The following is a 144,179-nucleotide window of genomic DNA, read 5'->3' as shown; positions in this document are numbered from 1 at the left end:
CGGTAAGCCAATGAGCAGAGGTTTTAGTGCTGAGATCAGCACTATCATGTAAATGAGCACTGAGAATGAATTTTGCATGCTACCTAGACAGTTTGACCATGGCGTAGCTAAATAGCCCGTTTTCGGGCCATATCCAATTTCTAGGCCAATGTTTTTTTAATCAAGAATGCCATTTTTCAACATTTTGAATCTATCTTAGGTTTTCATTCAATTTTAATGTTTTGCTATGAAGTAGAAGAACTGTTACAGGAAACTCGGGAGCCTCGGACTAATACCCCGGTTGTGAGAAATATTAACAGCTGTTATATTTACTGGTGTTATGTTTACAACTGGTTAGTTGTGGAATGTTTTGCATAATCACAAGCCTGATTTCTAAGATGGCAAAATATGTGCGATAAAGGTGCTATATAAATGCAAGTAGTTGTTGTTGTAGTGTGGATATAATTAGTTATGAGATATGTATAACTATTTTAACTGGGATTAAATACTGGTGAAGCCATATCTTATTATACTATATAAAACCTAATGTGCTCTCTCTGTAGAGCAGCAGGAAGGATTGCTGGATTATTGAGCCAGTCATTGCTATGCTTCTAAACTGGCAGTTTTGAAATAAGGTCACCTTATTTTTAAGGCAGCTTGGAGCAGTTTCTTTTCTAACAGATGCAAGTTAGAACCAAGAGTCCAGAACTAGGGGGCATAGTCTCAGGATGAGGGGTCGGCCATTTAAGACCGAGATGAGGAGGAATTTCTTCACTCAGAGGGTTGTGAATCTTTGGAATTCTCTACCCCAAAGGGCTGTGGATGCTGAGTCGTTGAGTATATTCAAGACAGAAATCGATAGCTTTTTGAATATTAAGGGAATCAAGGGATATGGGGATCGGGCGGGAAAGTGGAGCTGAAGTCGAAGATCAGCCCTGATCTTATTGAATGGCGGAGCAGGCTCGAAGGGCGTATGGCCTTCTCCTGCTCCTAATTCTTATTCTTATTCTTAAAACTACGAGTTTGTGCTAATAGCATGGAGGGTCACTTCCCTGGTCTAGGGGTTTCGATTGATTAAGTGCCTCCGCTGCTGCCTCGAACTGAGCTCAAGGGACACTGCCTGTCCATCCTATTATGGGCGGATCTAAGGGGGACAAGGGTGGAAAAACGGATGTGAAGCCACTGACTGCAACGTCCAGGATTTTTGGTGTAAGTGACGGCAGGCAAATATGGGTGGGTAGAGTGATAAGACCTGATAATGATGGGAAAACATCATAATTCCTGGAATTACAGTCAGAGCAACATTGGATGCAAGGCGTGCCAGTATGTTACAATTTTTGGGCGTGCCATCGATTTCAGTGTGATTGATTGCACTCCTGCAGCCCCAGAATTTTAAAACTAAAGATAAAGTTGCCTGTCCCTTTTCCGCTGCTGCAGCAGGTGCTGGTGGCCTGAAGCAACGATTTTCCACCTCACCCCTAAGGCAGGCTCCACAGCACAGGCCGGATTCCTGCCTAGAACCACTACCATTATTCAAGTGAGGCAGACCCCTGGAGAATTTGCCAGAGCCAACCCGTGGCAAAATAGGCTGGCGTAAAGCCCTCCTCACCACAGCCATGGGGAGATTCTGCCAAAGCGGAAAGTCCTGCCACAGATAACTAAGTGTAGACCAGAGATCAAACCTGTTACCTTCTAGCCTGGTATGGTTCAGCACCACAGTGGTCAGTGCGCTTAGATGATAAGGGCCTAAAAATTCGGTTGCTTTGCGCCTCCTAGGTCTCTAACGGGGTGCAAAACAACTAGCGCCTGGGCGCGGCGTCGCCAATGCCTCCCGTGAAATTCAGCGGGAGGTTAGCGGCGGCGGTAACCAACAGCGCCTCATGGTGCTGCGCCTCCGGCGATGATGTAATTGCCATGCGCAGCACTGTGCTTGCGCCCTGGCCACGATCTTCGGTAGTGCCCCGACTTACCGGCGGACGCTATGCCCGACGGGGTCAGGGGGGCCTACCTGCGGCCGGGGCGGCGCAAACTAAAGGGGAGGTGCCGGGCGGCCACCTCTGCCATCCCCGGCCTCCTCTGCAGCCTGCGGGGTGCTGGCTGCGCTCTTTTGCCGGCACTCCAATCCCTGGTGGCCCAGCTGGGCTCCGGGTCGTGCTGCGCTAGGCCCCTCTCCTTTAATAAGGGGAAGAAGGCCTGCAGTACTGCGGCGCAATGTACCGCAGAGCGTGGCGCTGCGGCATGTAGCGCCGCGACATTCACTCGCAGGGCCCCAAGAGGGAGGTGGGGCACTTCCAGTAGTGCCCTGCCTCCCTCTTGGGGCACTACCGGTGAATTTCGGCCGTGGGGGCGCTACATTTTTTGGGGTGCTTAAAGTAGCGTCCCGGTGAAGTTAGCGCCCCAATTTTTCCCTCAAGGTTCCTATCAACTTACATAATTGGGCACTTGAACCAGATAACCACACCATGGCATCTTTAGGAAATAAGTGAGATAATGGTTTCGATCTTGATCATGGCGTTGAAGCTTGAAATGGTCCTTGTTACCATTTCCTAAACCATCTTCCATGCATCACTGCCTTTTGAAGGTACTCAATACTGAACCATTCAGAAGGTGCAAGTTGAATCCCAATCTTGATTGCCATTTGAACTTTGCTGCCCTGTGTCGATGCGTTTTGATGCTTCTCTGCTGGTCTTTTGGTAGAGATGAGAAAAGAGAGATTAGGAACGGCCTATTTTATGGTCGACTATTTTATGATCTCCTAATCTAAGGAAGATACAGTGGAAGTGTAAAGGCAGCATGAGGCTAAAATCAATATAAAATAAAACATAGTTTACCGTCATCTCGGGTGACTTCTGATTGGAAATATGACATCTATTCAGATTTTGTAATACTTTTAAAGTATGTAAAACATCAAGGCAAATACTTTCAAAATCATTAGATCTGGTACATTTTATTAGAAGGAATACTGGATCTCGAGGAAACGAGATTTCATCTGCTGGATGGTTTTAATACAGTTAATTTGCTTCGAACAGCCTGAGGATAGCTCCAGTTGTTGAAATGCAACATTTGTTTATGCATAATCATATTTCTTAAAATAAACCTCCTAGAGAAACAGATGCTTGTCAGAAAACTGACAGAAATATATGAAACGTTGTGTATAGGATGGTGTTCATCAGTAAAATGTCATTGCTGAGGAAGGTCAGAGTCAACCACTATCATGCAGAATGCCTTCTGTCAACCCAAAGGCAGCTGACTGACAACCTATTCGAAGGAGCAGAACAACTGGCTAATAACAGTCCTGCATTGCATAACTAAACATGCCTAAATAGTGAAGTGCACTCTCCATTAAATTGTGCACCTCAGACATCTGGATTAGCAAAACATGTGAGCACATCATACATCGTATCTGTTAAGACTCGAATGTGATATAATTGCTATAACTTAGCTCTACCTGTAATTACAGTCAGTGACTGTAAACTGATACAGTAATGTAGGTTCGGTACACACTGCGGTCTGTGGTCTGCTGCAACTGTACATTATTATTAAAAACAATAGAAAAGGCCTCCTGTTGAAGGCAATGTTTATTTATCTTTGTCCATTAGTGACTGTACAGATGATGCATCTTCCTCTAGCCATGAGGGAGAATGTTCACATTTTGGGCTTCCCTATAGTCATAATCGACCTTGGTCTATGATCTTTCATGGGAGACATGATTTAAGCAGAATGGAGAGGAAAACATTCACATTTGATCACTTGAGCTTGTACATCTTACTCTGTGCACTGCTCCATCAAGTGGCCTGACTCAGGTTTAGGACTGGAACCTTTGATTTTATGCATCAAAAGTAAGTGCTTTACAGATTGTATGTAGATAGCATTTCTGATGTATTGTAAGATGCGGAAATGATAGAGCATGTTATATCACTGTAAACTCATTGTTAATCACCTTATTAAGTGTTATAATTTTGTAGTTTTAGCCCTTTGCACCTTTCAGAATGTTCTACTGTGTAATATCTGCAGCAGTGGGTTTTAATTCATTTGATTTCCTTCTTTAAAGATCTCAAAGAGGGAAGAATTCCGAAGGACAAATGCTTTGTGGCAGCTTCCAGTAAATTCACGTTGATGTGGAGGACTCAGCGTTTTGCCACATATTGAGTGAGTGCTAGCCCTTGCTGTGCAAGAAGTTAAGGGGGTTGACGATAGGAGCCCTTCTGCATACACTAGGCGAAAATTCTTAGGGGGAAAATTCGGTTGGTTAGCGCCTCCCGTTAGCGCATCCGCTAACGACTTACCGCCCGAGCGGGGCGATTTTAGCGCCGCCCGCAAAATTTACTCTGCCGCTTTGCGGTGGTGCTAAACACTACTGCCACAATCTCCTGCACCCAGAGATCGTGACGTCATTGAAGCACGCGACGCCCCGGTAGCACCTGTGGAAATTGACATTATACTTAGCATGCTGGGTAGAATAAAATGGCCAAGTAAAAATAAGCTATCAAGGGGTTAAAAGAACAAACTTGCTTAGGTTGTAGTTAAAGCATAGAAGCAAATGTGTCACAATGTGTCTAGGACCAAGAGACCTTTCAAAATACCCACCCACATTGATGATGTGATAACAGCTGTATTGACTCACTAGCACAAGGGAGGCATAAGGCTATAGAATAGATAAACTATTAATGATTGTCGCTAGACAAAGAAGCAAAACTATTGAGTAAGCTGATCATTTTGGTAACAAGATTCAGACATGAGTAAGCTGATCATTTTGGTAACAAGATTCAGACAGAACCTCCTGACAAGATATATGATTAACTAACCTTGTCTGGAGATATTTCTGTCCTGCTGACCTTTTGATTATCCTTGTGCAAACTCTTACTCTGTGCAAACTGATACAATACCATTACACGTGATATATGGAACACTTGCTTGTTTGAGTGTATAAATATGCTGCATTCGCTGATGTTCTTTGGAGTTGTTGGCCTAGCCTTTGTCCAGGCAGCTCTCCCCTTGTGTAAGTAAAAATAAACTAACAATCTGATGGTACTGCTTGTGTTTTAGAGTCTTACTCGGAGTCGAGATTTCGACAGTAAAACTTGGAGGTCCCACCGAGATCGCTTACTACCTACCGGTGAGTAAACGGACAAGAACACGATGACTCTCTAAGAACGGACCCTAACTGGCCAGTTATCAGTGGCGCTTAGTCACCAAAGGGGTTCCTCCTTGGACAGTACAGTCGTGTAGTCTATTTGTCTCGGCAGGAGTACTGCGATCTGTTAAGACTCATTTCAGGGTTGAGTTGAAATTTTTGTTATCACTTCCTCTTTCAGCTTGACAGTAAAAGGAGGCAGATTTCGAAAACCTGAAACCTGAAAACAGGCCGGGCAGATTGTTGAAAGGAAGGTAAGAAGAGACGTCTGTAGAGGTCTCTGTTTCTTGAAGGAAAGAAATGATTACCCTTGAAAGAAAGGGAGAGATATCCTTGAAATAGAGGAAAAGTAAAAAGGGACGCTCGTCCTTGAAAGATAGGACTTATCCTTGAAAGACAGGATTTTAAAGTAATAAGTTTTACTGTTAAGGACTCAGTCTGTAGGGGCATAAATATGCTGCATTCGCTGATGTTCTTTGGAGTTGTTGGCCTAGCCTTTGTCCAGGCAGCTCTCCCCTTGTGCAAGTAAAACTGAGAGGACAACGCAAACTGAGAATTGACTATTTGTTTAGTTAGAGTATAAGAATTATGATCTGTATACCCCTCTGGGTTTTTGCAATTTTTGTCATCTCTGTAATATTTTTTAGCTTTGTATTATTGTGCTACTATTGTCTGTGAGCTCTTGGAAAGACATAACAGGGGGTTCAACAGGGGAAGTTGTGTCTTAGGAACACTTAAATTGGTAGAGAGTAAAAAGTGATCAGGGGATCGTCAATCCGTTTTCAGCAGTATATCCCACACACCCAGACTGAGCCCAAATTAAGAGCCCAATTGGGTCAAGTGACGGCCAGGTGAAGTGGGCATAGAGAACTCGGTTGGAACGGAGGGATTGTGATACCAATTACTTGTGATAACCTCAACCAATAAAAATGGGAGCCAGAGCAAGTAAAATACCAGAAAAAGGCACACCTGCCTGTTACATGCTCCAGAATTGTGGTCAGACATCAATAGATGACTTACCCAAATGGGTAAAATGGACCAAAAAGGGGAAAAGGCCATTCCCACTGGATGGTACATTTAATCTAGACCGAATAACGTGTCTTGAGGGGTGTCTCTTAGAAAGGGACCCAGGGAGAAGTGGTAGAAAGAAAGTCAAAACTGGCAATTACAACAAAATGGGGGACAAGGTAATGAATTTACCCAGGGAAACGGTTCTACCCAAGTGCAGGCTCACACCCGCCCTCAAGCTAACTTTTTCAGTCCACAATCCATGGGGAGCACAAAATGCTACCCAGAATCAAAGTGGACAAAGTTTAAATTTACCCTATTCAACATGACGCCTGGGACCTGACCCGCAGATTGCCCAAAAGCAATTACCCCTAGTACGATTGCCTGCAGTTTCAACCAATATGACAGAAGAGCCCACCTTAATAATAAATATGGAGGGAAAAGAAATTCCTTTTCTGGTAGATACGGGAGCCACCAATTCAGTGTTGACAAAACAATATGCAGAAGGAATTCCATGTACAGCCAGTAGTGCCAGTTGCGTAGGATTGTCAGGAGTTACTCAGACCATGACTTGGTCAGAACCCCTCAATGTGCAAGTAGATAATTACAGGAATCAACATACCTTTTTACTGTCTCAAGAAGTACCAGTGAATTTATTAGGAAGAGACTTATTATGCAAAATGAAGGCAACGATTGTTTGCTCTGAAAAAGGACTTGAAGTCCATGTTCCCGTAGACAGATGTGGTATGTACCCACTACAGATCAAATTGTCCCTGGTCCTATACGCATGGCAGATTTGTGAAGATGGTCTTAGCAAAACATTGTCAACTATTATAGGCTCCCTCCAATTTGTCTTTAGATCGGTGTCCGAATACCAGAAAGAATTGCATTTGGGCCATTGGCATACAGAGCTCCACTGCACAGCCTTTTATGATGAGACAGGAATGGACAAATACCACAAAAGATATTATAAGCCCGTTCCGCCACACAGATATTTGCTGAAAATTCAGAAAATTTTAATTGGTCCCGAAGGCATAGCCGCCGCTGTTCTTTTACCCATGGAAGCATGGGACCTGTTTGAAGAAAAAGACAGTAAACCACATTGCACCCTAGCGGTGGCACAAGGACATGCACCAAGGGACTTGGGACCAATGGTTAAAAGAATGGGAGGACTAGGAATAGAAAAAGAGTGGCAAGTACCTCAGGGTACCTTGGTCCAGTATGAAGAAAAGCAGGGATATGGGTGGAGTTGCAGACAAGCCTGCTGTTCGAAGGCAAATTTGAGGCAAGGGGGTTGGACATCCATAACTTCCCGCTCCTACCAGAAGTAGAGAAACTTCTGAGTCAAATCCCCAAGCAAGTATGGTCTAGCCACCCCAATGAGGTCGGAAAGATGTTAACTGCACAACCCTACAAGGTTACCCTCAATCCTGCAGTCCCACTCCCAAGAAAGGCACGTTATCCTCTCTCCCAAGCAGCAGAATAAGGCATTGAACCAGTAATCAAGTCCTTACTTGACCAGGGCATTATAATACCAACAGGAAGTCCCTGCAACATCCCTATCCTCCCGGTCCAGAAAGCCAATAGTGATAAATGGCGGCTTGTACAGGACCTTCGAGCAGTGAATGAGTCCGTTTCAGCGACCCATCGCCTATTTCAGTACCCAATTGGACCCAGTAGCCAGAGGTCTGCCGGGATGCCTGCCCGCACTCGCCGCCGCTTACTATGCTGTACAACAAGCACAAACTGTGACTCTAAATCATCATACAGTACTACATGTCCCACACTCTGTCGAGGTGCTGTTAACCAAATGCGCCACTCAGCACCTAACATCAGCACGTACCATTAGGTACGAGGTAGAATTACTGTCCAATTCAAACTTGACCATAAAGCGATGCGCAACCCTAAATCCAGCTACGCTTCTCCCGACCATTAAGGATGGCACACCCCACTGCTGTGAGACGGTAACCCAGCTGGTCACCAAACCCCGAGTGGACTTAAGTGAAACACAGCTAGAAAATCCAGATTTAATATATTTCGTCGACGGCTCAGCCCTCCGAGATGACAAAGGTACTTCCCGCACTGGCTACGCCATCACGACGGACAATTCAACTGTAGAGGCGATGTCGTTACCAAACTCCTTTTCAGCACAACAAGCAGAACTATTCGTGCTCACAAGAGCATGTATCTTGTGTTTTGATTTCTTTTTGGGTTCAATAAAGACTCATTTCTGAAAGAGAATGTTGTTTAATCTAAAGTCTTGTTCAAGACTTTCTACAGCTTTTTACAGAACACACTATGCTGTGATGCATCTAGAAAGAAACTGAAAGTAAAACTCCTCTGGACTGCTTGTCTCTCACATGACCTCTGCTGGTCAGGCACAAGTAATCAAAAACACAGACAAATATGCTGTAAGGCATAAGTAATCAAACACAGACAAATATCATCACTATTTGCTGATATCATTGCATCTCCCTTTCTTAAAACAAAAGTATTTTACTTTTAACTAACAACATTTAATGAACTTACATTATCATTATCATGATCAAGGTTTTTTACCCTTGCTTTGTGTGTTCACATGAAATATGTCAATACACTAGAACTTGAAGAAAGAATAAGATAACATTACTTCCTTCTTTAACAATAGTCCTTAAATTTGCTCAATGAGTCTCTCAGGAGGCTTCACGTGTCTTGAGGATTTTCTAATTGATTGTCCTTGAATCTGAGTTGTTGCCTCAGATGATTGGTTCTCAGCTGTGTGATCAGGTTGTTCACCAGTATCAGTCTCTTGACCTGCTGTGGCTGGTCCCATGAGAAGATCTCGACGATTTCTTCTCAGAACAGCACCCTCATCTGTCTGAATGGTGTATGATCTTGGTTGAACTTCACTCAGGACAGTTCCCTTCTGAGTCCATGTGTTTGTTTTGTCTTTCAACCTTACTTGGTCACCAGTGTGGAGTTCAGGTAGGTTTTGTGTTCCTCTGTCATAGTAGTACTTTTGCTTTTCTTTCTGTTGTTCTTTGAACTTCCTCACTTTCTCCCCCTCTTTTGTTTTCAGGAGGTTCTCCGGGATGGGTAGGTTTGACCTTAGCCGACGTCCCATCAGGAGTTGGGCTGGTGACATACCACACTCGAGCGGCGTTGTGCGGTATACAAGCATGCTTTGGTAGAAATCAGTTCCACTGTCTTTTGCCTTGTACATCAGTCTTTTCACTGTCTGGACCGATTTTTCCACTAGTCCATTGGACTGTGGATAGTGAGGACTTGACGTTGTGTGGACAAAGTCCCACTCTTTGGCAAAGTGTCGGAAATTTGCATTGTTAAACTGGGGTCCGTTGTCTGTGAAGACCTCGCTTGCCACGCCATGTCTGGAGAATATGGCTTTCATACTTCTTATCACAGCTTCTGCAGTGGTGGTGTACAGTCTACAAACCTCTGGATACAGGGAGTAATAGCCTGTGACGACAAGATAGTCCTTCCCTTGACATACGAATAGGTCAGCGCCTACCTTCTGGTAAGGTCTGTCTGGTGCTGGGTGTGGCTTTAGTGGTTCTACCGGATTGCTTGCTCGATATTTCAGGCATATTGTGCAGTTTGACACCTCATTTGTCACATCTTGGTTGATTCGTGGCCAGTACATCACCTCTCGTGCTCTTTTCTTACACTTTTCGATTCCCAGATGTCCTCCATGGATCTTTTTTAGCATCTCTCTTCTCAGACTCTTTGGGATAACTATTTTACATCCTTTGTAGATGATGTCTTCGACCACTGATAGTTCCGCCCTGCAGTTCCAGTACTCTGCTATATCAGGTGAGCAGTCTTGCTTCATGTTGGGCCATCCATCCAAGATGCTTTTTCTCAGTCGTCTCATTGTTTCATCTTTGTTTGTCTCAGTCTTTATGAGCTCCATTTTTGCATCTGCTATGGGCAGTGCACTTGTGATCATGTCCACGTAGGCGTTCACTTTTTCATCCATTGTGGTGTTTGCGGGCTCACTTGGGTCAACAGCTCTGGACAACGTGTCTGCTGTATACATCAGCTTACCCGGTGTGTACGCAACATTCAGTGTATAGCGTTGCAGCCTGATCATCATTCTTTGTATTCTAAGCGGACAGCTATTCAGTGGCTTTTGGAACAATGCAATCAAGGGCTTATGGTCAGTCTCTACACTGATTGCTTGTCCTGCCACAAACTGGTGAAATCTTTCACAGGCGTATGTGATGCTGAGCAGCTCCTTTTCTATTTGAGCATATCGCGTCTCCGCGTCTGTCATTGAGCGCGATGCATATGCAATAGGTTGCCAGTAGTCATATTGTTGCAGAAGAACGGCACCGAGCCCACTCTGTGATGCATCTGATGATATCTTGATGGGTCTCGCTGGGTCATAAAACCTCAGAACTGGTTCCTCTGTGAGCAGTTTCTTTAGATCGCTCCATGACTTCTCATGCTCATGATTCCATTCCCATTCTATGTTCTTTTCAGTTAGTCTTCTCAGTGGCGCTATTTTTTCTGAGAGGTTGGATATGAATTTACCCATGTAGTTGATCATTCCATTAAACCTCTGCATGTCCTTTTTGCATTGTGGCCTTGGCATATTCTCAATGGTGGACACCTTTCTGGGATCTGGTCTGATGCCCTCACTGCTAAGGATATCTCCCACGAATGTCAGTTCTGCCACCCCGAGCTGGCATTTCTCTCTATTCAGCTTCAGGTTTGTTTTCCTTGTTGCTTCCAGCACTTTTTTCAGTCTCTCGTCATGCTCAGTTCTCGTGGTTCCCCATACTATGATGTCATCCATTGATGTATCAACTCCCTCCAGGTGCTCATAGATCATATGGATAGTCTTGTGATACACTTCAGGAGCTGAGGCAATGCCAAATGGTAACCTTAGGAATCTGTATCTGCCAAATGGAGTGTTGAACGTGCACAGTCTTGAACTTGCTTCGTCCAGCTTCATCTGCCAAAATCCGGAGGATGCATCTAACTTGCTGAAATATTTTGCATTTGCAAACTGTGCCATGATTTCCTCACATGTAGGAAGCTTGAAGTGCTCTCTCTTTATTGCTCTGTTTAGATCTCTTGGATCCAGGCAAATTCTGAGCTTTCCATTCTTTTTGTCCACTACGACGAGGGAACTCACCCACTCAGTTGGCTCATCTATCTTCTGAATCATGTTCAGGCTTTCCATCCTGTCCAACTCTGCCTTCAGTTGCTTTTGAAGAGCAAACGGAACTTTTCTGCATGGATGTATGACCATACATCTTTTATCTACTCTGATCGTGTGTTCTCCTGGAATGCAGCCTAGACCCTTAAATAGGTCTTTGTACTCTTTCATGAGTTCATCATAGGCTGTCTCTCCTTCGCTTTCCACAATGAGGACTCTCTTTACCAGGTTCAGTCTCTCACAGGCTTTTAACCCTAGTATGGCTTGCACATCCTTTGGCACCACGATTAATGCTAATGTGTGCTCTCTGTCCTTGTGTGTTACTTTGACAATGCATTTTCCTTTCACTGGTATATCAGTACCTGAGTATCCGGTCACTTTCACTTGTATTCTATGTAACTTTGGTCTGGGTCTAATTCTCTTAAAATCGGTCTCTGATATCACATTAACTTGTGCTCCAGTATCCAATTTAAATGGAATGTGTATGTCATTCACTTTTAGTGTCAACATCCAGTCTCTTCTTTTTTGTTTTCAGACACAACATCTACATTGAATTCCTGTATCTTGCTTTCATCTACTGTATGGACCTTGCTTTGTTGCGCTTGGTTCTTACAGCAACGGGCATAATGGTTGTTTTTGTTGCATCTATTGCATGTTTTACCATATGCTGGACACTTTCTTGGTGGATGCTGTGTACCGCATCGACTACATGGCTTCCGATTGTCTCTTTCATTTTCGTTTGCTGGCCACGTCTCTTTTTTCATATTGGCGCTCTCTTTGTTAAACGGTTTGTATCCGTTCTTTCTCACTGCATCCACGTTGCAGCTACTGTCACTGAACAGCTCCTTTGCCTGCAACTTCACAGTCTCTGTAGCCCTACACAATGCTATGGCTTTTCCCAGGTCTAGATCTTGCTCTCTTAGCAGCCTTTCCCTTAGACCATTATCTGGAATACCACACACCAGTCTGTCTTTTATCAGCGAGTCTGTGAGTCCCCCAAATTCACACGATTTGCTCCGGTTTCTCAGTTCAGTCACATACTGATCAATAGTCTCGCCGATTTTCTGTACACATGTGAAAAATTTGTGCCTCTCAAAGGTCACGTTGCGTTTAGGTATGCAGTAGGCCTCAAACTGTTGCATTATTTTATCTAGCTTCATTTTGTCTCCATCAACAGCAAATATGAAATTATTATATACCTCCAGCACTGCATCACCCACGACATGTAAGAACACGGACGATTTTTGTTTATCACTTTTCTCGTCAGCTCCGATTGCCGCTAAATACAACTCTAAATGTTGTTTGAACCTTCTCCAATTTTCAGCCACATTACCTGTCAATTGAAGCGTCGCCGGTGGGAGTAAACCTTCCATTTTTTCACTTCGTTAGCTATTCTCTAATGGTAAGCAACGATGTTCTCTTCTGGCTTGCTAATATGTGGAGAGCTGATTTTGCTTACTTGCCACAACTGCTTTCACTGTCCCATCAAGTTGCTAACTTCAGATATTTTCTCTTTCAGCCACTTCTGACATCATGTTTTGATTTCTTTTTGGGTTCAATAAACTCATTTCTGAAAGAGAATGTTGTTTAATCTAAAGTCTTGTTCAAGACTTTCCACAGCTTTTTACAGAACACACTATGCTGTGATGCATCTAGAAAGAAACTGAAAGTAAAACTCCTCTGGACTGCTTGTCTCTCACATGACCTCTGCTGGTCAGGCACAAGTAATCAAAAACACAGACAAATATGCTGTAAGACATAAGTAATCAAACACAGACAAATATCATCACTATTTGCTGATATCATTACATCTTGGCCACAGACAAAACTGTTAATATTTATACAGATTCAAGGTATGCCTTTGGAGTTGCCCATGATTATGGACAGATCTGGAAATTTAGGGGTTACTTGACCTCTGCAGGCTCAACGATCAAGAATGCAGAACAAGTTGACAATCTTTTACGTGCTGTCCAGTGTCCACGTAAAATTGCTATTATTAAATGTCAAGCACACACAGGCAATCAGGACCAAATTGCATTGGGCAATGACAGGGCTGACAGGGCTGCAAAAGGTGCTGCTTTGTCAGATACAGGTTCTCAGGTGTCAGCCTATGTTCTTAAAAACACAAAACCCATTGATTTGCCGCCCACATTGGATGATGTATTGGCCTTTCAGTCACAGGCCAGTACTGAGGAGGTGTTAGCCTGGGCACAAGATCAATGTGATAAAACACCTGAGGGAGTGTGGGTTCACCATGACGGCCGCGTGGTGGCACCCAGGTCTTTGCTCCCATGGATTGCTCGCTGTGTTCATACTTTCACACATGCGGGCAAAGGGGGGATGGCAGACTATATCGCACAGACATGGTACGCACCGGGTATTTCGGCAATTGCAAAACAAATTAGTGAAAAGTGTACTACCTGTCAGACGATGAATCCGGGAAAAACGGAGAAAGTACAGTCTGCCTCCCACCCAAATCCAACAGGACCTTTTGTGAATTTGCAAATGGATTTTATTGAATTACCCGCATGTATGGGTTTTAAGTATATATTGGTTATTATAGATGTGTTTTCTAAATGGGTTGAAGCTTTTCCATGTAAAAAGAATGACGCTGTTACTGTCGCTAAACATTTGTTAAAGGAAATTGTACCACGATTTGGTATACCTGTACAACTCTCAAGTGACTATGGGTCACATTTTACTGGGACAATTATGCGAGAGATGTGTAAGGCTTCGCAAATCAATCAGCATTTTCACTGCAGCTATCATCCACAGTCAGCTGGGCTGGTGGAGCGATATAATGGAATGTTGAAAAATAAGTTAGCTAAGCTATGTGATGAGACTGGACTCAAATGGGTCGAACTGTTACCCCTAGCATTGATGGTAATGCGATCAGCAACAAATAGAACAACAGGATTATCACCACATGAAATCATCATGGGACGTCCCCAACGATTGCCTTTTTCCACACCGTTTACTGCTAAACAAATGGACATTCACAAAATGGAAGAAAATATGCTAAACTATTGCATTGCTCTAACAAAATGTATTTCTAGTTTCCATTCGCAGGTAAAAGAAGCCCAAGTTGTCCCTGCCAAAGGAAGATGCCATAGCTTGGAGCCCGGCGAGTTCATCTACGTAAAGGTGTTCAAGAGAAAGAGTAACCTTCACCCAAGATTTGAGGGTCCGTTCCAGATCCTGTTAACCACCAACACTGCTGTAAAGGTGAAAGAGAGACCAACATGGATCCACGCCTCGCACTGCAAAAGAGCCCCAGAACCCGAGGAAGAGGAATCGCCAACCCCATCAGTAAATGGAAATGGACATTAGGACTATGTTTCCTTGTGACACTTATAATACCTGTAATGCCCGAATTGCATGTAAACACCTTTTTGTATATGTCTTACACTTATGCTAGAGGAGCTAATGCCTCCAGTTGTTGGGTATGCACACAGGTGCCCATCCATACAAAGGGAGGAATTCCATTAAGACCTATCCCCTTTAATTCCAATGAAATGGCATAATGGCTGTTTCAACAAAATGGGACTAAGAATGGAATAAGGGATAGACAAGATACTAGCGGAGGAACTTATAAGGTTCAGATGGGTGGATTGGCTGAGAAATATAAAATTGAAACTAGATGTAGCCTTACATGCCTTTCAGAAAAGGCAGAAGCCATGGAGTTAGAAAGGCTCCAAAAAATCCAGATCTGATTAGATTATTGTCCTAGTTAGGACAAAAGGGGGGAATGTGGAAATTGACATTATACTTAGCATGCTGGGTAGAATAAAATGGCCAAGTAAAAATAAGCTATCAAGGGGTTAAAAGAACAAACTTGCTTAGGTTGTAGTTAAAGCATAGAAGCAAATGTGTCACAACGTGTCTAGGACCAAGAGACCTTTCAAAATACCCACCCACATTGATGATGTGATAACAGCTGTATTGACTCACTAGCACAAGGGAGGCATAAGGCTATAGAATAGATAAACTATTAATGATTGTCGCTAGACAAAGAAGCAAAACTATTGAGTAAGCTGATCATTTTGGTAACAAGATTCAGACATGAGTAAGCTGATCATTTTGGTAACAAGATTCAGACAGAACCTCCTGACAAGATATATGATTAACTAACCTTGTCTGGAGATATTTCTGTCCTGCTGACCTTTTGATTATCCTTGTGCAAACTCTTACTCTGTGCAAACTGATACAATACCATTACACTTGATATATGGAACGCTTGCTTGTTTGAGTGTATAAATATGCTGCATTCACTGATGTTTGGTGGAGATGTTGGCCTAGCCTTTGTCCAGGCAGCTCTCCCCTTGTGCAAGTAAAAATAAACTAACAATCTGACGGTACTGCTTGTGTTTTAGAGTCTTACTCGGAGTCGAGATTTCGACACACCCCGGGCCGGAAATTAATTCTCACCCCCTGCCTTAGTGCCTGCCGCTAGGAAGAACAGGTAGAGAGGGACGTTTTGCATTTGGCTGGGAGCTGGGGGAGCGCTATTTAAAGACGTGCGCTTCCTGCTTTTTCCTGTCAGTAAAATATTCTGCATACGCAGGTTGAGAGAGGGAGAGAGGCGTCTGGAGACATTTAACGCTGTCCTACAAGGAGTTTTGGTCCTCACCAACATTTTCAGGTTCCCATTTCTGTCAGTTTTACCACTACCATATTTAGAAGATTAAATGGGGACTGTACTAACTCGGGGCATTGTCCTCCAGCTTCACCTTTGGAGGCTGCAGAGGCGCAGAGAGAGAGAGTGGCAAACGGGGCCAGAGGGAGGAGGGCCAACAGCCTCTGCACAGGAGACCTTACCCTCCCAGGGTAATCCGGGAGCAATTCTCATATGTTCATTTGTCTGAGGAGCAGTGTTTTAGAAGGCTCCGCTTCAGCAAGGAGGTAGTCACAGAGCTCTGCCACCTCCTGTAACCAAAGCTCCAGCCTCAGCTCAGGACCAGGGCATCTCTGTCAATGGCAGTGAAGGTCACAGTGGCTCTCAATTTCTACACCAGCGGCTCCTTCCAGGATTCAACTGGGGATATTGCTAATATCTCCCAGTTCGCCGTCCATTGTTGCATCCGGGAGGTCACAAATGCTCTATACCAAAGGAGAAGGGAGTACATCACTTTCCCCATGACCCGAGACAAACAGCGTGAACGCGCATGTGGCTTCGCTAGGATAGCGGGCTTCCCCATGGTTCAGGGTGCCATTCACTGCACACATGTGGCATTGCGGGTACCTCATCAAAATGCAGAGGTTTTCCGCAAATGCTTCCACTCTCTGAACGTGCAGTTGATGTGTGACCACAGACAGCGCATCCTCGCCGTCAATGCCCGCTATCCTGGCAGCAGCCATGATGCTTTCATCCTGTGCCAGACTGGTGTCCCAGACCTGTTCCAACCACCGCATCACCCTCATGGCTGGCTCCTCGGGGACAAGGGTTATCCACTCTGCACCTGGCTGATGACAGCGCTCCATAACCCCAACACTCCTGCTGAGCTCGCATACAATGAGAGCCATAGCGCCACTAGGAACCTCACTGTGCAGATGATCGATGTCTTGAAGCAATGGTTCCGGTGTCTTGACCACGCTGGAGGAGCCCTGCAGTACTCCCCTGATCAAGTATCGGTTTTCATTGTTGTTTACTGCATGTTGCACAACCTCAAAATTATGAGGGCCCAGCCATTGCCACCAGAGATTGGTGCATCACCTCAGGAGGAGGAAGAGGGAGAGGAGGAGGAGGCAGAGGAGGAGGATGAAGGGGAGGATGAGCAGCAGCAACGTGGGATGGAGGCGCTCAATGTTGCCTCTGCAAGAGCCGTTCGTGAATGCCTGATAAGACACCGCTTCTGATGAATGACAGAGAAGATGGCTTTTGGGTTGAACAAGCAAATCATTACAGCCATCCCGCAACCCCTATTACCGGGCAAAGCTCCAATGAGTAAAATGAGCAAAGTTGTCAAGTTTAAATTAAAAAAAATATTTTTCTGACAAACTGTGTCTCATTAAAGACGGCTAATAAAAAACAAACACAACAATTCATTAACTAACAAAACTGTTTCTCACCACATTGAGATAAGCATTAACAGAGTGAATAATATATTAACATAAACATCCAACTTTGGGACAAACATTCCCCCCATTTGTTTGAGAAATTTTAGCTATTCTCCCTTCGAGGGTGATCTCCTTCCCCTTTGCACTTCCCACCTTCCCACCCTACTGCTCCTCCGTAATGTGGTCCCAGTGGCTGCAGCAAGGCTGGTGGAAGGCTGCTGAATGTTGGATCCAGAGACTGCAGATAGTCTTGAAGGATGCCCGTGACCAGCTCTGGGCCTGGAGGGCCCGGCTGCAGATTGCACCAACTCTGCATGGGCGGCAGCAGTCTGGGCTGGTTGTGTTACAGGCTGCGGCAAGTGCAATGGCAGAGTGGCAGTGGTGGGAGCAGGAATGCTGTCATCCTGAGAGAGGACAACACCTTCCTGCTTGACCAACACACTGCCACTCCCCCGGGGCAGAACCTTAGCATCCGGAGCAATCTGCTCGAGCACAGATTGCTGGCCTGCTGTGGCACCGTCAGATCCCCGGTGGACTGTGGTCGATCCAGCGACAATGGCAGCAGTCAGCGCTTGTTATACATATTAATGATCTAGACAAGGGAACTAGATGTAATATCTCCAAGTTTGCAGACGACACAAAGCTGGGTGGGCGTGTGTGCTGTGAGGAGGATGCCGAGAAACTCCAGTATGATTTGGACAGGCTGGGCAGATGCATGGCAGATGCAGTATAATGTGGATAAATGCGAGGTTATCCACTTTGGTGGCAAAAACAGGAAGGCAGATTATTATCTGAACGGCAATAGATTGGGAGAAGGGGGAGTGCAACGAGACCTGGGTGTCCTTGTGCACCAGTCGCTGAAGGTAAGCATGCAGGTGCAGCAGGTGGTTAAGAAGGCAAATGGTATGTTGGCCTTCATAGCGAGAGGATTTGAGTACAGGAGCAAGGATGTCTTGCTGCACTAACAACAGAAAATGCTGGAAAAACTCAGCAGGTCAGGCAACATCCGTGGAGAGAAATTTGAGTTGACGTTTCGGGTCGAACCCTTCTTCAAAACTGGAAATTGCTGCAGTTGTACAGGGCCTTGGTGAGACCACACCTTGAGTATTGCGTGCAGTTTTGGTCACCTTATCTGAGGAAGGATGTTCTTGCCATGGAGGGAGTGCAGCGAAGATTCATCAGACTGATACCTGGGATGGCAGGAATGATGTATGAGGAGAGATTGGGTTGATTGGGCTTATATTCGCTGGAGTTTAGAAGAATGAGAGGGGATCTCATTGAAACTTATAAAATTCTAACAGGACTAGACAGACTAGATGCAGGAAGGATGTTCCCGATGGCAGGGGAGTCCAGAACCAGGGGTCACAGTCTAAGGATAAGGGGTAAGCCATTTAGGACTGAGATGAGGAGGAATTTCTTCACCCAGAGAGTGGTGAACCAGCGGAATTCTCTACCACAGAAGGCAGTTGAGGCCAATTCATTAAATATATTCAAGAAGGAGTTAGATATATTTCTTAAGGCTAAAGGGATCAAGGGATATGGGGAGAAAGCAGGGACAGCGTACTGAATTTGGATGATCAGCCATGATCTCATTAAGTGGTGGAACAGGCTTGAAGAGCCGAATGGCCTACTCCTGCTCCTATCTTCTATGTTTCTATTTGTGGCATCAATCTGAGACTGCATGAGAGCAGTCTGACATTGAATGGTACCAACCACTGACTCCATTACAGCACTAAGCCATTGCATTGCCTTGGCCTCTGCTGCAATTGATGCTGCCACCTCACCCATTACATGTGGCTTGAGGGCTGGGTCCCCATGGTCTCCCTGCAAGTCAACCATCCTCTGTAAAGAGGCAAGGATGGGCTCGAGGGTTTGCGCACAGATGACAGCTGTGCTGGTGGTGGACTCCTCCACGCTCCTAGCCAGTGCATCCATGCTCGCGGGCACCCTTGCCATTTCACACATGAGCTCCATATGCATGCGTATTCATGGCCACTATACCGAGGTCCTCATCCAAGTCCTGTGCAGCAGAACTCGTGCACACACTCACCCTTCGGGGAGATGGCTCCCGAGCTTCCCTTTCCCCATGGTGCTGCTGCAGCCTGCTGGGTCCCGGAGCTTCACCCACATCAGATCCAAACCCCCTGCCCCCCTCCAGTGAATGCGTGGCCCCAGTGTCGGATGTCTCGCCCTCGGGAGACGCAGCCGGTGAGGCGCGGGCTTCATGTTCCTCCTCCTCCTCTCCTGCGTCGCTGCCCCTCGGAGGCTGAGAGACAGGCTGATCAGCTGGTGGTTCGCTATCAGAAAGCAGGAAGGTACAAGAGTGGCTTTAACGTGAGGGCAGGGGGGCAGGAATGGAGCAAGGAATGGCGACAGTGTAGTTAGATGGAAAGTGGGAAAGGCTGGTGTTGTGAGGGGGAAGTGGTATGAGAGAGGAGAGAAAGCTAATGAACATACCGTTGCTGTCCTCAAGGGAGCCAACGTCATGGCTCGCGATGAGTCTGTGGACTCGCTCCTCCAGCTGTTTAAGGGGGTGCAGCTCCGCCTGTCCTCCTCCTGTGCATTGTTGCTCCCTCTGGTTATGTGAAAGCTTGGCCTCCAAGAAAAAGGACAGCATCTAAGTGAATGTGCAGCCACGTGTTTGGCAGATGTGCCTACCATAATTGAATAGCCGTTAATGTCTGCAAGGTGTGGGATGTGCATGTGACTTTCATTAGATGGGCATAGTTGTTGGGTGAGTGTTGGGGATTTGGGAATTTACACTGTCTGTGCACAGAGTGAGGTTGGGATGGTGGGATGCAGAGGATTTTCAAGCATGTACTCACCCTGACCACCCGAGTGAGGTCGTTGAACTTATTGCGGCACTGCGTGTGCGTCTTTTGGACCAGGCTCTTGGATGAGACGTGTTGGGCAACCTTCTTGTAAACTCCCGGGGCAATGGCCTCCTGCCACTCTCTGGAAACAGTACTGCCCATCGGCGTTCCACTGCACCAACCAGAGCCACCAATGCCTGGTCACCAAACAGGCTCTCTCCCTGGGCCTCTGAGTAGCCATCATGAATCTTTGCTGAAGAATTTTACCTGCTTGCAGGCCGTGGTCAAACACTGCAATGAGCAGGGCGTGGCTGTGGAGCAAGATGGACCCTCCCCTTTAAGAACTGGAAGGCGCCAGTCTGTCTGAGTACAAGGTAATTGACATCGCCTGAGCTAGAGTAGCGCTCTGAGGTAGCGCCTCATTCCCCGATGTTAGCGCCCTAAGAGAGGTGTGTAGCGCTTGATTTAGCGCTCAGATCACCTCCAGAGGCGCTGGAGATGAATTTCACGGTCGGCCGTGATAATTTGCGCCGGGCACTAAAATTAGCGCCCCAAAATGGGCGATACGGAATTTTTCCCCCTTACACTTTCAGTTTAAAGATTACTTCAGGGACTACTGACAGAACTAAACTAAGGACTGAAGATGGAGAACTGAAGACTGAGAGCTGCAGACTGAAGTTAAGTTCAAAAACACTATTTTATGTCTTTCTTTTCTAAAGAATCCTCCTAATTTCTGTTGATCAATCTGAGTGACACGTGTTAGAAGAGTTCAGCTCTTCTGCTGTCAATCAATTCACACAGCCATGTTGGTACCCATGATGACCCCAAACCAATGAAGCACCGGCACCTAGACATGCCTGGACACATTGGGGAGACCAAACGCAGATTGGGTGACCGCTTTGCGGAACACCTCCGTTCAGTCCGTAAGGAGGACCCCGAGCTTCTGGTCGCCTGTCACTTTAATTCACCGCTCCATTCCCACTCAGACCTCACTGTCCTCGGCCTCTTGCATTGTTCCACGGAAGCTCAGCATAAGCTCGAGTAACAGCACCTCATCTTCCGATTAGGCACTTTACAGCCCTCTGGACTCAACATAGAGTTCAACAATTTCAGATCATAACCTTGGCCCCTATCATAATTATATTTTTTATTCACACTTTTTGTTTGTGCTTTTTTTTCTTCCCTCCCACATGGCAGCTGTCCTTCATTCTGCCAGCGCAATTCACACTTCATCTAGAGCCATCCTTTGTTTCTTAACCTGTCCCATTACCATCTCCTCTTGCCTTGAATATCTCTTGATGCCTCTTCTTCTGCCTTCCATCCTATCACAGACCTTCCCTTTTGTTCTTTCATCCCCTCCCCCATTTCCCAGCCCCTAAACTTGCTTTTAAATCTGCTCCATTTCCTGCTTTTTTCCAGTTCTGACGAAATGTCATCGACCTGAAACGTTAACTCTGTTTCTCTCTCCATGGATGCTGCCTGGCCTGCTGAGTTTTTCCAACGTTTTCTGTTGTTATGCCTGGACACTTGTTTACTTCCTGGTTTCTCATGTTTTTGCTAACAATGGGGTCGCACATGGGTCTAGATAAGGCATCTTTATGTCTCACTTAATGAACTGTCTGTGGTTCTATGATCTTGATGGCTAGTTTTCTATCACTGGTAAGGAATGCTTTGTTTATATAAGTCTTCATGGTTTAGTTAACATTAGCCCTTTCCCTTCCCAGCATTCAATCTGACTACTGACTCCATTTTGAAGATATGTTTAAGGCAATTCTTAAGGCATTTCCTCTACAATTTCTATCAACATAACTGGTGATAAATTCACTACCATTTCTTCAGGGAAAACATCCCAGCCAGTGTCATTAGATGGTAATAATGGTGATCCCATCACTGATGAAATTGTCTCTTTTCATAATGTCTTTCATAGTTTATTCTGCATTTCATTTCATTTGCAAGGAAGACCTATATGATCATTCATGCCTGCAACATTCTCTATATGTTAATTTTGAAGAAATATATATTTGTTCCGTGCCTCCAACAATGTGTCACTGCAATCACAGCAGCTTGGTTGAAAAAGGGAAGTGAAGTACCCACTGAATAACCTTAAATTGTGCCAGCATGGGATCAAAGGATTCATTTACACTTCATCTATTTAGTCAATATTTATGAATGCACAAAGGACACTCTGTTAAACCTACGATGCATGTATTCAAATATCTAACACCATCACCATTAAAAAATTAACGATAACATTATGGCCCAGAACTTGGTGTCGGGGGCTTGCCGCGCGTGCAAGCCCCCGATGTGCGCTCACCCTGCGCGCCGACATCTGAAACCTGGCCTGCAGTGGATTTCCTTTCACAGGCCAGGTTCAGCTGTCGGCGCGCTGTGCTAACCTGACCCAGCGGCGTAGTTAGTGCGATGTGCCGGCTGGGATCAGGTGAGCACTGTTCAGCCAATCAGGAGAGGGGAAACTTCATTCATAAGTTTGAGAGTAAGAACTGTCAAACTCATGAAAAGTACTGCACCCCAAAACACTACTTAAACTTTAAATAAAATTTTAAAAAACATCCCAATCATTAAATTAAGTATAAATAAGTTTAAAAAAAAATTTAAACAATTTTTTTTTTTGAAAAAAATAAATTTTTAATAAAAAGGGTCTAAAACTAAACTTACCTTATTGTAGATTCTTTAAAATAATAAACCTGTGGAAAAAAATTCTAAATTGCACTAAAACACCACTTACCAGTAAAAATAAATACTTACGTGTGCTTTTTACAAGCGTAAAGACCGGAGGCCTTTAGGCATGCGCAAATCCCCCAAAACAGAGGAAATCCAAGACGCACGCGCTGCCCCCTACAGCGCACGCGCTAGCCTCTTCAACTCTTGGGTGAGAGGAGAGGAAATGCCGGTTTTCAGCGCATGCGCTGTTCATGCTGAAAACCGGCATTTCCTCCGGCCAGATGCGTGAGTACCCCTTCCGTACTCACGCGTTTGGGGAGGAATTTCTGCCCCATTAACCCAAATAACTGAGCGTGTGCAGTGGGTGTAAGCCAGCAGAGGAGAGTTGATCACACAATTGTAGCCTGTGGTGTAAAAGAAACACGTAAAAGGAGTGTTACAGCTTTGTGTAACACATGATACAGAGTTATACATTAATAAAGAGGACAATTAAGGATGCAGTTTGATAAGCATTTAACAAACATGGCCCAGAAATTCGGGTCTCCACGGGTGAGTACGCACGGGGTACTCACCTGTAGGCCCAATGGAAGTACTGGTTTCCTGCGTGCACTGCGCATGCGCGGGAAACCAGCACTTCCGTTCCCCTGAAAGAAGGGGTTCAGAGTTCGAACGCGTGTGCAGGAGAGGCTGCGCGTGCGCATCGAACTTGCGTTTTTACTGCAGGTTTTCCTGGGAGGGTAAGTCTCCAGAATTTACACATTTAAAAAGCAGTCGTAAGGCCTGCTTTTTACAAGGTAAGTGGTGAATTAATTAAAATTAAAACATTTTTTCCACAGGTTTATTATTTTTAAATACTTTAAAGAAAGATACGTTTATTTTTAGCCCCGTTAGAAAATAAAATTATTTTTTTCAAAAATTTAAATTATTGTTTAGAATAGTTATTTCATGTAATTTATAGTTTATTTTAAAAATGTGATGGTTTTTCTAAAATTTATTTGAAGATTTAGTGATGTTTTGGGGCTCGTAATATTTCTAAGTTTGACAGCACTTCCTGTCAAACTTATGAATGAAGCATTCCCTGCTCCGATTGGCTCCCCATGGCCCACGTGATCCCAGGGGATGCATTGCACTAACTGCGCCCCTGGGATACGCAAGCACTGCATGCCGGCAGTTGGAGCAGGCCCAGGATCGGAATTCCACGGGGGCCCACAGCTCAACAGCCGGTGTGTAAGGTAAGTGCAGGTCGGGGGCTTACACCCACGGGAAGCCCCCAACCCGAATTTCTGGGCCTATATAAACTTACTTAAATTTGAATGAAATGGGTTAACGTTCATGATTTTCAAGTAGCATCACATAAATCCCCCTAACAGTTCCTTGTCTTACTACTGTGCTCTGGTAGTTCCTGCTGGGAGTTTATCTTGCTCAAATTGCTTTGCTGTAGAATTTTACAGACATGCATGGCCAGAGCAGCCAGCCCCTTCCTCATCTCATTTTCTCAAGAGCTTCCAGAAAATCAATAATTTTGTCTCCTCCAGGAGGGGATCAAGTGACCTGCCATGTAGCTATATCCACCGTGATGGTTGAAGACATGCTTTTATTATGACAGACGCACGGGCAAAGGAACAAAATGCCCGAAGCACCAGCAAAAGAACAAAACCACGGTACAGTATTTGTTAGAGAAAAATGCACTAGGGCTAAAAACCCATGGACCTTCTGATGCACTTGCATTGCAACTCCAGCCGGAGTTTGCCAGAAGGGCTGTTAATCAGACACACGCCTTGCCTTTCCTGGAGTTCCCATTCGGCTTTGTTGAGGGAGGAGCTTGCACCTTCCTCAAACAAGATCAGTGATGTAAGAAGGGGCATGAACAGGGACAAGAACTTCCAGGTTGGGAGTTTCTGTGGCCCCCGCCTGGGATTCACTGGCTAATGTTGGCAGTTGGTATGTCAAGCGAAAGCTTGTGTATTGGTCACTTTCTTTTTATTCATTGATGTGGGCGTCTCTGACAAAGCCGGCATTTATTGCCCATCCCTAATTGCCCTTGAGAAAGTAGTGGTGGTGAGCCACTATTCTTGAACCGCTTCAGTCCGTGAGGTGTTTTCAGTAGCAGTTTGATACAACTGAGTGGCTTGCTAGGCCATTTCAGAGGGCAGTTAGGAGTCAACCACATTGCTGTGGGTCTGGAGTCACATATAGGCCAGACCAGGTAAAGGCAGCAGATTTTCTTCCCTACAGGACATTAGTGAACCAGATGAGTTTTTAACAACAATCTAGTAGTTTCATGACTGATACTAGCTTTTTAATTCCAGATTTTTATTTAATTGACAGAATTAAAATTCCACAGCTGCCATCGTGGGATTTGAACTCTTGTTTCCAGATCATTAGTCCAGTAACATAACCACTATGCTACCATTTGTAATATATGTGCACAGAACAAATGAAGGAGAGAGCCACAATGAGTTGCTAGTCAAGGTGCTTGTTTACTAAGCCAAAGCGAACTGAGCATGCTCATACTAAACCATGTGACAAACCATGTGATAATACATTACACTGCTTTTCCCTTAAAAAAAATGTACATATTCCCCTCTCAAATACAACAAAACTATGGTCCCACCTTTCCCAGCATTATGTGTACCACATAACAAAAACTCCTGGCTTTTTCTCTTTTAAATCAACTACAAATGCTACAAATGAACTACAACAGAAAATGCTGGAAAAACTCAGTAGGCCAGGCAACATCCGTGGAGAAAAAATAGAGTCAACGTTTCGGGTCGAACCCTTTGTCAAGACTGGAAAAGCACAGGAAATGAAATAGATTAAGAGGCCAGGCTGGGAGAGAACAGACTGAACTATAAATCCAGTTTAATAACAGGTTTGCGGAGCCTCCCTCATCTCCTTACAAAAGGTTTTGGTGTTGAACCAATTTTCGGGCTGTTTTGTTCTGGTTCGGAACTCAAAGATGATCCTGTTTCTATCGCAGATTTGTTTGAACCTGGTACTTCAGTTTCTGAAGTCTGAACGGAATTAAACTCTTGTATGTGTTCATGATCAAGTGGTTCAAGATCACGTCTTGGTTCATCTCTAGCAGAGATCATTTGATCTACATGAACACTTCGGATGTTGTCACCAATTTCAACCAAATATCTCTTGGTTCCACCAACCTCTACTATGGTTCCTATATCCCACTTGTGTGAACACGACTTGCAGAGGGGACTAAGAACACAAAACACACTTGTTTTGTCTGAAACTGCATTCTTTCTGATTGCTATCATAACGTTTCTGACTCAACTGTTTCTGTTCAACTCTTGAGGCCAAATTTGCTTGAACAAGTCTCAATCGTGTTCTCAATCTCCTCTTCATCAAGGGTTCTGCTGGGGTATGTCCAGATGTAGTGTGCAGAGTAGTTCTGTACTTCAAGAAATTTGCCAAACGTTGCTTCATACTGAGTCCCGAACAATCCTGCAACACTTGATTTGTGAGAGCTTTTATTAGTATTCTGACTGACCTTTGGCTGCTCCGTTTGAAGCTGGATGATTTGGTGGAACAAGAGTGTGTTTGATACTGTTCCATTTCATGAACTCTTGGAATAGAGCAGAACAGAACTGAGGTCCATTGTCAGAAACAAGCTCATCAGGTAAGCCATGACATGTGAAGGTAGACCTCAATTCATCTATGGTACATTCAGTTGTAGTATTTGAACCTGTGTGTTTCACTTCAATCCACTATCCACAAGTACCAGGAAATAATCATTTGCTTTCTCACAGAAGTCTACATATACTCTCTGAATAGGTCTACTTGGCCATAACCAGGGTTGTAGTGGAGTTTTGGGTGGCTTGTTTCTGCAATTTAAGCAAACGCTGTATTTGCTGACAAGTGATTCAAGATCACTGTCCAATCCAGTCCAGTAAACAAAGCTCCTTGCAATTGATTTCATACTGATGATCCCTGGATGTTCAGTATGATGTTCAGCCAGAATTCTATCTCTCAAAGAAGTAGGTACCACCACTCTGTTTCCCCACTTGATGCAACCTTGCTCACAAGACAATTCATTACAATGATTATGGAATGGTTTCAACTCTGTGTCCAGGCACTGATCAGTTCATCCATTCAAATTGTTTTCATACACTCTTTTCAGTACTGAATCCTTTTGAGTCTCATTTGCAATCTCAGTTGCATCCATGGGAAAGTTTTTGTCAACTGCATCTAGCGTGAAAATCTCACCTTCACTCCCAACACATGAGTCTTCATGTGGCAACCTGGACAAGGCATCTGTAATTGCGTTTTGCTTTGAAGTGCGATATTCAATCGTGTAGTCATATTGTGACAACAACACTGCCCAACATTGCATTCTTGATGCGGCCATTGCAGGGATGGCAGATTTGGGCCCCAATATTGCTAGGAGTGGTTTGTGATTGGTTATCAGGGTAAACTTTCTGCCAATCAGGAACTGTTGGAATTTCTTGATTCCAAACACTATGACGAGTGCTTACTTTTCAATTTGCACGTAGTTTCTTTCGCTCTTTGTGAGGGTTCGCGATGCGAATGCGATTGGTTTCTCTTGGCCGTCAGCCATTACGTGGCTTATGACAGCTCTCACACCATGAAGCATCACACGCTAACTTAAGCTCATGCTCTGTGTCGTAGTGCACAAGTAGAGCATTGCTAGACTTCTCTTACAAGCGTCGTAAGCTTCCTGTTGCACTTTTGTCCATTTCCACTGGATATCCTTCTTCAGGAGCTCGTGCAATGGTGCTAACATGGTTGCTAACACAGGTAAGAAACGTGCGCCGTACTGGACCATTCTAAGGAAAGATCTTAACTCAGACATGTTCTGTGGCTTTGGAGCACTAATGGCAGCATCAACCTTTTCCTTAACTGGTTGCAAGCCATTTGTATCAATTTTCAGACCAAGGTACAGAACCTCAGGCTGCACAAAAGCAAATTTGTTCCTTTTCAATTTGAGATTATGGGAATTCAACCTTTGAAGCACTAAATCTAACACTTCTAGATTTTCTTCCTTGCTGCTTGTTGCGATCAGCACATCGTCTTGATTGCATAAGCAATTTGGAATTCCTTGCAAAATCTTATCGATCGTAGCCTGGAAGATTTTGGGGGAGGACTTTACACCATATGGCAGCTTGTTGTATGAGTACAGTCCCTTGTGTGTGTTGATGGTGAGATACTGTTGACTCTCTTTGTCAACATTTAGCTGAGCATAAACGTGTGACAGGTCAAACTTAGAGAAAACCTTTGACCCAGAGAGGGCTGCATACAAATCTTGCGATGTAGGTAACAGGTACTGCTCATCGTCAACTACTTGGTTGATAGTAACTTTGTAGTCACCGCACAAGCTGTACAGTTTTGTCTCCTTTGGGTACTGCCACAATTGGGATAGCCCATTCACTTTTGTCAGTTTTTACTAGCACTCCGTTCTCTCTCAGTTTCTCTAGCTCTTCCTCCACCTGACTGCTCAACGCATAGGGGACGGGCCTTGCCTTACAATAGACAGGCTTTGCATTGGACTTGATGCGGATATGTGCGTCATACCCAGTGATTCCCTCATAACTGTCTGAGAACATGCTTTTATACTTGTTCAGCATTGTGTTGAGTCGCTTCTTTGAAGCATCTACATTGAAGATGTTTTTCCAGTCTAGTTTTAACTTTCTCAGCCAGTCTTTGCCCATGAGGGTTGGCCTGTTTTTGTAGCTCGCTACAATAATAGGCAGCTTTAGTACAGCTGAACTGTACATTCCATTTGTCCACATGTCTCTCGGATTTCTCCGGAGTAGGTTTTTAACTCTATGGTACTCTTTGTAAGTGATATTTGATTACACTTACTCTCTCGTATGTGTCCTTACTCATGATAGAGCAGTCCGCCACTGTGTCGATACATATATTAATGCATTGCTCATTGATCAAAAGTTTTGTCTTTCACACGACTGCTAACATTGCCGCTAGTGGCATAGATACTGTAGATGCCTAGTCCTTCAACATCAGGTGTCTTTACTTCAATATTGTGAATTCCTCCCTTTTGTTGCTGCTGCTTTGCATTGCCACTAGAATGGTTCTTACTTCCTACTTTAGTTCTGCAAGCTGTTGAAATATGGCCTTGCTTCTGGCAGTGAAAACACTTTGCATTTCTGTATTGGCAGGACTGTGGTGAGTGATTTCCATTACAGTGATAACAATTCACTGAACTGCTCTCACCGACATGTTTTTGACTTGGTCTCACAACTTTAGCTTTGGCAGTGGCTTTGTGACTGTAGACCTCAGCTGCACTCATCACTTGAGTTGGGCAGAGCTCCCTAGCATTCTTAAATGTCATCTCCATAGATAGGGCAATTTTGCATGCTGTACCAAAAGTTAGGTTCGGAGTGTTCAGTAACTTGGACTGTGTGCTCATCCACCAGTCTACACACAAACTTATTTCATAACGCACGATCCAAAAATGTGCCAAAGTTACAATGCAAAGACAGGTTTTTAAGAGCTACAATGTACTCACTGATGGTTTCACTTTGTTTTTGGTTTCCGGTACCAAACTTATAGCTCTCTGCTATTTCTAATGGCTTTGGGTCGAAGTGGTCCCCGAGTTTCTCGACAATGTCTTCAATCGACACATCCTTGGCTTTCCCCAGCATGAGTAGGTTTGTCAACATTCCGTATTAATCTGGCCCGATCTCTGTTAGAAAAATTGCTTTTTTACGTTCATGAATTACTTTATTTTGTGCTTGAACATTCTCATCTGCACCTTCGGTCTCAAATAATGTTATTGGCCTTAAAAAACATCTCTATCCACTCAATGTAAGAACTGAATGGTTCGTGAGCTCGGTTATACATGCTGAGGCTTCCGATGAATCCGGTAGGTGCGGCCATGATTGTCCCGATTGTAGTGTATGTGCTTTAAGTCAGAAGTACTTTTTACAGCTCCTGTATACTGTAGTACCGACGGTGACCACACCAGTATATAAGCTGTGCGCATGCCTCTGTACCCCAGTCTAGAGATTACCCTCCTCCAGTAAAGACCTGTTATTTGTTTATATACAGCATCCGTGTAATTATTTATCCACTGAACCACGGATCTAACAGTGGCGACGAGTGTTGATGCGAATCTACCTGCAACATAAAAAAAATAAAAAAATAATCGAGTCCAGGAACACGGGCGTCGACCGCGAGCAACCGCCCAGCAGTCAGGCAGAGATCCAACTTCGCTGGGGAGGCTGTGGAGAGCCGGGCTTGGTTCCCCAGCCACAATGAGCAGTAAGAGACCGACGACAGGTCCAGAGCAGACCCTTCCCGAGCAGCGGCGGCTGGAGCCGACCGAGGGCAGAGAGAGAGAGCCGGGCAGCATCGACGGGGTAAGAAAGAGGGTGAAGAGAGCAGGGCGCAGCAGGGGGTTGATCACCGAGCGGCGTTGAGGAAAAATACTGCAAACCGGAGAGAGAGAGGGTAAGAAACAGCCGGGTTCTAGACTGAGCGGCGTCAACAAATATCAAGAGAAGAACGCGCAGAGCACAGCCAGGGATCACGGGCTGATCAGGGTCCGCGGGGCGAAGCAAGGGGAGATGCCATTGAGCTGCGGAGAAGCAGGGAGAGCGCGGGAGACGCCATTGAGCTGCGGAGAAGCAGGGAGAGTGCGGGAGGCACCATTGAGCCGCGGAGAAGCAGGGAGAGCGCAGGAGGCGCCATTGAGCCGCGGAGAAGAAGCAAGAGCGCGGGAGACGCCATTTTGCGAAGCCGCAGCGGAGAAGACGGGCGAGCGCGGGAAGGAAGGAAAGTGCGGGAGACGCCATTTTGTGCCAGCGGAGAAGAAGGGGAAGCGCAGGAGGCACCATTGGTGATAGTTAACGCACAACCAAGGATGCCAAAGAGTGGCAGTATCTCTACGTTCGACAATGAAGTAGAAGATTGGGCGACATATGTGGAACGTATTGAGGTGTACTGCAGGGCGAATGAAGTGCCAGATGCTAATAAAGCACTGGTTCTGTTAAATTCCATGGGTGCAAAAACTTATGGGTTACTGCGAAATCTAATAACCCCAGAGAAGCCGGTAAACAAGAATTTTGAAAGCATAGTAGAAATCCTACAGGACCACTTAAACCCCACACCGCTGCTGATAGCAGAACGACTTAAGTTCCATAAAAGGAACCAACACAAAGACGAAAGCAATGCTGAGTACCTAACGGAACTGCGCAAGCTATCGAAATACTGCCAGTTTGGAGCGGGACTAGTAGACATGTTAAGGGACAAGTTTGTGTGTGGGCTACAAAGTGAAGGAACCCAGAAACGGCTTCTATCAGAAAAGGACCTTACGCTGGACAAAGCTTTCAGTATGGCAGTATCACACGAAGCAGCTGCAAGGGGCACTGCAGAGATACAACGGAGGCCGCAAGAATATGGCACCAACGAAATGACCTATGGAACAGGGAAGTGCTATCGCTGCGGCAGAACAACACATGACCAGAATGATTGTTGGTTCAAGGACCAAGTGTGCAGACAGTGTGGGAAAGCAGGACACATAGCAAGAGTCTGCAGGTCTGGGAAGAAAACCAACAGTAAGAAATCTCCACAGGAGAAGTACAAAAAGGTACACCAGGTGATGGACAGTGGTTCAGACGAACAGAAAAGTGACACAGACTCCGGAAGCAAGGAGCTGGGTTGTCTGAAACTACATAATGTAACCGAAATGGAGGATCACCAGACTATCTGGGTTACACTCAAGATAGACGGAGTCCAAGTGGAAATGGAATTGGACACAGGGTCAGCTCTAACAGTCATAAATCAAAGAGACTACAAGCGGCTATTTTCACACATACCCTTGAAAGATACAGAGATTGTCTTGAAGACGTATACGGGGCAAAAAGTCTACCCCAAAGGAAAAATAAGGGTGAAAGCGACATATAATGGTCAGGAAATACCTAAAATGGATATATATGTATTGCCAAATGGAGGACCACCACTGCTAGGACGTGAATGGATCCGGAAGATACATTTAGATTGGCATTCCATACAGGCACTGAACGTGGAGGCCAAAAAGGATGACGACGTCACACCTGGACGACTGTCAAAAATGCTAACTGACGCAAAAGAAGTGTTCCAGGAGGGACTAGGAACACTAAAAGGAATAACAGCAACAGTTAAAATAGAGGATAATGCAAGCCCAAAGTTTCTGAAGGCCAGACCAGTGCCTTATGCGATCAGACCAGCAGTTGAAGCAGAGCTGGAAGGGTTGGAACGTTCAGGAGTACTGTCCAAAGTGGACTGGAGCGAGTGGGCTACACCCATCGTTCCTGTAATGAAGAGGTCGTTGAGTAATATGCCTGGGGAACCAAAGAAGGTCCGCATCTGTGGGGGTTTTAAGGTGACAGTGAACCCAGTCCTTCACACGGTGCAATATCTGCTTCCACGAATTGAGGATATTTTCGCCTCGCTATCTGGTGGTAAACGCTTCACCAAAATTGATCTAGCCCAGGCGTACTTGCAAATGGAGGTAGAAGAAGCTTCGAAACATTACCTTACGATCAACACCCATAAAGGTTTCTATCAATACAACCGGCTAGTGTTTGGTGTAGCCTCAGCTCCGGCTATCTGGCAAAGGGCGATGGATCAGGTCCTGCAAGGGATTCCAGGGACCCAGTGTTATTTGGACGACATCTTGGTCATGGGCGAAAATGACGGTGATCACCTCGCTAACTTGGAGAAGGTGCTCGCCAGATTAAAGGAGTATGGGCTACGAGCTAATTGCCACAAGTGCGAGTTTTTCCAGAAACAAATCTCGTATTGCGGCCACGTCATCGATGAAGAGGGGTTACATAAGTCCCCTGACAAGATTGAGGCAGTAGTCAAGGCTCCAGCACCGGAAAATGTGTCACAACTGAGGTCGTTCCTCGGGCTGGTAAACTATTACCACAAGTTCTTACCAAATTTGTCTATGGTATTACACCCGCTGAACACCCTACTGCAAACAGGGGTACCATGGAAGTGGGATGACGAACGTAGACAAGCTTTCCAGAAGTGTAAAGAATTGATCACATCAAAAGAGGTGTTGGCCCATTTCAACCCAGCACTACCAATTCGTTTGGCATGTGATGCATCACCCTACGGCATTGGAGCGGTGCTGTCGCACAAATTCCCAGACGGGTTGGAGAGGCCAGTAGCCTTTGCGTCTCGGTCACTAACCGCAGCCGAGCGCAACTACGCCCAGATTGACAGGAAGGCCCTCAGCCTAGTATGGGGAGTAAAAAAATTCAACCACTATCTGCATGGACAGAAGTTCACCTTGCTGACTGACCACCAACCACTTGTCTCCATCTTTAATCCTAAGAAGGGCGTGCCAGTAATGACTGCACAGCGGTTACAAAGATGGTCCCTGTTTCTAGGGGCGAATCAATATGAAATAGAATATAAAGGCACGAGACAGCATGGGAACGCTGATGGGCTATCACGCCTGCCACTGCCTACTGTGGAGGAAGCACCAGCAGTGCACCCTATCGAGATATTTTATTCATCAATAATTGAACGATTGCCAGTCACAAACGCGGATATAGAGAAGGAGACCCGCAATGATCCGACGCTGTCACGGGTATATGAATTGACGGTGAGGGGATGGCCAACACATGGCGACTCACTGTTGCCAGCATTCTCATCCAGAAGAGAACAGCTGTCAGTATGCCAGGGGACAGTGATGTGTGGATCCAGAGTGGTGATTCCACCCAAGTTAAGGGAGAGAGTGCTAAATGAGCTACATGAAGGTCATCTGGGGGGAGTGAAAATGAAAAGCCTAGCTAGGGCTTATGTGTGGTGGCCGGGAATCGATCAACAAATCGAAGACCTAACTAAGAGCTGCTTACGATGCCAGAAGGTCCAAAATGCACCACCACATGCCCCTCTACACCCATGGGAGTGGCCCTCCTCTCCATGGCAATGGGTGCACATTGATTTCGCTGGTCCATTCATGGACTCAATGTTCTTAATAGCAGTGGATGCTCATTCAAAGTGGCCTGAGGTGATAAAGATGTCTTCAACCACTACAGAGAAAACGATTGCAGTCCTACGGACCATATTTGCCAGAAACGGGTTGCCAGAGCAGATCTGCTCTGATAATGGACCACAGTTTGTGTCCGACGAGTTCCAAAAATTCATGAAAAGGAATGGGGTATGGCATTACACATCCGCCCCGTATCATCCAGCCACCAATGGATTGGCTGAGAGGTTTGTACAAACCTTTAAGAAGGCGATAAAGGCCATGTGCGACGAGAAAATTCCACTACAGCATAAGATGGACAATTTCTTATTAGCCTACCAAAACGCGACACATGCAGTTACCAACCAGACCCTGGCCATGATGTTCTTTAACCGAAGGTTGAGATCTCGTCTGGACTTGCTCAGACCAAATGTGCGAAGAAATGTTGAGGACAAACAATTCCAGCACATCAATGAGAAGCCGACAAGGAGCTTCAATGTAGGGCAACCAGTCTTGGCCCGGGACTATCGAACAGAGAAGTGGCAACCTGGAACGATATGTACAAGGCAGGGGCCATTAATGTACACAGTGGATGTCGGGGAGAAGATTGTGAGACGCCACGTCGATCAGATCTTAGCGTCACAGGAAGGCGTCAACCCCATGGCTCGAGTACCTGGGGATGAACCTGACATACCGGTAGCATCTACTTCAGTCCCAGTAGCAGTGGAACCCGATGAACTACCCGATGAAAAGGGGTCAGAATCGCCTCTGCACCAAGAACAAGAACCTCTGGAAAGGCACTATCCCGAAAGGGTCAGGAAGCCGCCCCAAAGACTGAATCTATAAATGGACTTTTGTTATTGAATGTACATGTAAAAATGTAATTGTTATTTGAATATTAAGGGGGTATTATTAATCTAAAAAGGGGAGGAATTGTAGTGTATGTGCTTTAAGTCAGAACTACTTTTTACAGCTCCTGTATACTGTAGTACCGGCAGTGACCACACCGGTATATAGGCTGTGCGCATGCCTCTGTACCCCAGTCTAGAGATTACCCTCCTCCAGTAAAGACCTGTTATTTGTTTATGTACAGCATCCGTGTAATTATTTATCCACTGAACCACGGATCTAACACCGATCCTGTTGAACAGTGACTCAGCACGCTACTTGTGTACCTGTGAGAATCAACACCACTGTTGCTGTGTATAAATACACGCGAAGACGAAGCACAGACGATTCTGCATCAGCATTAATGGCAAAACATCGCAAAAATTCAGTTTAGGTGTCACAAATGCTCCTTAAACTTTTCCACTCGAAGGTTGAACACTGTGTCCTTCCATGATCCCTAAGAATTGCTTTGGGATCCCATTCTTGTTGGCCAAAAATGTAATATATGAGGGTAGAACAAATGAAGGAGAGAGACACGATGAGTTGCTAGTCAAGGTGCTTGTTTACTAGGCCAGAGCGAACTGAGCATGCCCATACTAAACTATGTGACAATACATTACACCGTTCACTGGAGTGGTGGATGTGGGGCCTACCTGGGGATCCAGACTTGGATTGTGGCCTGGATCCCTGATTATTGAGATCTAATATTTTAGACATTTCATCCGCTTACAAAGACATCCCATGGGACACTTCCTTTATCTTTCTGGGGGAAGGAACCTGGCACCGTCCCTCCAGACCCATCATCCTCTACTGAGACTTCTGTCCTGTCCACCACAACATGTGCCCCCGATGTGTCCCTAATGGCATGGGTGCCCACCTTTAGTATTATAATGATGCAATCCTTCCCTTACCTTGCAAATTTTGCTGGGGTCATTACCAAAGGTCACTAGGGGACAGGTCCAGGTATTTACAACGGAACCAAAAGCCCACAGCTTCATTAATTGGAAATCAAATGATTTAAAATAAAACCATATTCTGATTTTCGCGAACAACTTAAAGTTGACCAATTGAGCCCAGTTAGGATTGTCCTTTCAGATTCAAAGGGCTTGATTTTAACTTGCGGGCGGGAATGTGGCAGAGCGTCCAGCCCATCCAGGAGCATTAGCAGGGAAGCCCGGCCGGGCCTTGTTAACCTGCCGCTTGGTAACTTCCTGATCAAAACACCCGGGAGGTCGACGGGAAGCGATTTCCCAGCTGTTAAAAATCAGGCGGCAGGAGGGCGTGGCCAGGGCCCAGGGGACTAATCCCTCACACACGGGATGTGCACCGAGAAAGAAATCCAGGTTTGGGGAGAGAGTAAGCCCAGGCCAGGGGAGGCCCAAGGTTTCCTTGTGGAGCCCGGAGGAGCACTGCTGTTCCTGGCAGGTTTGGCCTAGTGAAGAGGCCATCAGTGTTCTCCCCCTCAAGCCTCAGGTTAAAATAGCAGACGGGGCCAGGCCCTGATGTCATTATTGGCTGGGCAATCTGTATATTTAAGGAGGACTCTACTGGCTTGAGGATGGTGTCCTCGCTGCCTGCAATTTAAAATTGTAGCCGGGCAGATCGGGGGGGGGGGAAAATTAGTGGGTAAGTCTCCCACTCCATTTTAACTGCCTCCGCCAGGCGGGGGAGTTAAATCTACCTCAGTGTTTACTTTTCTAAGACACTCTCACAGACAGAGGGGGATAAATTCGGTATAGCCCCGCTTGGGGCGCTAGTATTGGCGGTACGCAAAGTTTAGCGCCAGGCGCAACTTATCGCCACCTCGAGCGATATTGGGTTGCAGCGCCCCTGAGGGTGATTGCGGCGCTAAATCAGGCGCTGCACGGTACTCTTAAGGCGCTAACCCGGCGGCGCTACTCAATTTCTCGGCGGCCGGGCGCAGCGCAGGTGCTGTCAATAATCGATTTCCCCGAGACACGCTGGCGCCGGCCAGCTCTTAAAGGGGCGGGTCAATTAACATCAGCAGCCACACTCTACGCCTTGTAGGCCTCAAAATCGGCGGTGTCCTACCTGTGGCGTTCAAAACTTTCAAGACATGGAGAGGGTCAGGCAGAGAGCGGAGCGCTTTAGCGATGGAGCATTGGATGATCTGGTTGGCGCAGTGGAGTGCAGGGCGAGCTGTGCTGTACCCCGAGAATAGCAGGAGGCCTCATCAGAGCGAATACCACAGAGCTTGGAGGGATGTTGCCCAAAGAGTCACCTCCAGCAGCGTGCTGCCCAGGACTCCTGTGCAATGCAGGAATAAGTTCAACGACCTCACTTGGGTCGGTAGGGTGAGTGCCTTTTTCACATTCATCTTCATCCCTCCATCTGCACCTGACTTTATGGCGAGAGGGTGCGCGAAGTCCCAATGGCCATCTGCCAGCCAGCATCCATGGCCCTTTCTGGAAACACACACGCACATTCAGCTCAGTGCATAATGTAAGGGCTATTCTACCATCGGGGGCATGTAATGTCAGCTCAGGGCAGCATATCTCATCACTTCCCGTCCTTTCTCCTGCAGGCCAAGCTGGCAAGGAACCGTAGGGAGCAGCTTCGTACCGGAGGAGGCCGGCCTCACCTGCAGACCCTCACAGACCTCGAGGAGCGAGTCCACCAGATTATTGGAAGCAGGATGAGTGGTCCTGTCACCTCTGGAGCTGCTGACCCCATTGTGCACAGTGATGGTAAGGTCATCACCTTTTTGAGCTCTCTCCTTCCACTTGTACCCCCACCAGCATGCTTTTTCACTTTGGACCCAAGTCAGTGCATTGCAGCACTCATGCATCCCTTGCTGCCACCCTGTCCTTTCGCTAAAGCCACTCTTCAACCTCCCTGCTTTCAGATGCTGCATCAGCAGATCGGGAGCCGGGCCCTCAAGCTGCCACTGCCACTGATTCTGGAGGCGACAAGCAGGGGGAAGCCGGACCATCCCTACCACCCTCAGGCGAGCCAGCCCCTCTGCAGACTGGGGAGACTACTTCCCTGGAGGGGAGCGGGGGGGAATGCTCTGAGGAGGAACCAGTTCCAGGAACCAGTGGGCTGCAGCAACGCAAGGGGGGTAGGGAAGCTCAGGGGGCCGTCTCCCCGGAGGGCGAGTCAGGCCGTGAGTGCTGCTGCACAGAGCACAGAAGAGGTGCGTGCCCTCGCAGAAATGAGCGCCCAGGCTGGGCTGAGGCACACTGAGCTCATGGCTGCAGTGGCAAGGATGCTTGAATCCATTGAGACACTGGCAAGGAGTCTCCAAGACTTTGGCACAGCACAGGCAAGGAGTCTCCAAGACTTCGGTACAGCACTGGAAAGGACTGTCCAGGGCTTCGGGACAGCACTGGAAAGGACTGTCCAGGGCCTCGGGACAGCACTGGAAAGGACTGTCCAGGGCTTCACCGAAGCACTGGCACCTGCCACGCAACTGCTGAGTGCTGCCACGCAGTCACTCGCTGGTCTCATGCAGACGCAGATTGAGGCCACGCGACCACTGACTGCTGCCACCCTCGCTGGATCAGGCAGGATTACCCGGGGCCCTTGCAGCACCACAGCAGGCCAGCAATTTGTGGACCATCCGATTGCTGCGCATGCTGCGGTGCTGCCCCGTCAGAGTGCCAGTGTATTGGCCGACCAGGGAGCTGCTGTCTGCTCTCAGGATGACAGCATTCCTGATGCCACCGCTGGCACGTCTCCACTGCAGCTGCCACCACCTGCAGGACAGACTGCTTCCACCCATGCACAGATGGAGCAGTCAGCAGCCGGGCCCTCCAGGCCCAGAGGTCGTCCAGGCCGTCCCTCAGGGGCATCTGCGCTTTCAGACAGTTAGCAGGCCTCCCCCAGCCTTGCTGCAGCCACTGGGGTCCCATTACGGAGGAGCTGCAGGGAGGGAAGGGGCCAATCTCGCAAGAGAAGCAGATCACAATCAAGGGGGAAAGAGTAGAAGGTGCTGCTGAAACGTCTTATTTGTAGAAATCAAGGCCGAGGATGCTGGTCTGAATGTTAGTTATGTTCTGGACAGTCTCCCGGGTGTGCGAGTCACTTATGTGTCAGTGTGTTAGTTTTGCTTTCAGTTGCCATTGCTTTGTCTTGTTGGAAGGAAGCACATTTTGTACAATAAAAAACTTTCTTTATTTACAATGGCCATGTCTGCTATTTACATGCATTTTGCCCTTCACAGGCTTTGGGGTATCAGAACGGTTCCATTCGTCTTCTTGGAATGCCAGCATGCATTCCGTGAGAGGGGCCTAGAAGCGACTTCTGATCAGCCTCTGACAGACGGCCCTTCCAGTTTGTGCCTCCCTCCCATCATGGTCCTGCTCCTCCTCCTCCTCCTCCTCCTCCTCCTCCTCCTCCTCCTCCTCCTCCTCCTCCTCTGCTGGTGCTTCAATATCTGGTGGCATTGGCTGGGTCCGTAGGATAGCAAGGTTATGGAGCATGCAACATACAACCACGAAGTGGAAGACTCGCTCATGCGACTCCTGCAGGGCTCCTCCGGAATGGTCCAGAGAGCGGAACCGCTGCTTCAGCACGCCGATTGTGTGCTCCACAATGTTCCTCATCGCCTGATGGCTCGCATTGTAGCGTTCTTCAGCAGGGGTGCTAGGCGAACGGAACGGGGTCATCAGCCACGGGCACAGAGGATAGCCCTTGTCCCCTAGAAGCCAGCCTGCTGGGTGAGCCGAGGCCTCGAAAAGGTCTGCAACAGAAGTCTGACGCAGGATGAAGGCGTCGTGGCTACTGCCTGGGAACTGCGCATTCACTGCGAGGATCAGCTGTCGGTGGTCACAGACCAGCTGGACATTCAAGGAATGGAACCCCTTGCGGTTGCGGAGCTCCTCCGGATTCAATACAGACACCCGCAAAGCCACGTGCGTGCAGTCAATGGCACCCTGCACCATGGGGAAGTCCGCTATTGCTGCGAAGCCCTCTGCGCGCTCCCGCTGCTTGTCCAGGGTCATTGGGAAGGAGATGTACTGCCGCCTCCTTTTAAACAGGGCATCAGTCACTTGATGGATGCAGCAATGCACCGCAAACTGCGAGATGTTTGCTCTGTCGCCAGTTGCGGCCTGAATGGAGCCGCTTGCGTAGAAATTTAGGGCAACAGTCATCTTCACAGCCACCGACAGGGATGTCCTGCACCTTATCTGAGGCTGCAGATCTGGCTGAAGCAGGTGGCACAGCTCAGTCACCACCTCCTTTCTAAAGTGCAGCCTTCTGATACACTGCTCCTCCGACATGTTCAAGTAGGAAAACTGCTGTCGGCAAACCCTGGCAGCGTAAGGTCTGGTGTGGCGATGTCTGTTGGCCCTCCTCCGTCTGGCCATGCCTGCCCCTCTCTCCCTGCATCTCTGTGCCCTTTCCAGATGATTTAGCAGCCGGACGTTCCCCTCCAATGCAGCCCCCATAATAAGTGCGCACAGAAAGTCTCCCCATTTGATATGCTCACCAACAGCAAGGTGATGGTCAGAAGGCTGAAGTTCTTCTGCCAGCGCTGGCTCAGTAGTGAAATGGCTCTCAGTGTGCAGCTCAGCAACTCTCTCTAACTCTCAAAGAAGTTGTGCTCCAAAAATGGCTGCCGCTTTTATACCACAGCAGTCCCCTTTAAAGAACGCACCCCCAGCCCGAGAGTGACTGGGGAACGTTCCAGGTAAGCTGTCCTTATTAGCGCCAGGCGGAACGGAGTGGCGCACCACTGAAATGACGTCATGATCTGCCTGCGCCCGTGAGCGGGCGCTAAGGTTTAGCGCTGGCGCAAAATGTCCGCTCAATATGGGAAGAGGCGCAGGGTTCGCTGCGCCCGGGCACTAGTTGGTTACCGCCCCACTTCTCGGCCTCTTTAGGCGCAAATGGGTGGCGCAACCAACCGAATTTCTCCCCCAGAGTCTATTAATAAGGCCTAATTGATCTTGGCAGTATATAATCCTCATCATGCTCTCTCTCCAAAGCACAGTCCTAAATGCACCGTCATCCACTAGTATTACAAACAATAACATTTTTCTTTGTCATTTCAGTCACATTATAGATGGCTGACCTTTATGCTATCTAGTTTTTTTTAGTTTAAACACATGAACTGGGTTGAGGAATGACGTTGCACTGTTTATTGTGTAATTGCCGTATTGCTCAGTTACTGCTACTGGTATCAATACATCACGGCTTTGGCTATTAGCATGAACCTCTTCTGGTAACAGAATCTGGTAAAAAAAAATCTGTATTACAATAACTGCAAACAGCCTTCGCCAGACTGGCCATGTCTGCTTTGTGCTCTCAATTGAGGTTTCCTTTTCCCTGCAAAAAAGGACAAGCTCTCTATTAAAGTTTTATTCCAAGTCTTATTTAATTAACATGCCCTGAATAATAACAGCAGACTCCTTGGAACAGCTCTTTATGGGAACTAGTGTCAAAACATTTTCTTTCTTTTCCAGGCATATGAAAAATACAGGAAACTCTTTGGTATCCGGCACCGACGGGATCGGCGTGTTGCCGGTTGATCAAAAATTCCAGATGACGGAGAGGGTTATCTACCGAGGCTATTTTTAACAAAGAAAAATTAAAAAAATCAAGAAATGTACAGTATACAGTAATTAGGTACTCACCTACAGAATGTTGTGTTAAATGGATGGTGGAAGATGCTTGATTAAGTACAGTACTGCCAGTTGAGGGTAATGCAATGCAATGACTACCAGCAGCGTGGGAGACACACAGTACCCCTGTAAAATGGCGGATCAGAAGAGACTCCCGGCAGCGCGGGAGAGTCAGACTCCTGTTACAGGAGTATTGAGGTGTTCCGACTTCTGACAGCGCCAAGAAGCCGAGTAGTGGCAGTTTGGAGAACTACCCCCACTGACTAACTCAGCCACCGCGGGAGACTCGGACTCAGACACATTGCCGGTTATTGAGGTGTTATTTTCGGAGTGAGAATTTTGCCGGTTAATAGAGAATTCCGGATATTTAGGTGCCGTTTAAACGAGAGTTTCCTGTAATTCCAGTTTTGACCTCTCTCCCTCATGATTATCTTAATTCTGTCTCTCAAGGTGGCTTCTGGGCTGGCAGCTCATTACTGAGTTCCTTTCTTTGCAACTCTATCCATAACCATCCATTGCCATATTTTGTCCTTTCCCTCCCAGCCTCCTGTCCTTGACTGTTTGAGATCACCCCCTTCTAACTTTAATCCAAACTACAAGTTCAAGCTTCAAGTTTAAAGGTACATGTACAGAGCACAAACCCTGTTTCCTCTATAGGGTCGATTTTAACTCCACCTGCCTGACGGAAGCTGGGTGGAGGGAGCAATTAAAAAGGAGCAGGGGATTTACCCACTACTTTCCGGCCCTGGTCTGGGCAACTGCAATTTTAAATTGTACGCAGCAAGGACACCCATCTCACAGGGCTCCGATCTTCGGGGCCCATTCTGCCCTTTTAATTTGAGGCCTGAGTTGGGGGAGCAGTGGACTTCCCTTCCAGGCCAAACCTGCCAGGAACAACAGAGAGAAAGAAAGACTTACATTTATATAGCGCCTTTCACGACCTACCAGACGTCCAAAAGTGCTTTACAGCCAATTAAGTACTTTTTTTTGAAGTGTAGTCACTGCTGTAATGTAGGAAATGCAGCAGCCAATATGCGCACAGCAAGCTCCCACAAACAGCAATGTGATATTGACCAGATAATCTGTTTTAGTGATGTTGATTGAGGGATAAATATTGGCCAGGACACTGGGGATAACTCCCCTACTCTTCCTCAAAATAGTGCTGTGGAATCTTTTACATCCACCTGAGGGAGCAGACAGGGCCTCGGTTAATGGCCCGTATTTTCCGTTCACAGGCCTCCCGCATGCGGAGGCCTGCGATCTGGAAAAATCTACGCCCTTACCTGAGGGCTCCCGGGACGCACACACTTCTGATCCTGGGCCTCTCCAAACTCCAAGTGTGCAGGGCCCACGTATCCCAGAGGCGCAGGCAGTTCGCAGTGTCCCTGGGATCACGTGGGCCATGGGGAGCCAATCACAGAAGGGAATCTCCCTTCATACAATTGACAGGAAGACCTGTCAAATATATGAATGGAGATCACCCCCAAAACATAATAAAACTTTAAATACATTTTTTTAAAAATCACATTTTTAAAATGACTTGAATTTACAATAAATTAAATATTTTAAACAAATGTTTAAATTTTTGAAAAAAATAATTAAAGTTTTTTATGAGGCTAAAAATAAACTTACCTTTTTTAAAGGATTTTTAAATGATAAACCAGTGAAAATATTTTTGTTTACTTTTTTTCAACTCTTATCCTGGTAAAAGCAGGCCTTACACCTGCTTTTACCAGGCGTAAGAATTGTAAGGGTTTGCTGCGGGCAGAGGGTCTCCAAAAAGCAGAACTATCCGCCCGCAGAGGCCCTTCTCCAGAACATTCTTGACAGATCGAAAATGCCGGTTTTCAGCACATGTGCTGTGCATGCCTGAAACTGGCATTTCTGACATCCCTACGGGTGGATACACAGCGCGTACCCACCTGTAGGGATCAGAATATCTGGGCTATTGTCTCATCTGAAAGTCAACACCTCCAACAGTTCAGCACTCCATTGGAGTGTCAGCCTAGATTTTTGTGCTCAAGTCTCTGGAGTGGGACTTGAACCCACAACCTTCTATCATCTCAGAGGTGAGTGTGCTATCCACTGAGCCACAGCTGACAAGGCCAGAAGAGGTAAGTTTTTTTAAACTTATTTTTTAGCTTCCTTTTAGGCCAGGAGGAGCAGGAATGCTTCTCCGGGTCCCACAAGGAAACCTTGGGCCTCCCCTGCTCCGGGATTCTTCCCTTCCCCGACCGGGATTCCCATGACGGAGGACTTGCCTTGTGCCGAGGACTGTTCCCTGGCCAGCAGACGAAAATCTGGTCTTCTGTGATCCTCCAATTCTGGCCTCTGGTGTTCCCTCACTCTCTTTGTGCACCATTGGTCCCTGTTCCTTAAGCCATCCTCCCCATAATCTCTCCAGCTCTCCATTTCCTTCTCTTCCTTTAAGAGCCTCCTTAAATCGCACCTCTTTTACCAAGTGTTTGGTTAGTTCTCCTAATATCTTTTTCTTTGACGGCGTTGACTTCTGTTAGATTATGCTTTTCTGAAGTGCCTTGGGATATTTTCTAAGATAAAGGCATTATATAATTGCAAGTTGTTGTTAATTCTGCACTCTCTATCCTGTTTCTTGAGTATGCTGAAATAAAAGCAGAAAATGCTGGAAATACTCAGCAGGTCAGGCAGCATCTGTGGAGAGAGAAGCAGAGTTAATGTTTCAGGTCGATGACCTTTCGTCAGAACTGGAAAAAGTTAGAGATATAACAGATTGTAAGCAAGTGCAGAGGCCGGGAATGGAGGAAGGGGAGGAAAGAACAAAAGGGAAGGTCTGTGATAGAGGATAGAGGATTGGCTAACTAACAGAAAACAGAGAGTTGGGATAAATGGTCATTTTCAGGATGGCAATCTGTAACTAGTGGGGTGCCACAGGGATCAGTGCTGGGGTCTCAGCTATTTTCAACCTATATCAATGACATGGATGAAGGGACCGAGTGTACTGTTGCCAAATTTGCTGATGATACAAAGATAGGTGGGAAAGCAAGTTGTGAGGAGGACATAAAGGGGGAAAAATTGGGTTGCTTTGAGCCTCCCGTTAGCCGCCCACGCCTCCTGTGAAATTCAGTGGGAGGTTAGCGGTGGCACTAACCGGTAGTGCCCCGTGGCACTGCGCCGCTGGCGATGATGTCATTGCTGTGCATAGCACCCTGCTCACGCCTGGCTGCGATCTTTGGGAGCGCCCCCTGACTTACCGCCGGGCACTATGTCCGACGAGGTCAGGGGGGCCTACCTGTGGCCGGGGAGGCACTCTCGATCCCCACGGGCCCAGCTGGGCCCCGGGTCGCACTGCACAAGGCCCCTCCCCTTTAAGCAGCACGTACCGCTGCGATATAGACTCGCAGCGCCCCAAGAGGAATGCGGGGCGCTTCCAGTAGCCCCCGTTTCCCTCTTGGGGCGCAACCACTCAATTTCCGGCACGGGAGCGCTAATTTTTCCGGGGCGCTAAAAGTAGCACCCGGCGAAGTTAGCACCCCAGGTGGGGCGCTACTCACTTTTTAGCCCAAAGGATCTGTAAAGGCATATAGATAGGTTAAGTGAGTGGGCAAGAATTTGGCAGATGGAGTATAATGTGGGAAAATGTGAAGTTATCCACTTCGGTAGGAAGAATAGAAAAGAAAAATATTATTTAAATGGAGAGAAACTACAGAATGCGGCAGTGCAGAGGGATTTGGGGGTCCTCGTACGTGAAACACAAAAAGTTAACATGCAGGTGCAGCAAGTAATTAGGAAGGCAAATGGAATGTTGGCCTTTATTTCAAGGGGGATGGAGTATAAAAGTAGGGAAGTCTTGCTACAACCGTACAGGGCGCTGGTGAGACCACACCTAGAGTACTGCGTACAGTTTTGGTCCCCTTATTTAAGGAGGGATATACTTGCATTGGAGGCAGTTCAGAGAAGGTTCACTAGGTTGATTCCTGAGATGAAGGGGTTGTCTTATGAGGAAAGGTTGAGCAGGTTGGGCCTATACTCATTGGAGTTTAGAAGAATGAGAGGTGATCTTATTGAAACATATAAGATTCTGAAGGGGTTAGACAGGGTAGATGTAGGGAGGATGTTTCCCCTCGTCAGGGAATCTAGAACAAGCGGACATAGTCTCAGAATAAGGGGTCACCCATTTAAGACGGAGATGAGGAGGAAATTCTTCTCTCAGAGGGCCGTGAATCTTTGGAATTCTTTACCCCAGAGAGCTGTGGAAGCGGAGTCATTGAATATATTCAAGGCTGAGAGAGACAGATTTTTGAGCAACAGGGGAGTCGAGGGTTATGGGGAGCGGGCAGGAAAGTGGAGTTGAGGCCAAAATCGGATCAGCCATGATCTCATTAAATGGCGGAGCAGGCTCGAGGGGCCGAATGCCCTGCTCCTGCTCCTATTTCTTATGTTCTTATAGGGTGGAAGGCAGGAGAGTTTAACTGTCAAAAGGTATGATTGTACAAGGCAAAAGGAGAAGGTAATGGGACAAGTAAAGAAACAAAAGATAGGTCGAGCAGAGGTGTAAATGGGAGTAGCAGAAACATCAACAGCTGCCATTCGAACAGATGGGAGCAAAAGTATTTTGCTTTTGTCTTGACTATGCTGTATATTTTTACAGTAATGTGTTACTTTTAGACCTCCCAAGAAAGGAGAGCAGGCTTTGTTACCAGTGCCCCTACACACAAATCAATCCAAATGTTCTTGTCCATTTTGTTCAATGTGTTCTTAGAATACCCTTCACATATCCACGTTTATTATTAAAACTATCCATTTAACTGCTATGTGGAATCATTAAGCAGTATCTGTGTTGCTTCCCTTGGCCTCAGTTTCTTTAACATTTTTATCAGTGAACAGACATTTTTGTCTCTTGGCAAAAAAACAAGGATTTATGTAGAAAAAGCTTTTTAAAAGTCTTTCAAAAAGTCCCAGTGTAAATAAAACTTGGGCTTGCAATGCAATGGTTTTCCCTGAAAGCACTGCAAGTATTTTATGCTGCGATATCCTGATCTGACTGTTCTTGTCGATTATAGTTCCCCCCCACCCCCGCCACCACCGTCTTTCTGTTCTGTTTTCCTGTCCACTTGCTTAAATAGGAGTGTGAACATGCCAAAAATATGAAAACAATAGGATGAATTTTCATCCTTAAAGATTAGTCTGGCTGGCGCAGAAAGGGCATGTGAAGGCCAGGAAATTGGCCAGGCATCAATTTCCCTTGTAGGCTGCTCTAAAGCCCTCTCACATAAATGTTAAGAGAATTTAATTGACCTGGCAATTTTATGTAAGTTATATCTTGCGGTAGCATAGTGGTTACTGGACCAATAATCCAGAGACATGAGTTCAAATCCCACCATGGCAGCTGGGGAATTGAAATTCAGTTAATTAAATTAATCTGGAATAAAAAGCCAGTGTCAGTAATGTTGACCATGAAATTACCGGATTGTCGTAAAAACCCAACTGGTTCATTAATGTCCTTTAGGGAAGGAAACCTGCCATCCTATATGTGACTCCAGACCCACAGCAATGTGGTTGACTCTTAACTGCCCTCCAAAATGGCCTAGCAAGTCACTCAGTTGTAACAAACTGCTGTGACAAAGTCAGACCTTCAGCACACGGACTGCAGTGGTTCAAGACGGCGGCTCACCACCACCTTCTCAAGGGCAACTAGGGATGGGCAATAAATGCTGGCCTTGCCAGCGACGCCCAGATCCCATAAACAAATAAATAAAAAAACATTCTAATGACTCCTCGTGGGATTTCCTAGTCTGTACACCAGGGGTGAGTTTTCACTTTTATTGCCAGGCAAAAAAGGCCTTTTGCAGTGTGTTAAGAGTTTTGGGAGACAGCCCAACTGACAGCGCCTCCTTTCATCCACTGCCTGAAGCAGCAGCTCCCTAGCTGCACCTGTGAAGCTGGGTCCTCCTGCCTGCCACTGCTTCATATTTTTCAGTGACAAAGATTTGCAAGTTCTGCTCAATGTTTTTCCTTCATAAAAAATACTCCCCAGTGGAGGCCAAATCCAGGCCTGGAGCTTGCAATGAATCTCAATTAGGGCCGACCCAGAAGCTCTTTCAGGGTTAGCCTTGCTCATTAAGTGCTGTCGCAAAGCCCTCAAGGCCCACAATGGAAAATCTGCCTTTAATGAGATGATTCATTTCTTGCTGATGTCTCTGTGTCTCCCCCTTCTCTTATTCTTTCTCTCCTGTGTGTTTATGAGTCCACAAGCAGACACCCACTCTCCCTCACCAAACTAACCATCTACTCATTTAAACATGAATACTCAATATTAGTGGGCTCACTGATGGATGGGAGGGGAGGGGGCACTGCATATTTCCCCCCAATGTCCAAAAGTGCGCACTTCCAGCAAGGATAGTGGTTCAGAGAGAGCCCTGGCTGATCTTTCAACTTTTTAGCCTGAGGATATTCAAGATCAATTGCAGCCCTCACAGCACCACCCTTACTGAGATGCGCTAACTCTGCACAGACTAGAGAAATTGTTCAAACAGCAACAATTTACAATTTCAGGCAGGAGTAGACCATTGCTCCATTTTGTCAACCAACCAACTTCTCACATAGAAACATAGAACATAGAAGATAGGAGCAGGAGTAGGCCATTTGGCCCCTTGAGCCTGCTCCACCATTCAATGAGATCATGGCTGATCATCCAAATTCAGTACCCTGTTCCAGCCTTCTCTCCATATCCTTTGATCCCTTTAGCCTTAAGAAATATATCCAACTCTTTCTTGAATATATTTAATGAATTGGCCTCTACTGCCTTCTTTGGTAGAGAATTCCACAGGTTCACCGCTCTCTGGGCGAAAAAATTCCTCCTCATCTCTGCCCTAAATGGCTTACCCCTTATCCTTAGACTGTGACCCCTGGTTCTGGACTCCCCGACCATCGGGAACATCTTTCCAGCATCTAGTCTGTCTAGTCCTGTTAGAATTTTATAAGTTTCAATGAGATCCCCTCTCATTCTTCTAAACTCCAGCGAGTACAAGCCCAATCAACCCAATCTCTCCTCATACGTCATTCCTGCCATCCCAGGTATCAGCCTGGTGAATCTTCGTTGCACTCCTTCCATGGCAAGAACATCCTTCCTCAGATAAGGTGACCAAAACTGCGCACAATACTCAAGATGTGGTCTCACCAAGGCCCTGTACAACTGCAGCAAGACATCCTTGTTCCTGTACTCAAACCCTTGTGATGAAATATTTCCATTCATCACTGCCTGTGACTGAGATCGGTTTCAGTGTCATTTCCCTTCCCCCAGACCTCATTGTATTGTGTACTGGAATGTGCTGTATTGTATACTGGAATGTGCTGGAATGTGCTGTGTGTAGGGCTCCGCCCATACCTGGCCCCATTTGTAAGCTCGCTTCAGTCTAGCCCCAATCTCCAGAAGGACGACATCTCTCTCGCTTACGTGTTTCGTTCTAAGTTAATAAAAGCCTTGTTTTGTTCTGCTACCTTCGAGTCTCGGAATTATTGAGGCACATCAATTTTATTAACTTATTTTTTCAACACTATGGATCAACTCCTGAAACCCGAACGTTTGGATTTGGATCAACATGCTCCGGACGCATCAGCACGCTTCGGACACTGGTTTGAGTGTATGGAATTCTTCCTGGACAATTCCGCAGCCGTCAAAGACGCTACGGACGCTGCAAGGATGAGACTCGGAATTCTGCGGAATTGGGTAAGCCACCGGGTTTACCCCCTCATCCAAGACGCCGAGACGTACCTGGCCGCCTGCGACATCTTAAAGGCGCATTACCAGCAGCCTACGAATGAGGTGTATGCTAGGCACCTGCTCGCCACCCGCGCACAGCGACCTGGGGAATCGGTGGAGGAGTTCCTAAGCACCCTGAAAATGCTTGGCAAAGACTGCAAGTGCCGAGATGTAAAAGCCGCGGTGTACACTGACGAGCTTGTCGCGATGCCTTCATCACAGGCCTCAGCTCCACTTACATCCGGCAAAGGCTGCTGGAAAAAACGGGGTTGGACCTGAAACAGGCTGCGGACACCGCGCGATCCCTGGATGTGGCCCAGAGAAACTCGGACGCCTACTCTTCAGCCCGCGCCATCCACGCCGCCACGTGTGCACCGAGGGCGCCGCCATCTTGGAAGGCATCTTCCCCGCCCGACAGCCCGACATCGGCTGGGCCCCGCTCTCCCCCCAGAAGCCCTACGACAGCCGCGACGCGTCAGGGACCCAACTGCTACTTCTGCGGGCAGCCAAAGCACACCAGAAACCTGTGCCCGGCGAAAGGCACCACCTGCTTTAAGTGCGGTAAGAAGGGGCACTTCGGGAAGGTGTGCAGAGGGAACCCCGCCGGAAAACCCGCCACTGCCGCGTGTGCGCCGTGGGAGCGGCCATCTTGGACGCCATCTTGCCCGACCTCGTGGGGTCCGCCATCTTGTGAGCAGACAGCGTGGACGCCATCTTGTATCGATCAGGGCCCTACAGTGGCATCGGTCACAGTGGACCAGACCAGGCCGCACCCGCTATCCAGAGCAATGGTGGACATCGAGGTAAACGGGTGCCGGGTTAAATGCTTAATTGACAGTGGAAGCACGGAGAGCTTTATCCACCCAGAACTGGCACAACAACTCTCCCTAAAGGTGGTCCCTACTCTGGGTACCATCTCTATGGCTGACAAAACCTAGACATCGACCATTCTGGGTTACTGCACGGTACAATTGTGCGTTAACGGAACTGTATATGATAATTTTAAAGTATTAATCATGAAGAACCTATGTGCGAGCGTGATCTTGGGCCTGGATTTCCAGTGCAACCACCAAAGCATCACGCTCAAGTATGGTGGGTCCCAGCCGCCCCTCACAGTGTGCGGTCTGGCCACCCTGAAGGTAAAGCCGCCTTCGCTATTCGCGAACCTTACCCCTAACTGCCGGCCAATAGCGACCAAAAGCAGGAGGTACAGCTGGGAGGACAGGCGGTTTATCGCGACCGAGGTAGACAGGCTCCTGAAAGAGCGCATTATTGAACGCAGCAACAGCCCGTGGCGTGCCCAAGTGGTAGTGGTAAGGGGTAGCGAGAAGAAACGGATGGTGATCGACTATAGTCAAACGATCAACAGGTACACCCTACTAGACGCCCACCCGCTACCCCGCATATCAGAAATGGTGAACCAAATCGCCCAATACCGGGTGTTCTCCACCATCGACCTCAAGTCAGCGTACCACCAGCTCCCTATCAGACCAGAGGACCGCCCGTACACCGCCTTCGAGGTGAACGGACGCCTCTACCAATTCCTCAGAGTCCCCTTTGGGGTGACGAATGGGGTCTCGGTCTTCCAGAGGGAGATGGACCGCATGGTCGATGACCACCACTTGCAGGCAACCTTCCCCTACCTCGACAACGTCACCATCTGCGGTCACAACCAGCAGGATCATGACTCGAACCTCGAGAGGTTCCTGAAAACCGCACAAAAACTCAACCTCACCTACAACGAGGACAAGTGCGTTTACAACACCACGCGCCTCTGCATACTAGGCAGCGTGGTGGAGAATGGGGAAATCGGACCAGACCCCGACCGATTGCGCCCCCTACGGGAGCTTCCCCTGCCCAACACTCCCAAAGCCCTGAAAAGATGCCTGGGGTTATTTTCTTATTATTCCCAATGGGTCCCCAACTACTCCGACAAAGCCCGCCCCCTCTTGAAAGCATCCTCTTTCCCGCTCTCTGCTGAGGCCCACGCCGCCTTCAAAAGCATTAAGCAGGATATTGAGCGGGCCACGCTACAGGCAGTGGACGAGAACACTCCATTTCAAGTGGAAAGTGATGCGTCTGACTTCGCCTTGGCGGCCACCCTCAACCAGGCGGGGCGGCCCGTAGCTTTCTTCTCGAGGACCCTCCAAGGGCCCGAGATCAGACACTCCTCCGTGGAAAAGGAGGCCCAAGCCATCGTGGAGGCAGTGCGCCACTGGCGCCACTACCTAGCCGGCAAACGCTTCACCCTACTTACCGACCAGCGGTCGGTAGCGTTTATGTTCAATAATAAACAGAGGGGGAAGATTAAAAATGATAAGATTCTTAGGTGGCGGATCGAGCTCTCCACCTTCGAGTATGACATCATTTACCGGCCAGGGGCCCTTAACGAATCCCCTGACGCCCTCTCACGAGGGATGTGTGCCAGCGCCACCGGGGATCGGCTACAGACCCTCCACAACGACCTCTGCCACCCAGGGGTCACGCGGCTATTCCACTTCATAAAGTCCCGTAACTTACCCTACTCGATTGAGGAAGTTCGGTCCCTGACCAGGAACTGCCGCACTTGCGCTGAGTGCAAGCCTCGGTTCTACTGCCCAGATAGAGCCCACTTAATCAAAGCTACACGGCCCTTTGAGCGGCTCAGCTTAGATTTCAAGGGCCCCCTCCCGTCCGTCGACCGCAATGTTTACTTCCTGAACATTGTGGACGAATACTCCCGGTTCCCATTCACCTTCCCCTGCCCAGACATGACCAGCGCCACGGTCATTAAATGCCTCAACAGCCTGTTCTGCCTGTTCGGTATGCCGAGCTACATCCATACGGATAGGGGGGTGCCCTTCATGAGTGAAGAGCTACGCCAGTACATGCTGTCCAGGGGGATCGCCACGAGCCGTACCACCAGCTACAACCCCCGGGGTAACGGCCAAGTGGAGCGAGAGAACGGGACAGTATGGAAAGCAGTCACTCTAGCTCTAAGGACCAAGGGCCTCCCTATCTCCCGCTGGCAGGAAGTCTTCTCGGATGTGCTCCATTCGATATGGTCGCTATTGTGTACGGCCACTAATACCACGCCTCATGAACGAATGTTTGTCTTTCCCCGGAAATCCACCTCAGGCGTATCCATGCCGTCATGGCTCTCCACCCCAGGTCCGGTACTCGTGCGAAGGCATGTGAGGGGCCACAAGACGGACCCTCTCGTGGAGCCAGTACACCTACTCCACGCCAACCCCCAATACGCATATGTCCGGCACGCCGACGGAAGGGAGGACACCGTGTCCATAAAAGACGTCGCCCCAGCCGGCATCGACAACAACCACGGCAATAGCGGCAACGACGATCACAGCAACTCTTACCCACCCACTACTCTTTCATCACCCCCGGAAGAACACCGACCAACGGCACCCCCACCAACTACCCCTTCAACAACCCTGGCGGCACCCCCGGCAGAGACCCAGGAGGCTACCGGGGACACCCAGCCGACACCCGCGGCACCGCAACAGCCACGTCGGTCGCAGAGGACTATCAAACCCCCGAACAGACTAAATCTATAGAAGGGGTGAATGTGATGAAATATTTCCATTCATCACTGCCTGTGACTGAGATCGGTTTCAGTGTCATTTCCCTTCCCCCAGACCTCATTGTATTGTGTACTGGAATGTGCTGTATTGTATACTGGAATGTGCTGGAATGTGCTGTGTGTAGGGCTCCGCCCATACCTGGCCCCGTTTGTAAGCTCGCTTCAGTCTAGCCCCAATCTCCAGAAGGACGACATCTCTCTCGCTTACGTGTTTCGTTCTAAGTTAGTAAAAGCCTTGTTTTGTTCTGCTACCTTCGAGTCTCGGAATTATTGAGGCACATCAACCCTCTCGCTACAAAGGCCAACATACCATTTGCCTTCTTAACCGCCTGCTGCACCTGCATGCTTACCTTCAGCGACTGATGCACAAGGACGCCCAGGTCTCGTTGCACTTCCCCTTCTCCCAATCTATTGCCATTCAGATAATAATCTGCCTTCCTGTTTTTGACACCAAAGTGGATAACCTCGCATTTATCCACGTTATATTGCATCTGCCATGCTTCTGCCCAATCACCCAACCTGTCCAAATCATACTGGAGTTTCTCGGCATCCTCCTCACAGCACACACGCCCACCCAGCTTTGTGTCGTCTGCAAACTTGGAGATATTACATCTAGTTCCCTCGTCCAGATCATTAATATATATTGTGAATAGCTGGGGTCCAAGGACCGGTCCCTGCGCTACCCCGCTAGTCACTGCCTGCCACTCGGAAAAAGAGCCGTTTATTCCAACTCTTTGCTTTCTGTCTGCCAATTTGCTGGATGTATTTCTAAGGCTAACCCTGTTCCTATTTGTTGACAGGAACTTGTCTAAACCCCACAATAATTAACTAATCAAATAAATTGTAGTAACCTGGGAGGTTATGAGTAACCTGATCCACCAGGTGGTGCTGTGGCAATTGCTCTCCTGAGTTAAGTCTGATCTGTACTGGTTGTACTCTTTGTTTTGGCTGCCTCATGGAAGAAGCTTTTATGTGCAAGTGTTGATTAAACCATGTTAAGGAGTTAACCGGTGTCCGTCTCCATCTATGGCCACCTCAAGATACCACATATGGCGACGAGAATAAAGGACGGAAGAGTTTTGGAGTATTCGGAAGAGGTGCTCGGGTTGGTTAGCAAACTAGTCGGAAAAGCACGAGGCTAGGCCGCGGGAGTCAAAACGGAGTTTGATTTTTTGGCTGAAGTGACCGGACTCCAAGGATGGCAGGAACGGTAGGCTCAGTGGCACCTTTTGACAGCAAGTCGCAGTCTTGGGAGGAGTATATTGAAATACTGAGCCATTTCTTTATGGCAAACGAGGTGGACAGTGCTGGAAAGAAAAGGGCCATTTTACTGAGTTGTGTGGGAGCGCAAACCTATACACGGATGAGGAATCTGCTGAGCCCGGAGCGGCCAGGAGAAAAATCTTTTGACGAGTTGGTGAGTCTACTAAAGAATCATTTCAATCCGAAACCTAGTGAAATAGTACAGAGATGGAAATTCAATTCGAGGATTAGGAGGCCGGAAGAAAGCGTTACTGAGTATGTGGAGGAGCTTCGGAAGCTCGCACAGGACTGTAATTTTGGAAATGCACTCACAGTCATGTTAAGGGACAGACTAGTATGCGGAGTTAACGACGACAGTATACAGCAAAGGTTGCTGTCAGAAGAAGGATTAACGTTTGAGACGGCACTTAAAAAAGCACAAGCCATGGAGACGGCTAACAAGGACATTAAGGACTTAAACAGTATGAGCAAGGAGAAATGGAGTAAACCAGTGGGAGGAGCTGTTTTCAAGATGGAAGCTGGCGCGAAAAGTCCACCAGTCGGGGTTGGGGATTGCTACCGATGTGGCGGGACGAGCCATTATGCAAAGGACTGCAGGTTTGCAAAGACAAAGTGCCACAATTGTGGAAAAATAGGGCACTTAAAGAAAGTCTGTAAAAGGGCAGTGAGTGAGAGAAGCAGTGCTAAAGGGGCAAAGCATGCAAAAGGGGGGAGGGAGAAGTACACAAAGCGGGCAAATTACATACAAGAGGAGGAAGAGTCTAGTGAGTCTAGTGAGGAGGTTTTCACGGTATACAGTATAGACACTTCAAGGCCGAAAGTACCCCCTCTCACTCAGCATTTGATAGTGAACGGAGGTCAAGTAAAGTTTGAGATTGACACCGGATGTAGTGTAACCATAATGTCGCAGACTGAGTACACCAAGCTATGGGGGGAAGCAAAAGTACCAGAGCTAGGTACATGCCCCATTAGTCTCAAAACCTACACAGGACAGAAGGTGGACATTTTGGGGGCGGCCGAAGTACAAGTGGAACAAAGAGCTTATGGTGGTAGTGGTAGCAGGGTCAGGGCCAAACCTGTTAGGGCGAGGGTGGATCAGTGAGTTGAGTGTGTACTGGCAGGCAATGAATAAAATGGAGGACAGTACAGAGGCACTGCAAGAAGTGCTGATGAAGCATGAGTTAGTGTTCAAAGACAAACTGGGCACCTTAAGAGGAGCCACAGCCAAGATTCATGTAGCCAGTGATGCCACGCCTCGTTTCTTTAAACCAAGGTCGGTACCTTTTGCAATGAAAACCAAGGTTGAGGCGGAACTAGATCGCCTGCTAAGGGACAAAGTAATAGAACCAGTGAAATTTTCAGACTGGGCGGCACCAATAGTCCCGGTATTGAAGCCCGACGGTAACGTAAGGGTGTGTGGTGACTATAAGTTAACAGTGAACAGAGTATCATCACTGGAACAGTACCCCATTCCGAGAATGGAGGACATGTTAACATCGCTCGCTGGGGGAGAAAGATTCAGCAAACTGGACATGAGTCATGCGTATCAGCAGATATTGCTAGATGAAGAATCAAAAAAGTTTGTCACGGTGAACATGCACAAGGGGCTGTTCACGTATGCCAGGTTACCATTTGGTGTCAGTTCTAGCCCAGCAATATTCCAACGGACTATGGAGGGCATTCTGCAGGGCATTCCAAAGGTGGCCGTGTACTTAGATGATATTCTGCTAACAGGAAGTGACGATCAGGATCACTTAAAAACACTGGACAAAGTGCTACCGCGGCTGGAAGAGGCGGGGCTACGCCTGAAATGGAGTAAGCATAGTTTCATGGAGAAGGAAGTTACATTCCTGGGACATTGGGTGGATGCCACAGGCCTCCATCCTTTACCAGGGAAAGTGCAGGCAGTGCAGGATGCACCGGCACCCACCTCAGTGACTGAACTGAAAGCCTATCTAGGGCTCCTGAATTATTATAACCGGTTTCTTCCAAACTTATCGATGCTGCTGGCACCCCTGCACAAACTGCTGAGAAAGGAGGAGCCATGGCGTTGGGGGCCAGAGCAAGCAAAAGCGTTTCAGCAGTCAAAGGAGCTACTTCAGTCCAGCACGGTGTTAGTGCATTACGACGAGAAGAAGGAGCTGATAATGTCCTGCAACGCATCACCCTATGGAGTGGGGGCAGTGTTGGCCCACCGCATGCCAGATGGAGTGGAAAGGCCCATCGGGTTTGTTTCACGCACGCTCACAGCTGCGGAAAAGAACTATTCACAGCTTGATAAAGAGGGGTTGGCCATTATATTTGGAGTAAAGAAATTCCATAAGTACATCTATGGGAGGAAGTTTGTAATCAGTACTGACCACAAGCCTCTTATTAGCTTACTGAATGAGATGAAAGCGGTGCCTCAAATGGCATCACAGAGAATAATGAGATGGGCAGTAATACTAAGAGCCTATGAATATGTGATCACGTACAGAGCCGGCAAGGAAAACGGGAACGCGGATGCTCGCCCCTCTCAAAATCTCCTCGCAGTACTTCCCCTGAGGAGCACGTCCTGATGCTGGATCAGGAGATCAGTCCCCTGATGACTTCAGCGCAAATCCAGGGCTGGACAGCCAAGGACCCCATTCTGTCAAGGGTCTGTGAGTATGTGTTAAAAGGCTGGCCAGATCACCGTGAGGGACCGGAGTTCGCGCCGTACAGACAGAGACAGCACGAGTTCAGTGTCCAAGATGGATGTGTGCTATGGGGAGCATGCATCATAGTCCCAGAGTGGGGACGCTTTACTTTGATGGAACAGTTGCATCAATCGCACCCAGGAATGACTAGAATGAAAGGACTGGCTAGGAGCTACCTGTGGTGGCCTAAATTGGATGCTGAAATTGAGTCAAAGGTAAAGTCATGCACTATATGTCAGGAACAGAGGAAAGCACCTGCCGGGGCACCACTCCATCCCTGGGAGTGGCCCAGCAAACCCTGGAGGAGAATTCACATAGACTATGCGGGACCTTTTATGGGCAAAATGTTTTTGGTGCTGGTTGACGCTCACTCAAAGTGGATCGACGTTTATCCAGTAAGCTCTGCAATGACTGATGCCACACTGAATTGTCTCAGGAACAGCTTCAGCACGCATGGTATTCCAGAAATGATTGTATCCGACAATGCACAGTGTTTTGTTAGTGAAGGGAGCAAAGAATTCATGGTAAGGAATGGAATCACACATGTCACCTCGACTCCATATCACCCAGCCTCAAATGGGTTAGCCGAGCAAGCCGTGCAGACTTTTAAGGAGCTCATGAGGAAGAGCTCAGGTGACACCCTGGAGACCAAGCTCAATAGAGCCTTGTTTAGTTATCGTATAACACCCCAAGCTACCACGGGGCTTTCTCCGGCTGAGTTGATGATGGGGAGAAAGTTGCGGTGCACGTTAGACCTGATACACCCAGATCTCAAAAGCAAGGTTGAGACAAAACAAACAAACCAAAAAGCGTACCATGACAAACATGCTAAAGCTCGCCATTTCGCCATAGGGGACTCTGTGTACACCCGGAACTTCGGTTATGGACCGAAATGGATACCAGGACTAATCCAGGACATTACAGGACCTGTGTCGTACTCCGTGTTACTAGGGGATGGTCGAGGGGTTTGTCGGCATGTGGATCAGCTTTTCAGCCGGCAGCAGGGGGAACTGCCTCAGATGGAACAAAGGGCAGTGGAGGCGGCTGTTCCAGGACCCAGCACGGCTTATAAGGTGCCAGTGGACACTGGTACTGCCAGGCCACAGCGGGACAGAGTAAAACCAACATCAGAGACTGCTCCAATCTCAAGTGCGAATGAATCTGAGAATCCACCACAAGTGGAATTAAGACGTTCACAAAGGATTCACAAGCAACCAGAAAGACTTATACAAACCTGTTAAATTAGTCAGGGGTTAACCATGGTTAGAGCATACTGGTTAATTAAAATGTAGTACCTAGTAAGGGTTATTGTTTAAGAATTGCATATGGCAATCTTAAGGGGGGAGGAGTGTAGTAACCTGGGAGGTTATGAGTAACCTGATCCACCAGGTGGTGCTGTGGCAATTGCTCTCCTGAGTTAAGTCTGACCTGTACTGGTTGTACTCTTTGTTTTGGCTGCCTCGTGGCAGAAGCTTTTATGTGCAAGTGTTGATTAAACCATGTTAAGGAGTTAACCGGTGTCCGTCTCCATCTGTGGCCACCTCAAGATACCACATAAATAAAGAAGGTTAGATAGACATGGCAGGGCAGGTGGTGTGCCGTAACTGTGGCATGTGGGAGTTTGTGGAGACCAGCGAGATCCCAAGCAATCTGCGGTAAGTATCTGCAACTCGAGGAACTTTGGTTCAGAGTTGTTGAGCTGGGGTACGAGGTGCAGACATTGCAGGGCATCAGGGAGGGAGAGAGTTACCTGGACACTTTATTCTAGGAGGCAGTCACACCTCTTAGGTTAAGTAGTACTTTAGAGTTCATCAATGGTCAGGGACAGGAGGATGTGACTGCGTGTCAGGAAGGTATGGGGACCCAGGATGTAGTGATGGAGGAGCCTCGGCCCTTGTCTTTGACCAACAGGTATGAGGTACTTGCTACCTGTGTGGATGGGAACAAGGACTGCAGGGTGGATGAGCAAACTGACCATGGCACCATGGTGCAGGAGGCCATTTAAGTGGGGAGTGAAAAGGAATGTGGTTGTGCTAGGGGACAGTATAGTCAGGGGGATAGATACTGTTCCCTGCAGCCGGGACCGGGAGTTCCAAAGGTTCTGTTGCCTGCCCGGTGCCAGGGTTAAGGATATATCGTCGTGGCTGGAGAAGAACTTGGAGTGGGAGGGGGAGGATCCAGTGGTCGTGGTCCACATAGGAACTAACGACATAGGTAGAATGAGGTTCTGCTGAGGGAGTTTGAGCAGCTAGGGTCCAAATTAAAACGCAGAACCTCAAAGGTAATAATCTCTGGATTGTTACCTGAGCCACGTGCAAATTGGTATAGGGACAAGCAGATCAGAAAGTTAAATGCGTGGCTCAAAGAGTGGTGTGGGAGGAAGGGGTTTCAGTTCATGGGGTACTGGCACCAGTACTGGGGAAAGATGGAGCTGTTTTGTTGGGACGGGCTCCACTTAAACCGGGCTGGGACCAGTGTCCTGGCGAATTGAATAACTAGGGCAGTAGAAAGGGCTTTAAACTAATGAAGGGGTGGGGGAGGATTCAGAAAAGGGTAAATTCAAAAATAGTAAGTGAAATATTAAGGCTGTAGAGCAGAATAGTGATCTGGGTAAAGATAAGCAGAATGGGTCAGGAAGGGAGAGAGAGATTAATAAAAGTAATAGGGCACCAGTGACTAAAGTGACATCAGGGAAAAACAGAAAAAAGTCAAAGCTAAAGGTACTATATCTGAATGCATGAGGCATTCGCAACAAAATAGATGAATAGCACAGATAGAAATAAATGGGTTTGATCTAATAGCTATTACAGAGACGTGGTTGCAGAATGACCAAGTTTGGGAACTAAATATTCCAGGATATTTGACTTTTAGAAGAGACAGGCAGAATGAAAAAGAGGGGGTAGCCCTGCTAATAAAGGAGGGGATAAAGACAGTAGAGAGAAAGGATTTTGGCTTGGAAAAACAAAATGTAGAATTAGTTGGGTGGAGCTAAGAAACAAGGGGCAGAAAATACTAGTGGGAGTAATTTAGAGGCCACCTAACGGTAGTTGTAGTGTCAGGCAGAGTATAAATCAGGAAATTTGAGATGCATGTTACAGGGGTAATACAGTAATCACGGGGGTATAGGAATAGGTGTGCTCCTAACAAATAACGGAGCTTGACTCGGAAGAACAACAAACAGGATTTTAATGTTGAATTAGATGAAGTACAACAAACAACGTAGAACGATGCAGGAGAGTCGTGGAACAGGTCTTTCCCCAGTGGGGACGCCACGAGGACTGACTAGGCAGTCCGGAGGTTTGCGCGATGACGTCATCGCGTTTGCGTCGTGACATCATCGTGTTGCTCGCGTTTCCCGTGCTTGGGGCATCACGTGACTTGTGACGTGACGTCATCACGTTTGCCCGCGCTTGGGGCGGTCACGTGACTCGCGTGATGGCGTTATCACGTTTACCCGGCACCCGGCACCGGAGCTGGCCGTTGCGGCCGAAGTCGCGGGAGCGGGAGGCCGAGCTGGGCCGGCGGTTGCCGCGGGAGCGGGAGGCTGAGCTGAGCTGGCTCGAGTTCGCAAAGGGGCAATGGCCCGAACAGGCATACATCGTTGAAGAGAATTATGTACAACAGATAAGAGACATTCGGTAGTGCTACTACATACGCCTCCCCAGAATTCGCTTCAATGGACAAAGTCAAACGGTGAAGTGGTCCGACTAGCTTGTCCGAAGGACTCCTGCAGTCTCGAGACGGAGACTGTTGGGCGGCTGGTGGTCAGGCGGACGATCGTAACTGACGTGCTGTAACGACGATGGGTGGTCGGTGGTCACGGTGGTCGTGCTGTCTGGACTTGGCGGGCGAGGTCGAAAGGTGCTGATCATGAGCGGATCCTTGCGTGCGTCGTGGCGAATGAAATGTATCCAGCTGTGCAAAGGACCGTGGCGTCATGGCGAATAAATGTATTCAGCCATGCAAAGGACCGTGGAGATGCGTGACCTCTGCAACCCGTGGGTTGAAGCGGGCGCAGGGGCGAAACAGCAGGTCGTGTCATAGTGACGGGCAGGTTGGGCAGACGCGGACCATGACTCTGATGATGTTGGAAAAAGTCCCCAGTCTGACAAAATCTGCAGGAATGCCGAACGGGCGATCCAGGAGGACTTGGCGGGCGAGTTCGGTGAACTCGCCGACAGGTGAGCGAACTCTTCGGTAGTCTGGAATGCACGGAACGGTGCGTGCCGTAGTGCTAAGACGGTAACACAAAAGAGAGTGAACCGTTGCTGCGTTGATCAGTGATCGGTGATGACAGCAACTTTCGCATGGCCGATCGCGGCCGCGGGATGCCCATTGGACCCATCGTCGATGTTTGCAGCATCAGTAGATGTTCGCGCTTGTTGAGGGGAACACTGTAGAGAGGGCGGCAACGCTTCGAGTTGTTGGTTTAGGGGAAAAACTGCCGGGAGGGCGGCAACGCTTCTAGTTATTGTTGATTGAGAGGGGAAACTGCCGGGAGCGCGGCAACGCTTCGCTTTCGTGCTGAAAAGCGTGGTATAAAACACAACCAGCAGGCTGACGGGCTGGTGCATCGTCGGCGGGAAATGAGTCTTCGTGTTTCACGAGGGATGGGTCCTCGTGGATTGCGAGGGATGGGTCTTCGTGGTTTACGAGGGATGGGTCCTCGTGGTTCGCGAGGGATGGGTCCTCATGGGTCGCGAGGAGTACGGCCTCGTGGTTCATGAGGGATGGGTCCTCGTGGTTCGCGAGGGATGGGTCCTCATGGGTCGTGAGGAGCGAGTCCTCGTGGTTCGTGAGGAGCGCGTCCTCGTGGTTTGTGAGGAGCGAGTCCTCGTGGCATCTCCGCGGGGGTGCGCTCCGATCTTGTGGGCCTGAAAACCTGCGGAACCCGCGCTTGGAGGGATGTATACTTGCTGTTGTGTTGGGAGATGTCATGGAGGCGGACGATCCGTAAGGCGGTAGAGCTGACGAATACGGAGACCTCGTTGGTCTGCGCTGCATTGAGGTTCTTGGCGAATGGGGCTTCTACCTGAAGAAAGCACGAGGGCAGTTGCTGCTCCCTGAATTGCGGTAGCGACAGCGAAACGGCTGATGCTTCCATGGCGTGCTTCTTTTGTGAAAATCGTTCACAAAAATCGGGGTCCGGCTGCGTAACGTTCGTGAAAAACGGGATCACCTCCAGGCTGCGCTTCCTTTGTGAATACGTTTGCAAAGATGGGGTCGCCATACATCGTTGGTCAGCAATTGTAGGACTTGGTGGTTGTCGGTTGTTGTTCATCGGTTGTTGTTCGTCGTGCTCTTCTGCTGTGAAACCGCTCACAGAGACGGGGTTCAGGCTGTGCGCTTTGTCCGTGAAAAACGTTCACGGAGACGGGGTCACCAATGTAGGTTTTGATGAATTCCCGTCCTCACGTCGTTGGGTCACCAATGTAGGAATAGGTGTATTCCTAACAAATAACGGAGCTTGACTCGGAAGAACAACAAACAGGATTTTAATGTTGAATTAGATGAAGTACAGCAAACAACGTAGAACGATGCAGGAGAGTCGTGGAACAGGTCTTTCCCCAGTGGGGACGCCACGAGGACTGACTAGGCAGTCCGGAGGTTTGCGCGATGACGTCATCGCGTTTGCGTCGTGACATCATCGCGTTGTTCGTGTTTCCCGCGCTTGGGGCGTCACGTGACTTGCGACGTGACATCATCGCGTTTGCCTGCGCTTGGGGCGGTCACGTGACTCGCGTGATGGCGTTATCACGTTTACCCGGCACCCGGCACCGGAGCTGGCCGTTGCGGCCGAAGTCGCGGGAGCGGGAGGCCGAGCTGGGCCGGCGGTTGCCGCGGGAGCGGGAGGCCGAGCTGAGCCGGCTCGAGTTCTCAAAGGGGCAACGGCCCGAACAGGCATACATCATTGAAGAGAATTATGTACAACAGATAAGAGACATTCGGTAGTGCTACTACATACGCCCCCCCAGAATTCGCTTCAATGGACAAAGTCAAACGGTGAAGTGGTCCGACTAGCTTGTCCGAAGGACTCCTGCAGTCTAGAGACGGAGGCTGTTGGGCGGCTGGTGGTCAGGCGGACGATCATAACTGACGTGCTGTAACGACGATGGGTGGTCGGTGGTCACGGCGGTCGTGCTGCCTGGACTTGGCGGGCGAGGTCGAAAGGTGCTGATCGTGAGCGGATCCTTGCGTGCGTTGTGGCGAATGAAATGTATCCAGCCGTGCAAAGGACCGTGGCATCATGGCGAGTAAATGTATTCAGCCATGCAAAGGACCGTGGAGACGCGTGACCTCTGCAGCCCGTGGGTCGAAGCGGGCGCAGGGGCGAAACAGCAGGCCGTGTCATAGTGACGGGCAGGTTGGGCAGACGCGGACCATGACTCTGATGATGTTGGAAAAAGTCCCCAGTCTGACAAAATCTGCAGGATTGCCGAACGGGCGATCCAGGAGGACTTGGCGGGCGAGTTCGGTGAACTCGCCGACAGGTGAGCGAACTCTTCGGTAGTCTGGAATGCACGGAACGGTGCGTGCCGTAGTGCTAAGATGGTAACACAAAAGAGGTGAACCGTTGCTGCGTTGATCAGTGATTGGTGATGACAGCAACTTTCGCGTGGCCGATTGCGGCCGCGGGATGCCCGTTGGACCCGTCGTCGATGTTTGCAGCGTCAGTAGAGGTTTGCGCTTGTTGAGGGGAACACTGTAGATAGGGGGGCAACGCGTCGAGTTGTTGGTTTAGGGGAAAAACTGCCGGGAGGGCGGCAACGCTTCTAGTTATTGTTGATTGAGAGGGAAAACTGCCGGGAGGGCAGCAACGCTTCGCTTTCGCGCCGAAAAGCATGGTATAAAACACAACCAGCAGGCTGATGGGCTGGTGCGTCGTCGGCGGGGAATGAGTCTTCGTGTTTCACGAGGGATGGGTCCTCATGGAGTGCGAGGGATGAGTCCTCGTGGTTCGCGAGGGATGGGTCCTCGTGGTTCATGAGGGATGGGTCCTCATGGGTCGTGAGGAGCGAGTCCTTGTGGTTCGTGAGGAGTGAGTCCTCGTAGTTCGTGAGGAGCGAGTCCTCGTGGCATCTCCGCGGGGTTGCGCTCCGATCTTGTGGGCCTGAAAACCTGCGGAACCCGCGCTTGGAGGGATGTATACTTGCTGTTGCGTTGGGAGATGTTGTGGTGGCGGACGATCCGTAAGGCGGTAGAGCTGACGAATACGGAGACCTCATTGGTCTGTGCCGCATCGATGTTCTTGGTGAACGGGGCTTCTACCTGAGGAAAGCATGAGGGCAGTTGCTGCTCCCTGAATTGCGGTAGCGACAGCGAAACGGCTGATGCTTCCATGGCGTGCTTCTTTTGTGAAAATCGTTCACAAAAATCGGGGTCTGGCTGCGTAACGTTTGTGAAAAACGGGATCACCTCCAGGCTGCGCTTCCTTTGCGAATACGTTTGCAAAGACGGGGTCACCATACGTCGTTGGTCAGCAATTGTAGGAATTGGTGGTCGTCGGTTGTTGTTCGTCGGTTGTTGTTCGTCGTGCTCTTCTGCTGTGAAACCGCTCACAGAGACAGGGTTCAGGCTGTGCGCTTCGTCCGTGAAAAACGTTCACGGAGACGGGGTCACCAATGTAGGTTTTGATGAATTCCCGTCCTCACGTCGTTGGGTCACCAATGTAGGAATAGGTGTATTTCTAACAAATAACGAAGCTTGACTCGGAAGAACAACAAACAGGATTTTAATGTTGAATTAGATGAAGTACAGCAAACAACGTAGAACGATGCAGGAGAGTCGTGGAACAGGTCTTTCCCCAGTGGGGACGCCACGAGGACTGACTAGGCAGTCCAGAGGTTTGCGCGATGACGTCATCGCGTTTGCGTCGTGACATCATCGCGTTGCTCGCGTTTCCCGCGCTTGGGGCATCACGTGACTTGCGACGTGATGTCATCGCGTTTGCTCGCGCTTGGGGCGGTCACGTGACTCACGTGATGCCGTTATCACGTTTACCTGGCACCCGGCACCGGAGCTGGCCGTTGCGGCCAAAGTCGCGGGAGCGGGAGGCTGAGCTGAGCCAGCTCGAGTTCTCAAAGGGGCAACGGCCCGAACAGGCATACATCATTGAAGAGAATTATGTACAACAGATAAGAGATATTCGGTAGTGCCACTACAGGGGAATTTAAGGGCTGGATTTTGCCAATGGGGAGCTTTTGGAGGCGGGACTCCCACTTGTCGGGTTTCAGTCTCGCCTCCATCAACTTCTGGCCAACCATAAATACATAGATACATAGAAGATAGGAGCAGGAGTAGGCCATTCGGCCCTTCGAGCCTGCTCCGCCATTCAATGAGATCATGGCTGATCATCCAAATTCAGTACCCGGTCCCTGCCTTCTCCCCATATCCCTTGATCCCTTTAGCCTTAAGAAATATATCCAACTCTTTCTTGAATATACTTAATGAACTGGCCTCCACCGCCCTCTGTGGCAGAGAATTCCACAGGTTCACCACTCTCTGGGTGAAGAAATTCCTCCTCATTTCAGTCCTAAATGGCTTACCCCTTATCCTTAGACTATGACCCCTGGTTCTGGACTCCCCGGCCATCAGAAACATCCTTCCTGCATCTAGTCTGTCCAGGCCTGACAGAATTTTATAGGTTTCGATGAGATCCCCTCTCAATCTTCTAAACTCCAGTGAGTATAAGCCCAATCGACACAATCTCTCCTCATACGTCATTCCTGCCATCCCAGGTATCAGCCTGGTGAATCTTCGCTGCACTCCTTCCATGGCAAGAACGTTCTTCCTCAGGTAAGGCGACCAAAACTGCACACAATACTCAAGGTGTGGTCTCACCAAGGCCCTGTACAACTGCAGCAAGACATCCTTGTTCTTGTACTCGAACCCTCTTGCTACGAAGGCCAACATACCATTTGCCTTCTTAACCGCCTGCTGCACCTGCATGCTTACCTTCAGCAACTGGTGTACAAGAACACCCAAGTCTCTTTGCACTTCCCCTTCTCCCAATCTATTACCATTCAAATAATAATCTGCCTTCCTGTTTTTGCCACCAAAGTGGATAACCTCACATTTATCCACATTATAGTGCATTTGCCATGTTTCTGCCCAATCACCCAACCTGTCCAAATCGTGCTGGAGTTTCACGACATCCTACTCACAGCATATCCTCCCCCCCAGCTTTGTGTCGTCTGCAAATTTGGAGATATTACATCCAATTCCCTCGTCCAGATCATTAATATATATTGTGAACAGCTGGGGTCCTAGGACCGATCCTTGCGGTACCCCACTAGTCACTGCCTGCCACTCAGAAAATGACCCATTTATTCCAACTCTTTGCTTTCTGTCCGTCAACCAGTTCTCTATCCAAGTCAATACCTTGCCCCCAATCCCATGTGCCTTAATTTTGCACGCTAATCTCTTATGCGGGACCTTATTGATGGTATTTTGCCTTGATTGACCTTGTTAAGCCCGCCCAGTGGGCTTAGCAGGCCAATTAAGGGGAAGCTGGTTGCAGAGAACGTCAACGTATGACATTTCATCTGTCAAACATTTTTGACAGATGAATTGTCATCATTTGACAGCTCTGTGAAGCTGTCAAACAGTGACATTCTCTGTAGTTTGATGAGTTCTTGAATTCAAGACCTCATCAAATCTTTTTCTTTTGTAGAAATTAGATGGTTGCTGCATTGGAGAATGCAACGGCCATCTGTCATCTCTGCCGCAGAGGTGCGAGACTCTCCGCATACCCACCGACTGAAGCCTGCATGAAGAAACAAGGGTAAGTACCCTTTTTCTAACACTTTGCACTTAGCTCAGATACTCACCTCTCCACACTTGCACCCATCACTCACCTCCACAGCACACTTTTGGATCCCGCAGACCTCCGCAGACCCACTACTCGCCTCGGTGACCCTGGTGGGTTTCGGAGCCTTCAGGAAGCCTGCACTTGTGTGAACAAAATGGTGATAATCCTATTTTCTGCCCGATAACTATCTGTTAACAGGCAGTTAAGTGGCTATAATCCCATCCCGCCTCCAAGGAGACAGGACCCGGCGCGGGACGGCTACCCGCCTCCTGGCAAGATGACATGGAGGCGGGTTGGGCACCCACCCCCAAATTCTGCCATTTTCCCTGCAGTCCCGCCTCCAAACCCGCCTCCCCACGGCTGGCAAAATCTAGCCCTAGCTTTCTTATAGACTGGGTAAACCAAATTTGCAGCAATAGTGCAGAGGAAGAGTTCATGGAATGCATTCAAGATAGTTTTCTAGATCAGTATGTCGAGGAACCTACTGGGGAATTGGCTATTTTAGATCTAGTATTGTGCAACGAGGCAGGACTAATTAATAATCATCATTGTCTGCTGTGCCCTGCAGAACTTCGCAATGCAGCGAGGATTAGCGCTGGATGAGGAACAAGGCGCCCAGCGTCTTCAGTGGAAGAGGAGGGGGAGGTGGAGGACGAGCAGAATGAGGTCCCAGATGAGGAATACCTCAAGGAGGTGGCTGACCCATTGCAGCCAGCACGCGAGCACGTTGCTGCCCATGATCCCAGGGATGGCCTGGTCGATACACCGGCGCTCTGACCTCCTCCTGCTCCTCCTCCTCCTCCTGCTCATTTCTCCTCCTCCTCCAGATCCTCCTCCTCCTCATCTGCGGAGGGCTGGAACTGAGCCACTTGCTCATTAGGAAGCTGCAAGCCACGATGCTGTGCGAGGTTGTGCAGTGCACAGCAGACCACGACCATTCTGGAGACCCTGTATGATGTATACTGCAGGGCTCCACCTGATCAGTCAAGGCAACGGAAGTGCATCTTCAACAACTCAATGGTTTGCTCAATGATGGACCTGGTCGAAGTGTGGCTGGCGTTGTAGCGCTCTTGAGCCTTGTTAGCTGGCCTCCTGATCGGCGTCATTAGTCACTTCTACAGGGGGTAGCCTTTGTCACCAAGGAGCCAACCGTTAAGTTGGTTTGGTGGATTGAAAAGCGCAGGAACACTAGAGTGCCGCAGGATGAAAGAGTCATGGCAACTACCACAGAACTTGGCGCAAACATGCAAGAACTCCTTCTTGTGGTTACACACCAGCTGTACGTTGAAGGAGTGGAAGCTCTTTCGGTTGACAAAGATAGTTGGGTTGTGATGGGGTGCCCTAAGGGCCACATGTGTGCAGTCTATGATGCCCTGCACCATTGGCATGCCTGCCATATTTGCAAAGCCAACTGAACGGGCGCTTATACTTGCTTGATCCCTTGAGAAGTGGATGTAATTGTGGGCCTTAGCAAAAAGGGCATCGGTAACCTGCGTGATGCAACTGCGAACGGTCAACTGGGAGATGCCGCTGATGTCTGCTGATGCTCCCTGGAAGGAGCCTGAGGCAAAGAAGTTGAGTGCGGTGGCGACTTTGACACCCTGGTAAGGGGTGTCCACCCGCTCCTCTGGGCTCCAGGTGCTGGTGCAGAAGTGCGCAGATGTCTCCAACAACCTGTTGCGAAACGCTCAGCCTCCTTTGGCACTGCTGCTCACTCATGTTGAGGTAGCTCATCCTTTGTCTGTAAACCCTCTGTTGGGGGTATCTCCTGCGGCGAGGTGCCTCGATGCGCTGGCGCCTTCTGCCCTGTGCAGCATCAGGTGGCTGAGCAGGAGGTTGGGGCTCCTGCTGATGTTGCTGCTGAGCTGCCTGAGCAGCAGGTTGGGGCTCCTGCTGCTGTTGCTCCTGAGCTGCCTGGTTCTGCTGCTGCCCTGGATGCTCCTCATCCTCATCTGAGGTCCATGCAGAAAGAAAATGAATGGTTCCCATGCTGCAAGCGGGGAGAGGGTCTTCCAAGGAGGTCCCACAGTTGATAAATTCAAGCTGCAGGACCTCCGACTTTGAAAGGCCTGCTAAAAGTGCTCAGAGACCTTTTAAAGCAAAGGTCTGGCACCTGCAATTAATCCCTGATGAAATAAACGATGTCGTGTTGGACGTGCAGCTGTGAGGAGACCACCCACGAGTCAACCCACCAGGTTTAGCTGGCGTGGTTTAGGAGGTGCGTGGAACACGCCGAAATGCTCGAAAAATCATGAGGGCCTCTCAAAGTAGGCTTAGAGAGGCCCTTAACGAGCATTTAATCATCTTAAGTAGTGCTATGGCCAGCTGGAGGCGGGGCCTTTTCCTGACCTCCAAAACCGGCACTGGCAAAATCCCGCGGAGGCGGGCTGGAGGTGGGTTCCAAACCCGCCCTCATTGAATCTGATTTTCCCGCCTTTCCCGCCTCCAAACCCGCCTCCTCCGACATCAGAAAATCGCCCCCAAGATATCCAAGTTTGCTGACGATACAAAGTTAGGTGGGAATGTAAGTTGTGAGGTGGATGCAAATAAGCTGTAAGGGGATGTAGACAGGTTAAGCGAGTGGGCAAGAACATGGCAAATGGAATATAATGTGCAGAAATGTGAAGTTATCCACTTTGCTAGGAAAAATAGAAAATCAGAATATTTTTTAAATGATGAGAGATTGGGAAATGTTGGGGCGCGATTTTCCCATTGGAGGTGGGTTGGAGGCAGGTTTCAGTTTGGGTGGGTTCCAAACCCGCCTCCACTGTGGTGGGAAAAATTTGCGATTTTCCCCTAATTGGCCAGTTACTTTTAGAGGTGTGTGTTGTAGGGATTTCGCAATAATTTCGAGATTTCCTACAGTTCTGAAGATTAATTTTTGATTAAAAGATACCTGGGGTAATATACCTTTAAAATCCAGGGATCAAAATGGCCACCAGACCGCATGACAGAAAAAAAAAAACAATTGAAAAGGCAGCTTGTGTGTGTGTGTGTGTGTCTGTGAAAAGGGAGAATCAATGATGGCTGCCCGACCTCGTGTCAGGACACAGACTATGTACATTTGAAAAGGGAAGATCAAAGATGGCTGCCCGACCTCGTGGCAGAACACAGGCTGTGTAAACTGCCAATCAAAGGCAGTTCAGGGAGTTCCCCTCCCTGCAGCAGACAATCGATGTGTTTACAGAAACTGCTACTTTGTGTACACAAAGGATTATCCACTTAAGACTGCGGTTTCAGCTGACCACAAGGACAATGACTTTCTGTTTACAATACCTTCAAGGCTGTTTACTCAAAGCAATCAAGGAAATAGACATGCTTTTTTTCAAACCACTACAGCTTTATTCAATAGCCCATCACAGACAATGAAGACACATTCAAACCACTGCAGCTTTATTCGATAGCTCATTCACAGACAACGAGGACACAATTGAACTGAAAAAAAAAGTTTAAACGAATGGGTGATTCATCGAAACCCATTACAAGACAATGGGGACAGTTTGGATCCCTTTTGTTTAGCCCAGATACATTCGGATTTGGGCGGGCCCCAAATGGGGTATAAAAGATAGCTTCTCGGAAGCTTCTCTCTCTGTGGCCTCACCTCCGTGCTCTCTACAACGTGGGAGCCTGCCTAAAGGAGTGGAACACCAGCAGTTTACTTTTAAAATACTGGGGTGTTTTTACTTCGGGGCAGTGAAGATCAAAGATCGCAGGGCATGGAGCAGGCGTTCTTCATTGGTGAGCATATATTTTTCTGGCCCATTACAGGGCAACTTAGAATAGGTATAGGGGTGGGAATTAAGTGGGAATTTTGTTAGAACTGTGATTTTAGTCGATTTTCCCTCGTTGTGTCTGTTCTCTCCTCCCCTATTTAAGTAACAGTGTTGCACTAGCAGATAAGTGCTGTAGTGAACACTGAATTCTGTATTAAAGTGCTGTTTTAAGTAAAAGCCACTAAGCAAAGGTGCTGTAGTGAGCAAGGTGTTTCTATATTAAAAGTGCTATTAAAAGGGTGTTGCACTGAGCAGAGAAGTGCTTCAGCGGAGACTGAGTAACTGTATTAAAGTGCTGTTTTTAAGTAAAAGCCACTGAGCAAAGGTGCTGTAGTGAGCAAGGTGTTTCTCTATATTTAAAAGTGCTGTATTTAAATAAAGGAGTGTTGCAAAGAGCACTCTAGTGGACACTAAGTGTACTGCATTAAGCAAAAGTGCTGTACCAGGCACCAGTGTGCCGTATTGATTATTTAAAGTTTTTTTTTTGTTTTGTTTCAATAAATGCTGTTCTGTTTTGCACCCAAACCACGAGTCACATTTTTTTCTGTCTACATCGCTACCGAATAAGTCCGGCGGTCAGAACCAGGAATAGGGGACTGCTTCGAAAACACACAGGGGTCCCTGGAGCAGCTCAGAGGCTTCTGACTGGCCGGAGACCATAACCCCAACCCCGTTGTTAATTCCTACAAAATGGCGACCGCGGCAGGATGTCAGCAACGGTGTGCGATGTGGCAGACAGTGGTTTGAGTCTGGAGAGAGCAGCAGTTATTGGGTTTCTTTTTATCCCACTAGTTTGTTTGTGGTTAGGTTCCCGCAGGCTTGGGGAAGTCACCCGCAGGCTTAGGGAAGCCAGAGCAGAGAGTTGGGAAAGGGAGGTCGAAGAATACCAGGCCAAGGTAGAGCACCTGGTGTTCCAGTTTAGTGAGGGCAAAAGCCACACGAGGCACAAGTCAGAGTACCTGAAGTGCCTAGTTGCAGAGGCCAAGAATAATGAGATGAGATGAGGGTGTGGGAGGAGAATGCTCGCCTCATACAAGAAATAAAAGAGCAGGAGGAAAAGGTTAGGGAGGTAATATAAGCTGGCCTGCGGGTTTGAGGAAGCAGATCATGGCCCCTGTAGGGCAGAGATAGAAAGCCTCAATATGGCTTTAAAAAGAGCAAAGGGGATGATATGCCTGATCAGCCCGAAGGCAGGTCAGTTGGATTTTACTGGCAACCCAATTAAAACCGTCCCACAGGCAAAACCCAGGGAAAGGCTGGTCAGGGAATCAGAGGTCCCACGACCGCCACCCACAGCTCTGAGAAACAGGAGGGGTATTGAGACGCCCCAACCCAAGGGAAAAGTCCATGAGGTTGAACCTGGGAGCCAGAGTAAGAGAGTGGCACCAGGAGGGGAACCGTCCCTCCCAGGTTAGGTTAAATTGCTATGGGTGTGGGAAAGACGGTCACTGGAGAAAAGACTAAGAATCCCTGGAAGGATAGCAAGGGAAAGAAACCCACAGCCCCAGTCCAAAGGGTAGAGACAGGAATTTCCCCCGCCTCAGTCGAGTCACTACTGGAGGCAGTGCGGTCTCTTCTGACCAACCAGGGAAAAATAGCAGCTACCACCGGTGCTGTAGTTCCCTCAGCCCCCTCTGCTGCCCCACTATGACTAGAGTCAGCGCAGCCTATTGACCTGTGTCCCTGCGAAAATGCTGAGGGGAGCAGGCCCTATGTTGAGATGGGGGTGGAGATGGTGCAGGGGAGATATTCAGTGGACACTGGAGCCTCCAGCACGGTGGTCCACTCGGAAGACCTGACCAATTCACCCTGGTCCTGACCAATTCACCCCGGTCTAATGGGGTCCCATCTAGCTTAATGGGACCCACAGGGAAACAGGCAGCTGGGAGTGAACCTGAGAATAGAAATCCCCCAGCCCACAGCAGGTACAAGTTCACAGGCTGCACAGGCAGGCGCTGTGGCTTGTGTCAGGGGAGGAGCCATTCATGATTTTGAACAGGATTACTGGCAGGCAGCCAGTTATATCAAACAATGCGGGTTGTTTAAGCGGAGGGCAGGGGAACAGGCAGCTGGGATTACAGGGTCTCCCCAGCACTTGGCCTGAGCGATTTCCCCCTCTCTTGTGGGACTCTGAGGAGGAGCCTGAACCAGGTTTTAGACCTGAAGGGGAAGGCTCTCAGCCACCGGCAGCTGCTGGCAAGGGATTGCCTGTCCCCAGCCCAGGTTTGGGAAGGGAGAGACCCGAAGGAGGATGTCCCCAGCCAGCAGGGAGTGTCACCTGAGCTAAGTGTCTGCTCGCCAGGGTAGCCCCACTGGCGACACTCCCTCGGAGATCTCTTCGGGTACCCCAGCCCAAGAAAGTATGGTCACCCACTTTCCAGTGGAGTAGGGCGGTCTCCTGAGTCAGGGAGAGGCCAAAAGGCAGAGGTCCCCAACTAGCAACCATAAGCTGCGAGGGACCAGAAGCTGGAATCAGTCCAGCCATGCCGCAGGGAGCAGCCTGTGACAGCCCAACCAGGGATTAAGCTGGCTGCCCGGAGACGGGCGGCGCTTGTATATAGTCTTGGTCAAGTAATGTGTGATTAAAGAATTAAGGTAGAATGTGTTAATTTTTGTTTTTATATTGAAATTAATATTAGTGTATAAGTTTTGAATGTGGTACCGTTCCAGAATTGTATTGTGGATCAAGGTCGCGGGACCTGATTACACTCCCCTGAGCCAGGGGACCTGGCGAGATGTTTTCTTTTTTTTTCAGAGTTCCGGAAGGCACCGAGGACCAGCGTGTCGTGGGACCTGAGAAAGAAAGCACTCCCAGCTCGTGAAGGGAGGGGTCCGCGGGAGGCGGATGCCCACAACTATTAAACTGTTGCTGGAAACACAATTTACAGAACCTGTTAATTATTTTTACTGCTTGTTTGGAGTTAAGGGAACGGATTGCATATGCCTAGGAATCGTTGTGCCTACAGTTCATGAATATTTAAAATACATTTTTGGCTGAAGAACAGTGCCATTTAATAAAGTGCCAGGTAATTGCATTGTAATAAAAAAAGGGAAGCTCATTGTCTTCCATGTATTTTTTTAGTAGATATGTTGGCTGGGTGACAATCCCTTTAAAGATGTTGTATCATGTTAAAATTATGTTACAAGTGGTGCAGGGGTGTCAGACCCCCTCCATGCTTGAATTATTATGAATATAAGTGGTGCAGGGGCATTGGTCCCCCCTCCGTGTATTGTTTAGAGTTTTACAGCACAGAAAGAGGCCCTTCGGCCCATCGTGTCTGCGCCGCCCATCCATCCCTGTCCAGTCTAATCCCATTTTCCAGCATTTGGTCCATAGCCTTGTATGCAATGGCATTTCAAGTGCTCATCCAAATGCTTCTTGAATGTTGTGAGGGTTCCTGCCTCTACCACCCTTTTAGGCATTGAGTTCCACATTCCAACCACCCTCTGGGTGAAAAAGTTCCTCCTCAAATCCCCTCTAAATCTCCTGCCCCTTACCCTGAATCTATGCCCCCTTGTTATTGACCCCCCTACTAAGGGGAAAAGTTCCTCTTTGTCTACCCTATCTATGCCCCTCATCATTTTGTACACCTCAATCAGGTCCCCCCTCAGCCTTCTTAATTTAATTAATTTTGGTTTTCTGTCGATAGATGCCTACCGTACTGTGATTCTCTCTGGGCAGGGGAGATGGAGGTGTCGGGGGATCAAAGATAGATTTAGATAAGTATAAGGGAAGGTTGTTTGTGGGGGGGTCAGAAATTATTGCTCACCTTTGGCCAGGATACTACAAGCAAGTTTTCCGATGGGGGACTGTAGGGATTTCGCAATAATTTCGAGATTTCCTACAGTTCTGAAGATTAATTTTTGATTAAAAGATACCTGGGGTAATATACCTTTAAAATCCAGGGATCAAAATGGCCACCAGACCGCGTGGCAGAAGAAAAAAAAAGACAATGAAAAGGCAGCTTGTGTGTGTGTGTGTCTGTGAAAAGGGAGAATCAAAGATGGCTGCCCGACCTCGTGTCAGGACACAGACTGTGTACATTTGGAAAGGGAAGATCAAAGATGGCTGCCTGACCTTTGGCAGTTTACACAGCCTGTGTTCTGCCACATCAAAGGCAGTTCAGGGAGTTCCCTGATGTGTTTACAGAAACTGCTACTTTTGTGTACACAAAGGATTATCCACTTAAGACTGCAGTTTTGGCTGACCACAAGGTCAATGACTTTCTGTTTACAATACCTTCAAGGCTGTTTACTCAAAGCAATCAAGGAAATAGACATGCTTTTTTTCAAACCACTGCAGCTTTATTCAATAGCCCATCACAGACAATGAAGACACATTCAAACCACTGCAGCTTTATTCGATAGCTCATTCACAGACAACGAGGACACATTTGAACTGAAAAAAACAGTTCAAACGAATGGGTGATTCATCGAAACCCATTACAAGATAATGGGGACAGTTTGGATCCCTTTTGTTTAGCCCAGATACATCCCGATTTGGGCGGGCCCCAAATGGGGTATAAAAGATAGCTTCTCAGAAGCCTCTCTCTTTGTGGCCTCGCCTCCATGCTCTCTACAACGTGGGAGCCTGCCTAAAGGAGTGGAACACCAGCAGTTTACTTTTAAAATACTGGGTTTTTTTTACTTCGGGGCAGTAAAGATTCAGGGCACGGAGCAGGCGTTTTTCATTGGTGAACATATATTTTTCTGGCCCATTACAAGGCAACTTAGAATAGGTATAGGGGTGGGAATTAAGTGGGAATTTTGTTAGAACTGTGATTTTAGTCGATTTTCCCTCGTTGTGTCCGTTCTCTCCTCCCCTATTTAAGTAACCATGTTGCACTAGCAGATAAGTGCTGTAGTGAACACTGAATTCTGTATTAAAGTGCTGTTTTTAAGTAAAAGTCACTGAGCAAAGGTGCTGTAGTGAGCAAGGTGTTTCTATATTTAAAAGTGCTGTATTTAAATAAAGGAGTGTTGCACTGAGCAAAGAGTGCTCTAGTGGACACTAAGTGTACTGCGTTAAGTAAAAGTGCTGTACCAGGCACCAGTGTGCCGTATCGATTATTTTAAGTTGTTTGTTTTTGTTTCAATAAATGCTGGTCTGTTTTGCACCCAAACCACGAGTCACATTTTTTTCTGTCTACATCGCTACTGAATAAGTCCGGCAGTCAGAACCAGGAATAGGGGAGCGCTTTGAAACTGCACGGGGCTCCCTGGAGCAGCTCAGAGGCTTCTGACTGGCCAGAGACAATAACCCCAACCCCGTTGTTAATTCCTACAGTGTACCCCTGGTCCAATTAGTCTTTTGGGACTGAAATTTGCCTCTGCTGACGTCACTTATCCAGCTTCATTTAAGGGCTGCTTGTTGCCTTGGCTCATTCCACTGGTTTTTGGTTGATGCTGTACTACCTCCAAACTTTTATCTCCTTGAAGAATTTCCAGCTCCAAGGCAAGGGTCTCCCCGAGGTTCTCGGATGAGGCACTGGGTATGCTGGTTGAGAGGGCAAGAGCTAGCAGGGAGGTGCTCTTACCCTCATCTGGGAGGAAGAGGCCTCCCAAAGAAACCAAGGCTGTGTGGGTCCAGCTGGCAATGGTTATAACCTCCAGATCTGTGTGGAGATTGGGTGATTGTTTCTGTTTATTGATGAAATGCCATCCCTGTGTGAATGTATCAAAATTAGGTGATGGCAAATTGTTGGCGTGATGGCATCTGTTATTTCAGCTTAGGCAGCTCCACATTGCGGGCTCCATGACACTTGCATAGTCAGGTTGGTGGTCAGAGTGAAAGAAGGCCAGAGAGTCATGTCCATTGTCTATCATATGTTAAGAAGGAGCCAAGCACACAATGGGTAACCTATGCAAATCTGGCCAGGAAACTCAAAAAGTTAGTATGCAGGTGCAGCAAGTGATTAAGAAGGCCAATGGAATGTTGGCTTTTATTGCTAGGGGGTTGGAATATAAAAACAGGGAGGTATTGCTGCAGTTGTACAAGGTATTGGTGAGGCCGCACCTGGAATACTGCATACAGTTTTGGTGTCCATACTTAAGAAAAGACATACTTGCTCTCGAGTCAGTACAAAGAAGGTTCACTCGGTTAATCCCGGGGATGAGGGGGTGGTCATATGAGGAGAGGTTGAGTAGATTGGGACTCTACTCATTGGAGTTCAGAAGAATGAGAGGCGATCTTATTGAAACATATAAGATTGTGAAGGGGCTTGATCGGGTGGATGCGGTGAGGATGTTCCCAATGATGGGTGAAACTAGAACTAGGGGGCATAATCTTAAAATAAGGGGCTGCTCATTCAAAACTGAGATGAGGAGAAACTTCTTCACTCAGAGGGTGGTAGGTTTGTGGAATTTGCTGCCCCAGAAAGCTGTGGAAGCTACATCATTAAATAAATTTAAAACAGGAATAGATAGTTTCCTAGAAGTAAAGGGAATAAAGGGTTACGGGGAGCGGGCAGGAAATTGGACATGAGTCTGGGTTCGGAATGGTCATGGCCCTGTGGGTAGTGGAGCGGGCCCAGGGGCCGTGTAGCCTTGTTCTGCTCCTACTGTGTTCTAATTCTGTTAGATTTCAGGAGATGGTTTTATTCCTGTTCCTGGCTGGGGTGGAGATCGCCTTTACAGAAGGTAAGTACTGTAGAAAATATAGGGACAGAGTGATCTCCTGGAAGAATTTCGATTGCCTAGATGGGTCGGAGAGGAATTTCCCAGATTTTTTTCTCCCAAATTGGCCATTGGGTCTTTATCTGGTTTTTCGCCTCTCCCAGGAGATCACATGGGTTCGGGTGGATGCAGAGTGATAGAAGATTTGAGGTTAGGATCAGATCAGCCATGATCTTATTGAATGGTGGAGCAGGCTCGAGGGGCCGATTGGCCTACTCCTGCTCCTATTTCTTATGTTCTTATGTTCTTATGAGTACATCCGTTGCATCACGGGCAGCCATGTGCTCGCGTGCTGCCACTGCTGCTGGTCGATACGCCGCCACTCGGTCCTCCTCCTCCTCCTCATCTGAGGAGGCTATGAACTGAGCCACTTGCTCATCAGGAAGCTGCAAGCCACGAAGCTGTGCCATGTTGTGCAGTGCACAGCAGACCACGACCATTCTGGAGACCCTGGCTGCTGAATACTGCAGGGCTCCACCTGATCTGTCAAGGCATTGGAATCGCATCTTCTGCAAGCCAATGGTTTGCTCGATGATGGACCTGGTGAAAATGTGGCTGGCTTTGTAGCGCACCTCAGCCTCGTTAGCTGGCCTCCTGAGCGGCATCATTAGCCACTTCTTCAGGGGGTAGTTCTTGTCACCAAGGAGCCATCCGTTAAGTTGGTTTGGCGGATTAAAGAGCGGAGCAACACTAGAGTTCCGCATGATGGAGTCATGGCAACTACCACAGAACTTTCGTAAACATGCAAAATCTCCTTCTTGTGGTTACACACCAGCTGTACATTGAGGGAGTGGAAGCCCTTGCGGTTGACAAAGATAGTTGGGTTTTGATGGGATGTCCTAAGGGCCACATGTGTGCAGTCTATGACGCCCTTCACCATTGGCAAGCCTGTCATATTTGCAAAGCCAACTGATCGCGCGGTTACACTTGCTTGATCCCTTGAGAAGTGGATGTAATTGTGCGCCTTTGTGAAAAGGGCATCGGTAACCTGCGTGATGCAACTGTGGGCGGCCGACTGGGAGATGCTGCTGATGATCCCTGGAAGGAGCCTGAGGCAAAAAAGGTTGAGTGCGGTGGTGACTTTGACAGCCACTGGCAAGGGGTGTCCACCCGCTCCTCTGGGCTCCAGGTGTTGGTGCAGCAGTGCGCAGATGTCGCCGATAACCATCACGAAAGTCTCAGCCTCCTTTGGCACTGCTGCTCAGTCATGTTGAGGTAGCTCATCCTCTGTAAACCCAGAGAGAGGGGTATCTCCTGCGGCGACGTGCTTCCATGCGCTGGCGCCTTCTGCCCTGTGCAGCATCAGGTGGGTGAGCAGGAGGTTGACGCTCCTGCTGCTGAGCTGCCTGGTTCTGCTGCTGCCGTGGCTGCTCCTCTTCTGAATCTGCGGCCCATGGTGAAAGGAAATAAATGGTTCCCATGCTGCTGGCAGATACCTCTGTTGGGGAAGCACTCAGTCCAAGCGGGGAGAGGGTCTTCCAAGGAGATCCCACAGTTGAGAGATAGAAGCTGCAGCACCTCCGACTTTGGTAGGCCTGCTAAATGTGCTGCCACCTGCAACTGCTCCCTGATGAAAGCTCCGTTTTAATGATGGAGCTGCAGCTGTGAGGAGGCCACCCACTTGTCAACCTACCAGGATTAGCTGGCCTGGTTTAGGAGGGTCGTGCAAAACGCACAAAATGTGGCAAAATAACAAAGGCCTGTCAAAATAGGATTATAGAGGCCCTTAGCGACTAGTTAAGGGTCTTAACTACCTCTCCTGACTGATGGAGGGGGGACCGAATGTCACCCATCAAACCCGCCTCCGGCAAAATTGCGCGGAGGCGGGTTCCGAACCCGCCCTCACGTTTTGCGATTTTGCCAACTGTCCTGCCAACAAACCCGCCTCCTCGGGGCTGGGAAAATTGCCCCTGTGGTGTTCAGAGGGACCTGGGTGTCCTTGTACACGAATCACTGAAAGTTAATATGCAGGTACAGCAAGCAATTAGGAAAGCAAATGGTATGTTGGCCTTTATTACAAAAGGATTTGAGTTTAAGAGTAAAGATGTCTTACTGCAATTATATAGGGCCCTGATGAGACCACATCTGGAGTATTGTGTACAGTTTTGGTCTCCTTACCCAAGGAAGGATATACTTGCCATAGAGGGAGTGCAACAAAGGTTCACCAGACAGATTCCTAGGATGGGGAGATTTTCCTATGAGGAGAGATTGATTAGACTCGGCCTATATACTCTATAGGGTTTAGAAGAATGAGAGGTGATCTCATTGAAACATACAAAATTCTTACAGGGCTTGACAGGGTAGATGCAGGGACGATGTTTCCCCTGGCTGGGGGATCTAGAACCAGGGGTCACAGTCTCAGAATAAGGTCGGCCATTTAGGACTGAAATTAGAAGAAATTTCTTCACTCAGTGGGTGGTGAATCTTTGGAATTCTCTACCCAGAGGGCTGTGGATACTCAGTCGTTGAGTATATTCAAGGCAGAGATCGATATATTTTTGGATATTAAGGGAATCAAGGGCTATGGGGATAGTGCAGCCAAGTGGAGATGAGGTAGAAGATCAGCCATGATCTTACTGAATGGCAGAGCAGGCTCGAAGGGCCAAATGGCCTACTCCTGCTCTTATTTCTTATGTTCTTAGTACATTCTACATGTTTATCATCCTTTTACTGAAAACATTTTAAAAACTGAATTTCACATTTTATTTTTGTAGTGTCCGAGGATCAATAATACTCAGACTGCAGGAGAACAATGAAACAGGTATTTACTGAACAGAGAGTAATTCAAGACTGAAATACAGAAGCCTGCTATGGCTTTATATACAGGGGTGGTCACTGCCGGTACTGCAGTATAGAATCAGTTCTTCTCTTAAAGGCACATACACAACAATTCCTCCCCTTTTAGATAAACAGTACATAACATTCATTTAACAACTAAATAATAACTAATTACAATTACAATTTTCTCTGTACTATATACATCAACTGAAATAATCATTTATAAGTTCAGTCTTTGAGGAGGCTTCCTGATCCTGACTGGATAGCGCCTTTCTCGAGTATCCTGTTCTTGCGGTGGAGTTGATTCTGGCTTATTGTCATTGGTTGGTTCGTCAGCTTCCAATACCACTGCTTCTGAGGTAGGCGCAATCTGTACTTCGGGTTGATTACCAGGTGCACCTGCTCGTGGTATGGGTTTAGCTTGTTCCTGTGACTCTAGAATCTGGTCAACATGGCATCTCACGATGCTCTCTCCAACGTCCACTGTGTACATTAGTGGTCCCTGCTGTGTGCCTATCGTTCCTGGCTGCCATTTTTCTGTTCGGTAGTCGCGGGCCAAGACTGGTTGCCCTATCTTGAAGCTCCTGGTTGGCTTCTCATTTATGTGCTGGAATTGCTTATCCTCAACATCTCGTCTTATGTTCGGTTTGAGCAAATCCAGGCGACATCTTAGCCTTCGGTTGAAGAACATTATGGCTGGAGCTTGGTTGGTGACTGCATATGTTGCATTCCGGTAAGCAAACAAGAAATTATCCACCTTGTGTTGTAGTGGTATGTCGTCATTATGCATTGCCTTTATGGCCTTTTTAAAGGTCTGAACAAACCTCTCAGCCAATCCATTTGTGGCTGGATGATATGGGGCAGATGTGTAATGCTTCACCCCATTATTCCTCAGAAACCTCCAGAAATCCTCTGACACAAACTGTGGCCCATTGTCGGAGCAAATCTGTTCTGGCAAGCCATTCCTGGCGAAGATGGTCCGTAGGACTGCAATAGATTTCTCCGTGGTGGTGGAGGACATTTTGATGACCTCTGGCCATTTCGAATGGGCGTCCACAGCGATTAGGAACATTGAGTCCATAAATGGACCAGCAAAATCAATGTGTACCCATTGCCATGGAGATGAGGGCCACTCCCATGGGTGTAGCGGGGCCTGTGGTGGAGCGTTTTGGACTTTCTGGCATCCTGTGCATCTCTTGGTCATATCCTCCATTTCTTTATCGATTCCTGGCCACCACACAAACACCCTGGCTAGGCTCTTCATTTTTACCCCTCCCAGATGACCCTCATGAAGCTCATTGAGCACTCTATCTCTCAACTTGGGTGGAATTACCACTCGGGATCCACACATCAAGGTCCCCCGGCACACTGACAGCTGTTCTCTCCTTGGCGAGAATGCTGGCAACAGTGAGTCGCCATGTGCTGGCCATCCCTTCACCATCAAATCATAGACCCGAGAGAGTGTCGGGTCATTTCGGGTTTCCTTCTCTATACTTGAGGTTGTAACAGGTAGACATTCGACTATGGTCACATGGAATATCTCAACAGGGTCCACTGCAGGTGCTTCCTCTACCGTAGGCAACGGTAGGCGCAACAGCCCATCAGCGTTTCCATGCTGTTTCGTACCCTTGTACTCTATGTCATACTGATGTGCCCCTAGAAAAAGTGACCATCTTTGCAGCCGTTGCGCCGTCATCACCGGAACGCCCTTCTTTGGGTTAAAAATGGAGACCAGGGGCTGATGTTCAGTCAGTAGGGTGAATTTCTGCCTGTGCAGATAGTGATTGAACTTCTTCACCCCCCACACCAGGCTGAGAGCCTCCCTGTCAATCTGGGCGTAGTTATGCTCGGCTGAGGTTAACGAGCGCGATGCAAAGGCTATTGGCCTCTCTGAACCGTCAGGGAATTTGTATGACAGCACCGCTCCGATGCCATAGGGAGACGCATCACATGCTAACCGAATCGGTAGTGTTGGATTGTAGTGGGCCAATACTTCTTTTGAAGTGATTAGGCATTTACATTTCTGAAAGGCACGCTTACACTCATCACTCCATTTCCATGTTACTCCAGTTTGCAGTAGGGCGTTCAGTGGGTGCAGAATTGTAGATAAATTCGGCAAGAACTTATGGTAGTAGTTCACCAACCCGAGGAACGACCTCAGTTGCGACACATTTTCCGATGCTGGAGCCTTGACTACAACCTCAATCTTGTCCGGCGAATTATGCAACCCTTCCTCATCAATCATGTGGCCGCAATATGAGATTTGTCTCCTGAAGAACTCGCATTTGGGGCGGTTGGCTCGTAGCCCATATTCCTGTAATCTCGTGAGCACCTGCTCCAGGTTGGCAAGGTGTTCACTGTCATTTTCGCCCGTAACCAGGATGTCGTCCAAATAACACTGGGTCCCCGGGATCCCTTGCAGGACTTGTTCCATCGCCCTCTGCCAAATAGCCGGGGCTGATGCTACCCCGAATACCAGTCAATTGTACTGGTAAAGGCCTTTGTGAGTGTTTATCGTGAGGTATTTCCTAGACGCTTCTTCCACCTCCATTTGTAGATACGCTTGGGCCAGATCAATCTTTGTAAAGCGTTTCCCTCCAGATAGTGAGGCGAAAATATCTTCTATCCGTGGAAGTGGATATTGTACTGTGTGCAGGACTGGGTTCACAGTTACCTTGAAGTCCCCACAGATGCGAACCTTCTTTGGTTCCCCAGGCGTGCTGCTGAATGATTTCTTCATTACAGGAACGATGGGTGTGGCCCACTCGCTCCAGTCCACCTTGGACAGCACACCCGAATGCTCCAGACTCTGCTTCAATGGCTGGGCAGATCGCGTAAGGTACCGGTCTGGCCTTAAAAAATTTTGGGTTTGCGTTATCTTCGATTTTTATCATTGCCATTACTCCTTTTAGAGTCCCAAGTCCTTGTTGGAACACCTCTTTCGCGTCAGTTAGAATTTTTGACAGTCGACCAGGTGTGACGTCATCATCCTTTTTATCAGTCACAGTTAACGCCTGAATGGAATGCCAATCCAATTGTATTTTTCGGATCCATTCACGTCCCAATAATGGTGGTCCTCCATCTGGTAGTATATATAGATATACAGTTTGTGTGTTTCCTTGCCGTTGTATTCAACTGGCACCCTTATTTTTCCTCTGGGGTAGACTTTTTGCCCTGTGTATGTCTTCAATACAATGGACGTGTCCTTTAAGGGTATGTGTGAGAATAGCCGCTCATAGTCTCGTCGATTCATGACAGTTAGGGCTGATCCTGTGTCCAATTCCATCTTTACTGGGGACCCTGCTATCATGAGGGTGACCCAAATGGTTCGGTGATCCTCCTTTGTGATCACGTTGTGTAACTTTAGACAACTTAGTCTCCTGCTCCCGGAGTCATTATCACTCTCCTGATCTTCCGAACTGCTGTCTGTCCATTTTTTTACTTTCTTGTACTTTTCATTAGTAGTTCTTGTAGTGTTGGTTTTCTTTCCCGACCTGCAGACTCTTGCTATGTGTCCCATTTTCCCACATTGCCTGCATACTTTGTCCTTAACCCAGCAGTCCTTCTGATCATGGGTTGTCCTGCCACAGCGATAGCACTTTTCTGCTCCATACGCCATTTCGTTAGCGCTGTATTCCTGTGGTTTCTGTTGTATTTCCGCAGCTCCCCGGCTGTTGCTTCGTAGGATACTGCCATGCTGAAAGCCTGTTCTAGCGTCAGGTCCTTTTCCGAAAGTAGTTGTTTCTGGGTTCCTTCACTCTGGAGCCTGCAGACAAACTTATCCCGCAAGGTGTCTGCCAGTCCTGCTCCGAAGTGGCAGTGCTTCGATAACTTGCGTAGTTCCGTAAGATAGTCAGCATTGTTCTCATCTTTGTGCTGGTTTCTTTTATGGAACTTGAATCTTTCTGCTATCAGCAGCGGTGTAGGGTTTAGGTGTTCCTATAAGATATTAACAATCTCTTCAAAACTTTTCTCCATTGGTTTAGCTGGGGTAATTAAATTCCGCAAAGGCCGTACGTTCTCGCGCCCATCAAATTTAATAATACCGATGCCTTCTTTCCATTGGCCACCTCATTGGCATTGCAGTACACTTCAACTCTTTCCACATACGTGGTCCAGTCTTCTACCTCGTTGTCGAAAGCAGTGATACTGCCACTCTTCGGCATCTTGGGTGATTTAAAATGGCGCCTCCCGCGCTTTTTCTTCTTCCCCAATGTAATAAAATGGCGCCTCCCGCTGCCACGCTGCTCCTAGCGTTCTACAGGGTAATGGTGGCGACCCGCGGCTTCGGCGCGTCTCACTTTTCCTTCCCCGCATTCTATCCTCTCCACGCAGCCCTGTTCTTGAGCACCGACCGCGCCCTGTGCGCTCCGCCCTCTCTCTCTCTCTCTTCCTCCCGACGACGCTGCACGGCCCCTTTGCAGAGCCGCTCGATCGAGCCCGAGCCCGCTGCAGTCCGGAAGGGTCAGCGCACTACCTGCTACCAGCACGACTTGCTGGAACACCTCGACTGGGGAGCCAGGCCCAGCTCTCCACAGCCTCCCCTGCAACTCTCTGATGGATCCCTGGACGGTTGCCCGCGGTCGACGCCCGCCGTTCTGACTTCGACCTCCAAGAAGCTTCTCTTCAGGGAAAAGATCCCCGTGAGGTGATGCAGTACTGCAGGTGAGTTCAAACCTGCCCATCGCCAGCGTAGTGTCCGAGGATCAGTAATACTCAGACTGCAGGAGAACAATGAAACAGGTATTTACTGAACAGAGAGTAATTCAAGACTGAAATACAGAAGCCTGCTATGGCTTTATATACAGGGGTGGTCACTGCCGGTACTGCAGTATAGAATCAGTTCTTCTCTTAAAGGCACATACACAACAATTTTGGCATACTTAAGTTGAATGTATGACCAATTTTTCTTGAATTTTGTATGTAGCCGAAAAACCTGTCTGGATCCAAATGCGCGAATTCCCTCCATCTTAAATAATGCTTTAAAAATCACCTGTTAATCACAAAAATTCAAGGCTACGTCAGAATGAATCAAGTATCTTGTAATCTAAATCAGACTAGCCTGATGTATAGTTAATACATAAATGAAGTTATTATTTATCACATTGAAAATTTTGATCTTCCTCTTTCTAAATTCAGCAACAGCAAATTAATAAAATGGAGCAAGAAAAGGGCATTATAAGAGGTGAAATTCCATAAGAAACATATGTGTACGTTATTACTACTCTTCCAGGAGCAGTCTCATCCCATTCTTGGAGGTTCTGGATGAGAGGGAGAAAGGCTGTAAGCTGGAGAACTGTCCGTGCACGCCAGCCCTCTGTCTGATCGGGACCGGTATCAGCTGTGTATCACGGTCGTATGCTTTTGCTGTATAACTAGTGTGTTTTATTCCATCTAAAACTCTGATTAAACACAAAATTCCCACCATATTGGTTTGCAGTCGATCCTGATAATCTGAAAGACCGGAGATAAGCGAATATCAACAAATTGGCTAATCTCAACAGTGGCGCATCAGGCAGGAGTGCAAAAGGGTTATTGTAGAGAAACGAGTTGGGACGGGTTCAGTCTATATCGGGTTGTAATGCAGAAACAAAATGGCGGGTGCTTATTATTATGAGATAAAGTCGCAAACAGTCTCTGAGAAGTTAGGGGTCCAGGAGGCCCAAGAGGTTATCGGAGTTGTCCAAAAGGACAGATTTAGTACTCCAAGCGCTTGGACGAGATAGCATCCCAAGTGAATGAGAAGAAAATTAAACTTGTGGAAGCCGGATATAAACTGAATTACACAACCCACCTCTGCACCAAGCATGGAGACAGAAGTATAAAGAACAGGAGAGAGAGTGGGAGATAGGGAAAAGGGTCTAAGCTGCATGCTAACCCATCTGTAAATAAATTAGTCTATGATGAAATAAAGGAAGAAGAAAAGGAAAGATTCTGTCCCTTTTCTACTTTCAGTGTAGTGTCCCTTTTTAAAAAAAAGCCTGTATGAATGTTTCGAAGCTAAAAGCTGAGGAAAACAAAAAAGGCTTGTGTAGTGTATGTACCTTTAAGAGAGAACTACTTTTACAGCTCCTGTATACTGTAGTACCGGCAGTGACCACACCTGTATATAAGCCTTGAGCAGGCATCTGTACTGTTAGTCTTTAGACTACCCTCCTCCAGTAAACACCTGTTGATTGTTAATCTACAGCCTCCGTCTAGTTATTGAAGAACACCATACCTTAAGATTTACGGATTCAACAGTGGCGACGAGGTCGATTCGAATCTACCTGCAACTCTGCATTTCCTTCTAAGGATTCGCTCCGGGAGGATGGGGGAAGAAAGTCGAGGCCAGAAGCACGGGCGTCGACCACGAGCAACCGCCCAGTCATCCGGCAGAGAGAGTGAACAGCGCAGGGGAGGCTGTTGCGAGCTGGGCTTGGTTCTCCAGCCACGACGATCCAGCAACAGACTGGCAACAGGTACAGCGCAGACCCTTCCCGGACAGCGGCGGCTGGAGCTGACCGACGGCACAGAAAAGGCCGAGCAGCGTCGACGGGATAAGAGAGAGGGTAGAGCGCACAGGGCGCAACCGGGGGTTGAAGACCGAGCGGCGTCGACGGAAAATAAAAAGAGAGAGAGGGTAAAGCACAGCCGGGGTTCAGGACCGAGCGGCGGCAACGAGAGAGGTGCACAGGAGAACGCGCAGAGCGCAGCCAGGGCTCAAGGGCAGAGCAGCGTCCGCGGGGAAAGAAAGGGAGTGTGGGAGATGCCATTTGAGCCGCGGAGAAGAAGGGAGAGCACACCATTTGAGCCGCGGAGAAGAAGGGAGAGCGTGGGAGACGCCATTTTTGAAGCCGCAGCGGAGAAGAAGGGCGAGCGCGGGAAGAAAGGAAAGCGCGAGAGACGCCATTTTGAGCCAGCGGAGAAGAAGGGAGAGCACGGGAGACGCCATTTTTGAAAGTCTAACCACACCCAGGGATACCGAAGAGTGGCAGTGTCACTGCGTTCGACAATGAAGTCGAAGATTGGGCGACATATGTGGAACGCATTGAGGTGTACTGCAAGGCGAATGAAGTGCCAGATGCCAGGAAAGCACTGGTTTTGTTGAATTCCATGGGTGCAAAAACGTATGGCTTACTGCAAAACCTAATAACCCCAGAGAAGCCAGTGGATAAGGATTTCAAAAGCATAGTGGAAATCCTACAGGACCACTTAAACCCCACACCGCTGCTGAAAGCAGAAAGATTTAAGTTCCACAAAAGGAACCAGCAGAAAGACGAAAGTAATGCTGAGTATTTAACGGAACTGCGCAAGCTATCGAAACACTGCCAGTTTGGAATGGGACTAGCAGATACGTTAAGGGACAAGTTTGTGTGTGGGCTTCAAAGTGAAGGAACCCAGAAACAGCTTCTATCAGAAAAGGATCTTACGCTGGACAAGGCTTTCAGCATGACAGTATCACACGAAGCAGCAGCTGCAGAGATACAACGGAGACCGCAAGAATATGGCACCAATGAAATGTCATATGGAGCAGGGAAGTGTTATCGCTGCGGCAGAACAACACACGACCAGAAGGATTGTTGGTTCAAAGACCAAGGCCTAGAAATTCAGTAAGGCGCTGCAAGCTTTGCGCCCAGTTACCGCCTAAAGAGGGCTTCTGCGCCAGTAGAGGAGGTTGCGCTGATATTGAGCTCGGCGGTAATGGCGGCGGTAGCCGGTAGCGCTGCGCCGGCACCGATGACGTCATCGGTGTGCGCAGTGCCCCGTTTCCACCCCGATGCCGGCCCGACCCCCATATTCAGTTGCCGCCGCCTCCTCCGTGGCGGCCGCTACTAACATCCGGAGACCAGGGCCTTACTGCAGCCTTAGTGGGGCGCATAAAGGTGGAGGTGTGGCCGGCCGCTTTTTCGGCGGCCGCCTGCCCGCACCTCCTTCCCCGGCATCCTCCACCACCCCCCCCGCGGCATTGCCGGCTGCTTTCCGCGAGCCCAGCACTTCTCCGTGGTGCCGGGCTCATTTGCCGGCACAATCCAGCGGCGATCTCCCCGTTGCAAGCACCTCCACCTTAAGAGAAGGAGGAGGCCTGCAGTACCGCAGCCTGCCGCACCGCATCGGGTGGCGCAGCGGCACCTAGAGCGCTGAAATTCAGTTTCAGCGCCCCAAGCGGGGGCGGGCACACCCTGGAATAGCGCCTGGTTCCGACTTGGGGTGCAAAAACTGAATATCTGACGGTCGCAAATGGCTCTGCGCCCAGCGCTAACTTTTGGGCGCTAGCCAGCTGGCGGGGCCATAGTGAATTTCTAGGCCCAAGTGTGCAGACAGTGTGGAAAAGCAAGACACATAGCAAGAGTCTGCAGGTCAGGGAAGAAAACCAGCAGCAAGAAATCGCCACAGGAGAAGTACAAAAAGGTACATAAGGTGATGGACAGTAGTTCAGATGAACAGAAAAGTGATACAGACTCCGGAAGCAAGGAGCTGGGTTGTCTGAAACTACATAATGTAATCAAAATGGAGGATCACCAGACTATCTGGGTCACGCTCAAGATAGACGGAGTCCAAGTGAAAATGGAATTGGACACAGGATCAGCCCTAACAGTCATAAACCGAAGGGACTACAAGCGGCTATTCTCACATATACCCTTGAAAGCTACAGAGATTGTCTTGAAGATGTAGACGGGACAAAAAGTCTACCACAAAGGAAAAATAAGGGTGAACGTGATATACAAAGGCCAGGAAATACCATAAATGGACCTATATGTATTGCCAGATGGAGGACCACACTACTAGGACGTGAATGGATCTGAAAGATACAATTAGATTGGCATTCCATACAGGCACTGAAGGTTGAGGCCAAAAAGGATGACGACGTCACACCTGGACGACTGTCAAAAATGCTAACTGACGCACAAGAAGTGTTCCAGGAGGGACTCGGAACACTGAAAGGTATAACAGCGACGATTAAAATAGAGGAAAATGCAAGCCCAAAGTTTTTAAGGCCGGCCCGGTGCCTTATGCGATGCGACCAGCCGTCGAAGCAGAGCTGGAAGGTTTGGAACGTTCAGGAGTACTGTCCAAAGTGGACTGGAGCGAGTGGGCTACACCCATCGTTCCTGTAATGAAGAGGTCGTTGAGTAATACGCCTGGGGAACCAAAGAAGGTCCGCATCTGTGGGGATTTTAAGGTGACAGCGAACCCAGTCCTTCACACGGTACAATATCCGCTTCCACGGATTGAAGATATTTTCGCCTCGCTATCTGGAGATAAACGCTTCACTAAGATTGATCTGGCCCAGGCGTACCTGCAAATGGAGGTAGAAGAAGCCTCGAAACAATACCTCATGATCAACACTCATAAAGGTCTCTACCAATACAATCGGCTGGTGTTCGGGGTAACATCGGCTCCGGCTATTTGGCAAAGGGCAATGGATCAAGTCCTGCAAGGGATTCAGGGACCCAGTGTTATTTGGACGACATCCTGGTCATGGGCGAAAATGACAGTGATCACCTCGCCAACCTGGAGAAGGTGCTCCCTAGATTAAAGGAATATGGGCTACAAGCTAATCGCCACAAGTGCGAGTTTTTCCAGAAGCAGATCTCGTATTGTGGCCACGTTATTGATGAAGAGGGGTTACATAAGTCCCCTGAAAAGATTGAGGCAGTAGTCAAGGCTCCAGCACCGGAAAATGTGTCACAACTGAGGTTGTTCCTCGGGCTGGTGAACTACTACCATAAGTTCTTACCAAATTTGTCTACAGTATTACACCCACTGAACACCCCACTGCAACAGGGGGTTCCATGGAAGTGGAATGACGAATGTAAACGAGCTTTCCAGAAGTGCGAAGAATTGATCACATCAAAAGAGGTGTTGGCCCATTTCAACCCAGCACTACCAATTCGGTTGGCGTGTGATGCATCACCCTATGGTATTGGAGCGGTGCTGTTGCACAAATTCCCAGACGGGTTGGAGAGGCCAGTAGCCTTTGCGTCTCGGTCACTAACCTCAGCCGAGCGCATCTACGCCCAGATTGACAGGGAGGCTCTCAGCCTAGTATGGGGAGTAAAAAAATTCAACCACTATCTACATGGGCAGAAGTTCACCTTGCTGACTGACCACCAACCACTTGTCTCCATCTTTAATCCAAAGAAGCGTGTTCCGGTGATGACTGCACAACGGCTACAAAGATGTTCCCTTTTTCTAGGGGCAAACCAATATGAAATAGAGTATAAGGGCACGAAACAGCATGGAAACGCTGATGGGCTATCACGCCTGCCACTGCCTACTGTGGAGGAAGCACCAGCAGTGGACCCTATCGAAATATTTTATTCGTCGATAATTGAACGCTTGCCAGTAACTAACGTGGATATAGAGAAGGAGACCCGAAATGATCCGACACTTTCTCGGGTATATGATTTGACGGTGAAGGGATGGCCAACACATGGCGACTCACTGTTGCCAGCATTCTCATCCAGAAGAGAACAGCTGTCAGTATGCCAGGGGACAGTGATGTGTGGATCCCGAGTGGTAATTCCACCCAAGTTAAGGGAGAGAGTGCTCAATGAGCTTCACGAAGGCCATCTGAGAGGGGTGAAAATGAAAAGCCTTGCTAGGGCTTATGTGTGGTGGCCGGGGATCGATCAACAAATTGAGGACCTAACAAAGAGCTGCTCAGGATGCCAGAAGGTCCAAAATGCACCACCACATGCCCCTCTACACCCATGGGAGTGGCCCTCCTCTCCATGGCAACGGGTGCATATTGATTTTGCTGGTCCATTCATGGACTCAATGTTTTTAATAGCAGTGGATGCGCACTCGAAATGGCCTGAGGTGATCAAAATGTCCTCCACCACTACAGAGAAAACGATTGCAGTCCTACGGACCGTATTTGTCAGGAACGGCTTGCCAGAGCAGATTTGCTCTGATAACGGACCACAGTTTGTGTCCGAAGAGTTTCGGAAATTTATGAGAAGGAATGGGGTAAGGCATTACACATCCGCCCCGTATCATCCAGCCACAAATGGATTGGCTGAGAGGTTCGTAGAAACTTTTAAAAAGGCAATAAGGGCCATGAGCGATGATGACATTCCACTACAGCATAAGGTGGACAATTTCCTGTTAGCCTACAGAAATGCGACACATGCAGTTACCAACCAGACCCCGGCCATGATGTTCTTTAACCGAAGGTTGAGATCTCGTCTGGATTTGCTCAGACCAAATGTGCGAAGAAATGTTGAGGATAAGCAATTCCAGCACATCAATGAGAAGCCGACAAGGAGCTTCAATGTAGGACAACCAGTCTTGGCCCACGACTACCGAACAGAGAAATGGCAACCCGGAACGATATGCACACGGCAGGGGCCACTAATGTACACAGTGGTTGTCGGGGAGAACATTGTGAGACGCCACGTCGACCAGATCCTAGCGTCACAGGAACGAGTCAACCCCATGACTCGCGTACCTGGGGATGAACCCGACATACCGGTAGCATCTACCCCAGAAACAGTAGCAGCGGAAACTGATGAACTAACCGACGAAAGGGGGCCAGAATCACCTCCGCACCAAGAACAAGACACTCAGGAAAGGCGCTATCCAGAAAGGACCAGGAAGCCGCCCCAAAGACTGAATCTATAAATGGACTATTTCAGTTAAATGTGCATGTTAAAGTGTTAACTGTTATTTGAATGTTATGGGTACTGTTAATCTAAAAGGGAAGGAATTGTAGTGTATGTACCTTTTAAGAGAGAACTAATTTTACAGCTCCTGTATACTGTAGTACTGGCAGTGACCACACCTGTATATAAGCCTTGAGCAGGCATCTGTACTGTTAGGGCTAGATTTTCAGTTGCTTGCACCAGCAGTTAGCGCCTTAAGAGAAGTGATTTTCGGGCGCTATGCGTGTAGCGCCCGGGCGCAGCGCAGTTTGCGCCCCGCCCCAAATTATGTTGCCCATTAGCGCCGGCGCAAAGTTTAGCGGCCGCCCGGATGCACGCACAGAAAATGACGTCACATCCTCGTGCAACGCCCTTTGGCCGCCCCGAATCCAAACTTCAGTCGGACCGCCCCATTGTGCAGCTGGCATCCAGAGCGTTTGTAAAATGGAACGCGACACACCCTGGGGAGCGCAAATTAAAGGGCACTCCTCCTGCACTATAAAAGGCGGTCTGCATGTGTTGTGTGGAAGGATCCAGTGTGTTGTTGTGAACGGTGTATTTATGTTTCCGGCCTCCTCCTCCTCCTCCTCCTCCACCTCCTCCCCCTCCTCCTCCTCCTCCTCCTCCTCCTCCTCCTCCTCCTCCTCCTCTTTTCCCCCCCAGAGTCTGCCTTTGAAAAAAACACCCTTCCCCTTTAAGAGCTCACTGGCACCAGAGTGTCTGCCGTGCGCTGCGCCCGAGCTCGGGTGCTGTGCTCTGCACCGCCGGCTTAGCGCCTAAAGATAGTAGTGGAACGCCTCTTTTAGCGCTCCACCAACCTCTTAGGGCGAAGCCACTGAATTTCCGGCAACGGGGCGCTACTTTGGGGCGGGCGCTAACTTCGGGCGGGCGCTAAGGTTAGCGCCCCAAAACTGTCTATACTGAAAATCTAGCCCTTAGTCTTTAGACTACCCTCCTCCAGTAAACACCTGTTGATTGTTAATCTACAGCCTCCGTCTAGTTATTGAAGAACACCATACCTTAAGATTTACGGATTCAACAGTTTGTTTAACAAAAGATTACGTTTCAGTCTAAGATTTAACCTTGGTGCCGCGGTTGCTATGGTGAAATTTCCAAAGCAGTTTGATTTGATTTGTTTAAATGTGAAAAACTAATTTTTCTCCAGTTATATTCAATGTTTTTACAGTCATTTGAAAAGGCATCTGAAGAAAGAAGAAAGAGAAGTATGATGTAATTTTGTTTTGTTTTATCTGTTCTGTATTTAGTTAATAAGATATTGGTCTGAATTAAATTGGAACTATTGAAGTTAGCTAACCTATTAAATTGTGAAAACCCAACTGTCTTTTTCAATGGGGAAAGTTTTTTAAATTTACGTGAAGTGACGCAATTGCATGCGCCCGACGATATTTGCTCCGCCTTTTTACAAACCTGCAAAGGAGTTGACCTTTTCTGCTGACAGTTGTTTAACTTCACCAAGCAACAACTTTGGTATTGTTGAATGAAATTTAGATATTGGACATTATTAAATTTAAGTTTCTTAATTTTAAGTGAATATTTCCCCAAGGTGACAGAAGGAAAATTATGATTTGACTTAACCCCTTTGGCTCTTAAGCAGAGCCACAACGGATTCTCTGCTTTCTTTTGTTATATGGAAGTTACCTTGTAAACTATTTGCAGCACTTTTAACATAATTTAAAACATCATGTAAACCACCTAGCCTGGGAATCACTTGTTTCTGAAATTGGAGCTGATAAGATAAGCACTCGAGAAGGGAAAATCTACCTGAAGTTAAAGGGGATAATGAACATTTCATTACAATAAACTGGTTGAGTGCAGTCTAAGTGGTCCTGTGTATCAAGGAAGTATTTGGGCAAATAAGAAATTGAACATTGACAAAACCTGTCAGTCCTATTAAATCCGTGAATCTTAAGGTATGGTGTTCTTCAATAAATAGACGGAGACTGCAGATCAACAATCAACAGGTGTTTACTGGATGAGGGTAGTCTAATAACTAACAGTACAGATGCCTGCTCAGGGCTTATATACAGGTGTGGTCACTGCCGGTACTACAGTATACAGGAGCTGTAAAAGTAGTTGGCCTAGAAATTGAGTTGGCGCCACGCCAGGGCTTTAGCGCCGGAAATTTAGCGCTGGCGCTAAGCCCCCTGCGCACGCCAAAAATTCAGTAGCGCCGCGCCCAGACGGCTGCCGGCGCTACTGGAGGGTGTCAGCGCCTCGCAATGGGCGCTGACTGCCGCATTGCGGCGCTAATCCGCCGCTGCGGCACCCGATGCGGTGCGGCAGGCTGGGGAAGTGCAGGCCTCCCCCTTCCGTTAAGGAGGAGCTGCCTGCACCTGACCGCTGGCCGTTGATCTGTGGAGAAAAATGAGCCCGGCACCTCGGAGAAGTGCCGGGCTCGCGGCCCACACGCATCTGTGCCGCGGGGGGGTGTTGGAGGAGTCCGGGGAGGGAGGTGCGGGCAGGCGGCCGCCGGGAAAGCGGCCGGCCGCCGCGCGACCTTAATGCGCCGGCGCTAAGACCCGTAGCAAACTTTTGAAAAATTGTTGGTTGCGGCTGCCACGGGCGAGGCGGCCGCAACTCAATTTCGGCGTTCGGGCGCGTTGCCACGGCAACCAGGACGCTGCGCACACCGATGACGTCATCGGTGCCGGCGCAGCGCAACCGGCTAACGCCGATGGCAGCGCCCAAGTGAATTTCTCAATCGGCTGTACTTGCGGCGCTAGGCCCTCTAGCGCCTCAAAATGGGCGCTAACCCCACTCAATTTCTAGGCTGTTCTCTCTTAAAGGTACATACACTACAATTCCTCCCCTTTTAAATTAACAGTACCATAACATTCAAATAACAGTTAACACTTTTAACATGCACATTAATTGAAATAGTCCATTTATAGATTCAGTCTTTGGGGCGGCTTACTGATCGTTTCTGGATAGCGCCTTTCCTGAGTGTCTTGTTCTTGGTGCGGAGGCGATTCTGGCCCCCTGTCTTCGGTTAGTTCATCAGTTTCTGACGCTACTGTTTCTGGGGTAGATGCTACCGGTATGTCAGGTTCATCACCAGGTATGCGAGACATGGGATTGACTCGTTCCTGTGACGCTAGGATCTGGTCGACATGGCGTCTCACAATGTTCTCCCCGACAACCACTGTGTACATTAGTGGCCCCTGCCGTGTGCATATCATTCCGGGTTGCCATTTCTCTGTTCGGTAGCCGCAGGCCAAGACTGGTTGTCCTACATTGAAGCTCCCTGTCGGCTTCTCATTGATGTGCTGGAATTGCTTATTCTCAACATTTCTTCGCACATTTGGTCTGAGCAAATCCAGACGAGATCTCAACCTTCGGTTAAAGAACATCATGGCCGGGGTCTGGTTGGTAACTGCATGTGTCGCATTTCTGTAGGCTAACAGGAAATTGTCCACCTTATGCTGCAGTGGAATGTCGTCATCGCACATGGCCCTTACTGCCTTTTTAAAGGTTTGTACGAACCTCTCAGCCAATCCATTAGTGGCTGGATGATACGGGGCGGATGTGTAGTGCCTTACCCCATTCCTTCTCATAAATTTCCGAAACTCTTCGGACACAAACTGTGGTCCGTTATCAGAGCAAATCTGCTCTGGCAAGCCATTCCTGGCAAATACGGTCCGTAGGACTGCAATCGTTTTCTCCGTAGTGGTGGAGGACATTTTGATCGCCTTAGGCCATTTCGAGTGCGCATCCACTGCTATTAAGAACATTGAGTCCATGAATGGACCAGCAAAATCAATATGCACCTGTTGCCATGGAGAGGAGGGCCACTCCCATGGGTGTAGAGGGGCATATGGTGGTGCATTTTGGACCTTCTGACATCCTGAGCAGCTCTTTGTTAGGTGCTTGATTTGTTGATCGATTCCCGGCCACCACACATAAGCCCTAGCAAGGCTTTTCATTTTCACCCCTCCCAGATGGCCTTCGTGAAGCTCATTGAGCACTCTCTCCCTTAACTTGGGTGGAATTACCACTCGGGATCCACACATCACTGTCCCCTGGCATACTGACAGCTGTTCTCTTCTGGATGAGAATGCTGGCAACAGTGAGTCGCCATGTGTTGGCCATCCCTTCACCGTCAAATCATATACCCGAGAAAGTGTCGGATCATTTCGGGGCTCCTTCTCTATATCCGCGTTAGTTACTGGCAAGCGTTCAATTATCGACGAATAAAATATTTCGACAGGGTCCACTGCTGGTGCTTCCTCCACAGTAGGCAGTGGCAGGCGTGATAGCCCATCAGTGTTTCCATGCTGTTTCGTGCCCTTATACTCTATTTCATATTGGTTCACCCCTAGAAAAAGGGGCCATCTTTGTAGCTGTTGCGCAGTCATCACCGGAACGCCCTTCTTTGGATTAAAGATGGAGGCAAGTGGTTGGTGGTCAGTCAGCAAGGTGAACTTCTGCCCGTGCAGATAGTGGTTGAACTTTTTTACTCCCCATAGAAGGCTGAGGGCTTCCCTGTCAATCTGGGTGTAGTTGCGCTCGGCTGAGGTTAGTGACCGAGACGCAAAGGCTACTGGCCTCTCCAACCCGTCTGGGAATTTGTGCGACAGCACCGCTCCAATACCATAGGGTGATGCATCACACGCCAACCAAATTGGTAGTGCTGGGTTGAAATGGGCCAACACCTCTTTTGATGTGATCAATTCTTTGCACTTCTGGAAAGCTCGTTTGCATTCGTCATTCCACTTCCATGGTACCCCCTGTTGCAGTAGGGTGTTCAGTGGGTGTAATACTGTAGACAAATTTGGTAAGAACTTATGCGAGTAGTTCACCAGCCCGAGGAACGACCTCAGTTGTGACACATTTTCCGGTGCTGGAGCCTTGACTACTGCCTCAATCTTTTCAGGGGACTTATGTAATCCCTCTTCATCAATAACGTGGCCACAATACGAGATCTGCTTCTGGAAAAACTCGCATTCGTGGCGATTAGCTCGTAGCCCATATCCCTTCAATCTAGTGAGCACCTGCTCCAGGTTGGCGAGTTGATCACTGTCATTTTCGCCCGTGACCAGGATGTCGTCCAAATAACACTGGGTCCCTGGAATCCCTTGCAGGACTTGATCCATTGCCCTTTGCCAAATAGCTGGAGCCGATGCTACCCCGAACACCAGCCGGTTGTATTGGTAGAGACCTTTGTGAGTGTTGATCGTGAGGTATTGTTTCGAGGCTTCTTCTACCTCCATTTGCAGGTACGCCTGGGCCAAATCAATCTTAGTGAAGCGTTTTCCTCCAGATAGCGAGGCAAAAATATCTTCAATCCGTGGAAACGGATATTGTACCGTGTGAAGGACTGGGTTCACTGTCACCTTAAAGTCCCCACAGATGCGAACATTCTTTGATTCCCCAGGCGTATTACTCAACGACCTCTTCATTACAGGAACGATGGGTGTAGCCCATTCGCTCCAATCCACTTTGGACAGTACTCCTGAACGTTCCAAACCTTCCCGCTCTGCTTCGACGGCTGGGCGGATCGCATAAGGCACCGGTGGGGCCTTAAAAAACTTTGGGCTTGCATTTTCCTCTATTTTAATCGTCGCTGTTATGCCTTTTAGTATTCCGAGTCCGTCCTGGAACACTTCTTGTGCGTCAGTTAGCATTTTTGACAGTCGTCCTGGTGTGACGTCGTAATCCTTTTTGGCCTCTACCGTCAGTGCCTATATGGAATGCCAATCTAATTGTATCTTCCGGATCCATTCACGTCCTAGTAGTGGTGGTCCTCCATCTGGCAATACATATAGGTCCATTTTTGGTATTTCCTGGCCGTTGTATATCACGTTCACCCTTATTTTTCCTTTGGGGTAGACTTTTTGCCCCATGTACATCTTCAAGACAATCTCTGTAGCTCTCAAGGGTATATGTGAGAATAGCCGCTTGTAGTCCCTTCGGTTTATGACTGTTCGGGCTGATCCTGTGTCCAATTCCATTTTCACTTGGACTCCGTCTATCTTGAGCGTGACCCAGATAGTCTGGTGATCCTCCATTTTGATTACATTATGTAGTTTCAGACAACCCAGCTCCTTGCTTCCGGAGTCTGTATCACTTTTCTGTTCGTCTGAACTACTCTCCGTCACCTTATGTACCTTTTTGTACTTCTCCTGTGGAGATTTCTTGCTGCTGGTTTTCTTTCCTGACCTGCAGACTCTTGCTATGTGTCCTGCTTTTCCACACTGTCTGCACACTTGGTCCTTGAACCAACAATCCTTCTGGTCGTGTGTTGTTCTGCCGCAGTGATAACACTTCCCTGCTCCATATGACATTTCATTGGTGCCATATTCTTGCGGTCTCCATTGTATCTCTGCAGCGCCCCGTGCTGCTGCTTCGTGTGATACTGCCATGCTGAAAGCCTTGTCCAGCGTAAGATCCTTTTCTGATAGAAGCCGTTTCTGGGTTCCTTCACTTTGAAGCCCACACACAAACTTGTCCCTTAACGTATCTGCTAGTCCCATTCCAAACTGGCAGTGTTTTGATAGCTTGCGCAGTTCCGTTAAATACTCAGCATTACTTTTGTCTTTATGCTGGTTCCTTTTGTGAAACTTAAATCTTTCTGCTATCAGCAGCGGTGTGGGGTTTAAGTGGTCCTGTAGGATTTTCACTATGTTTTCGAAATCCTTATCCACTGGTTTCTCTGGGGTTATTAGGTTTCGCAATAAGCCATATGTTTTTGCACCCATGGAATTCAACAAAACCAGTGCTTTCCTGGCATCTGGCACTTCATTCGCCTTGCAGTAATGCGTTCCACATATGTCGCCCAATCTTCGATTTCATTGTTGAATGCTGTGACACTGCCACTCTTCGGCATCCCTGGGTGTGGTTAGACTGGCTAAAATGGCGTCTCCCGCGCTTCCCTTTCTTCCCGCGCTCACCCTTCTTCTCCGCTGCGGCTTCAAAAATGCGTCTCCCGTGCTCTCCCTTCTTCTCCGCTGCTCAAATGGCGTCTCCCACGCTTCCTTTCTTCCCCTGCGGATGCTGCTCAACCCTAGAGCCCTGGCTGCGCTCTGCGCGTTTTCCTGTGCGCCTCTCTCGTTGCCGCCGCTCGGTCCTGAACCCCGGCTGTGCTTTACCCTCTCTCTCTTTTTGTTTTCCGTCGACGCCGCTCGGTCTTCAACCCCCGGCTGCGCCCTGTGCGCTTTATTTCTGTGCCGTCGGTCGGTTCCAGCTGCCGCTGTCTGCGAAGGGTCTGCGCTGTACCTGTTGCCAGCCTGTTGCTGGATGGTCGTGGCTGGAGAACCAAGCCCAGCTCTCAACAGCCTCCCCTGCGATGCTCACTCTCTGCCGGATGACTGGGCGGTTGCTCGTGGTCGACGCCCGTGCTTCTGGCCTCGACTTTCTTCCACTGTCCTCCAGGAGCGAATCCTTGGGAGGAAATGCAGAGTTGCAGGTAGGTTCGAATCGACCTCGTCGCCACTATTAAATCCGTGAATCTTAAGGTATGGTGTTCTTCAATAAATAGGCGGAGACTGCAGATCAGCAATCAACAGGTGTTTACTGGATGAGGGTAGTCTAATAACTAACAGTACAGATGCCTGCTCAGGGCTTATATACAGGTGTGGTCACTGCCAGTACTACAGTATACAGGAGCTGTAAAAGTAGTTCTCTCTTAAAGGTACATACACTACAAGTCCAACAATACTGCTGTTTGGATTTTGGGATAAGTTTGAAATGACAAAATGGACTCAGGCACTATAAATTGGGTTACTTTTGGGAAAATAAAAGATCCTCTAAAATAATGATAAACAAATAAAAAGTGTTAATAACTTGGACCAAGTGAGAATATTTGATCTATGTTTTCTATCTTTAATATTGTACTGGACTGTAAAGTTCCTCCAGGGCTCATGAATGAGATAGAATGGTAATTAATGGGATGTGTGAAATGGAGAGAGGAAGTGATTGAGGGTGTAAGATTGAAACAGGAAAATTGCACTACCAAATGGAATTTTCCTAGCTTTCTAGTGAAAGTCAGGAAAGTGTAGTTACAAATAGTAAATTGATAGCTTTCTCTTGGAGACATTTGTGTCCTTGCCTATGAACTTTTTAAGAAAACTGAATTTGATAGTCTGGCCACTACCCGAGACATCGGGACCATACAGAGGGAGATGAACAAAGATCTCCAGACAATCTTTTGATAAGATCACCTGAAAGCTCGAGAATGGCTTGTATCGGATGGCACGTGTGGCATGATATTGGGATACTGGTATGTTTGTGCAAATGTGGTTTTGTTACATATGAAGCAATTACCTTCTGGAAATGCATGGTGAATTTACACTGAAGAACGGGTCTCAGACATGCTCAGTTACTTGACAACAGCAAGACATGAAGGCCTAGAAATTGGGTTTTGGCTTAGCCAGGGCTTTAGCGCCGGAAGTTAGTGCCGGCGCTAAGTCCCCTGCGCGCGCCAAAAATTCAGTGGCGCCTCGCCCAAACGGCTGCCGGCGCTACTGAAGGGTGGTTGCGGCGGTACATCGGCGCTAACTGCCGTTTCGCGCCGCAATTCCGGCGCTGCGGCACCCGATGCGGTGCGGCAGGCTGGGGACGTGCAGGCCTCCTCCTCCCGTTAAGGAGGAGCTGCCTGCACCCGGCCGCGGCCCGCGCAAATCAGCTTAAAAATGAGCCCGGCACCTCGGACAAGTGCCGGGCTTGCATCTGTTCCGGGGGTGGGGGGGAGAAGTCCGGGGAGGGAGCTGCGGGCAGGCGGCCGGCGGGAAAGTGGCCGGCCGCCGCGGGGCCTTTAATGCGCCGGCGCAAACTGGAGTAAGGCACCTCTGCCAGAACGTTGCTTGCGGCTGCCACGGGCGAGGCGGCCGCAACTCAATTTCGGAGTTCGGGCGGGTTACCACGGCAACCGGGACGCTGCGCACACCGATGACGTCATCGGTGCCGGCGCAGCGCTACCGGTGCAACGCCGATTTAGGGCCCCAGGGAATTTTTAAACTGGCCATAACTCTGGCGCTAGTCCCTCTAGCGCCTCAAAAGCGGTGCTAAGGCAACTGAATTTCTAGGCCAAAATGGTCAATGTGGCTTAGGAAAGTGAGACAACTTTTAAAGCATTGATACATACTCCATCGAGAAACTATCTAATTACTGATAGAGTTAGACACGCTGGTGCCTGTTAGAGGGAATGAAATCGTAGTTGAAGTGGAGAGTTACATGGAATTTGGTTTGGGACTATTGAGGGCTAAGGAGAAATCATGTTTAGCAAGAATTATCCATAAGATGGATACGAGTAAAAGAGAGATCTGGAGAATCAGAATCTTTTAAGTCAATGATTTGTTGATTAGATGTTAAACTGTAGTGTCGCTTGAAATGATTGTAAGACTGAATTATAACTGTGACTCTAATAATTGTGTTTTGTAGATAACAGAACATGGGAAAGGCAAGTACGAATCCAGTATGAGGTGGTTTTGGTGGTGCTTCCTGTGTCACTACTACCGCAACTACCATGCTTTACGGGTCTAATAAAACCTGTTTCATCAACCAACGCGTTTTACTCAGTATCAAAACCTATGCTCAAGTGAAACTGACAATCAATGAAATACTTAAGTATGAGCTGCACAATTATGTGACACAATTGGGTATAATATTCTCCTGTTGTCTGAGGGCTTCAGTGAGCTCGTGATGTGACTGAACTCCTTCCTAAAGCAAGACAACTTGAGAATAGATATTGAAATTAACAGCATAGGGGACAATTCATATTGGTTGGATATTGGGCTTAATATATCAGCACACCCTTAGGTTCATATTATTTCACACACTATCGTAGTTCTCCAACTTGTAATGATAGTGTATTTGATATATGTAACCCGTGTAGTAAGACTTTGATGCATAAGCCAATTGTGCACTCATGCCCATGACTAACCAACACTAACAAATTAATTGAGCACACCGAAAGAGAAGATCCGAAGCAACATAGAGGAGACTCCAGGCGGGGTAAGATCAGGAAAGATATAAGAAACAGAGGATAGCCCAGGCGGGGCAGAATTGGAACACTGGAACAGTGAATTGAATTTGAGTGAGGGGGGTCAGAGGTTGCTCCTCCCCCTCAAAGGAGTGGACTGTAAGAAAGGGGGAAATCTTCATTTCTGAGTCTCCCTACTAACGCCCAAGTTGAGAAAGCAATAAGTAAATTAGGGGACCACGAGTGGTGGGGAGTAACCTATAATGCCAGCCAGCATCCCTGGGCATGAATGATATCAGCAGGCCTAGTGATTGCCCAGTGTCTGATCTGAATAGTCCTTATTATGATGTCTTGCTATTTGAAACGTCTGACCCTCCAATTGAACCATCGAACTAACAATCTAGAGCTGGCACGATGTATGCAAAATCGAAAATGAGAGGTCGAAATAGAGTTTCCTCCCTCTCAAGGTGGGGAGTATGTTAGAAATCAGTGGTGTCCAAAATATATATGGTTATGCGGATAAAATTGTGACGCAAATAATGCTGTGTTTACATGATGGTATTAGAACTGGAGACAAAAAGTCTCTTCAGACTAGTATTAGAATAACTGGATAGATGCTTAGAATGTGCTTGTGTTTTGGTTCTCTGCGGATGTTATAGCATTCCGCACTGTAATGGTTATAAATAATCTTGCTTTCAAGCTCGCTATCTGCTGTTCTCCAGTTAGGATTTCAACTTTGTTTATGTATCACTAATTTGATCAACTAAGGCCCAATGCCTACATTTCTTCTATCATTACTAATAACCATGTTATAATACTAAGGTAGGAATCAGAGTTAGCTTAATAGAACTGCTTGCGGAGATAATTAAAAGTTAATTAGTATAAAAGACATAGAATAAAAGGAATTTAGGGGAATTAAGGTATCCATCTCAGAATGGAACGGTCTGTTAGATTAGGATAACGGCAGGATGAGCAAGACAACACTGTTGTGGGCCCCTTGAATGGAGAGGGTACGAAGTCAGGCCTTGTACTTGCTGTGCCAGGGAGCATAGGGACAAAGAGAGAGAGGACAAATTCCAATGGAGGAACCTTCAAAATGTAAAAACAAGAAAGATAAATTGGCAAAGGACATGAGACCCCTTTGAGGGAGGGCTTTCACCTAAGAATTGTGACAATGGGCTGGATTTTGTGACTGGAGATGAGTTGAAGGCAGGACTGCTGCTTGTCGTGTCAATGTCCCACCTCCATCCTTGCCTGACCAACCAGGGGGATTTTCCCGATTGAGCATGTTAAGCCCGCCCTGCGGTCTCAGCAGGTCAATTAGGGAGGAAGTCATTGACAGAGCACATCAACATCAGACGTGCTATCTGTCAAGACTTCTTGAAAGAAGAAATGTCAGCGTTTGACAGCTCTGTGAAGCTGTCAAACACTGACATTCTCTTTAATTTGATGAGTCCTTGTGTTCAGGACACATCAAACCTTTCAACTTTGTAAATTTCACATGGCTGTTGGTTCAGAGTTTCCAACAGCCAGTCTGTGAAATTGACAAGGAGGATGTCGGCTCTCCCAATCCTGTGCGGCTGAAGGCTGTAGGAAGAAAACAAGGTAAGTGAACATATTTTAAAACTTATCACTCACCTTGCATACTTACCACTCCATACTTGCACCCATCGCTCACCTCTACATCTTACTTCCAGGTGCCTCCGACCGCCGCAGACCTCCTTCACGTCTCCTCCAACCCGACGGTGTTCTCCGAGGTCGGGAAGCCTTCACCTGTGAAGGTAAAATGGCACTAATCCCTTTTTTCTGCCTGTTAACTATCTGTTAACAGGCAGTTAAAAGGATTAAATGCCATTCCCGCCTCCAGGAGACGGGACCCGAAGCTGCACATCTTCCCGCCTCCTGGCAAAAGGAGGCGGGATGGGGGCGGGTTTGCCATCCGCCCCCACTTTCTCCGAATTTACCCGCCTCCATGCCCGCCTCCTCGGGGCTTGGAAAATCCAGCCCAATGAATTTTTTGGGGAACCTCTATAGGTTAAATGGTCTTTTCAATAATTTGGCCCCAGGCCCACCCCTAAAAAGAGAATAAGAGAAAAACCCTGAGGACAGATGGCGAAGGGGAGAACCATACATGAGTGAGCTGGTCGAATGCTCTTTCGAGAGTGGACCCATGCTCATCGAAGTTGAACATTCTTGGGGGTTCTAGAGGAGGGGAAGAAAGGCTGTAAGCCGGAGAACTGTTCACGCACGCCAGCCGTCTGTCCGATCAGGACCGGTACCAGCTGCGTGTCATGGTCGTATGTCTTTGCTGTATAACTAGTGTGTTATATTCCATCGTAAACTCTGATTAAACACAATATTCACACCATATCGGTTTGCAGTCGATCCTGATAATTTGAAAGAGATTGGTAATCTCTACAAGCTAACATTATATACTTAGGGGGAAAAATTCAGTTGGTTTGCGCCTCCCGTTAGCGCCTTAAGAGGGCGCTAATGGGGCGCAAAGCAACTAGCGCCTGGGCACGGCGATGTTAGCGCCGCTCACGAAATTAACTAGACATTTTGTGGCGGCGCTAAACACTACCACCACGATCTCCTGCGCCAGCAGATCATGACGTCAGTTGAGTGTGCAACGCCCCGGTAGCGTCCCAGACCGGATACTGAGTGGCGCCCCCTGCCTTACTGCCTGCTGCTAGCAACGACAGGTTGAGGGGAGCGTTTTGCAGTCAGGAAGGGACTGGGGGAGCGCTATTTAAAGGCAAACACTTCCTGCCTTTTTTTGTTGGTGACATTTTTGCAGCACGCATTCTGAGAGAGAGAGAGAGAGACTTCTGGAGAGATTCAACGCTGTGTGAAGGAGTTTTGGGTACTGAGCAGCACTTTGCAGGTTCATTTAGATTTGCCCTTCCTTGTATCGATTTAGAAGAGACTATGGGGGCTGCACTCTGAGCTCTTTCCCTGGCCCTCTCCATTGTTCTTTCCAGCAGATTTGATGTACAGGTCTCTCCAGGCCGAGATTCAAGGCTGTAATGAGCAGGATGTGGATGGAGAGCAAGATCGACCCTCCCCTTTAAGAACTGGCCGGCGCCATTGTGTCTGTGTTCCATTGCTGACTGACATCACATGAGCTTCGCCAGTGCTCTGAGGTAGCGCCTCGCTCCTCGGCCTTTGCGCCTTAAGACAGTTGTGAAGCGCCTGATTTAGCGCTCCAATCAACTCCAAGGGCGATAAAAGCCAAGTTTGCAGTTGGAGGCGATAATTAGCGGCAGGCGCTAAACTTTGTGCACGGCCGATAATCGCGCCCCAAACAGGGCGATACTGAATTTTTCCCCCTTAGTTTTGCCAAAATGGTGCCTATGCTGAACTTTTTATGAATTAAGTGAAATACACGGATATAATAACGATACTGAGCAGACCTCCTCTGCTGCATTTGTGGAACATTTGCTGAAAGTTTGGTAACTTGCAAGCCTACATGCCAAACATTAGTGATTCACGATGATGTCAGTCTCTTGAGGGTCCAAGCATTTGCTGACAAAAATCAACTCAGATTAATCCTCCTCTGCCCTTAGCGCTGTTCCTACCTGAGCCTGGCTGAAAATGCATTGGACCAGGTCCCCCTCTCTCTGTGTCGATGGCAGGAATCGTGTCCTCTGTATATTGTAGGCAGTAACTCTTGTGGGAACACGGGTTCCTGCTTACAGTATACAGGGACCGCAATCTCTGCCATTAGCACAGGGAATCTATGGACGTCAATGCCAAATAAAATCGGGCGGGTTGTCAATCAGGCGACTAATTTGTCATCGCTCGTTCGGTGCTACTGCCCGAGACCAAATTCACCCTAATGTCTTTGTGGAAGGATGGAGGTTGGATGGGGTACAGTATCTCTGAGCTGGGTCCAGAGGGAGTAGAATGTCTTTATGAACTGGGGCAGTGCGGGATAGATGTGGGAGTATGACTGTTGAGGTAACTTTTGAGTAAGCGATAGTCCAAATGTGACATCGTTTTATAATCAAGTCAAGGAGAAAAAAATCAATTCAGAAGTATAAAAGTGCTTAAAATGAATCAGAATGCAAACGTTTAATGTAAAACTTCAAAGTTTTCTGGGGGCGCACGACCTCAGACCTCCCCCCAAGGGACACTGCACCAGTTTTCTGCCCTCAAGCTTTCATGCACAAGAGATTAGCATGTAAAGTTAAGGCACATGGGATTGGGGGCAAGGTATTGACTTGGATAGAGAACTGGTTGGCAGACAGAAAGCAAAGAGTTGGAATAAACGGGTCTTTTTCCGAGTGGCAGGCAGTGACTAGTGGGGTACCGCAGGGATCGGTCCTTGGACCCCAGCTATTCACAATATATATTAATGATCTAGACAAGGGAACTAGATGTAATATCTCCAAGTTTGCAGACGACACAAAGCTGGATGGGCGTGTGTGCTGTGAGGAGGATGCCGAGAAATCCCAGGATGATTTGGACAGGTTGGGTGATTGGGCAGAAGCATGGCAGATGCAATATAACGTGGATAAATGAGGTTATCCACTTTGGTGGCAAAAACAGGAAGGCAGATTATTATCTGAATGGCAATAGATTGGGAGATTGGGATGTTCTTGCCATGGAAGGAGTTCAGCGAAGATTCACCAGGCTGATACCTGGGATGGCAGGAATGACGTATGAGGAGAGATTGGGTCGATTGGGCTTATACTCGCTGGAGTTTAGAAGAATGAGAGGGGATCTCATTGAAACTTATAAAATTCTGACAGGACTGGACAGACTAGATGCAGGAAGGATGTTCCCGATGGTCGGGGAGTCCAGAACCAGGGGTCACAGTCTAAGGATAAGGGGTAAGCCATTTAGGACAGAAATGAGGAGGAATTTCTTCACCCAGAGAGTGGTGAACCTATGGAATTCTCTACCACAGAAGGCAGTAGAGGCCAATTCATTAAATATATTGAAGAAGGAGTTGGATATATTTCTTAAGGCTAAAGGGATCAAGGGGTATGGGGAGAAAGCAGGGACAGGCTACTGAATTTGGATGATCAGCCATGATCTCATTGAATGGCGGAGCAGGCTCGAGGGGCCGAATGGCCTGCTCCTGCTCCTATCTTCTATGTTTCTATGTTTCTATCATAAAATCATAGGAGTTAATATTAACACCCCCCCACAACAGGCGGGAGAGGGGGTTTAAAAATTAAAAATTGCGAAATGCAAACCCAACCTGCCGCGTATGTGCCTGCCGGCATTTTTACGGCTGTGGTTTGTGTGGCGTGTCTGTGTCCCGCTCGCGAGAGACTTCATTAAAATATTTAAATCAGGCTCCCTCAGTGCAATTGGGAGCCTGACTTAAATTTACCGCCGGCTGGCTGGATTTCCCAGGACTTGGGAAACCCGGCAGCTAAATGTAGATGGGAGCAGCTGGATTTTGCAGCACTGCATGTGAGCCAGGAGGAGCAGGAGTGCTTCCCCCCGGCCCCTCAAGCAAACTTTCTGCCGATCGTGGCCTCTCCTCGCTGCTGCAATTGGCTTACGCCCCCTCCAAACCCGCGATCCCGCGCCTTCTGCCCCGTGATCTGCCGACCCCCCCTTCTGCTCTGCCATCTGCTGACCCACTTCCTTCTGCCCCATGATTTTTCCCCCTCCCTCTCGATTGCCCGTCTGACACCTCCCCCGCCCCCACCGCTGCCCCACGATCTATCCCTTCCTCCCTCCCAATTGTCGGTCTAACCCCCGCTTCTGCACCGTGATCTTTCCCGATTGCCGGGGGCCATCCCCAACGGTCCTTGGCTGCAGCCTTCTGCTGCTGGCTTTCCCGCCCGGCAGCTGGCCTGCCTGTCAACCTGGCCGCCTTCTGGGTGGGAAATGGAATTTAAAAATGATAATGAGTCCTGCCATTAAATTCGCCACCACTTCTGCATTCCTGGGATTTCAGGATCTCCCCCCCACCCCCCACCCACCCGCAACTGTGCTCCCCTAGTCCTTCCCCACCTATATTGGGGCCATAAAATCTCTCAGCACAGAAAGAGGCTATTCGGCCCATTGTGCCTGTGCCGGCTCTTTGAAAGTGCTAACCAATTAGTCCTATTTCCCTGCTCTTTCCCCTTGCAATTTTCTCCCCTTCAAGTATTTATATTTTCTTTTCCCCCAATACAAGTGAAGGAATGTTGTATCTATTCACAACTTAAAGCCTGCGTAACTACTTGCGTTCACATTTTAGGGCTGTTCTTGAGCTGTCAGTGTTTTGGGGTTGGTGGTGCTCCTCAAATTATAGTTATGTGAAGATGCCAGTCACTGCTTGGCTTTATATGACTATTAATCTACCAAAGTCACTATATATAATCTCTTGTCACTTTTCTGCAGCCCATCATTGACTGAGTTTCCTACGGTGCTTGCAGCAGTAACATGTCTACACTCCTTGTCCTGCGGGCCCCTTTGCATGACTTATTGAAACACCGCCAATTTTTTAACCTCTAATGATCTTGCTGAAGAGAAGTGGAGACCAATAGCAATGCTGGCAACAATTTTCAGTCAAAGAAATGAAGCATAACACAGTAGACCAGCTGTTCTCTCACCATCTTCTGCACTGCTTATTCATCTTAAAGAGATTTTGAACAACATTAGTTTGACATGAAATAGATGCCTTTGAATATACTAGGGATGGTCACGTGTCTGCTGCTGTGCCTCAGTAGGTGCTATTCTATTGACCAGCTCTGAATGGTTTTAAATGTGTCAGTGCTTGTTGCTTGTAAGTCATTGGTGATGTCCCATCTAGAGTACATAAGAACATAAGAACATAAGAAATAGGAGCAGGAGTAGGCCAATCGGCCCCTCGAGCCTGCTCCGCCATTCAATAAGATCATGGCTGATCTGATCCTAACCGCCAATCCACTATCATAGAACCATCTCCTGAATCTAACAGAATTAGACACACGAAATAGGAGCAGGATCAGGCTACACGGCCCCTGGGCCCGCTCCGCTACCCACAGGGCCATGACCGATCCGAACCTAGTCTCATGTCCAAATTCCTGCCAGCTCCCCGTAACCCTTAATTCCCTTTACTTCTAGGAAACTGTCTATTTCTGTTTTAAATTTATGTAATGATGTAGCTTCTACAGCTTTTTGGGGCAGCATATTCCATGGACCTACCACCCTCTGAGTGAAGTAGTTCCTCCTCATCTCAGTTTTGAAAGAGCAGCCCCTTATTCTAAGACTATGCCCCCTAGTTCTAGTTTCACCCATCATCGGGAACATCTTCCCTGCATCCACCCGATCCAACCCCTTCACAATCTTATATGTTTCAATAAGATCGCCTCTCATTCTTCTGAACTCCAATGAGTAGAGTCCCAATCTACTCAACCTCTCCTCATATGTCCATCCCCTCATCCCCGGGATTAACCGAGTGAACCTTCTTTGTACTGACTCGAGAGCAAGTATGTCCTTTCTTAAGTATGGACACCAAAACTGTATGCAGTATTCCAGGTGCGGTCTCACCAATACCTTGTACAACTGAAGCAATACCTCCGTATTTTTATATTCTATCCCCCTAGCAATGAAAGCCAACATTCCATTGAGTAACATGTAGACTTCTGGTTGCCCATTGATAAGTTGCTTTTCTACAGATGTGCTGCCATGCTGGTGCTGCTGGCTCCCGATACCCAGCTCTCGCACAACCGGCAGCAGACCCCAAATTAAAATCGACGCAAGGTCGTAAGGATGACGTAAGGTCATCGACCTGAAACGTTAACTGTTTCTCTCTCCACAGATGCTGCCTGACCTGCTGAGTCTTTCCAGCAATTTCTGTTTTTGCTTCAGGTTTCCAGCATCCGCAGGATTTGGCTTTTGCCAAAGTAAAATTGCTGGATTTACTGAGGTCAGGTCCCCCCAATGGCCAGCCTTAGTGAATCCGCCAAGTTTATTTTGGGGTTGCTGTTGCTGCTATGCAAGACCCACACGCTGGGAGAGCTGGCAGCACTAATGTGGCGGCACAGCGATATAAAAACCGCTTTAAAGTAGTATCCAGAAGGGGACACAGAGTTGAGTGGCCAAGAGGATTCTGAGTATCAGAAATCAGAGGAAAGATTAAGGAGGCTGGGTTTGTTTTCTTTGTAAGAGGAGAGTTCAAAGTGATTTAATTGGCTTCTTCAAATTTGTTTTAGGTAAATCGTTTACTGTAGTGAAGGGTTACAAGATAAAAATGAGCAAATTAGGTGTCATAAGGGAAGCCAGATAGTACATTTGTACAGAAAGGGTAACGGTGAAGACTGGAAGTGAACGATAGAAATGGTTCAAGAAATAGCTAGATGTATTTTTGGAGAGAGAAGGGATCAATAGATGCACTTGTCTAATAGGGTCTAACATTCTTTTCCAGTTCCATCAACGTCCTTATGCTCTCTGTACTTTTAAGTAGATTTGAAAGGGATGCAATTCATTAATTTAGCCCATGGCTGTGCGCAAATAGTACCTGGTTAGTTGTGAATTGATTTTTGGATCTTTATTTTGTAGTCAGTAGCTGTATGATTAGCAGACATGTGGCGGTCATTCAGGGCTAGAACTTTCTTCTAGGACGCACCTGTCTTAACCATGAGGAGATTTTCCCAAGATCACCATAGAGGGCTAAAGGTGCATTCCCAGTGGGGATCCTCACACCTGGGAGCACGCAGTGAAAATTCAGAAGCACTATTTTCCAAACATTTAAAATGAATGGTTGGAAAGTTGTGTACCACTTGGCCAAATAATAGCTCCATTTCCCCATTCCATCTATATTTGTGGCCTTTGAGTGAGACTACAGTTTAATGCCAATTAGCTCAAATTATAGCCACTTTTTTACTGTAACCTCACACCCACCACGAACTGAATTGAGATTGCCCAAATCTATTTCTTGGAGGAGCCTTACAACCATTAGAGAGAAGAGATTTTGGCCCCGATATTTACAGGGAGGGAGCGGGGGGGCGGTTTTGCATTCAGGACCTGCCGAATTTAACGGCAAGTCCTGATTAACATATTTTGTTTCCGATTCCCGGCCGCAACCAGCCAGATTGAGAGGGATGGGGGGTAGCTGGTTAGCTTGGTAGACATACTAACATATGAATTAGGAGCAGGAGTAGGCCACTCGGCCTTTCGAGCCTGCTCCGCCATTCAATAAGATCATGGCTGATCTGATTACTCCACATTCCCGCCTACCCCCGATAACTTTTCACCCCCTTGCTTATCAAGAATCTATCTACCTCTGCCTTAAAAATACTCAAAGATTCTGCTTCCACCGCCCTCTGAGGAAGAGAGTTCCAAAGACTCACAACCCTCTGTGAGAAAAAATTTCTCCTCATCTCTGCCTTAACTGGGCGACCCCTTATTTTTAAGCAGTGACCCCTAGTTCTAGATTCTCCCACAAGAGGAAACATCCTCTCCACATCCACCCTGTCCAGACCCCTCAGGATCTATATGTTTCAATCAAGTCACCTCTTACTCTTCTAAACTCCAGCAGATACAAGCCTAGTCTGTCCAACCTTTCCTCATAAGACAACCTGCCCATTCCAGGTATTAGTCTGGTAAACCTTCTCTGAACTGCTTCCAACGCATTTACATCCTTCCTTAAATAAGGAGACCAATACTGTACACAGTACTCCAGATGTGGTCTCACCAATGCCCTGTACAACTGAAGCATAACTTCCCTACTTTTATATCAAAACCAGGGGGAAGCACTCCTGCTCCTCCTGGCCCACAAACAGTGCTGGAAAGGCATTTACCTGCTGGATCCAGAAGTCCTTGCCTCCCTTTAGCTGCCTAGTTTCCCAAGCCCTGGGAAACCCATCCGGCCAGGGATAAACCTAAAATGGAGAAACAATCTGAGGCACGCAGCCTCATTATAATATTTAAATGACCAACCCGCCCCCTGTGAATGGCTTGGTTGCCTGCGCCCCCCGTCCCACTTCCATTAAAACCCAAAGTGGGCGGGTTTGAGGTGGGTTGGGTTCGGGTTTGAGATTTTTAATTTAAAAAAAAATTGGCATCCCAATCGACACCCCCCCACGCCACCCCCTGTTTTTGGGGGTTAAAATTTCCTGCTTTCACTTTGACAGTCTGGGCTGGATTCAAAACAAGGTCCAGAGGTAAATGTGCAAATCACTGAATCATTGCTGTTTTCAAATGTATTGCAGGTGGCGCTGCAGTCTGCACCCACAGACATACAATTTTACAAGTGGGTACAGAACAGACTGCAGTGGTACATTCCCACCCATAGACAGTCCGATCTCAATCCCAGACAGCTTGTGGTACTGTGACAAATGTTTTTTAAAAAAGGTACACAGCTCCTTAACCTCATTGTCTTTGCGTTGTAGCAGCTTGCACTAATCAACTGGTTGACTGCTTTTAAATTTGAAAAGGTGCCTGCTGGCCCTAACAACTGAGCATCTCTTTCTATGTACAGACAGCTTTGGTTCCTTTCCCGAGGAGAATGAATGAGTTTGAATTTGATGGAGCCAGCTTAAGTGATTCTTGTCCAGCCATTTTGTTAAGAGATGAGAAAATGGTAACTTCACTAGAGAGACAGTAAATAAAAGCACAAGGCTAGAAATTGTGGCTGGTGACATCAGCGCAAGGATGCTTAACATGCACCAAGGGAATACTCTGGGTGTGCCAGATGTACCAAAAGTTTTCTCCTGCCTGAACCTGTTACTATGCTTGTATGACATTTCTTTATCCACTATTTTAGTGAATAAAATTAATGAGTTAACACTCATATTAAAATAATGGACAGAGGAATGTCATGCGAGTGAATTAGTGTTCATGTGTGGATATTGCCAACATTCATTTCTCACCTTTAGAAGTCAAGGATACAGTAATGTAGTGGTTATGGTACTGAACTATCAACTCAGAGATCATAGGGCTGATATTCCTCTCCCAGCAATGTCTAGGAGCAATTTGGGCGGTGGAATAGCAACATGTAGGGCTCACATCCTCAGTGCCCGATCTTCACGTCAGGCTTAATCTGCATTCCTCAGACACATACATTTGAGGAAGCTCTCTTGGGTGCAAAAAGCAACTTCGAACAAGTCCCAGTGCTGCCTGGGCCTTAAAAGGGCAGGTCAAATGGAAACCCCATGAGAGAACCAGAAGATCTTTGAATTATAAAGGCAATGGGAGCAGAAATTTTCTGTGGACTGTAATGATATCAGCAAATAGTGATGTTATTTGCCTGTTCGATTATGATGCCTTAATAGCATGATTGCAGGTATTGATTACTTATGCCTGACCAGCAGAGGTCATGTGACCGAGAGAAGCAAGGCAGAGAGTTTTACTTTCAGTTTGATTCTAGATGCATCACAGCATAGTGTGTTCTGTAAAGGCTGTTAAAAAGAGTTGAACAGACTTTAGATTAAACAACATTCTCTTTCATAAATGAGTTGTTATTGAACCCACAAAGAAATCAATACATGATGTCAGAAGTGGCTGAAAGAGAAAAAATCTGAAGTTAGCAACTCGATGGGACAGTGAAAGCAGTTGTGGCAAGTAAGCGAAATCAGCTCTCCACAGATTAGCAAGCCAAAAGAGAACATCGTTGCTTACCATTAGAGAATAGCTAACGAAGTGAAAACATGGGAGGTTTACACCCACCGGCGATTCTTCAGTTGTCAGGTAATGTGGCTGAAAATTGGAGAAGGTTCAAACAGCGTTTGGGGTTGTATTTAGCGGCAATCGGAGCGGACGAGAAAAGTGATAAACAAAAATCGTCCATGTTCTTACATGTCGTGGGTGATGCAGCGCTGGAGGTTTATAATAATTTCATATTTGCTGCTGATGGAGACAAAATGAAGCTAGATAAAATAATGGAACAGTTTGAGGCCTACTGCATACCTAAACGCAACGTGACCTTTGAGAGGCACAAATTTTTCACATGTGTACAGAAAGTCGGCGAGACTATTGATCAGTATGTGACTGAACTGAGAAACCGGAGCAAATCGTGTGAATTTGGGGGACTGACAGACTCGCTGATAAAAGACAGACTGGTGTGTGGTATTCCAGATAATGGTCTAAGGGAAAGACTGCTAAGAGAGCAAGATCTAGACCTGGGAAAAGCCATAGCACTGTGTAGGGCTACAGAGACTGTGAAGTTGCAGGCAAAGGAGCTGTTCAGTGACAGTAGCTGCAACGTGGATGCAGTGAGAAAGAACGGATACAAACCGTTTAACAAAGAGAGCGCCAATGTGAAAAAAAGAGACGTGGCCAGCAAACGAAAATGAAAGGGACAATCGGAAGTCATGTAGCCGATGCGGTACACAGCATCCACCAAGAAAGTGTCCAGCATATGGTAAAACATGCAATAGATGCAACAAAAACAACCATTATGCCCGTTGCTGTAAGAACCAAGTGCAACAAAGCAAGGTCCATACAGTGGATGAAAGCGAGATAGAGGAATTCAATGTAGATGTTGTGTCTGAAAACAAAAAAGAAGAAAGAGACTGGATGTTGACACTAAAAGTGAATGACATACACATTCCATTTAAATTGGATACTGGAGCACAAGTTAATGTGATATCAGAGACCGATTTTAAGAGAATTAGACCCAGACCAAAGTTACATGGAGTACAAGTGAAAGTGACCGGATACTCAGGTACTGATATACCAGTGAAAGGAAAATGCATTGTCAAAGTAACACACAAGGACAGAGAGCACACGCTAGCATTAATCGTGGTGCCAAAGGATGTGCAAGCCATACTAGGGTTAAAAGCCTGTGAGAGACTGAACCTGGTAAAGAGAGTCCTCGTTGTGGAAAGCGAAGGAGAGACAGTCTATGATGAACTCATGAAAGAGTACAAAGACCTATTTAAGGGTCTAGGCTGCATTCCAGGAGAACACACGATCAGAGTAGATAAAAGTATGACACCGGTCACACATCCATGCAGAAAAGTTCCGTTTGCTCTTCAAAAGCAACTGAAGGCAGAGTTGGACAAGATGGAAAGCCTGAACATGATCCAGAAGATAGATGAGCCAACTGAGTGGGTGAGTTCCCTCATCGTAGTGGACAAGAAGAATGGAAAGCTCAGAATTTGCCTGGATCCAAGAGATCTAAACAGAGCAATAAAGAGAGAGCACTTCAAGCTTCCTACACGTGAGGAAATCATGGCACAGTTTGCAAATGCAAAATATTTCAGCAAGTTAGATGCATCCTCAGGATTTTGGCAGATGAAGCTGGACGAAGCAAGTTCAAGACTGTGCACGTTTAACACTCCATTTGGCAGATACAGATTCCTAAGGTTACCATTTGGCATTGCCTCAGCTCCTGAAGTGTATCACAAGACTATCCATATGATCTATGAGCACCTGGAGGGAGTTGATACATCAATGGATGACATCATAGTATGGGGAACCACGAGAACTGAGCATGACGAGAGGCTGAAAAAAGTGCTGGAAGCAACAAGGAAAACAAACCTGAAGCTGAATAGAGAGAAATGCCAGCTCGGGGTGACAGAACTGACATTCGTGGGAGATATCCTTAGCAGTGAGGGCATCAGACCAGATCCCAGAAAGGTGTCCGCCATTGAGAATATGCCAAGGCCACAATGCAAAAAGGACGTGCAGAGGTTTAATGGAATGATCAACTACATGGGTAAATTCATATCCAACCTCTCAGAAAAAATAGCGCCACTGAGAAGACTAACTGAAAAGAACATAGAATGGGAATGGAATCATGAGCATGAGAAGTCATGGAGCGATCTAAAGAAACTGCTCACAGAGGAACCAGTTCTGAGGTTTTATGACCCAGCGAGACCCATCAAGATATCATCAGATGCATCACAGAGTGGGCTTGGTGCTGTTCTTCTGCAACAATATGACTACTGGCAACCTATTGCATATGCATCGCGCTCAATGACAGACGCGGAGACGCGATATGCTCAAATAGAAAAGGAGCTGCTCAGCATCACATACGCCTGTGAAAGATTTCACCAGTTTGTGGCAGGACAAGCAATCAGTGTAGAGACTGACCATAAGCCCTTGATTGCATTGTTCCAAAAGCCACTGAATAGCTGTCCGCTTAGAATACAAAGAATGATGATCAGGCTGCAATGCTATACACTGAATGTTGCGCACACACCGGGTAAGCTGATGTATACAGCAGACACGTTGTCCAGAGCTGTTGACCCAAGTGAGCCCGCAAACACCACAATGGATGAAAAAGTGAATGCCTACGTGGACATGATCACAAGTGCACTGCCCATAGCAGATGCAAAAATGGAGCTCATAAAGACTGAGACAAACAAAGATGAAACAATGAGACAACTGAGAAAAAGCATCTTGGATGGATGGCCCAACATGAAGCAAGACTGCTCACCTGATATAGCAGAGTACTGGAACTGCAGGGCGGAACTATCAGTGGTCGAAGACATCATCTACAAAGGAAGTAAAATAGTTATCCCAAAGAGTCTGAGAAGAGAGATGCTAAAAAAGATCCATGGAGGACATCTGGGAATCGAAAAGTGTAAGAAAAGAGCACGAGAGGTGATGTACTGGCCACGAATCAACCAAGATGTGACAAATGAGGTGTCAAACTGCACAATATGCCTGAAATATCGAGCAAGCAATCCGGTAGAACCACTAAAGCCACACCCAGCACCAGACAGACCTTACCAGAAGGTAGGCGCTGACCTATTCGTATGTCAAGGGAAGGACTATCTTGTCGTCACAGACTATTACTCCCTGTATCCAGAGGTTTGTAGACTGTACACCACCACTGCAGAAGCTGTGATAAGAAGTATGAAAGCCATATTCTCCAGACATGGTGTGGCAAGCGAGGTCTTCACAGACAACGGACCCCAGTTTAACAATGCAAATTTCCGACACTTTGCCAAAGAGTGGGACTTTGTCCACACAACGTCAAGTCCTCACTATCCACAGTCCAATGGACTAGTGGAAAAATCGGTCCAGACAGTGAAAAGACTGATGTACAAGGCAAAAGACAGTGGAACTGACTTCTACCAAAGCATGCTTGTATACCGCACAACGCCGCTTGAGTGTGGTATGTCACCAGCCCAACTCCTGATGGGACGTCGGCTAAGGTCAAACCTACCCATCCCGGAGAACCTCCTGAAAACAAAAGGGGGAGAAAGTGAGGAAGTTCAAAGAACAACAGAAAGAAAAGCAAAAGTACTATTATGACAGAGGAACACAAAACCTACCTGAACTCCACACTGGTGACCAAGTAAGGTTCAAAGACAAAACAAACACATGGACTCAGAAGGGAACTGTCCTGAGTGAATTTCAACCAAGATCATACACCATTCAGACAGATGAGGGTGCTGTTCTGAGAAGAAATCGTCGAGATCTTCTCATGGGACCAGCCACAGCAGGTCAAGAGACTGATACTGTTGAACAACCTGATCACACAGCTGAGAAACCATCATCTGAGGCAACAACTCAGATTCAAGGACAATCAATCAGAAAATCCTCAAGACACGTGAAGCCTCCTGAGAGACTCATTGAGCAAATTTAAGGACTATTGTTATAGAAGGAAGTAATGTTATCTTATTCTTTCTTCAAGTTCTAGTGTATTGACATATTTCATGTGAACACACAAAGCAAGGTTAAAAAACCTTGATCATGATAATGATAATGTAAGTTCATTAAGTGTTACAGTTAAAATGCAGATTAATACAAAGAAAACATGTTGTTAGTTAAAAGTAAAATACTTTTGTTTTAAGAAAGGGAGATGTGATGATATCAGCAAACAGTGATGTTATTTGCCTGTTCGATTATGATGCCTTAATTGCATGATTGCAGGTATTGATTACTTATGCCTGACCAGCAGAGGTCATGTGACCGAGAGAAGCCAGGCAGAGAGTTTTACTTTCAGTTTGATTCTAGATGCATCACAGCATAGTGTGTTCTGTAAAGGCTGTTAAAAAGAGTTGAACAGACTTTAGATTAAACAACATTCTCTTTCATAAATGAGTTGTTATTGAACCCCACAAAGAAATCAATACATGGACAGCTCTGCAATTTCATGTTAAGTTTATAAGTCCATTTATTTACTGCTGGTCCTAGTGTAAGCCCCTCTGAGGCCTTCTGAAAGATCCAAACCTTCTCTAAAATAAGGCACTGGACCTTGAAGGGGCTTCTCTAGTTGGAGTGATGGTAATGGGAGCTAAAAGTTCACATTTTTTTATGTGTGGGCCCTGGGAGGACTCCAGTCCACCTTGGAAGATTGGATCAATTCGAGCCTGGGCAGCTACCACTGAGGCAACTTTGCAGACATGCGGGGGGGGGAGCGGGGGGTGCTCTCGTTGGCTATGACAACGATCCTGTTCTTAGAATTTGGGATGGCGATCTCTGACCATGAGCAAGGGTGGGTGAGGGATCCATTCCGCCTCACTTGCGCAGGCAGAGTGGGGCCCCAGGAACTCCCAGGCCAAAGTACATTGTGCTCCTTTGATGACTTCAGTAGCATTATATGCTGTATTAATATTTTAATTGAGTATTTTTATGGCAATGATTGGTGGTGGGAGGAATTTAGAAGAAATTTAAACTCGAGGGCCTAGAAATTTGATTGCGCCCGAAAATGGGCACGCAGAGGGCAGAGCGCACGCCGCACACGCCCATTCACATGGTTACAGAGACCACATCAAATTGGTGCTAACCGCTCATAATACTGAAACAGGCGTGCAGCCAATGATACTCACACTGCTTATTGGCTGCATCCCATTTTGGGGAGGCGGGAAATCGGGCATCTCTGATGCCACTTAAAAGCAGGTAACACCTCTTAATGGGGAGTTGCAATCTGGCTGCCAACAGCAGGACACATTCTCAAAGGGTTAAAATGGCTGCAAGAGCTACAGAGAAAGCATCTGATGCCACTTTGGAGGCCCAGGTCTCAGCAGGAGAAGGGAGATCTTGCTACCCCGGATTGCAGAAAGCCCATGAAGCAACACTTCAGAAGACAGTGGAAAGAAGTGTCTGAAGAGGTGTCTGCAAGGAACTTAGCTCCCAGAACATGGTTGCAATGCCGAAAAAAGGTCAATGACCTCACCAGAGGCATTATGGTAAGAATCCTACCTCTCACCTCAATCACTGAATCACCTCCTCACCAATGTTCCCCCTAAGTTGTGCGGGCGCGTGGCCGCACAGAGATCGGGAGGTCCCGCACAGGCTGCTCACCAGCTGTTCTGCTGGAAAAGATACCGCACATGCGTGGCCGTGGAGCAAATTTAAAGGGACTGCGCACCTAAAATAAAAATTAGAGAGCACAATGTTCCTCACACTTGCATCACCTGCAACCTCACAACACTTCCCTCCCCTTGCCTATAGTCAAACTTCACCCCATCTTCACTCCACACTTCACTCCACCTTCACCCCACCTTCACTCCACACTTCACTCCACCTTCTCCTGCCACTCACACACTCTGCTCCTTCTACTCTCCGCACTATGGCAACCCTCATTTCCCCACACTTCACATTTTGCACACAACATCTGCACTATTCGATCATGACAGGCACATTCTCAAAACAGCTCACAAGCCTCCCAGTAAAAATAAAAGTTTTTTCTTGCTGAACATTAGGGAGTAGATGAGGACCGGAGAAGCCAGAAGCTGCCTTCACACCCTGTGTCCACTCATGGAGGACATTCTCTACATCACGGGCAGGGGAGGGTCATGGTCTTGGTGAGTGGCAGCCATGGAGGAGATGTCCCGCAGGGTTTCTTCACACCTTTCACTCTTCACTCTCTTTTTTCCTTCTATCCCACCCATCCACGCTGCATGACAAAGTTCAGCTGCTTTCCACCTTCCACTATTATAGTGTTCTAGTGTGCTAATTCAGGATGTCCAAGCTTTTGGAACTGAGGACTGGATATATGAGCACAACCAGAGAGTGGGCTGTATTTGATTACCCAGAAATGCAAGCCCACGCACACAGAATAGTTAGGCTTCACATTCACATAAACTGCAAGTCTCCTCTTATTACACAAATAAGCAAGAACCCCGTATTCAAAAATTCCAAGCCTCCCAGACACAAAGGGGGGGATTTTAACTCAGGTGCGGGATGGTGTCGTGTTTTCCGAATTTCGTGTTTCCCACACGAATCTAAATGGATGTGGGAGATTGACGCAATTTTAACTGACTTGGCCAATTGATTTCCAACGTGTGGGAAGCCTTTGCAAATGGGTTTTTCATGACTGAAAGTCCCCTCCGATGACATCATCATTGCTGCTGCATTTAAGGTCCACAGCAAGCCTTGCTTCCTCTGCAGACTGCCAAGCTTCTTGACTGTGCAGTGTGAGGGAGCTGCAGCAAATATGACAAGCGGGAGGGCCAGATCAGCTCCTCGCTTTGATGAGGTGGCACTGCAGGCATTAGTGGATGGGGCTAGGGCCAACAGTGAGGTGTTCTTCCCTTCATCAGGGAGGAAGAGGCCTCCCACTCAGACCAAGGCAGTGTGGATGCAGGTGGCTGAGGAGGTCAACTCCTTTGGAGTCACCCGCAGAACCTGGATACAGTGCAGGAAAAGATTTCATGATCTTCAGCGCACTGGAAAAGTGAGTATGAATTTCCCATCACCCTCAATCTGATCCCCATTGCCTTTCCTCACCAGCACTCAGCTTTAGCAATCTCTTCCTCCACATCCCACTTGACACTGACATCCATGCACCCTTACCCATTCCCTTTCTCTCTATGCTCACATTCACATAACTATTTGACCATGCAGCCCTCACACTCCCTATCACTCTGATGCTTTGAACACAACTGACAACACACAGGAAGGGCCCTTGGTCTTGATACCTCACTCCATCTTTGTCTCCTTCTAAGTATCTATGCTATGCAATCTCTATACTCACTCCTTCATTCTTACTCAACCTCCACTTGTCTCCCTCATTGCAGGAAAAGAAAGCTCACAACAAAGGAGAGCGAGCCAGGACAGGAGGAGGGACAGCCTCAATAGCCCACCTGACCCCCTGGGAGGAGGCTGTCCTGGAAATTATGGGAATAGAGGATGATTCGCGCATGGGGGATGGACAGACGGGTGTAACACAGCAAGCTGGTGACAGAAAAGTTTTCCATCTCTCTCTTTGACATTGCATGAGTCACTGATAATGATTGTGAAACTGTAACAGATGGACTTATGAGCATCTACAAAAAACTATGTGCATGTCGCCTTTGCATCACATCTCTGACTCTTTCCTTTACTCCCCCACAGGACAATCACAAGCATCCGTCCCCCCAAGCCAGGAAGAAGAGGCTGAGCAGCCAGACTCCTCAGAGGAAGCTGCAGCCTCTGAGGGCGCAGCGTCAGCAGAATTCAACGCACCCAGCACCAGCGCAGACACTCACACCTCGGTGGGACTTTCTGGACATAGAGTAGTGTTGTCACCTGGTGTATCACAGCTCACAAGTGAGCATCAGCTGATGGTAGAGACAGGGACAGGAGTGGAGAGTCCTAGTCAGAGGGCGCAGGACTCTGCCAGCTCGGCTCAGCAGCATGTCGACCCTCTGTCTCTGGGTCCATCCATAAGATCAGAGGTGATGGAACTCCAGGCACAGATGCAGGAGTCTCTGGCAGGTTTTGTCTCTAGGGCCGCTGCGAGTGTGGAGCGAATGGAGGAGTCCATAGTGAACATGAGCAGAGCCTTTGTGGCGTCATTGGCGCATGAATGCATCACCACAGAAAGGATGGCTACCTCCGTGGAAAGGATTGCTACCATAGAGGAGAGGATGGCTACGGTAAAGGAGAGGATGGCTATGGCCATGGAGGAGCTTAGTCGCCAGGGTATGGAAAAATTGGTCATTGTTCAGAATAGAATGACATCTCTTGAGGAGCAATGGGCATCTATTGAACAGAGAAACCAGACCTTCATGGAAGTCCTTCTGAGTAGGACTGCCATTGCAGATACGGGTCCCCATGGCCCCCCTGATGTGCAGCAAGGGGCTCTCCAGCAACTTCCAGGTGCTGGCCCCTTCTGGCCTGTGCAGCTTCAGATGGGTGAGCAGCAGCCTGGCGCTCCTGCTGCTGCTGCTGTTGCTGGTGCTGCTGTTGTTCCTGGTTCTGCTGCTGCTGTGGCTGGTGCTCGAGCTCCTCTAATGCCCAGATGGGAAGGAAATAAATGGCTCCCATGCTTCTGGTATATGCCTCCGTTGAGGAAGCGCTGAGTGAAGGTGGCGAGAGGGGTTTCCCAGGAGGTCACATTGGAGATGGGTGTGAGGCTCCAACATTCCAGAGGTGTGGTTAAGCCTTCTAAAAGTTGCCCCAGACCTGAGACCACTAAGTCCTGCCACCTGCAAATGATGGCTGATCAAATCTCCTCTTTAATGGTTGACCTGCAGTTGATAGTCAGCAATCCAATAGTGCTCCCGCCAGGTTTCACATTCGTGTTTCCCACTAGGCATGTTTTACGTGGGAAAAGGGTTAAATTTGCAAGGGCCTGTTAAAATAGGATTATAGAGGCCATTTAGTGGTTATTAAGGGCCTTAAAGACCAGTCCCACCTGTTGGATGCGGGACGGAGTTGGGACCATCAGACATGCCTGAGTTAAAATTGCTCAGAGTCGGGAACCAGGTTGGAGGGGGGGGGGTCCCGCCCGTCCTGCCCGTCCCGCCCACCAGTTTTTGCGATTTTAAACCCCCACACGCCCCCAAGCCCAACTCCACGGCTCAATGAAAATCAAGCCCAAAATATTCAAGCCCTCCCCTTCCTACTGCAGCCACTTATCTCTCTCTGCTTATCTTTCACAGTAAAAACTAACCCTTGTTCCTCTTTTTTTCATTTCAGGTGCTGAAAATGCCGATGTCCCTGTGCCAATTCAGGAAGAGGAAGGCAGCCTTCCTGAAGATACACTGTTACTTGATCTGAGCCTAGCAAGTACCAGCTCGTAGACTGGCACCACGCGCAGTGTAGGCCAGAGGAGGGGTCTTCACATGGTGATTCATCGGGCACGTGTGCAGGAGTTAGTGCAGGGGGATAGCAGGGCACAGGTGCGATCTCGCCAGAGAGTGAGATCACAGCCTAGCCCTGCTGAAAGGGACTCAGATGCTGACTTCAAGGACCCACACTTCGAAAGAAGGCTGATCCAATTTCTAGGCCGAGAAATTTAGAAACATAAATAGTGCAAATACTTTAACAGATAGTTCAAAACAACCCAGAAAGGAAACGGAAAGAAACAAAAGGTTCTGTATCCTGTTGCAGCACCTGCGGGGATTGTATATTAGAGATGGTAAGAGGAATAAACACCTCAAAGAAGACTGTGGGTATATATCTGTAAGAAGTCACACAACACCAGGTTATAGTCCAACAGCTTTATTTGAAATCACAAGCTTTCGGAGCGCTGCTCCCGAAGGAGCAGCGCTCCGAAAGCTTGTGATTTCAAATAAAGCTGTTGGACTATAACCTGGTGTTGTGTGACTTCTTACATTTGTCCACCCCAGTCTAACTCCGGCATCTCCACACCATGGTATACATCTGATCATCTCTCTCCAATGAATAGAAATGCTTTTGTGTAAATGCTTTGAGGAATGTTTACTTGCCAATGTTGGTATACCTTGGAATTTCTGAGTTAAAATTCAAGCTTTCGATCTGTGTTTGGGAATTCAAAGGTTATTTGTGTCGATTTTCTATTTTAAAAATTTGATTAATGCTTAAAGTAAATGGCTGCAAATCTATCTTCTCTAAGGGTGTGATCTGCTCTGTGCCATGATGATCTAGAAGGCCCACACTTCCGAAGAAGGTTGTGACCTCTTCATTTCCCCCTTCTCATCCTTTTCTACCCCTCCTGTTCCCCTTCTTCACTGTCTCCTTGAAGTTTCAAACCTTTAGTTCTTCAAAGTTCCTAGGCCTGGAAGACTAGTTAAAACTCATTCCCGATTAGTACAAAAAGCTACTCACTGTCCAAAATCCACCAATCAGAGAGCACCTTTCCAATCCTTGAGGCCAAGAAAGTTTTAAAGAGCTGAAGCTTCCAAATCAGCCGTGTGCACAATCCTGAGAGAAAGGATGAAACTGGCAGCGCTTTTGCGGGCTGGATCAAAGGAGCTCATGGGCCACATTTCTTCCATAGGCCATTTTGTGGATATCCCAATACTAATGGGCAGCGGGATGGAGTACTGCTGCGGGTATAATCCCACATACGAGGAATAATCCTACATTCTAGCATTCCATTGCAGAGCCCATTAGCAAACCACAATTCTGTTCCATTGAGCTTCCATTTTTAACTTGAATTCTGAGTCAGAAGGTTGTGGGTTCAAGTCCTACTCCAGGGACTTGAGCACACAAAGCTAGGCTGACACAGTGCAGACTGCAGTGCTGAGGGAGTGCTGCACTGTCGGAGGTGCTGTCTTTCGGATGAGATGTTAAACCGAGGCCCCGTCTGCGCTCTCAGGTGGATGTAAAAGATCCCATGGCACTATTTCAAAGAAGAGTAGGGGAGTTATCCCCAGTGTCCTGCCAATATTTATCCCTAAACCAACATCACTAAAACAAATTATCTGGTCATTACCACATTGTTGTTTGTGGGACCTTGCTGTGCACAAATTGGCTGCTGCATTTCCCACATTACAACAGTGACTACACTCCAAAAGTACTTCATGGACTGTAAAGCGCTTTGAGATGTCTGGTGGTCATGAAAGGCGCTATATAAATGCAAGTCTTTCTTTCTTTTTCAACGGATTGCATCGTTACGTTACGATGAATCATTGCTTTGAGCCAGATTTATGGATGAAAGATTTGCAGTATTCGGTTTTAAGCTTTAATCACATTTTTAAAATGCACTCAGTGAGCACCTCATTTATGATGGGCTCTCAGATGAAGGTGTTTCCCCACAGGCTGCTCTTTTACAGTTACAGAGCGGCATTCTAAAGGTTTGGGAACAGATTGATTTTATGTCTTGGCTGATCAATGGATGTGTGGAACGTCAGTCTTAAAAAGTAATGAGTCAAAAATAAATTGGAGACTAACACTAGGCTATTTACTGAATAAACCCAGGAAGCAAAACATTCCAGGCAAAAAATAGAACAAAGTTTAGGGGAAGAAAAAGCAATTAACACTGAATAATGCATACTTAGAAGTAATTGCAAAGTGATAGTTCAAATGAGTGGTTCAGGTGAACATAATAAACCAAAAGGGGAAAGTTTGAGAGGTTTAGAACTGTCAACTGAGCCCTGAGATTAGATTATGGCTTGAAATAACTCCAGGAAATCTGTCAGTTTGTGTAGTGCATACAGTAAATGTTAATGGGGGGTTTTCTTCACATGTGGTGTTCTTCCCGATGCCTGCTGTCAGTGGGCTCTATGTTATTAGTGTGTGAAATTTGCACTGGAGGAATAACGATTATAATTTTGACCAATTTGTGGCTGACTGCCTGAAAAGAGTGCAAAATATTTGTACATCATAATCTATGTACAAAAGGAAAAATTGCTGCATGTTGTTGCATAATAGCAAAGAATATCTAAATAAAAGAAAGGGTGATTAAAAAAATGAGTAGATAAGCCTTGAGTTTTGAGCACTGCCTGCCAGCCATATCGACTACCATTAGTGAGCAAACCCGATCCGAATCCTGCAGATTCTACTTGCATTTTTTTGACGTAAGTCCTTTGATGTGTCTTTCTGCTCATCGATCTGACTGGTTTTGTTGAACCAGAAACAATGCTACTGCTGGTAGAAATACCATTAGTTTCAGTATTTCTCATCTGTTCTTTTCTTTACAGGAAGTTGTGTCACCTTCATTTGAATAAAGTAGAAATTCAGTCAGGTTGTTATAATGGCCCAGAAATTCAGGTCGGGGGTTTCCCGCGGGTACAAGCCCCTGACCTGCACTTACCTTGCGCGCCGACCGTTGAGCTGTGGGCCCCCGTGGAATTCTGATCCTGGGCCTCCTCCAACTGCCGGCGCGCAGTGCTTGCGTATCCCAGGGGCGCAGTTAGTTTGATGCGTCCCCTGGGATCACGTGGGCCATGGAGAGCCAATGATAGCAGGGAGTGCTTCATTCATAAGATTGACAGGAAGGGCTGTCAAACTTATAAATACTATAAGCCCCAAAACATCAATAAATCTTCAAATAAATTTTTTAAAAACATCATATTTTTAGAATAAACTATAAATTACATGAAATAACTATTTTAAACAATAATTAAAATTTTTGAAAAAATAATTTTATTTTCTAACAGGGCTAAAAATAAACTTACCTTTCTTTAAAGTATTTAAAAATAATAAACCTGTGGAAAAAATGTTTTAATTTTATTAATTCACCACTTACCTTGTAAAAAGCAGGCCTTGCGACTGCTTTTTACATGTCTAACTTCTGGAGATTTACCCTCCCGGGAAAACCTGCAAAAAAAACGTAAGTTCGATGCACATGCGCAGCCTCTCCCGCGCATGCGTTCGACTTCTGAACCCCTTCTTTCAGGGGAACGGAAGTGCTGGTTTCCCGCGCATGCGCAGTGCATGCAGGAAACCGGCACTTCCATTGGGCTTACGGGTAAGTACCCCATGCGTACTCACCCGTGCAGACCCGAATTTCTGGGCCATTATTAGTTGATCGTTAAATTACCCAAGCATGCTACAGTTTAGCACCTTCGTCCCAGTTTAGAAATTAGATTGGATTTTACATTTAAAGCACTGAACTATTACAATGAACTATTTTGAAGTGCAGTAAGTTTAATGTAGGTCAAGGCAGTAACTATTTTGCACACAGCAAGATATTCAAATAGCAATGAGATGCATGACCTGTTAATCTGGTTTTGATGGTGTTGGTGAAGCACCATCTCATAATCTCTAATTTTTCAATTTTCCATTGCTTCCTGCCCATTCTGTGTGGGAAGTGAACTCATAGCATGTTAATGTGGCCTGGGAGTTAAAATAGCCTGGGCCTGATTTTTGCTGCAGCGGATGAATTTTCAACTCACCTTGCCACAGGGCCTTCAGTTCAGTACAGGGGGGATTCTTCATTATCAAAGATACAGCCCTTTGAAAGGAGTATTCAACAACAACAACAACTTGTATTTACATAGCCCCTTCAATGTAGTAAAACGTCCCAAGGCGCTTCACAGGAGTACTGTAAGTCAAAAATTTGACACCGAACCACATAAGGATAAATTAGGGCAGGTGACCAAAAGCTTGGTCAAAGAGGTAGGTTTTAAGGAGCGTCTTAAAGGAGGAAAGAGAGGTAGAGAGGCGGAAAGGTTTAGGCAGGGAATTCAAGCGCTTAGGGCCTAGGCAACAGAAGGCGTGACCGCCAATAGTTGAACGATTATAATCAGGGATCCTCAAGAGATAATAATTAGAGGAGTGCTGATATCTCAGGGGTTGTGGGGCTGAAGGAGATTTCAGAGATAGGAAGGGGCGAGGCCATGGAGGGATTTGAAAACAAGGATGAGAATTTTGAAATCGAGGCATTGCTTAACCGGGCTCCAATGTAGGTCAGCGAGCACAGGAGTGAAGGGTGAACGGGACTTGGTGCGAGTTAGGACACGGGCAGCTGAGTTTTGGATGACCTCAGTTTACATAGGGTAGAACGTGGGAGGCCAGCCAGGAGTGCGTTGGAATAATCAAGTCTAGAGATAACAAAGGCATGGATGAGGGTTTCATCAGCAGATGAGCCGAGGCAGGGGCGGAGACGGGCGATGTTACGGAGATGGAAATAGGCAGTCTTAATTATTCCGCGGCATTCAAGTGAAATCATGTCTGCTAGTTCAGGTGAATGCCAAAGATCCCATGGCACTATTTGAAGAAGCGCAGGGATCTCTTCTGAGGTCCTGGTGAACATTTCTACCCCTTGATTCATCTGCTGTTCGAGGGATGCTGCTAACATAGAACGGCTACTATGTTTTACCTACATAACAACACTGCACTGCACACACTCATTATGCGAAGCAGTTTCAGATATCTTGGTGTGATATACAAATGCCAGCATTATTATAAGATAACTCATCACAGAATTCTTCAGAGATTTCTGTGAAGGGAGATCTTGCGGAGAAGAATTCTGCTGATGAGGGTTTTGCTTATGTTTGTATTGAATTGTTCCAGTTGGGCAGTGATGACAAATTTCTGTGAGTGACAATGCCATATTAGACCTGTACCCTGGACTGCTGCTGCATTTGGATTTTGTATTTGACCTTCAGGCTGTGCACAAAAAGCAACTCAGAAACTTGCATACTCCTGCAATTCACCTTGACTGTTTTTATGTTATATTTATTTGTGGCTTTATTGGCAATCCTCCTCTAATTTTCCATTTCATTTTCTCACCTCTCCTGTCCTGGAGGTGGTTTCTTGTGCTGGGTTCTAGTTCCATGAGCGGTGGCAGCCCTGTCGCACCTCACTATGGTGGCAGTCTTCTGGTATGAGCCTGAACAGTAAGTAAAAAAACAAGAAAAGGAGTCTAGAACTAGGGGGGGTGGGTCACAGTCTCAGGATAAGGGGTCGGACATTTAGGACTGCGATGAAGAGAAATGTCTTCACTCAGAGGGTTGTGAATCTTTGGAATTCTCTACCCCAGACGGCTGTGGAGGCTCAGTCGTTGAATATATTCAAGTCCGAGATCGATAGATTTTTGGATACTAAGGGAATCAAGGGATAGGGGGACAGTGCAGGAAAGTGGAGATGAGGTAGAAGATCAGCCATCATCTTATTGAATGGAGCAGGCTTGAAGGACTGAATGGCCTATTCCTGTTCCTATTTCTTATTTTCTTATGACTCGGTGGTCTATTCAAGTGTATGGATAGAAACATAGAAACATAGAAGATAGGAGCAGGAGTAGGCCATTCGGCCCTTCGAGCCTGCTCCGCCATTCAACGAGATCATGGCTGATCATCCAAACCCTAGCACCCGGTCCCTACACCGACAGCCATCCCACACAAGCCCTATCCCCGTAACCCCACGTATTTAATCCCCCCTAACACTAAGGGCCAATTTTTTTATCATGGCCAATCAACCTAACCCGCACATCTTTGGATATCAGAGCTGAGGCCAATTCTGTTATCACCTAATGACCTACATGAACTCTTTTGACAAGGGTGAATCAGGAGTGTAACCATGGCCAATTTCTCTTTGTTAGCCCAAGGATGCTCACTGGTAGTATTCCCATTCCACCACCCTAGTAAAGACCAGCTAACCAGGTTTAAATCTGGACCTTCCTGGCTTCTGGTACAAGAGACCTTAAACTGACATTGATATTTAGTGGCAAGCAATACCAACCAAAGTAGAACATTTTCTCACCAATTACATCCATCTCCACAAGTTTTTAACATTTTATAAGCTAAGGAGAAGATAATTTTTTTTCTCAGAAATCCATGCTGCACAAGATACAGCATTCGCTTGAGTGTAAACTTACACAGCCATATTTTCAGGACGGCCTAATCTCTGCTGTTTCAGAAACAGAGCACACCTCTCTAATACCGGGGCATATCCCTCATGCACTCAGCTTCCACTGATGGTAATGTCATTTTAATCTGTTTCGTCTGAGTTTATTTACTTCTCACCTACTTCAATGCTCTGTTCATTCCCGTGACTCAGTGATGGGAGTGCTGTGGTGTATGTGCCTTTAAGAGCCCCTGTGTACTGTAATGCCGGTGGTGGCCACTCGGGCTATATAAGCCTGTATAGTGTCTTGTATCTGTTAGTTCACCTCCAGACTTTGTTCAGTAAACACCTGTAAACCAACTCCTGAATTCCGTGTCTCCATTAACACACGGATACAACAGTGGCGACGAATTGGAAACGGACTTACCTGCAATTCGGCAGCACCTCAAGGAGATCGATTCCTCAGACGAAGGTCGAAGAAAAAAACTGTGGTTTCACCAGCTAGCCGGGCTGGTGGCAGGTACTGCAATAATCCTTCCTGGGCGGCGGGCTGGGGCTCGATCAGCTGGCTCTGCAGCGGGGCCGAGCAGCGAAGGCAGAGGCAAACAGAGACGGAGGGTGGAGCACTCGGGAGACGGCCAGCGCTGCAAAGCAGGTCGGCGTTCGGACCAAGCAGAGGGAGGGAAAAGTCCCAGAGAGTCTGGCGGGAACGAGTCTCCAACTATTAAAAAAAAATATCTGTATAAATAAAAACCGTGGAGAACAGCGTTGTCAGCAGGAGGCGCCATTTTTTCTCGGCAGGGAAGAAAGGAAAGCGCGGGAGGCGCCATTTTTTTTCAGGATGCCTAAGACTGGCAATATTACTGCTTTCGATAGTGATGTAGAGGATTGGACCACATATGTGGAAAGAGTGGAGGTATATTGCACAGCGAATGAAATAGAGGATGATAAAAAGGCATCGGTACTTCTAAATCTAATGGGCGCAAGGACATACGGGCTGTTACGAAACTTAATCACTCCAGCCAAACCGATGGACAAGAATTTTAAGGAGATTGTTGATACCCTACAGGAGCACTTAAACCCAACACCACTGCTGATAGCGGAACGATTCAAATTCTTCAGGAGGAATCAGCACAAGAATGAAAGTAACGCTGATTACCTCACCGAATTAAGGAAGCTGTCAAAGCACTGCCAATTCGGGGCAGGACTGGCAGATTCTCTTCGAGACAAATTCGTCTGCGGTCTCCTAAGTGAAGGAACACAAAAAAGGCTACTTTCTGAGAAAGATTTAACACTGGACAAGGCTTTCAGTGTGGCTGTATCATACGAAGCAGCAGCAAGAGGAGCTGCAGAGATACAGCAAAAGCCACAGGACTTCGGCACCCATGAAATGACACAGGGTTTCGAGAGATGTTATCACTGTGGCAGATCCACCCATGACCAGAGGGACTGCTGGTTCAAGGACAAAGCATGCAGGCAATGTGGAAAGATGGGACACATTGCACGTGTATGCCGATCTGGAAACAAAAAAATCCACTGACAGAAAAAAAATCAATAAGGAAAAGTACAGAAAGGTACAAATGATGACGGACAGTAGCTCCGAAGACCAGAAGAGCGATAGCGACTCCGGAAACAAGAAACTAAGCTGTCTCAAATTACATAATGTAATTGCCAAAGAAGATTACCAGACCATTTGGGTTACCCTCATGATAGCGGGGTCCCCAGTTAAAATGGAGCTAGATACAGGATCAGCTCTGACCATCATAAGTCGATGGGATTACAAGCGGCTATTTCCGCATATACCTTTGAAAGACACATCCATTATCTTGAAAACATATACAGGGCAGAAAGTATACCCCAGAGGGAAAATAAGGGTGCCTGTTGTATACAACGGCAAGGAAATACAGAAGTTGTATTTATACGTTGTAATGAAATGTGTTTGGCTTGCCTGTGTTCGTTTTGCACTCATGTATATTACCCTCCCCCACACGGTGTATAGTTTCACTTCCTCTTTCCTGACTAACCTGGAATGTTCCAGGTCTTGGCTCTTGGCTCCACCCCTGACTTCTCTTACATAAAGATCCCAGGATCTTTATGACTCATTCCTGCGAGCCAGTCAGTGTGTTGAGATGTACTCTGATGAATTGGTCCGTGATTCCTTCATCACGGGCCTCAAATCGAATTATATCCGGCAGAGACTGCTGGAGAAGGAGGCCCTGGACTTAAAAAAGGCAGTGGCCACTGCGCGATCGCTGGACGTGGCCCAGAAAAACTCTGACTCTTATTCTTCCGGCCATGCGGCCCTCACTGCCTCGTGCGCGCCGAGCGGGCCGCCATCTTGGAATCAGCCATCTTCCCCTCCAGGTCTCAGACCAGCTCTACACCGCCGGAGTCCCCACACAGAAGTTCACCCAGGAGTCCTACTACAGCGGCAATGTCTCGAGGCCCGAAATGCTACTTCTGCGGCCAGGCCAAGCACCCCAGACAACGATGCCCAGCGAAGGACGCTACATGCTTCAAATGTAAGAAAAAGGGGCATTTTAGCAAAGTCTGCAGGGGGAATCCGATTTCCAACTCCGACACCGCCTCGTGCATGCCGTGCGGGCCGCCATCTTGGGATCTGCCATCTTTTCCCGACTCAACGGCCGCCCAGGGCCCAACAGTGGCTTCGATCACGGTGGATCAATCCAGGCCACACCCGTTGACAAAATCCATGATGGACATACAGGTAAATGGGAATTTAACGAAATGTTTAATTGACTGTGGGAGTACCGAGAGTTTTATCCACCCTAGCCTGGTACGGCAGCACTCATTAACGGTAACCCCTACACGGAGCAGAATTGCTATGGCTGCTAAGCCCCACACTTCGGACATTTTGGGCTACTGTGTGGTAACACTGACTGTAAAAGGCACGGACTACAAGGATTTTAAACTCCTCGTGATGCCAGAACTCTGTGTTAATGTAATCTTGGGCCTGGACTTCCAGTGCCACCATGAAAGTGTCACGCTAGCATATGGCGGGTCCCAGCCGCCACTCACAGTCTGTGGCCTATCAACCTTAAAAATCAGCCCGCCCTCTTTATTCGTTAATCTCGCTCCGAACTGTAGGCCCGACCCCTCATTAAATCGACGTCCTTCCCACTATCAGCTGAAGCTCGGGAGGCTTTCACCAGTATCAAACAGGACATTGAAAGGGCTGCACTGTGTGCAGTGGACGAAAGCATTCCCTTTCAAGTCGAAAGCGATGCGTCAGACTTTGTTTTAGCTGCGACCCTCAATCAGGCTGGGAGACCTGTGGCCTTCTTCTCCCGAACCCTTCAGGGACCTGAAATCAGGCACTCTTCTGTCGAGAAGGAGGCACAGGCTATAGTGGAGGCAGTGTGGCACTGGAGACACTACCTAGCCGGCAAACGTTTCACCCTGCTCACCGACCAGCGGTCGGTGGCTTTCATGTTTAATAACAAACAAAGGGGGAAAATCAAGAATGACAAAATACTCAGGTGGAGGATCGAACTATCCACGTTCGACTATGATATTATGTACAGGCCGGGAGCCCTTAATGAACCCCCAGACGCCCTATCACGGGGAATGTGTGCCAGCATTCATACGGACAAATTACAGGCTCTCCACAACGACCTCTGTCACCCAGGGGTCACCCGACTATACCATTTTATAAAGTCCCGCAATCTGCCCCACTCCATCGAGGGGGTCAGGGCAATGACCAGAGCCTGCCGCATCTGTGCGGAATGCAAGCCTCGTTTCTACAGGCCTGACCGTGCACACCTTATCAAAGCCACACGGCCATTCGAGCGCCTAAGTCTGGACTTCAAGGGACCCCTTCCCTCTGCCGACCGTAACGTATACTTCCTCAATATCATCGATGAATATTCCCGCTTCCCCTTCACCATTCCCTGCCCAGACATGACCAGTGCCACGGTCATCAAGTGTCTCGGTAATCTATTCTGCATGTTTGGCATGCTGAACTACATACACAGCGATAGGGGGACGTCATTTATGAGTGACGAACTGCGCCAGTTCTTGCTCTCAAAGGGGATAGCCACTAGCAGAACCACTAGCTACAACCCCCGGGGTAATGGGCAAGTGGAAAGGGAGAACGCTACTGTTTGGAAGGCTGTCACGTTAGCCTTAAAGTTAAAAGGCCTTCCGACCTCCCGCTGGCAGGAAGTCCTCCCAGACGTGCTCCACTCCATAAGGTCTCTGTTATGTACAGCCACTAACGCTACCCCTCACGAAAAGATGTTCGTTTTCCCCCGGAAATCTACCTCGGGCATATCTCTACCCGCGTGGCTGACGTCTCCGGGGACAGTACTATTGCGGAAGCACGTGAGAGGCCATAAAACGGACCCCCTTGTGGAAAAAGTACAGCTCCTCCATGCAAACCCTCAGTACGCCTATATCGAATACTCTGACGGGCGAGAGGACACTGTTTCCATAAAAGACCTCGCTCCCTCGGGGAGCGGAGAGAACAATGAGAGACTACCCGAGGAAGACCTACACCAAAAAGAGACAGGACGCCCAGAGGTATCAATACCCAACTTTAACCTGGAGGACACTGCAGATAACCTGGAAGACACTACGGAGGCCCGGACAGCGGAGGAACCAGAATCCACTCCCCTAGAGGCACCCCAACCGGCTTTGCACCGATCACTGAGAACCGCAAAACCTCCTGACAGACTCACTTATACCAACTTTTAAGAAACATCACCCCGATGGACTAAATCTAAAGAAGGGGTGAATGTAATGAAATCTGTTTGTCTTGCCTGTATTCGTTTTGCACTCATGTATATTACCCTCCCCCACACGGTGTGTAGTTTCACTTCCTCTTTCCTGACTAACCTGGAATGTTCCAGGTCTTGGCTCTTGGCTCCACCCCTGACTTCTCTTACATAAAGATCCCAGGATCTTTATGACTCATTCCTGCAAGCCAGTCAGTGTGTTGAGATGTTAGCTCTGATCTTAGTGATTAAAAGCCAACTTGTTAAAGTTTATAACTTCTAGTTTTGTGGTTATTGAAGGCACATCATACGTTCTGCAAGATGGTGGTCCACCGCTGTTGGGATGTGAATGGATCAGGAAGATACGTTTAGACTGGCACTCCATTCAGGCACTGACGGTGACCAGTAAGAAAAAGAATGATGATGACGTCATACCTGAACGATTAAAAGACATCTTGGCCAACGCCAAAGCAGTGTTTCAACAGGAACTAGGAACCTTGAAAGGCATCACCGCCTCAATAAAAGTGGAAGATGCGGCAATTCCCAAGTTTTTTAAGGCAAGGCCGGTGCCATACGCAATTCGTCCAGCAGTCGAGGCAGAGCTGGAGAATTTGGAAAAGGCAGGCGTGTTATCCAAGATAGATTGGAGCGAGTGGGCAACACCCATCGTCCCGGTCATGAAGAAAATGTTGAATAATGATAAATCTGAAGAACAGAGAAAAATTCGCATCTGTGGGGACTTCAAGGTGACTGTAAACCCGATCCTTCACACGGTACAGTATCCTCTTCCGAGGATAGAAGATATTTTCGCCTCACTATCCGGAGGGAAACGTTTCACCAAAATTGACTTGGCACAGGCATATCTACAGATGGAGGTTGAGGAGGCCTCTAAAAAGTATCTCACAATAAACACACACAAAGGCCTGTACCAGTACAATCGACTGGTTTTCGGAGTAGCATCAGCTCCAGCTATCTGGCAAAGAGCAATGGAGCAAGTCCTGCAAGGGATTCCGGGGACTCAATGCTACCTAGACGACATCCTTGTAACAGGAGAAAACGACAACGAGCACCTTGCCAATTTGGAGCAGGTGCTCACTAGGCTGAGAGAACGGGGCCTACGAGCAAATTGCCCCAAGTGCAAATTTTTCCAGAAACAAATATCATATTGTGGCCACATAATTAACGAAGAAGGGTTGCATAAGTCACCTAAAAAAATTGAAGCGGTCATAAAAGCCCCAGCACCTGAAAATGTCTCACAATTAAGGTCGTTCCTGGGATTGATAAATTACTATCATAAATTTTTACCGAACTTGTCAACTGTTCTGCACCCTCTTAACGAACTGCTACAAACGGGAGTAATTTGGAAATGGAGCGAAGACTGTAAACGTGCCTTCCATAAATGCAAAGGCTTGATCACATCCAAGGAAGTTTTGGCTCATTACAACCCATCACTGCCAATCAGACTGGTGTGCAATGCATCCCCTTACGGCGTAGGAGCGGTATTATCGCATAGATTCCCTGATGGCTCGGAGCGGCCGATAGCTTTTGCGTCACGCTCATTGAACTCAGCTGAGTGTAACTATGCCCAGATCGACAGGGAAGCACTCAGCCTGGTATGGGGAGTGAAGAAATTCAACCATTACCTACACGGACAAAAATTTACCTTGTTGACTGACCATCAACCCCTCGTCTCCATATTCAACCCTAAAAAGGGCGTTCCCATTATGACAGCGCAAAGGCTACAGAGGTGGTCCCTTTTCCTAGGGGCACACCAATATGACATAGAATACAAAGGATCAAAACAGCATGGAAATGCTGATGGTTTATCGCGTCTACCGTTGCCAACGGTAGAAGAGGCACCTACAGTGGACCCAGTGGAGATGTTCCACTCAACCATAGTGGAATGTCTACCAGTAACAAATTCTACCATTGAAAAGGAAACGAGAAATGACCCGACTCGCTCACGAGTCTACGATTTAACGGTGAAGGGATGGCCAGCACATGGTGAACCACTGTTGCCAGCATTCTCGCAAAGAAGAGAACAGCTGTCAGTGTGCCGAGGAACCTTGATGTGTGGATCCAGAGTGGTGATTCCACCCAAACTCCAGGATAAAGTGCTAATGGAGCTTCACGAGGGGCATCTGGGTGGAGTGAAAATGAAGAACCTAGCCAGAGCGTTTGTGTGGTGGCCAGGTATCGATGGAGACATCGAAGAAATGACCAAGGGCTGTCTAGGATGCCAGAAGGTCCAAAACGCCCCACCACAAGCCCCTCTACATCTATGGGAGTGGCCCTCATCTCCATGGCAAAGGGTACACATCGACTTTGCTGGTCCATTTATGGACTCAATGTTCGTAATCGCGGTTGATGCACACTCCAAGTGGCCGGAGGTAATAAAGATGTCCTCCACCACCACGGAAAAAACCATCACAGTATTAAGGACCATATTTGCCAGGAATGGGCTGCCTGAACAGATCTGTTCTGATAATGGACCGCAATTTGTGTCCGAAGAATTCAGGAAGTTCTTAAAAAACAATGGGGTTTAGCACTACACGTCCGCCCCATACCATCCCGCCACCAATGGATTGGCTGAAAGGTTTGTCCAGACCTTCAAGAAGGCCATAAAGGCCATGGGTAATGAAGACATAAATCTACAGCATAAGGTAGATAACTTCTTGTTTGCATACAGGAATGCAACACATGTGGTTACAAACCAAACTCCCGCCATAATGTTTTTCAATAGAAGACTAAGATGCCGGCTGGATTTGATCAAGCCAAACATCAGAAGGGACGTAGAGAACCGGCAATTTCAAGGCATGAATGAAAGGCCAACTAGAACCTTCCAGATAGGTCAACAAGTTTTGGCCCGGGACTACCGTACCGAGAAATGGCAGCCTGGAACTATTTGCACACGACTAGGACCGCTGATGTATACCGTGGACATTGGAGAAAGCATAATAAGGCGCCATGCTGACCAGATCATAGAGTCATCCAAAAAGGGACAACCTACACCACAACTCTATACGCTTAATGATGAAGCAGAGATACTCATAGTATCTACCTCCGATCCGGTGATACTGGAACCAGATGAACCCGACACTGGCATTCAAGCCGAATCGACCTTGCCAAAAGAACCTACTACACCACCGAAAACTACTACACCACCGAGGCGTTTTCCGGACCGAGTCAGGAAGCCTCCAGAGAGACTGACTTATAATTGATTAACTGCAGAAAATGTGTAGATTATTGTTCTTGTAAACATGTTAATTAATGATTACTTAAAATGTTATTGTGGTAAACCACTGTTAACCTGTACATGCCTGTGTGGTAAACCACTGTTAACCCTGTACAAGTCCAGGCATGTCTCAGCCCCTGGCTCCACCCCATAACCCGGGTATAAAGGTGACTCACCACCCTTCCCCCGGGAGCTCTTAGGATGGATTCACTAGCAGAGGCATGCTCTAGTTCTTAGTCAATAAAAGCCTACTTCATGTAAGTCCATTTCGTAGTCTTTGGTATTGTTGATAGCGCATCAATTTTATTGACTAATTTTCAACATGGAGCAAATCTTGAAGCCGGAACGTTTAGACCTGGATCCTCAAGCAGCAGATGCAGCCAATAACTTTGAACACTGGCTGAGCTGTTTCGAAGCCTTCCTGGAGGCCTCCAGCACTACTGTCACTACAGATGACGCGAAACGGCTTGTCTTGAACTCACGGGTGAGCCACCGAGTCTACTCGATCATCCGAGACGCCACTACTTACGCGGCCGCCATCGCGACGCTAAAGGAACAATACGTGAGGCCTGTTCACGAGGTCTACGCCAGACACCTCCTGGCTACCCGAAAACAGTGCCCCGGGGAATCGGGCGCTGAATATTTACTGGCACTGAGAGTCCTCGGCCGGGACTGTAATTGCAAAGTGGTGACGGCCAAGGAATGCACGGAAGACCTGATCCGAGACGCCTACGTAGCCGGCATCAGGTCCAACTATACTCGGCAGAGGCTGCTGGAACAGAGGGGGCTCGACCTGCAGAAGACGGTGGCCCTCGCTAACTCGTTAGACGTGGCCCTCCAGAACATGGACGCCTACCCCCCTGACCGGATGGCCACGTGGATGCCACGGGAGCAGCCATCTTGGGACCCAGTAAGGCCACAAGCCACCAGCAGCCCAACTACAGCTGCAATGACCAGAGGCCAGAAATGCTACTTCTGCGGCCAGGCCAAGCACCCCAGACAGCAATGCCCAGCAAAGGACGCGACCTGCTCCAAATGCGGCAAGAAAGGCCACTACGCGAGAGTGTGCAAGGCGAAATCGACCCCCAATTCCAGCAGCGCCGCGTGTGAACCGTACAGGCCGCCATTTTGGACCCCACCAACCACGTGTGAGCCGTGTGGGCCGCCATTTTGGACACCACCAGCCGAGGGGGAGCCGCCATCTTGGACACCATCTCGGGACCAGGCCCTCGGCGCAGGCGAATACTACAGCGACCCACCGACCTCGACGATGGCCTCCATCACCCTGGACCAATCTAGGCCCCATCAACTAGCCAGGTCCATGATGAACGTAAAGGTAAATGGCCATGCCACAAATTGCCTTTTCGACTGCGGAAGCACGGAGAGCTTCATCCACCCCGACACGGTGCGACGCTACTCCCTATCGGTTATGCGCACACGCCACCAGGTCTTTATGGCCTCAAAGTCCCATACGGCGGACGTCGGCGGCTACTGTGTAGCGACTCTGACAGTGAACGGCGTGGAGTACAGAGAGTTTAAATTCCTCGTCCTGCCACAGCTCTGCGCTCCCGTACTGCTAGGATTAGACTTCCAGTGCCATCTGGAGAGCGTCACGATGGCATATGGCGGGCCCCTGCCCCCACTTACAGTCTGCAGCCAGCAGAATTTAAACACGGCACCACACAAAGTATGCAGCCTGTCCACCCTGAAGGTCAAACCCCCCCCGCGTTGTTCGCTAACCTCGCCAAAGACTGCAAGCCAATTGCTACTAAAAGCAGGCGGTACAGTGCCGGGGATAGGAGCTTTATTAAATCAGAAGTACAAAGACTCCTGAGGGAAGGGATTATCGAGGGCAGCACCAGCCCATGGCGAGCCCAAGTGGTGGTAGTAAAGACCGGCGAAAAACAGCGCCTGGTTATTGATTACAGCCAGACGATCAATCGATACACGCAATTAGACGCATACCCACTTCCCCGCATATCTGACATGGTCAACCAGATAGCACAATACTGGGTATTCTCGACGATTGATCTGAAGTCGGCATACCACCAGCTCCCCATCAGGCCTGAGGACCGCCAGTACACGGCCTTCGAGGCTCACGGTTGCCTCTACCACTTCCTCCGAGTCCCCTTCGGCGTCACCAACGGGGTCTCGGTCTTCCAAAGGGAGATGGACCGGATGGTTGACCAGAACGCGCTGCAGGCCACCTTCCCCTATCTAGACAACGTCACCATCTGCGGCCATGACCGGCAGGACCACGACGCCAACCTAGAAAAATTCCTCCGTACGGCCCAACGGCCGAATCTGACATACAACAGAGAAAAATGTATGTTCCGCACCGCGCGCCTCGCTATTCTTGGCTGCGTGGTGGAAAACGGAGTCATCGGCCCCGACCCCGACCGAATGCGCCCCTTCCTGGAACTACCCCCCCCCCCACTGCCTAAAAGCCCTGAAGAGATGCCTAGGGTTCTTCTCTTACTACGCCCAGTGGGTGCCCAACTATGCGGACAAAGCCCGGCCCCTCATCAAGTCAACCTCCTTCCCCCTGACGGCAGAGGCCCATGCGGCCTTCACCCTCATAAAAGAGGACATTGCGAAGGCCACAATGCACGCAGTGGATGAGTCCATCCCTTTCCAAGTGGAGAGCGATGCATCCGACTTCGCCCTAGCCGCAACCCTTAACCAGGTGGGGAGACCCGTGGCCTTCTTTTCACGGACCCTCCAGGGCCCCGAAATTCGACACTCCTCAGTCGAGAAGGAGGCCCAGGCGATAGTGGAGGCTGTACGGCACTGGAGGCATTACCTGGCCGGTAAACGTTTCACCCTGCTCACTGACCAACGGTCAGTAGCATTTATGTTTAACAACAGACAAAGGGGGAAAATCAAAAATGATAAGATATTGCGGTGGAGGATCGAGTTATCCACCTACAACTACGATATCTTATACCGGCCCGGGAAACTTAATGAGCCCCCAGACGCCCTATCCCATGGGACATGTGCCAACGCACAAGTCGATAGGCTACGGACCCTCCACAATGATCTCTGCCACCCGGGGGTCACCAGGTTCTTCCACTTTATTAAAGCTCGCAACCTGCCTTACTCCATCGAGGAGGTCAGGACCATGACCAGGAACTGCCAGGTCTGCGCCGAATGCAAACCGCATTTTTATAGGCCAGACAGGGCACACCTGATTAAAGCCACCCGCCCCTTCGAACGTCTCAGCGTCGATTTCAAGGGGCCCCTTCCCTCCTCTGACCGCAACACGTACTTCCTCAATATTATTGACGAGTACTCCCGTTTCCCCTTCGCCATCCCCTGCCCGGACATGACCAGCGCCACAGTCATCAGGTGCCTCCACGACCTGTTCGCCATATTTGGCTTCCCCAATTACATCCACAGCGACAGGGGCTCGTCGTTCATGAGCGACGAGCTGCGCCAGTACCTGCTCGAGCAGGGCATAGCCACGAGCAGGACTACCAGCTACAACCCCCGGGGTAACGGACAGGTAGAGAGGGAGAACGCAACGGTGTGGAAGACCGCCATGCTCGCCCTAAAATCCAAGGGCCTCCCAATCTCCCGCTGGCAAGATGTCCTCCCCGATGCGCTCCACTCCATACGATCACTGCTCTGTACTGCCACAAACGCCACCCCTCACGAGAAGATGTTCGTCTTCCCCAGGAAATCCACCTCGGGGACATCACTACCGCCATGGCTGACGTCTCCGGGACCCGTCCTGCTCAGGAAACACGTGAGGAGCCATAAGACGGACCCCCTGGTCGAAAAGGTTCACCTCCTCCACGCCAACCCACAGTACGCCTACGTGGCGTATCCTGACGGGCAGGAGGACACAGTCTCAATTCGAGACCTCGCACCCTCAGGTACCACCCGAAACACCATTGATCACCATCCACTACCTCCACCCACCACCACTACCCACGACGCACCACCGGGGTGTCTACCACGAACTGACGACATGCCGGTGCCATCCCTACCCCGAGAGGACGACACGCCAGTGCTCCATCCCACGCGAGAAGCGGCCGCAGGCAAAGAACCGCCGCAACCGGCACCACGAAGATCATTACGGCAGACAAGACCCCCGGAGAGACTTTCGTATACGAACTTTTGAAACACTTCACCCTGCCGGACTCTTTTTTAAACGAGGGGTGAATGTGGTAAACCACTGTTAACCTGTACATGCCTGTGTGGTAAACCACTGTTAACCCTGTACAAGTCCAGGCATGTCTCAGCCCCTGGCTCCACCCCTAAACCCAGGTATAAAGGTGACTCACCACCCTTCCCCCGGGAGCTCTTAGGATGGATTCACTAGCAGAGGCATGCTCTAGTTCTTAGTCAATAAAAGCCTACTTCATGTAAGTCCATTTCGTAGTCTTTGGTATTGTTGATAGCGCATCAGTTATGTACTGGTTGTCTAAAAGGGGAGGAATTGTGGTGTATGTGCCTTTAAGAGCCCCTGTGTACTGTAATGCCGGTGGTGGCCACTCGGGCTATATAAGCCTGTATAGTGTCTTGTATCTGTTAGTTCACCTCCAGACTTTGTTCAGTAAACACCTGTAAACCAACTCCTGCATTCCGTGTCTCCATTAACACACGGATACAACAAGTGCTATGAGGTTTGAAGCCAAGTATAGATCAAACACAGCAGCAATGACCACTGAATGGTCGCAATTTTACGAACCTCAGCGGGTTTGTGGCGGGCGACGTCGGTGACGGGTCCCGACCCCCCAGACCCCGCTGCTGGCTTCATCCTGCTCTGTGAAATTAATTTCCTTTAATAGGACTTGTGAAGCCCACCCAGCACGTTTCCCGGCCAATCAGAGGAAGCAGGTCTGATGAGATCATTTGATGACGTATCATCAGCCACTTCCCTTAAAGGGACCATGGGCAATTTAATTTTGACATTTGTGCTGACAGTGTTCTGAAGCATTGAGGTGCTGAAAACACTGACAAGCACTGCACAGAGGTGCACGGCTGCACCCAGGATCTCCCATGACTCCCTCCATGTGCTTATAGAGGGAGTCACAGCACGCAGGGAGGTCCTCAATCCCTTCCTATAGGCGGAAGAGACCTCCCCAGGAGACCAACACAGCCTGGTTGCACATTGCAGAGGAGGGCATAAGCAGGGATGTTGTCAGGAGGACCTGGGTGTAGTGTCACAAACGTTTCAATGATCCCAGTAGATCGTGAAATGTTAGTACAAAGCCACACTCAACCTCATCCTGCTGTGCCTCTCATCACATCCCCATTGCCCTGCCTTCCCTACCCTACTCCTGCACATCCTACTCACACCAACTCACATTGCGCCTCTACCCATCCCTCTCTATCTACATTATCACATCCCCATCTCACTAGCCACCCCTCACACTCCCCCTCATCCTACTGCAAGCATACCAACTAAGAACACACAAGGGTAGGCACTTGGGCCTAGAAATTCAGTAAGGCCCCGCCAGCTGGCTAGCGCCCAAAAGTTAGCGCTGCGCGCGGAGCCAGTTGCGCCCGTCAGATATTCAGTTTTTGCGCCCCAAGTCGGAACCGGGCGCTATTCCAGGGTGTGCCCGCCCCCGCTTGGGGCGCTGAAACTGAATTTCAGCGCTGTAGGTGCCGCCGCCACCCCCTGCGGAGCGGCAGGCTGCGGTACTGCAGGCCTCCTCCTTCTCTTAAGGGGGAGGTGCCTGCAACGGGGAGCTCGCCGCTTGATAGTGCCGGCAAATGAGCCTGGCACCACGGAGAAGTGCCGGGCTCGCGGAAAGCAGCCGGCAATGCCGCGGGGGGGGGGGGTAGAGGAGGCCGGGGAAGGAGGTGCGGCCAGGCGGCCGCCGAAAAAGCGGCCGGCTGCACCTCCGCCTTAACTAGCGCCACTAAGGCTGCAGCACGGCCCGGTCTTCACAACGTTGTTTGCGGCCGCTGCGGAAGAGGCGGCCGCAACTAAATATGGGGGTCGGGCCGGTAGCGGGGCGGAACTGGGGCACTGCGCACACCGATGACGTCATCGGTGCCGGCTCAGCGCTACCGGCTACCGCCGCCATTACCACAGCGCTGAATATCAGCGCAAACTCCTCTACTGGCGCAGAAGCCCTCTTTGGGCGGTAACTGGTCGCACACGCAACTGAATTTCTAGCCCTTGGTGTTTTAAGCAATGCTCATGTAAAGTTTCTGTTAATGTGCTGTCAAATATGGAAACCTTTATTTTGAACACTTTGCATTCTTGGATAGATTTGTGTGCACCTTTGGAAGTGGCTTAATGAGTTGCAGTGAATGGTGAGACATAACGGTAGCCCCACCCCCCGCAATGATGATGAGTGTGAAAGGAATGGCTTGGGCATTGTAGGGATGCTTTATGGTGTTGGTGTGGGGTGGTGCCAACCTGGTGCATCATGTGGCAGCCATATGGGTGTGCAGCATCAAGTGAAGTAAATCTGGCCATGATGAGGCCATCCCTGGCCTCCCGGGCAGCAATGTGCTTGGGTGCTGATGCCCTGTGTCCTGTGCAGCATCAGGTGATTGCGGAGAAGGTTGGTGGTGTTGTTGTTGGTGCTGCAGGTGTTGGGTCTGATCATGGTGGAATTCTGAGGACCAAGGTGAGAGAGTATAAAGGGCACCGATGCTGATGGAATAGATGGCAGGTGAAGTAGAGATGACAGAAGCGATCTGTCAATGGTGAGAGAAGTAATAAGATCAGACTGGATGGAGACTTATGTAAAGATTTGCAGCATTCTGGATCTCTAGTGGATATGCAGTGAGGAAGCATTTGTGGCTGAGGGAAGATAAGGTGGGAGCTTTACTTTACATTTGAAGCTGTCAACTCAACAGCTGATTCAATGGCCACTGAACTCATGCCTCAGCTTGACAGATGTGGTCCACGACTAGTGTGGACCCCATGGGCAAGCTGTCGAATGCAGAAGGTGAGCTGCAATTCATTCTTAAGTGGCTCTAAACAAACCACTAATTACCTGAATTGGGTCCCCCGCTGTGAACCCGCCGCTGCGTTTCGGGTCTGCTCAGCGCTGACAGACCCGACATTGGGGAAAAGCGCTTGGCTGTGGGTTCACGGTGGTGTCCCAACCCACCACCTATCGCACCCGCTAAGTCATTGTTAGCACAGGGAACTGGAACTTTAAAATCACTTTTAATTTTGGTTATTGTTAAGAACCTTTTAACTGATTCCAGACTCATGCTAATGTCAGGCATATTGGACAGCTATTTTTATTTCCAATTTTATACAGCTTTTCACTATTTAAATGTGTTCTTTGCTTTAATGTTGAGGTGGAATTTATTGCCAATCTGAACTGAATGGGGATATATGCACTCCAGTTTGAGTGCATTTTGAGTGAAGTTATACTCTCATGATTATGATCTTTATAAGCTCTTCCACATATTCTAAACTAACGTTCCTTTGAAGGGATTTTCTTTGGTGGCTCAGCTCAGTATGAATCCAATACAAATGGCAGAAAGCCTTCAGTGTTTACATGAAGTAGAAGATGTGGTAGTCCCATTGGTTCCTTCAGTCTATCTAGCATTCATAACCAAAATATTGTGATGTGCTGTAAGCTATAACTGTCCATATTTTTCCATCTGACCATTAATTAAAATACTCTCCACTGTGTCTATCCAGGAGAATAACATCTTGACAGTTGCTCAGAAAAAGGAAACACTCTTTTTTAAATTTTTATAGGCTTTACTAGTACCACTGGGACTAGAATTTCAGTACACTGTATGAAAACAGAACGTATTGGAGGTTCACAGCATCTGACAGAGGAAAGGCAGGTTAATATATTAAGTGTAGACCTCTTGTCA

The sequence above is a fragment of the Somniosus microcephalus genome, chromosome 5, assembly GCF_052327205.1.
Source record: "Somniosus microcephalus isolate GS21.2 chromosome 5, FLI_Smic_1.0, whole genome shotgun sequence".
NCBI lineage: Eukaryota > Metazoa > Chordata > Chondrichthyes > Squaliformes > Somniosidae > Somniosus > Somniosus microcephalus.
The sequence above is the reverse complement of the archived record's forward strand: the minus strand, read 5'-3'. Positions refer to the sequence as shown.